This window comes from Tetranychus urticae, chromosome 3 (assembly GCF_039701765.1).
Source record: "Tetranychus urticae isolate SD_2017Ah chromosome 3, NJAU_TeUrti_SD_1.0, whole genome shotgun sequence".
Taxonomy (NCBI): domain Eukaryota; kingdom Metazoa; phylum Arthropoda; class Arachnida; order Trombidiformes; family Tetranychidae; genus Tetranychus; species Tetranychus urticae.
In genome coordinates, this window is record NC_142960.1 from 3,453,993 (window position 1) to 3,587,342 (window position 133,350).

The 133,350-nt window shown below is 32.4% G+C and overlaps 19 protein-coding genes and 5 long non-coding RNA genes across 34 annotated transcripts; 9 read left to right on the plus strand and 15 right to left on the minus strand.

The window, feature by feature from the left end:
* Positions 1-6,013: 6,013 nt before the first annotated feature.
* Positions 6,014-10,678, minus strand: LOC149093185 (uncharacterized). Its single transcript, XR_016199735.1, has 2 exons — positions 9,928-10,678; positions 6,014-9,271 (listed from the first exon to the last, which is right to left on the minus strand). It is a non-coding gene; the product is annotated as an uncharacterized LOC149093185 (long non-coding RNA).
* A 231-nt stretch (positions 10,679-10,909) lies between these two features.
* On the minus strand, positions 10,910-12,372 carry LOC149093186 (uncharacterized). Its single transcript, XR_016199734.1, has 2 exons — positions 12,331-12,372; positions 10,910-12,236 (listed from the first exon to the last, which is right to left on the minus strand). It is a non-coding gene; the product is annotated as an uncharacterized LOC149093186 (long non-coding RNA).
* A 568-nt stretch (positions 12,373-12,940) lies between these two features.
* On the plus strand, positions 12,941-16,256 carry LOC107370953 (uncharacterized). Its single transcript, XR_001570721.3, has 3 exons — positions 12,941-13,178; positions 13,264-13,380; positions 13,484-16,256. It is a non-coding gene; the product is annotated as an uncharacterized LOC107370953 (long non-coding RNA).
* Positions 15,574-20,594, minus strand: LOC107371666 (uncharacterized). Of its 3 annotated transcripts, none has more exons than XR_003083850.2 (4): positions 20,321-20,594; positions 18,881-20,192; positions 18,444-18,797; positions 15,574-18,338 (listed from the first exon to the last, which is right to left on the minus strand). It is a non-coding gene; the product is annotated as an uncharacterized LOC107371666 (long non-coding RNA). The 3 variants fall into 3 exon arrangements; XR_016199733.1 differs by having other exon boundaries at positions 18,870-20,192; XR_001570850.3 differs by having other exon boundaries at positions 20,102-20,192; positions 20,321-20,593.
* A 3,626-nt stretch (positions 20,595-24,220) lies between these two features.
* On the plus strand, positions 24,221-29,155 carry LOC107371060 (uncharacterized). The gene is made up of 4 exons (XM_089269002.1): positions 24,221-26,393; positions 26,464-28,443; positions 28,513-28,607; positions 28,722-29,155. The coding sequence occupies exons 2-4, from the start codon at positions 28,426-28,428 to the stop codon at positions 28,924-28,926; spliced, it is 318 nt and encodes a 105-aa protein (XP_089125128.1). The 5' UTR covers positions 24,221-26,393; positions 26,464-28,425; the 3' UTR covers positions 28,927-29,155.
* Positions 29,055-31,683, minus strand: ArgRS-m (arginyl-tRNA synthetase, mitochondrial). The gene is made up of 8 exons (XM_015939008.3): positions 31,275-31,683; positions 31,009-31,207; positions 30,320-30,917; positions 30,122-30,256; positions 29,934-30,061; positions 29,671-29,851; positions 29,358-29,534; positions 29,055-29,253 (listed from the first exon to the last, which is right to left on the minus strand). The coding sequence occupies exons 1-8, from the start codon at positions 31,440-31,442 to the stop codon at positions 29,103-29,105; spliced, it is 1,737 nt and encodes a 578-aa protein (XP_015794494.2). The 5' UTR covers positions 31,443-31,683; the 3' UTR covers positions 29,055-29,102.
* Positions 31,684-36,523: 4,840 nt separating this feature from the next.
* Positions 36,524-39,687, plus strand: LOC107371053 (glycogen synthase kinase 3 beta homolog shaggy). 2 transcript variants are annotated; one of them, XM_015939009.3, is made up of 7 exons: positions 36,524-36,770; positions 37,106-37,389; positions 37,573-37,814; positions 37,878-37,984; positions 38,050-38,243; positions 38,319-38,508; positions 39,029-39,687. In XM_015939009.3, exons 1-7 carry the CDS (start codon positions 36,761-36,763, stop codon positions 39,256-39,258), a joined length of 1,257 nt encoding a protein of 418 aa, XP_015794495.1. In that variant the 5' UTR covers positions 36,524-36,760; the 3' UTR covers positions 39,259-39,687. The 2 variants fall into 2 exon arrangements, with proteins under 2 accessions (XP_015794495.1, XP_015794496.1); XM_015939010.3 differs by having other exon boundaries at positions 37,106-37,383.
* LOC149093187 (splicing factor U2AF 50 kDa subunit-like) lies at positions 39,028-44,267 on the minus strand. Of its 3 annotated transcripts, XM_089269001.1 has the most exons (6): positions 44,126-44,267; positions 43,632-44,036; positions 42,995-43,551; positions 42,011-42,932; positions 41,403-41,934; positions 39,028-41,327 (listed from the first exon to the last, which is right to left on the minus strand). In XM_089269001.1, the coding sequence occupies exons 2-3, from the start codon at positions 43,908-43,910 to the stop codon at positions 43,540-43,542; spliced, it is 291 nt and encodes a 96-aa protein (XP_089125127.1). In that variant the 5' UTR covers positions 43,911-44,036; positions 44,126-44,267; the 3' UTR covers positions 39,028-41,327; positions 41,403-41,934; positions 42,011-42,932; positions 42,995-43,539. The 3 variants fall into 3 exon arrangements, with proteins under 3 accessions (XP_089125127.1, XP_089125126.1, XP_089125125.1); XM_089269000.1 differs by lacking the exons at positions 43,632-44,036; positions 44,126-44,267 and having other exon boundaries at positions 42,011-42,780; positions 42,857-42,932; positions 42,995-43,544; XM_089268999.1 differs by lacking the exons at positions 43,632-44,036; positions 44,126-44,267 and having other exon boundaries at positions 42,995-43,544.
* Positions 44,268-45,062: 795 nt separating this feature from the next.
* On the plus strand, positions 45,063-48,987 carry LOC107371051 (ATP-binding cassette sub-family G member 1-like). Its single transcript, XM_015939007.3, has 2 exons — positions 45,063-47,155; positions 48,004-48,987. The coding sequence occupies exons 1-2, from the start codon at positions 45,063-45,065 to the stop codon at positions 48,341-48,343; spliced, it is 2,433 nt and encodes an 810-aa protein (XP_015794493.1). The 3' UTR covers positions 48,344-48,987.
* Positions 48,988-49,602: 615 nt separating this feature from the next.
* LOC112539957 (uncharacterized) lies at positions 49,603-50,208 on the minus strand. Its single transcript, XR_003083985.2, has 2 exons — positions 50,018-50,208; positions 49,603-49,882 (listed from the first exon to the last, which is right to left on the minus strand). It is a non-coding gene; the product is annotated as an uncharacterized LOC112539957 (long non-coding RNA).
* A 48-nt stretch (positions 50,209-50,256) lies between these two features.
* LOC107371057 (serine/threonine-protein phosphatase PGAM5, mitochondrial) lies at positions 50,257-51,922 on the plus strand. Its single transcript, XM_015939013.3, has 2 exons — positions 50,257-50,495; positions 50,602-51,922. The coding sequence occupies exon 2, from the start codon at positions 50,704-50,706 to the stop codon at positions 51,586-51,588; it is 885 nt and encodes a 294-aa protein (XP_015794499.1). The 5' UTR covers positions 50,257-50,495; positions 50,602-50,703; the 3' UTR covers positions 51,589-51,922.
* A 249-nt stretch (positions 51,923-52,171) lies between these two features.
* On the minus strand, positions 52,172-53,922 carry LOC107371058 (uncharacterized). 3 transcript variants are annotated; one of them, XR_016199732.1, is made up of 4 exons: positions 53,660-53,922; positions 53,277-53,529; positions 52,836-53,225; positions 52,172-52,597 (listed from the first exon to the last, which is right to left on the minus strand). XR_016199732.1 is itself a non-coding variant. In XM_015939016.3 (4 exons), the coding sequence occupies exons 1-4, from the start codon at positions 53,802-53,804 to the stop codon at positions 52,420-52,422; spliced, it is 648 nt and encodes a 215-aa protein (XP_015794502.1). In that variant the 5' UTR covers positions 53,805-53,922; the 3' UTR covers positions 52,172-52,419. The 3 variants fall into 3 exon arrangements, 2 of the variants coding, with proteins under 2 accessions (XP_015794502.1, XP_015794500.1); XM_015939016.3 differs by having other exon boundaries at positions 53,148-53,219; XM_015939014.3 differs by having other exon boundaries at positions 53,148-53,225.
* Positions 53,923-54,257: 335 nt separating this feature from the next.
* Positions 54,258-55,644, minus strand: LOC107371056 (neuroguidin). Its single transcript, XM_015939012.3, has 3 exons — positions 55,539-55,644; positions 55,074-55,461; positions 54,258-54,981 (listed from the first exon to the last, which is right to left on the minus strand). The coding sequence occupies exons 1-3, from the start codon at positions 55,551-55,553 to the stop codon at positions 54,428-54,430; spliced, it is 957 nt and encodes a 318-aa protein (XP_015794498.1). The 5' UTR covers positions 55,554-55,644; the 3' UTR covers positions 54,258-54,427.
* Positions 55,645-55,887: 243 nt separating this feature from the next.
* On the minus strand, positions 55,888-61,709 carry LOC107371050 (rap guanine nucleotide exchange factor 6). Its single transcript, XM_015939006.3, has 4 exons — positions 61,288-61,709; positions 60,103-60,886; positions 59,126-59,718; positions 55,888-58,670 (listed from the first exon to the last, which is right to left on the minus strand). Exons 1-4 carry the CDS (start codon positions 61,546-61,548, stop codon positions 56,727-56,729), a joined length of 3,582 nt encoding a protein of 1,193 aa, XP_015794492.1. The 5' UTR covers positions 61,549-61,709; the 3' UTR covers positions 55,888-56,726.
* Positions 61,710-61,813: 104 nt separating this feature from the next.
* Positions 61,814-64,848, plus strand: U2af50 (U2 small nuclear riboprotein auxiliary factor 50). Its single transcript, XM_015939011.3, has 6 exons — positions 61,814-61,993; positions 62,226-62,580; positions 62,646-62,871; positions 62,937-63,052; positions 63,356-63,697; positions 63,782-64,848. The coding sequence occupies exons 1-6, from the start codon at positions 61,956-61,958 to the stop codon at positions 63,914-63,916; spliced, it is 1,212 nt and encodes a 403-aa protein (XP_015794497.1). The 5' UTR covers positions 61,814-61,955; the 3' UTR covers positions 63,917-64,848.
* Positions 64,849-67,660: 2,812 nt separating this feature from the next.
* LOC107371792 (UDP-galactose transporter) lies at positions 67,661-69,518 on the minus strand. Its single transcript, XM_015939957.3, has 3 exons — positions 69,033-69,518; positions 68,806-68,957; positions 67,661-68,490 (listed from the first exon to the last, which is right to left on the minus strand). Exons 1-3 carry the CDS (start codon positions 69,235-69,237, stop codon positions 67,897-67,899), a joined length of 951 nt encoding a protein of 316 aa, XP_015795443.1. The 5' UTR covers positions 69,238-69,518; the 3' UTR covers positions 67,661-67,896.
* Positions 69,519-69,601: 83 nt separating this feature from the next.
* Fnta (farnesyl transferase alpha) lies at positions 69,602-71,773 on the minus strand. The gene is made up of 2 exons (XM_015939971.3): positions 70,970-71,773; positions 69,602-70,761 (listed from the first exon to the last, which is right to left on the minus strand). The coding sequence occupies exons 1-2, from the start codon at positions 71,581-71,583 to the stop codon at positions 70,299-70,301; spliced, it is 1,077 nt and encodes a 358-aa protein (XP_015795457.1). The 5' UTR covers positions 71,584-71,773; the 3' UTR covers positions 69,602-70,298.
* Positions 71,774-72,286: 513 nt separating this feature from the next.
* tko (30S ribosomal protein S12 technical knockout) lies at positions 72,287-73,235 on the minus strand. The gene is made up of 2 exons (XM_015939578.3): positions 73,110-73,235; positions 72,287-73,046 (listed from the first exon to the last, which is right to left on the minus strand). Exon 2 carries the CDS (start codon positions 73,021-73,023, stop codon positions 72,478-72,480), a length of 546 nt encoding a protein of 181 aa, XP_015795064.2. The 5' UTR covers positions 73,024-73,046; positions 73,110-73,235; the 3' UTR covers positions 72,287-72,477.
* A 91-nt stretch (positions 73,236-73,326) lies between these two features.
* Spt6 (transcription elongation factor Spt6) lies at positions 73,327-78,959 on the plus strand. Its single transcript, XM_015939577.3, has 6 exons — positions 73,327-73,515; positions 73,624-75,596; positions 75,670-75,813; positions 75,888-78,104; positions 78,206-78,412; positions 78,495-78,959. Exons 1-6 carry the CDS (start codon positions 73,389-73,391, stop codon positions 78,777-78,779), a joined length of 4,953 nt encoding a protein of 1,650 aa, XP_015795063.1. The 5' UTR covers positions 73,327-73,388; the 3' UTR covers positions 78,780-78,959.
* A 971-nt stretch (positions 78,960-79,930) lies between these two features.
* On the plus strand, positions 79,931-86,547 carry LOC107371502 (uncharacterized). The gene is made up of 3 exons (XM_015939604.3): positions 79,931-80,739; positions 81,147-84,902; positions 84,989-86,547. Exons 1-3 carry the CDS (start codon positions 80,076-80,078, stop codon positions 85,408-85,410), a joined length of 4,842 nt encoding a protein of 1,613 aa, XP_015795090.2. The 5' UTR covers positions 79,931-80,075; the 3' UTR covers positions 85,411-86,547.
* Positions 86,548-86,627: 80 nt separating this feature from the next.
* On the minus strand, positions 86,628-88,033 carry LOC107371503 (uncharacterized). The gene is made up of 3 exons (XM_015939605.3): positions 87,578-88,033; positions 87,160-87,497; positions 86,628-87,080 (listed from the first exon to the last, which is right to left on the minus strand). Exons 1-3 carry the CDS (start codon positions 87,636-87,638, stop codon positions 86,844-86,846), a joined length of 636 nt encoding a protein of 211 aa, XP_015795091.1. The 5' UTR covers positions 87,639-88,033; the 3' UTR covers positions 86,628-86,843.
* Positions 88,034-88,340: 307 nt separating this feature from the next.
* Positions 88,341-92,099, minus strand: LOC107371781 (motile sperm domain-containing protein 2). 3 transcript variants are annotated; one of them, XM_015939945.3, is made up of 2 exons: positions 91,732-92,099; positions 88,341-89,996 (listed from the first exon to the last, which is right to left on the minus strand). In XM_015939945.3, exon 2 carries the CDS (start codon positions 89,746-89,748, stop codon positions 88,741-88,743), a length of 1,008 nt encoding a protein of 335 aa, XP_015795431.1. In that variant the 5' UTR covers positions 89,749-89,996; positions 91,732-92,099; the 3' UTR covers positions 88,341-88,740. The 3 variants fall into 3 exon arrangements, with proteins under 3 accessions (XP_015795431.1, XP_089125542.1, XP_089125543.1); XM_089269416.1 differs by lacking the exon at positions 91,732-92,099 and adding an exon at positions 90,144-90,403; XM_089269417.1 differs by lacking the exon at positions 91,732-92,099 and adding an exon at positions 90,131-90,315.
* A 1,366-nt stretch (positions 92,100-93,465) lies between these two features.
* LOC107371775 (lipase member J) lies at positions 93,466-98,558 on the plus strand. Its single transcript, XM_015939937.3, has 5 exons — positions 93,466-94,126; positions 94,298-94,484; positions 94,546-94,825; positions 94,888-95,008; positions 98,014-98,558. The coding sequence occupies exons 1-5, from the start codon at positions 93,568-93,570 to the stop codon at positions 98,142-98,144; spliced, it is 1,278 nt and encodes a 425-aa protein (XP_015795423.2). The 5' UTR covers positions 93,466-93,567; the 3' UTR covers positions 98,145-98,558.
* Positions 97,508-101,023, minus strand: LOC107371773 (polypeptide N-acetylgalactosaminyltransferase 13-like). 2 transcript variants are annotated; one of them, XM_015939936.3, is made up of 5 exons: positions 100,330-101,023; positions 100,093-100,259; positions 99,650-100,034; positions 99,404-99,521; positions 97,508-99,330 (listed from the first exon to the last, which is right to left on the minus strand). In XM_015939936.3, the coding sequence occupies exons 1-5, from the start codon at positions 100,569-100,571 to the stop codon at positions 98,605-98,607; spliced, it is 1,638 nt and encodes a 545-aa protein (XP_015795422.2). In that variant the 5' UTR covers positions 100,572-101,023; the 3' UTR covers positions 97,508-98,604. The 2 variants fall into 2 exon arrangements, with proteins under 2 accessions (XP_015795422.2, XP_025018626.2); XM_025162858.2 differs by having other exon boundaries at positions 98,462-99,330; positions 99,404-99,524; positions 100,330-100,699.
* Between the last annotated feature and the right edge of the window lie 32,327 nt (positions 101,024-133,350).

Genomic DNA, 133,350 nt, shown 5'->3' on the forward strand with positions numbered 1-133,350 from the left:
AAACTGAATATTCCGGTCAACCATCGTTTTGAAGCACTACTGACTTGGATTGACATCTTGTGCTTTAAGAGATCCTTTGTAACTTTAAAATTGGTTATGAACTGAATATATCACAGTATCAATATATATAAGCAATGAAAAGTGAAGACAACTTTTCACGAATCACTTAAATAACAAATGAATACTTTTTACACATACATAATATGTTCTGCAACATGTTGCAATTCTAAGTGAAGTTATCACGGTAATGATTAAATCATTGTGTGACTTATCGAGATTTCTGAATATAATATGCATTCTGAGTGGATTAAAATATAAATGAGAAATATTTGGGACTTTAGTACGTCAAGGAGCCTCAATGAACATTTGGACCTTGGACATTTCTGTCATGATTGTATTAAACATGCCTAATGACAGTAGCCATAAATGCAATCAAGAGTAATTGAATAATAACAATAATTCACAATTTTTTCATGAAATGAAAACTTTCAAAACGATTAAAAGTTAACGAAATCTTCATTTAAAGTCTTATAAAAGTCGTATACTGTAAAAAAGTTTACTGTCACATTGTTACATGCTAATGGATCAAAGAATGGCTATGGAATTGTGTTTAATTGATCCAAATTGCAGTTTCAACTATTATTTAATGCATCTAAAATGTAAAATGAATCTGCAGAAGTGACAAAGACTCAAGCAGTTTTGTTTCGTGCAGACAAGTTGCTAAGATAATTCCTTGCTTAGTCCGTGGTTTTAAACGCGATAAATGCAATGACCAAAATTGACACTTCTGATTTAACAAATTCATCTAAAATCATTCACTGAAGTATTCAGATTTTGTGTATCGAGTAGAGTTGTTGCGATGTTGTCCGTCAATCATAATTAAACTAATGTTTGCAAATAAATTTCAACAAAAGGTAAAGAGTGGTAATCTAAGAGCTACAAACATTCATAAACAGATTTCATGGTTATAACCAGAATCGATACCAATCTATAATATTATTAATTTGAGTTGAGCAAAATTCATTCTCGCTTGTATAAACAATGGATTTACTGATCGTTCAAACCTAGATGTGTTTGCATTAGATAATATTTAGTATATTGTTAATTTAATTGCCTCTCAATTAAAGTTTGAACTCTATTGCTATAATGGATATTAAACCGTGTAAAAAAGCGTCCATTTGTTATTCTGCTTTTCAATTGATTGCTTCAAGTGTTTTCTGTTTTCAAATTTCAATGTTAGTTTATTTGTTAGTTTCTCAACATCAAGTTAAATCTTTAAACTCGCCATGAAAGGTGCAGAAAATAATATGTGCTACCAAGGTAAGAGTTCTGCGAAATCGTGGTTGACAATAATATTCAGTGTTCTCATTGCATTGGATATCATCAGATTGATAGGAGTAGTAGCAGTCGCATCAAATACAAAGGGAATCAGTCTCACTGTTCTCACCCTTGTCATCGATGGAATCATGTTAGCAGCTATCGTAAAAAAGTGGAGAGCTGTTTTCAACATTGGTCGAATTGTTCTCATAATTGGAATCGTGCTCGGTTTTAATTGCAATTGTGACTGGAGGCATTGCGATCGCTACTATCGATGATCTGACAGAATCTCAAAAAAACTTATTGATTATGAATGAAGTTATCTTCAGCTTTGCGTTACCCTGCAATATATTTTTAGTGGTGCTTCTTGGAAGATATACAGCTGAATTGGCGAGTGCTTCATATGCCTAGGCTTTGATTTAAAGCATTTCATAATGGAACCTTTCTCATTTAACAATAAATGTTATAATTCAATTATTTACGCTTCAGTTTAAGTCACTAAAAGTCGACTTGATAGCAAGTACTGTCAAATTTCTAATAATTGTACCTCTAAAATTGCAACTGAATCATGGAAAAATATTCAGTTTTTTAACCAAATAAACTTTGAATTGACTCTAATTATGTTAGATATTCGGTATTTGTTATCATGTATTATACTAGCTATGCATTAGCATGCATTCAGAAAACAAATATTGAATTGAAAAGATGAACGCGCATCAAATTCGATCTGTGAATATGAAGCGCATAGTTTGTTAACTTTAATGTACCTTTTTGATTGATTGATACAATTCTTGATGCAGAATAAACCAGTAAACATCAGAAAAATAATTTAATTGATAACTTTTTCAATCGTTTACAACCATAAGTATTAAATTAAACAATAGATTTACATGTAATTTGCATGTGTAAATGTTTAGGCATAGGAAACATTCTGCAATTCAGTAGTATATCGTCCAATAAGCCTGGCTTGATTAGCATAACAGAGTATACTAAAACACAGGAAGACCTCAGAAGCAATCAATGAGTTTCTCTTTAACTTGCCAATTTCATCACGGACAATCTCAACGATTACAATCACTACTACTATTACACCGATCACGACTAGAACCATGTAGACAAATCAAGCAATTCTAAGAACAACTATCCACTGTTTGAGGATTGCCGCTAACATGATTCCATCGAGGACAAGGCTGATAACAGCAAAAATTATTTCTGTTTCGTCGGTTGAAACACTTCCTGTGATCAATCTCATGACATCCAATGCAGTCAGAATGTAGAAAATCCTTGTTAGCCACACTTTTGAAGGATAGCTTATTTCGTCTGAAATGCTATTCTCTTCACCTTTCATGTTTGGTTTGAAGCTTTAGGTACAATATCAAGCAATAAATGAGGTTAACTGTGGTAAAGTTAGAGATGACTTTTTAAGGAATCACTTGAAAAGTAGAATAATAAATGAATGTTTTTTATGCAAGCGTCAATATTTTGCTAATCTTACTGAATTTATCCTTCGAAATTCGTTGATAAGTCTATTGTTTTGCTGGAAGAGGGTACGCATGGAAGAGATTAATGTTACTTAAATGAAATTGAATTTAACTGGATTGATATCTCATGTGAAAACCTTCACATGAGTGCAAAATGCTAGCACCAGTTCTAATCTTGAATTGTCAAATCACGATTGCATCAGTCAGTTTATCATCTTTTGTAAAATTCATCATCAAAATTCAAATGTTATTATCGATTGCAATAATTGATTCAAACTGTTCCTAGACTCACTGTTAGTTTTTCACTCAGTCAACACTCACAAGGGATCGGCATGAACTGGTAATCGAGTTTTTGGATGAAATATATATTTTCTATTAGTACATTAGAGGTACTCAAAAAGTGAAAAATATTAGGTGCCCGTTTTTTGGCGTTCAGAAAATATAGGCCGACAAAAGTCAAAAATTTACCACAAGTTTTCTCGGTTTGAAATGACCGCGGTTGAACGGAAAGTGACCGGACCTTGACAACGGTCACCAAGTGACCTTTTACCTTTGACCATCTCATCATTTTTTAGGTTGTTACTTATTCAGCAACTTTTGTCTTGGTTATTATTAACTTGATTTGATATATTCAGTTTATGCCAAATTGCCTTTTTGTGAAACCATCAAACTTATAATCATATACTTAAGTTTTTGAAAACTTTTTCCAGCTTATTTGTCTAATCAATTGTGCCATTTGGACTTGAAAAACTTTGCCACACCTTCTTTTCACGCAGCTACTAGAAGAACCAGCAAAATGGTAAGTTCAAAATACTTTATAAAACCATTTACGTGATTGGTATTATCGCCTGAAATATTCCGAAAATCACTAACAAATATTTCTTATCTCTTTGAAGCCACGATTATCCGAAGCATCTGTAATAAATCGCCTCTACTCTTTGTCTCGTGGAGAACAAGGCGCTGGAAACATTACCCCTTTAGAAGATTTACTTGCCAAAAGATTGAGACAAATAATTTTGAATATCCAGGCAGACAGTAATTATGAATTTGACGAAGAAGAAGATCTTTATTTGATTGATACAATTGCTGAAGATCAGGCTGATGTTACTTTCGAACCACTCTCTGCGCCAGCGAATGATGTTTTCACATATGATTACTGTTGTAAAGTTTTACGATGGAAAGATGATAATCCAAATTCTTCATTTGATAGACTCAAACACCATTTCCGACGAGTTAAATCCGCCAGTTATATTAAACGCTTTCGTGACTATGTTGAAGCCCAAGGGACAATTCGAGAAAAAATGCAGTTGATTGCTAATCACGTATATGATAGATTTAATAGAGCTCGAACTGATTTATTGACGATACGCGATGCTGATATAAAACGCTGGGCACTCGAAAAAGCTGTTGAAATTCAACATACAGGATTTAGAGCTTCAGATAGATGGGTTCAAGATTTAAAAAGTAAAAATCGCATTGGTTCGAGAAAAATTACGAAATTCACAACAATTGCTTCTCATGTTAGTGAAGAATCGATCCAAAATGCAGCGTCAGCCAAGATCGTTGAGGTAATGGACTTTGCCAGAAAGTACGATATAGCAGAAAATGCTATTTTTAATACCGATGAATCTGGAATAAGATATGAAGAACACAGAGCTAGGACTCTTTCTTACATTGGAGAAAGGAATACAGCTGCCCTTGTTGCTAGTGTGAATGCTACTACTCATTCATACACTATAATGCCAATTCTATCAATGAGTGGGAAAATGCATACAAAAGCACTCATCTGCTTAAGAGAACCGACTGGAGCGTTTGGGCCTAATGTTAGAGTACCAGAAACACCAAATTTGTTGGTGCGATGCTCTAAATCTGGAAAACTGGACAAAAGCCTTGTTAAGACTTTTATGAACGAAGTTTATGGACCTATGGCCCCTGATAAATCAATCTTGTTGCTTGATTCATGGTCTGGTCATAAAGATGAATCGAATTTAGAGGTAGAAGGTAAACGAATAAAAATATTCTACATACCTGAAGGTGCTACGAGTATGATGCAGCCATTGGATGTTTATGCATTTCGTCAATGGAAAGACTTTATAAAAAGAATACAATCAAGAATTATACTTGATAGACTTCCCATAATTCTTCATCATCGAGATACAATTGTGACAATGAATTCGCTAATTCTGAACCAGTTAACTTCCCCATTATTCATACCAATGTTCAGATTTGCATGGTCAAATAGCGGTTTCAATATTGATACAACGAGGTTTGAAGGTTTGAAAGAGATTTGTTTTGAACCTGAACACATAATATGCCAGACCAGTGGTTGTAACATTACATCTTTCATGCAATGTTCCTGGCCAAGTTGCCGTAAAACACTTTGCCTTCATTGTTTCTTTGAAAATAAGCATTTTCATAATGAGTGACATAGCAAATCCGTATGACTTCAAACGTCGCTAACTTCCGTTAAACAAAAAACGGGCACCTAATATTTTTCACTTTTTTTGTACCCCTAATGCACTATTAAAAAATATATATTTCATTCAAAAACTCGATTACCAGTTCATGCCGATCCCTTGTCAGTCAAAACCTTTTAAAATGGAATGCAAAACAAACTGAACCATTATTTTCATGCTAAAGCTACAAACTTTCGGTGCAACTTACGATGGGTCAACGATATTTTCCATTTACTCTAACATGTACATCTGCAAGTTCAATTAACATGATATGATTCGATCAGTATCCAACTCATCAAGTTTTTAAAATTATCTACTAACTAAATACCTAACTATATGTATAAAGTTTTCTTATTTTTCGATTAAAATTTCCATTAAATTATCTACTGGTAAATTAACCAGGAAAGCACTTAAATAAGCAATACCGAAATAAATTTTGAAATGGATGACCAAATTATGTCTGTAAACTGTTTCAATATTTTCATTGACCGTCAACATATAGACGGAATGTAAACAGAAAGCAAACTTTATACTCAATCGTCCATTCATTTCAAACCATTATTAAAGTTAGTCATCGGTTAATCGTTACATCATTTGGTAAATGATCCTTGAGAACGCAAGTGTTGATATCACAACCCAAGATCGCTGATACAAAAATCTCTAAAATAAATCTCATTATGTATCTGGTAAAGATAATGGAACAATAGAATGTAACTTCTAAAGTTGGTAATTAGAACCAGAAACCTGTACGTATATTCTTAGAGGTTTTTCAGAAAGATTTTATTCATTTCATTTTTGTTACAAAACAAGTTAAATTACATGCGATTCGAAATGTTACGGTATTGTTATGCTATTGAACAGTAGATGTTTACATGAATAAAGTTTTATGATTAAATAAATGCTAGCAATTGAAGGTTATGCAGAATAGGCACTCTTCAATTCGTCATTATATTTTCCAATAAGGATGGTTAGAAATGAATAGCAGATTATCGTAACACTTAGGGTAGCTTCATACGCAATCACGGTGTTCCTTTCTGACTTCTCAATATCATGGCTAGTAATAAGAGTAACGATTCCAGCCGCAAATGCCATTAAACCGAATAAAATTTCAAGTATAATAATGATTCGACCAATGTTAACAACACCTCTCCACTGTTTTATGATCGCTATCAACATGACTAGATCGACAACAAGGCTGATAACAGTAGTTACAATTCCTGATCCACTGTATAAACCAATTTGTATGATCAATCTGCTGATATCCAGAGCAACAAGGAAACTGAATATTCCGGTCAACCACCGTTTTGCATTACTACTGACTTGGATTGACATCTTGTAGTTTAAAAAGATCCTTTGTAACTTTAAAATTGGTTATGAACTGAATATATCACAGGTTAATAAGCAATGAAAATTGGAGACAAATTTTCGAGAATCACTTGACAAGAATGAATGTTTTTTATACAAGCATAATATGTTCTGCAACATGTTGCAAATCCAAGTAAATTTATCACGGTAATGATTAACCAGTGTTTAACTTATCGAGATTTCTGAGAATAATATTTATTCTGAGTAGATTACAATATGTACTGAAACTGTTAATTGAAATTGCACTTTTATTCCTTAACTCAATATCTTTCATGATAGAATATTAAAAGGAAATTCAACATTATTCGTTAGAAACAACAAAGGTGACTCATGCGAAGTCAATTATGTTGTTACTCTAATGTATCCGACGAGTAAAAAGTGTCAGAAAATAAAGTTTTCAGTAATTCCTTTCAAATTAAAATTACAATTGTTGATAAATATTGCCCTTTCTGCTCAGTCAAAACACCTTTGGTATTGAAACTTGCAAATGATGGATATGATTTATGTCTTAAAACAAATCAAATCACAGGAAAGAGTTATGTTTAACTTGGACAAATGATTTGATGGTCAATTTAGAGTTGGACTCATGTTGCTTGTCCCAATTCAATGAGAAGAAAACAAAGTTATTTCTCGTTTTTAAGTCCAATCAACATACCAGCTTTCTTCGATTAAAATTTCCAAAAAAATGGAATCATTTTCTGATAAATGAGCCAGAAAAAAATGTAATTAGATATGCATGAAATCATAAACATTTCATCAAAAATCTTCCATTCTTTAGTTGCAATCACAATAGTTTACCGGGAATAGTTCAGAATTACTAATCATTATGAATTTCAAAACATTATTCAAATCAAGAAAACTAATATCGTTACATAAATTTTGCTATCACAACTCAATATCGCTAATCTAAGAATCCCTAAAATACTGGTGATGACAATTGAACAATGTAATGTAACTTATAAACTTTGTTGATTGAAACCTGAAACCCATTTTTTGTTTTTATGAGCTTCAAACGAATATTCTTAAAAGTTTTTAAAAAATATAACAGTTTTATTCATTTCATTTTTTAACAAATAAGTTAAACTTGAGATTCAATATGTAGTGGAATTGATTATTACATGATTACGTGAATAAAGTTTTATGATGAAATAAATGCGATGAATTGAAACTTAGGCAGAAGATGCATTCTTCAATTCGTCATTATATTTTCCAATAAGCATGGATAGAATTATATCGCAGAGTATATCAATACTTTGGATTGTCTGGAGCACAATCGCGGTGTTTCTATCTGATTTATTATCGAATTCGTAAGTAGTAATTGTAACAGTTGCAATCACAAATACAATTAAACCGAATACGATTTCAATTATAAGAACAATTCGAGCAATGCTCACAATGCCTCTCCACTGTCTAATGATGGCCATTAACATGACTAAATCGACAACAAGGCTGATGCAAGTAGGAACAACTTCTAGTCCACTGTTCAAAATCATTTGTCCGCTCAATTCGATGATATTAAGAACAACAAGAAAACTAAATATTCCGGTTAACCACCATTTTGAAGTACTACTGACTTGGATTGGCATCTTACTCTGGCGAAATCCTTTATAGCCTTAAAATTGAAGTTAAACTGAAAATCACAGGTTGATCAGCAATAAAATTGAAAATAACCTTTTCACTTTAGAAGCAAAATAACAAATGAATGCTTTTTATACATAAATAATATGTGCTTCAACATATTTTCAATCATGATTAAACAAGTGTTTGACTCATCGAGATTAGTGATTTCCGTGTTAATTAATCTCAGTAAATTACGATATATACTGAAACTCATGATTAAAATTGCTCATGTTGGTTGTCTATTGACTCGATTGATTGAGAAGAAGATGGAATTATTCCTTGTTTCAAGTCAAATTAACATATAATATTATGAATATTATTATATTATAACTGAACCACCAATCGCGCAAACAAACAACGAAGCATTAAGAATCTTATTACGTCTTAAATTGCTATTCTTTCGCGATAATTTAGAGCAATTAAAAGATATTAAATCATTCAAAACATTTTGTTTTATTCAGCTATGTTTTAAAAAATGGCTATGTGGAAAAGCTGATAACATAATCATGAACTCAAGCTCAGCATCTAAGATAGCAGCTTATTATGTAGCAGATTTTAAATTAGCAGGTAAGTAGGAAGTAGAGGATAATTCTCTAAGATATCTGGACAAAAGATAGGATAAAATATTATTACAGACAAATGCTACAATTGCGACAATCAGAAATATTATGCCTGAATTGAAATCTACAAAAACAACAAAGATTCCAAGCATAACACCGATTATACAAACCCAAAACGTATAAAATAGCATATTAAGACTTTTTTGAATAAAATCACTCCAGTGTCTGATGATGGCCATCAACATGGTTCCACTGATAGCAAGGCTGAATGCGGTTAATCCTATTTCTACATTATTTGAATGGACTACCGCTCTTTGAATAATGAAACTCGTAGTCAACAGTAAAATTCCACAAAAAATTCCACACAAGACTGTTTTTACGGTGACGGTGATATCCAACATAGGTTTAAACATCATAGTTACTTTAAGATTTCTTGAAAATTATTGTTTGAAGCGTTCACTGTTGTCATTCACTGAAAGGTAAATAATAAACTGAATGTTTATAATCAATATTTTTCTGGTGCACAGAATTCAAGTTATTGTGTGGTTAGTGACATATTAATTCATTGTGTTCAATGAAACAAGAAGCTGAAAAAGCGAATAGCAACAGACAAAGTCGATGAAAAGATGAACCAGGTGCTGAGTGAACTCATGCTCATGAAATGCATTCATTTTGATTAATAGTTCATTTTGTAAATTACGATTCAACATTGAGTTGCCTCAAAAAGATTTAGTGTGAAAGTTATCTGTGAGATGGGCATTTCTTGTCTTTATTTTGTGTTCAGTGCATCAAATTTTGGATATCTTTGTTATCCGATTAAGATACAAAAGCCCAATACTTGCAAAATTAATTCGCAAAAATTGAATCATTCAGCCAACACTGAGTTCATGACAGACAGATCTTCTATTGATAAACCGTATAAAACAAGATAATCTCTCTTTTCATTGTATACAAGTGCATTTCCAAATTAATCATTCACACATTTACCTGTACCTTAATGTTGCTAGGTGTTTTATATTAATAACTCAACTTCACCTGTTACATCTGACTGTCAAATAATTGTTTAGAATACAAAATATCATAACTTAATAGTCAATTAATTAGCTAACATTATACTTATGAGCTCACCCAAAATCGAGAACGTTCTGAATTGAGTCATCAGCAGTGATCGCAAGGGCTCCAAGCACAACTAGCATATTGAAGGCAGTGTAAATCCTACTAACGAATCTAGCAACTCTAAGAAAAAATTAGCTACCGTTTAATAATGGTCATTAATATGAAAGTAGTTCAGTAGATTCCAGTATTGCAGTGCGAACCATTTTCCAAACTACTGGAAGAAACTATGATGAATCTGATGGCATAAAATGTCCACGGTAAATGCAGGAATCCAACTATTATCGATTTTGTAGAACTAGCACTTTGAGCTGGCATCCTGGTCTCTACCTGAAATGAATATTTTTCAAACTTGAATCTCGACTTCAAAACATCACGGTGAAGTCGAAAAAAACTTTTCGTGGAAGTAATCAAAAGTAAAACAACGAATTGTGTTTCATCTTCATTGAAATATTTCTTACTTCAGTACTGATTAACAGTAAATTGCTAAAGTCGGCTCTAGATGTAATCTTAAAACTTGTAGTGAAAGCAAGTTGAGCAGTCTTGTATCAGATTACTAACCTACAAACTTCACCCCATTATTCAAGATATTAATAATTCAAGCTAATATCGTTTAGTCCTTATCATAGCCTGATCTTACTCGACTAATTCTAATCAACATTTCACACTTCAATAACGTTCAACCAACAAGGTTTCAAACTAATCGAAGACCTTGGATTTCATCTATTAATAACGGAAAAACAATGAATTGAAATTACTAGGAAAATAATCTAATCGAATGTTGGGTTTGATGAGAAACCGAAAGATTATTGATAACTACTTAATAACACTGAAAATCAATTCCTAGTTATTTTGTTTATCTATTTCCCTCCTTTTCTGCACCCAAACTCATAATGTTTATATTGAAACCTGAAAACCATTTTTTACTTTCATTTCTGCTATAAATCATTAATTGCTTCACACAATATACTTTCAAGGTAAATAAACAATTAAACAATTGAATGGTTAAAAATCATTTAATTACTATTTAATAAAATTTAGTAACACTTTGAGCTTATTCGCTGTCAAAGTTTATTAAAATAAATCTTGTAATAAATTAAACTTTTACAAATATTCTTATGATTAATGGTGAGTTTGGATGGAAGAATGAATTTTGTCGATTAAAATGCATTTGCAGCGGCAATGAGTGAGGTTTGCAATTCATCGTTATACCTTCTAATAAGTAAGGCCACAAGCGAATAGGCAAGTATTTCAAGTGCGAGAATAATCTCGAGAGCAATAAAGGATCTTTTTTCAGTCGTTTTATGATTCTTGCCAGCGGAAACAATCGCAACGATTCCCATCACTAGCACGATTAAAGCAAAAACAATCAAAGCAATGATGATCATTCGACCAACTTTAAGGATTCCTCTCCACTCTTTGATGACGGCCATTAAGAAGAGTCCATCAATGGAAAGGACAATCAATGTTGCTACAATTTCTGAACCGCTGCCAGCCACCATTGATGTGATCAATCTTGTGGCATCACATATGATGAGGAAGCCGAAAATTATAACCAAAAGTAACTTTAAAGAGCTGTTGCTTTGCATTATGATTACTCTATTCACAGTCACAGTTACTTGAAATACTAAATACCAAATGAATCCTGTTTAATCAAACAAACTTCAATGTTTCTACTAATCTGATAGAAGTTATCATTCAGTGTTCAATCCAATCCATTGTTCAAATGAAACATGATGGATACAAATGCTAACAAGTTGAAACAAAATATAATTCTAGGAAAACAATCAAATCGATTCTTTGATCTGATTGAAATCTTTAGATGAAAGGTTGTTCAGCTGGTGTTAATTGGAGTTGATATGTTCAATGAGATTAAATCGATTCCCAATAATTCATTTAAAATTACATTATGGATTGTAATTGTTGATTAAAATTTTCCTTTTTCTAGTTTTAAGTGCTTTAGACCAGAAAAATACCATCGCACTCAAATGGCGATTCAATAATCAAATCACTCAGAGACATAGAATCTTTTGATATCATAATGAGTGTTAAAACTTCTGTTTTCTGTTGGATTAAAATCGTAATGCAGATATTTGGACAATTAACTGACATCTTAAAGGTAGTCAGTTCATCCGAGAGTTTAAATCAGTCGATAGCAAAAAGCTATTTTCAGTTATTCGAGTTCACCTTTGATTGATATCAAATCGGGACAGTCTGTGACTGGAAGACGGAGAACCAGGAATTGGGTCAAAAATTTCGTATAATGAGTCTTTTAATTATCATGAAAAAACCATCAAAGAATTGTTAAAAAAGCCTAAAAGAGTCTAACAGAGCAACAAAAACGCATTTTAAAACTTTACTGTTAGTTAATTTACAATAAAAGTAAATTAGTTTGATAATATAATTTGATTTATTTACCAGTAAACAAGTAAACAAGTAAACATGAGGATAAAATTTGTGGTCATCGGTTGGGTCAACAAGGTAATACAAGATTTTCAATGGGAACCAAGAGGGCAACTTGTGCATTACATTTGCAATGAAAATGAACAGCAACAGGCAGGGAAGGTTAACTTTGATCACATTTGACCCGAGATGAAAGACCCAACAAGGTTGCTGGATCAAGAGTAACTTTGGTTAAACAGGTTAAACAAGTTGCCTCTTATCATCATCATCATCATCATCGTCTTTTTCATTACAGAGAAGTCTTTTTTTATTGGAAAGATGAGGTTACCAACATTGAGCTTCTTCTCGCCTTAAGACATTTTGGCCTTCTTTTTGTGTCACAGTAGCTAAGATAATAATGTTGATGATGATGAAGGAGTCAATTATTATTATATGATAAAAAAGAGGCAACTTTTAAATATAAAGGTTAAAAGGAAGATAATAATGATAGAGAAATAAATTCCAATGATTTTTTCTTTTTTCTCAAAACACGATTTATTCATTCAATCTTCCCGCCATCATCAATTTCAATTAACATGTGACCACTGCAAGGCTATGACTTTCACTTTTGCCTTATTTTTTCTGCTCTTGCTTTAATATTTTTATATAACCCTAAAGATTTTTTTATTTTTAAATCATTAATAATGATATTATTATAATTGTTGTACTTTTTTTACATGAATGTTATTACTATCATCGTCTTGTTTAATTCATGGCAATGTTAATGGATTCAGATAATCGTCTGACTGTTTCATCAATAAAAATGCTGCCGATAATTGGTTTTCCCTTTCACTTGAGACGCAATAAAATGGCAAAAACCACATGTAAGTCTTTATTATTTGGCTTTTTTTGTTATATTTCTCCTTGTAACGTTTGCCATCTTCATTTTTGCTCATCCCTTATCTTTAGTGTTTGGTTTGGATATAAATGTTACATAATATTTCATCTTGGAAAACATGTTAAACCATAACTCAGAATCTTGATGATGATCATCTCTGAGTAAACAAACTTCATCAGCTTCTCACAGTGAGTAAAATCTTCATCAACTTTTATCTTCTGTCATCTTGATTTAACCAAATAAAATGTTGAGTTTAACATTCATTTCTAATCACTTTTCTCTCTCTTTCAGGCTAGTAAAATAATGATGATGCAGGGGATGATCCAGCGATGAAGTTGGAGATGGAGATGGAGATGAGGGCAAAGAAGCAAAATCAATTAACAAGATATAATCAAGTGAATCCTCCTTCTTTTAAATATATTTTTCATCTCAAGGAAACCTCCCTTTACTTCATTGCCATGCCGTTGTGTTTTGTTTTTTCATGTTCACTGGATCTTTGAAAGGTTATTAAAAGAAATATATCATTTCTTTTTTTCTTGAAAAAACTTAATCACAATCAAGTGAACAACTTTTCTTTTCTTTCATCCAAGAACCAATTTATTAAGCAAAAGTGGTAAATGATGGCAATGAAAGCAACATCTTTGTTAACTTTTACCTTTTTATTTTTTTAATTGTTTCTAGATGAAAGCTCGATAAGTTGCTATCATAATCATCTTCATGACAATCAACGATTGTAAATGATTTCTGTAGTCATGTAATACATTCCTCACTTGTTGATTGCAATGTCAATGCGTTTGTATTTTTGTTTATTCTTGTTGTTATTAATTGAATTGAGGGACCAAAAAACCATTAACATAATTTGAAAACAAAAAAATGATTGCTAATGTACATGGATTCAGAAATTACTTGCAATGTAGCAATAAGAAAAGAAATGTAATGTTAATATTAATGAGGTTTATTGTTTAGACAATAATTTTGTCTTTTCATTTTCATCCACTTATTCAGACTCTCCAGAATTTCAAGCAACATTTCAATTTTCACAACTCCGAATCAAAACAAATTAACCGTTCATTTTCTTCCTCGATATTTCTATCGTAGCCTTATTCAGTCAATTGAAACTTCATGCAAAGTATAGACAACCGTTCAAAAATCTACTTGGTCTTGTTAGACTACTTTAAAAATCATATTTAGAATGCAATCAAAATAATTATATTTGCAATTAACGTCTGAATTAAAAACAAACTTCTAGTAGCCAAATACAAGTTGCCATCTTATATTCAATATTTTTAACGATGGTTCAATCTGAATCAGTTTTTTTTCAATTTGACCAAAATCCAAGGATTTTTTTGGTTTTTTCATTAAGACATAGTTTTTTCAATTTGAATTTGTTTGTTTCCAATGGGAATTTACTGAATGTACACTCGCACATTTCAAATTATTTTGGTATTGAAAGGTTTTCCCGTTTTCCCATTAAAATTGTGACAAAACAAATTGATTTAACACTGTCTTTTTTGGTTTTTTTGTTGACGCAACTTTTGTTCCAATTTTCATTCTGGTTCTTTTAAACAATATATAGCAAATCTTCATGGCTCATCATTTGAGTGTAATATTTTTAGAGAAACAAAACCAGCAAAGAACACAATGTTTCAGAGACGACGATAATCAGTTTAACCATCGACTATTAGTACCTTTATTTTCCTGGTTAAACATCAACACTTGAATGGATACTTGAAATGGGCGTTAAGAGTTGAGCTTATTTACTCTTTGGTTGAGATATTAAATGATGTGAAGGAATATATAATTAATGAAATAATATTTGAAAGAACATTTAAATTCAATGGAATCAAACACAAGGATAACTTCACAAAACCTTCCAGTCATAAAGCTGTGAAGACGTAGTACGAAAGTGACAAATAAGACGCCATTTGTCACACTTTTACAAACAATGCTCATTAATGCCAGCAAATGGCATCGAAATGAAAGACGCGAGGAGCCTCGTTGGCACACAATGCATCATAAATACCGTTTTCTCATCATTTGAATGAAACCATTTGGTTTTAACGTTCAAATATTTATTTAACCAATTCATTGAAAAAATTGACAAAAATATAATAGTTTTCATAGCTATGCAAACTGTAGCCTCTAGAGTTCATGATTACAGCTAACAGTCTCACAACTATAAGGACAATTATGGGTGCTTTACTAGGTATCCAGTGAAACAAAAACACAATCCTCGCACTAAAACCCAATTGACCCAATGACCAATTGAGAATATAAAAGTTGAAAAGGTTAACGGTAATTGATAACGGTTTCCTCGTAGAGAATGGCAATCTTCAAAAAATTAATTTCATAAACTTTGAAGTTATTTCAAGAAACAAACATTTTCAAAAATCAAAAACTAATGTTGATGAGATTTATTTTCATGTTAAAAATTTCGTGTGTTCATGTACATAACATTTTGATTTATCTTGCCATGAAAGCTGCCAAGTGCGTTGAAAATTGATGTGTGAAGTAAGAGGCTGTATAGTTTTGAGGTGAATATATTGATAGCAATACGATACTTGTGGTTCAATGGTCAATGTCCTTCTAGTTGGCGTATATACTTTCCAAGAAGGAAGGCATAAATTGAGTTGAGAAGGGAACTCATGATGAGAGTTACCAGGTTGACGATCAACCATTTTCTGTCGGAATCATAGTCTTTGTAGTCCTTTTTAAGAGCAACTAATGCGATGATTGAAAGCACAATCACAATGAATTTCAAAACAATAATAATGATGGTGATGATTCGACAAAATTTCAGGAAAACTCTCCATTGTTTAATGATTGCCAACAACATAATTCCATCAAATATCAAGCTACCAATACCGGTACTGATTTGGGTACCACCACCACCGAAACTGCCACCAAGTAGTTGAATGATATCGAGCACAACTGCGACACCAAAAATACATATAAAAAATGACTTTGTTTTACTGTGAACTTCGAACGCCATGATGGTTAATAAATGTTGATTAGTGTAATAAAGAACTTAATGAAACTGTTTGATGCACACAAAATGGGTAAATGAATGAAACTAAAGTGATTCAAATGAACATTGAATCAATCTCGACGGTAATCAGAGGGAGTTTATCTGAGAGATCTTCCAAGGTGATGAAAGTAAGTCACAAGTAACAATGAAAAAAAAGAGTTTGATAACAACATTTTGATGGCTTTCATTGTTGGTTAGTTAATTTCTTCCTGCAAAAACACTTCAAGTGATTTGATATTCTTTAGTTATTACTAATAGTCTTAGGTGTATCAATTAATCTTGAATTCTTGGAAATCAACTTTGCTTGCTTTCTATTTTCTGGTTTCAGTTTGCAATGTAATCCAACTGTTGGTCTTAACTGATTAAAGTGTTGATTTACTGTAATATTATGAGACTTTACTGTTAATCAAAGAGCAAAGTCTGATGCTAATAATATTAAAGAAGACTATTGATCGCGATTATTGATTGGTTTTTTTATCCATCCACTTATAATTGTGTCAGCCATAAATTATGATTCATAATTCCTGAGTAAAACTTGAATAATTTTTTATAACATTTTCAGGAATAGATGATAAATGGCGAGAATTAAAGATGAAAATCCTTTTGATCGGTTGAAGTTTCAACAAACAGCTTGGATAGATTGGATAGATAATGAAGAGGGAAACTCACATTTATATTTTCCCCAGAATTAAAAAAATTAACCTCGTTAAACAATTGAATAACCAACGGATAAATAGACAGCTGTTTAAATATAAGGAAATATGTTTCAATATATCAACCAGAAGTGTAAATAAAGCAATTTTAATACTTTGGAGATTCCAATAGAAATTCAATCAAAATCTATTTCTTGATATCGATTCAAACTGAGCCAGCTAGCGAGTCTAATGTGTGTAAATATAAGTACCAGATAGAGTCTCTATCTGAATGGTGACAGAACTGTTCGCTTTCATCTTCACAAATCTCACCGATAACAGGACTAACAATGATATTGACGAGTTCAATTTAATTTCCAACTTGACATAATATCCTTTGGTTTGTTGGTTTAGTTGTTTAACATTTCATTTTAATTAAATTTTCATTCGTATCCCATGTTAGGATTGATTAAAGCTCTCGATGACCACTAATCTCTGATTCATTTCTTTTAGTTGATTATAATCAATTAGACATTAACTAAAACATGGAACAGGTTCGTTAATTGAAGTGTCATAGTTAATGGATGAAACCAGAAACATCATTCACTTTATTTTAGATTGCTAATAATCAGATTGGAATAAGATTTCAAGTCAATCCCTTTTTTTACCGAGAACCTGAAATGAGTCCAATCAACCCCGAAATTGGTTTATATTTAGATGAATATTTAGTTTCACTGAGGAATATTGTTAATCTTATCTCTAATTACAATTAATGGTTCAAAATATTGAGCATTAACTTGTATCATAATATTGAGTTGAATAACAAAATGTTTTAACAGACACTTGTTTGTTTGGTTTCACTGCTCATAACTGTTAGTCGATTCAGTTATTATAGCTAATCATTATTATTTCAATCACAATTTGCCAACAGAATTGAATAGATAATAAAATTAGCAATTATAATAGAAACATTGTCATTATGCGAATGATGCCCTTAAAGATTGTTAACTTGACCAATGGGTGTTAATATTCAATCACCTCAAGAGTCAACGATAACATTATAAGAAATGAAAGGAAGAAAAAGAAGAGCAAAAAGATGAAATGCTCTTCATCCTCTTAGCATCAATAAAGATGATGAAATGAAAAGGCTCTTTGACTTTCCAATCATGACTTTAAATTGCCTTGAGATAGATAAACAATTAGATGCAAATTAACTTGAATAAAAGCCACTAATTTAAAAATAAAACATCTTGTTGTTCCTTGTTGTTGTTAATTAAATCCATCTTTTTCAATCCTTAAGGCCTTCTTTTAGCGTCAATCAGCATCTTTATCCAATGCTGAGTTGTGAATAAATTGTAGCAAGTTAAAAGTGATTATTAACGTTATCATAACCATTACCATTAACCGTAATTATTATCACTTTATGATCATTGTAAACTAATGACAGTCAACAGTTACGAGTCAATCCAGCCGAGGCTTTCCCAATCTGCGAGAAACAAAGAGGTTGTTGTTATTAGTTGACAAATTAGTGAAAGTCAAATAAATTTGGCTCATAGTTGTGAACTTAATGTCAACAAAAATCGTAGCTTACCTTTTAGTGTATTGTTGTGTGGCGAATCATTTACATTTTGGTTTTTCAAGTCTATGAGTGATGACAGAAAAAAATCGAAGATCGGTCTTTTAAAACTTTAGGGTCGATCTACCGTGCTTCTGATCTAAATGAGCTTCTTCTTTAACGATTGAAGTATTTGAGAAAAGCTGATTGCTTGTCCGGCCTGACTAAACCTAAATAAGTCACAAATCGACTGAAATTTTGCTCTTCACTCGTTTAAGCCAACAGTTGCGTAGCGATTTAAATATTGAAAGATTGATCTTGTGGTCGATTCGGGGGTCGAAATGGAAAATGGTCGTTATTGCCATCTCAAGTCTCCATTTGCAATGAAATCTAAGATAATGAGAAGCAATCATTAATAATTTTGAGGATTTAAAAGCGGTTTACAGTAAAATTTAATTTTACATTTTACATACAGTCAGCGCCCTCTATTAGAAAACATTGACACTTTTGCAAATGAAAGTTAATCTGTTTTGCTGGTTCATTAGTTAATTAGTAATTTAATTGATGTTAATCAATTATCATTGAAATGTTAGACTTAAGATTTGGCTCATTAAATTTAAATATTCATTTAGTTAGCTCAAGTCTTTAAGATGAGTTTGATTTGCAAGCAATTAGAGTGAAAAAAGATGATTGTGATTAAATTGAACATTGACTTTCTCTTGATCATCTTTGGATTTGTTGTATTGATGTTGATATTGTTTTATGATTAAACTTAATGCTGTTCAACCAGTTTAGGTTGAATTATTGTTTTTAGGCAAACGTTCATTGAAATCAACTAATTGGACCTTAAGATTATGATCCGTTCTTCCTGATTTAATCTACTCTTTTTTTTGTTAAACGCAAGCTATTTAATCAGCTGATTAATGATCTTTAAAGGCTGTCTAATAGTGTAACTTTGTTCAAAGTAATCAATGTATATGTTAACGTATTAATTCCTCTGGAAAGGTTGAAATGATTTGAAGAGCAGATAATAATAGTGAATAGTTTGTGTGTTGTTTGATGTGTCGATGATGTTGATGATGATTGAAATGTGTAGTTGTCGTAAAATGGATGATGGATGATCATCAATAGATTATCAATGAAGCTAGAAGGAGACTAATTGATGCTTAAAAATCGGATTAAGAAACTGATTCAATCTCATTATCAAGGGAAAAGGAAGATGGATCTGACAAAATGGCTAAATCGAGACCATTAATTGTAAGGGAGATGATGATTGGAAAGAAAGGAAAGAGGCAATCATCATGATGTTCATTCTGAGTGAGGCTGAAATTTGAAGGACCCAAGAGTAACAAGATTTTTCACCATTTCAGCTTGATTACATGTCCAGGAAAGTGAAAAATTTAAATTTACAATTTTGTCAACATCTTGTATTGTGTGCTGAGAAAGGTTACTAAGCTGACTAATCCTGCCTGGATTGGCTCATAATATCTCCAGATGTAGACAAGTAAATATAATTTTTCAGAACAAGACACTTGAAAAATTCAATTTGTGGCTCTTTCCATGCTTCATTCAGTATTATATCGTCATCATCATCATCATACACATCAGATGACACCTTCAAACTCAGCGGGAAACGATGAAAAATTGAAAAAGATTTAACAAAATTAATCTGCTAAATTGAAATCTCAATGCACATTTGCTTCATTTGGCCTGCCATTTGCTCCTTCTTGTCCTTCCAGTCCGGGTAATCTTGCTCTGTTCACAATAAATTGATTTAAATCCTCACTGCAAAAAAAAGGAACAGAAGATAATACAATTTAATTTAGTCTGGTCAATATCATTTCACTTTAAAACATTTAATAAAGCGCTATTAATTAGATTAAATAGCGATTGTATCATATTAAACTTTTCACCTTTTTTTGTATCGATTATCCATCATGCAATACACTTGACGAGGAGCACATTTTGTTTTAATCCTTTTTCCCCTCAAAAGCTTTCGATTCAATTGGAATGGTTGTTGTACACATTTTATAAATCCTGATTAACGAGATATAAAAACAAAATTAACAGTTGTAATGATCCTTATTAATATATTAATAAAGAAAATGTTTCCATTTTATGATTCAAATGTTTTCAAAATACACTTGTTACTTTATATCTGTTGGATCAGATATTAAGCTGGTATCAATCTGATCAAGATTTGGATTTGGATTTGTTTTCATTTTTTTATTGTTTTACTCTTTTCACAATTTTTACTGCTTCAATTAATCAATCTATTTTTAATGAGTTATAATTGAAATAGTACAGTGGATTATATGTTTAATGTTTACAGTATACTAAATTACATTATTGAACTGTCAAAAATTTTGTCCCATAAAATTATCATTGCTTTTCTGGAAATTATCCAAAATTGGATCTCTTGGTTATTTGATTTTTATGAGCTGATTGACCCGATGTAACGAGCAGATGTCAGGATGGTACATTTAATGGCTATGGCTTGTTTCAAAGGTGGTGTTACAATGGACATGGATACAAGTGAATAAAAAAGCCTGAATTCAACAGTTAGCAATACTTGAAGGAATGGCCTGGAATCTATTTTGCAGCTGTTTGCCTGTTGAAGTATTTTATGGTAATTTATTTCTCAGATTTATCTGTATTTCGATGACCACAACTAATCTCGAAAATTTGCCTTAAAATCCTTTTCGTTCGGCCGCGCTTTTTACACAAAATTTGATGTTTTGACCTTTGTTGTATGGATTGCACAGTTATCGTTATTAATGATTTTTTATTAGAAATTTAAATGTAGATTGACTATATTGTGACAATCAATGGAAAGAATTTGTGATTTGATTTTAATTTAAAGCAGTCACTAACTGGTTAGTTAATTGGTGTGACCTTTGTTTCACATTTCATCAAAGAGGGCGTTTAACTGTTTGAAAAAGTCATGCCAATCAAAATTTACAATCAATATTGAAATGAATTTTTCAGAAACCAATCTGAGTGAGTCGAATATTGATCAATCGCGAGTTAACACCTCAAAATAATGATGATCATGATTTTCACTCATGAAAAGCTAACAATCAGAATAAACGCCAACCTAATCCAATCACGTTTGTCTATGTAGATTTAAAATTGTATATCATTTTTAATCAACAGCTACATTTTGTATTGGAACGAAATTTTCAGAATTCATTTGCTGATTAATCACGAGTAAATGTTAGGGTTTAGGTTTCGTGACAGAACCACAGACGATAAACTTATCCACTTGTGTACCGAGATCGAGGGATGAAGAGTCAAGGCTTAAAGCTTTGACTTAATTGATTTAGCGTACACTTAACTAACAATACAAATTAAAAATTTACACTTCAAATTCAAGTTAAAATAGAGAGAGAGAAAGAGAGCTCTTTAAGCAGCTTGTAAGTCAAAATAAAATTTATTAAATCAAATTAGAAATTATAAAAGAGTTGAGAGGTTTCTTCATAGTTTTCAAACAAAACAAGGAAAAGGAAATGGTGAATAGGATTCCATTGTAAGAAGGTATAACTGTGTTGGGCAAAGGAATGTATACCTTATAATTGTGATTGACTAACTATGTGACTGTAAGTAAGTAGTGAGTAGTTGTGATTAGATAGTGGTAGTAGTAGATTTAAGTTATTCATCTATATTTGAGTAATATTTGTGTTATATAATGGATCAACTGATCAATAAAACCAGAAATTTTTTCAGATTAGATAAGAATTGAGTAGATTGCTTCGATAAAAACTTGATCATGGTCTAAACTCCATTGTTATACATGGTTATTACATTCAGTATATAAATCATTCATTTGTCATTCTGCTTCTCAAGTGATTCCTCAAGAAGTTATTTTCAATTTTTATTGCTAATTTATCTGTTAGTAACTCAACATCAAGCTGAATCTACAAACTAACCATGAAAAGTACAGAGATTGATTGGACAGACAACGGTTGTGGTACTCTAAAATCGTGGTTGAAAGGAAGTTTCACTTTCCTCGTTGGATTGAATATCATCGCATTGAGCGGAGCGCTGGTTTTAGTCAATGGACAAGCAATTGGTGTTACTCTAATCAGCCTTGTCTTTGATGGACTCATGTTAGCAGCCGTCATTAAACAGTGGAAAGTTATCCTCAACATTGGTACAATCGTTTTTTTTCTTGGATTAGTGTCAACTTTAATGGGAATTGTGTTGGACACCAAAAGATTTCTTGATACCATGGATGCTACAGAAGAACAAAAAAGCTTATACACTGTGCACATATTTATCTTATCTACTGCGTTATTCTGCAATGGATTTTTGTTTGTGCTTCTTGGAAGATATTCAGTTGGATTGGCCAGAACTTCAAAGGCCAAAAGCTTTAGTTCATAATATTTTAAAATGTAAGCTCTATCCATGTAAACAGTGGATCATCTCATGTAATTTTATTGTTTTGTTGTAAACATCTAACCGTTTATGAATAGAATTATTTTTCTGACAATAGTTTAATTTTCTTTTAATCAAAGATTTAAAATTAGTAAATCTAATTAAATTTTTTCTACATTCACTGATTGAGTGTCAATATGTGCTCATGATTTCAATCTTTCAATTGTTTTGTGTCTTCTTAACGCTTTAGGTTAAGCTGTTCATTAGCGGGAGTAAGAATAAAAATGGACTTCAGGCTTTAATCACCAAGTTTACAAGCTAAATTCAACCAGAGGCTGCAGCGATTATGAATTTCTTTCCATTGAGTTTGATGAAATCAATTCAAATTTGAAGACTCAAATTCTCAATGAGAAAACCTAGATGTTTAAATGTAGATTGGGTATATTGTGACAATCAATGAAAGAATTTGTTATTTCATTTTAGCAGTCACTAGTTAATTGGTGTTACCTTTGTTTCACATTTCATCAAAGTTTAACTGTTTGAATAAGTCATGCCAATCAAAATTTACAATCAATATTGAAATGAATTTCTCAGAAACCAATCTGAGTGAGTCGAATATTGATCAATCGCGAGTTAACACCTCAAAATCATGATGATTTGATGATCATGATTTTCACTCATGAAAAGCTTACAATCAGAATAAACGCCAATCTAATCCAATCACGTTTATTGTCTATGTAGGTTTAACATTGTAGATCATTTTTAATCAACAGCTAAATTTCATATTGGAACGAAAGGGAAAGGAAGTCAAAATAAATTAAGCAAATCAAATTATAAATTATAAAGGGTGCTACACTTAACAGCCTGCAAATTTTGAAGATAAGAATAAAATTGAGGTTACCTTTATCATAAAATTTGTTGATGTTGATGAAGATGAACACAGATAATGAAGCGCCAGAGACAGGAAACCAAAACCAATTGGTCATTGGTCATCAATATCAACAAATTTTATGATAAAGATTAGCTCAATTTTATTCTTATCTTCAAAATTTGCACTCTGTCAAGTGTATCACCCTTTAACAGAGTTGAGAGGTTTCTTCATAGGTTAGGATTCTTATTGTAATAAGGTTCAACTGTGTTGGGCAAAGGAATGTATACCTTGTGATTGACCAACTATGTGACTGTAAGTAAGTAGTGAATAGTGGTGATTAGATAGTGGTAGTAGTAGATTTAAGTTATTCATTTATATTTGAGTAATATTTGTGTTATGTAATGGTTCAACTGATCAATAAAACCGGAAAATTATTCAGATTAGATAAGAATTGAGTAGATTGCTTGGATAAAAACTTGATCATGGTCTAAACTCCATTGTTATACATGGTTATTACATTCAGTATATAAATCATTCATTTGTCTTTCTGCTTCTCAAGTGATTCCGCAAGAAGTTATTTTCAATTTCTATTGCAAATTTTATCTGTTAGTTACTCAACATCAAACTGAATCTACAAACTAACCATGAAAAGTACAGAGATTGATTGGACAGACAACGGTTGTGGTACTCTAAAATCGTGGTTGAAAGGATGCTTCACTTTCCTCGTTGGATTGAATATCATCGCATTGAGCGCAGCAATGGTTTTAGTCAATGGACGAGCAATTGGTGTTACTCTAATCAGCCTTGTCTTTGATGGACTCATGTTAGCAGCCGTCATCAAACAGTGGAGAGTTATCCTCAACATTGGTACAATCGTTTTTTTCCTTGGACTAATGTTTTCTGCAATGGGAATTGTGTTGGGCTCCTTACGATTTCTCGATATCAAGGGTGTTGCTACAGAAGAACAAAAAAACGTATTCATTGGACCCGTAATTATCTTATTTACTGCGTTATTCTCCAATGGATTTTTGTTCGTGCTTCTTGTAAGATATTCAGTTGGATTGGCCAGAACTTCAAAGGCCAAAAGCTTTAATTCAAAACCTATCAAAGTGTAAGCTCTATCCATGTAAACAGTGGATCATCTCATGTAATTTTATTGTTTTGTTGTAAACATCTAACCGTTTATGAATAGAATTATTTTTCTGACAATAGTTTAATTTTCTTTTAATCAAAGATTTAAAATTAGTGAATCTAATCAATTTTTTCTACATTCACTGATTGAGTTTCAATATGTGCTCATGATTTCAATCTTTCAATTGTTTTGTATCTTCTTAACGCTTTAGGTTAAGCTGTTCATTAGCGGGAGAAAAAAATGTTCAAAAATACCAGAAATTGAGACCAGAAATACTTCTGAACTCTTATTATTAATAACATTGCAGATATGAAAGGATCGAAAAATTTGTTGACTCTGTTTCGGGGATACTAGTGTAAGCTCAAAGATCGTTTAAGGGTTAATTATCTTAACTATCGAGATTCAATGGTTGGTGATTAAACCTTTTAGTTGCTTTTAATCAAGCTATAAAAATGCCGTATTGGAATCAAAAGCTTGGTGGAAAGAGTGATTATCCTTTGGCTATGTGACTGTTGGAATGATTTGTAGCCGATCTGTGGTTTTCAAGACTTATAATCTGGCTAATGTTTTAATTGTTATCAACAGTGATCAGTAGATTACCTTTTTGTACCTCAATTTGTCTTCTTTCCTGTTTTTCCTTCTTCTCTTTTTTTTGGGGTGAAAAAGTGTGATTTTAAGTGCTTTAAAATCATTGAATAATCATGATTATCAGATGGATTCCAGATGACGGTGAGATGATGTTGATGGTGATGAAGAGAAACCATTTGATTAAAAAGACTTGGTGCCAAAGTGAATGTATCTGACTTTTTTCACCTTCAATATTATGGAAATTATCAACAACTTTTATCCTGTTCATTGAATCAAAGATTGATTTCATTTAAAGTGAAGCTAAAAGCAGATGGATTGTCGATTACTCTATTTCAATACAAGAAAAGGTCACTGTTGAAGCAGGCAAATGTGAAGGAACATGTTTGATAATAAAAAAAAGTCTCACCCAAAACCGGATCAAAAATAAACTCCGTGATCAGATACTTAGGCTCATCTTGACCAATAATCATCATCAATTTAATTTAGAGTCCAGTTTATTCTGTGATTTTAAAATTCTTTGTATCATCCAAAGCCATTTTTTATTTCAAACTTGGCTGCTTCTACCATTACTTTTAAACTCACTTTGGTCTTTAATTGCCTTTTTAACTCTAAGGCTTATTTTTATTTCATCTCATCTCTTTGGTGGTTATCAGTTGATACCAGATTCTGTTTAATAAACTGTGGTTAAATCATTCTGGTCACAGTTAAGGGTCTTTATCTACTATGAATCAAAATCAACTTTACCGGTCTATTAGTATGCAGCAGTTTATACTTTGATCATTTGCGGTTAACTTTGCTTTTTGTTGTTCCCATCCATTCACATCTTTCCGCAATTGTTGGAACTTCAATTTTAATTTATCATTCCCATTGGTATCATGGAAAGGTGTAATCAATTAATAATAGGAGGATCAAGAGTATTACAATTGTTACAATGTTAACTTGGAAATTGATTAAAGCCAATATTACCATCACCCATGAATTTGAACTCTGCAATGCATCACCTTAAATTTAATACTAGGTATTAACCATGATTTCATTGCTTTTTAATTTCGATAGACTTACTAATTACAATTTCTGTTTCTTTTCAGATCGGTAATATTAATCGGAATTTAGGACCACCAAACGTCTCGGCACAACGAGGAAGCTGAAGCAACAGCATATATTGATAATTAATGGGTTAATTCAGATACATTTTGGCAATTATCATTGATAAATTTGAAATTGAAACGAAAATCTTTTCTTTTTTCTTGCATTTCATTCAACATTCAGCTTGTTATCATGATTTGATTAAATTTCTATCCCAAGCTTGTGTTTAATTTCTAATTAACAGGCTAGGGTTAATTGAATCATGATGAAATAGATGCTAATTCAATTAGCTGATGAGGTTTAATTAAACTACTACTGTATTGGCAGTAGTAGTTGCAGTAAATGGTTGATTGATGTTGACTGATTATTGAAAGATGTAAACAAGATGAAGATGAATACAAACCCAATGACGGGCCAAGATCAAGTTTTTTGTTTTTCCTTTTGGTTTCAAGCAATCAATTGATCATAAGGATAACCAGAAAGCAACCAGATACAAGAAGTTAATCATCTCATGAGGCAAAGGAGTTGGTTTACTGGATGGGACAAGATGGTGAAGCTAATTTATTGATTCAATTGTTTCAATCAGCAACAGACTTGTATTTTACTAGACTTTTAATCTCAATTGGCAATAAGATGGTGACAATCCAGGAATAACATAATTTCCAGATGATCTTCATTTTCATCTTCCATTCTTCTTCTTATAAGTGGATAAATTATGTCACCTTAAGGGTTCCTCCTTATTCTTGACCACCTTTGTGATTATTTAGCCTCAAGTTATTTGTTGAATGATTCTGGTTAATTCAAATGACATGAAAAATAATCAACTGGGTTAACCTTGCCTTTTCTGCATCTCTTCCAACTTATTATATTTCCACTCATTTGATTAACTTAATCAAATCAACCGGCAATCCCTTAATTATCAAGATAAATATTACAGCCTAACCAGATTCGCTTCAATTTATTTTTACACCAAAATTTAAATGTTTCATTTCATCTTATTTACTCTCTTATAATATAATCACATTAAACATTGGACAAACCATAATTGTTATTCAATAATATTTAAGGTTACGGTCAAATTGAAATGAATTTTTTCAATATTCATTTAACTTGAGATGATCAATTTACCTTTCAATTTTCATAATTCAAAATTAAGTTGAAGATAATTTAACCAATTTGATCTCTTCATCTTGTTAACAGTTTGGTTTGAACAGTCTCAATTGACATCATATTCATCATCTTTTTAATTATAAACATTCAATGATTGAATTAGCCATGTTGATGGATAGATGTAAATCTAAACACCATGGAATTGAATATTGTCGAATTATTAAACTTATCTGATGCCATCTTTTGACAGTCAATAAATTAGCTTCAATTTATTTTCGGGTTATCCAAATTTATTAGCCTTCAGTTCATCTCTTTGATCCGATTAAATACCAGTTATGCTTTTAATAATCACTTGTTTACAGTTGGCTATGATATTTTAAACAATTAGTCAGCTATTCATCAAAATTCATCTAAATTAGATCAATTCGATCAGAATCAACAATGGATAAATGATTGATCTTATCTGTTTAACTTGCAAGCAAATGCTTCCTTTGATTTATTGCATTAAATGTATTTTTCTAATAATTTTTTCATTTGTAAATCATATTGAAATTACTTTTGATCTTTTTAAAACAACCAAATCTCTGTAATTGAATTAAATTAATTTAAGAACTCAATTATTCTTTAATAAATGGTGTCTTTTGAAATTTGAAAATGGAGCGCAACTTTAAGCCAGCCCTCAAAGCATGGTTTTCAGGGAAAATGTTTCTCTGGTAGGTTTTATTTAAATGTTTGTTTTGAAGTAACAATTGTTTCTCGTTCAAATTGGTTTGAATAAATAAATCATATTTTATTTCCTCAGCTTGCAGTATTGCTATTTTTTCTGATAAAACACAGCATTTTCGGATCCAAACATGGTTAAATTGAAAGTTGTAAGTAGATATCAAGTCTTTGTTTTGATTTGAGTTTATTGAATTATTCGTTTCTCTAATGTAATTTAGCTAAGAAATGAGGAAGAAGGCCATTGTGTGACTCTTGAAATGTTGGATGAGGATCACACTTTAGGAAACTCTCTACGTTACATCATCATGAAAAAGTAAGTTGAAAATTCACACTCTTTAAATAACATCTGTAGCTGTCATTTATGAAAATATTGGTGATACAAAATACTAATTTGTTTGCTTTTTGTTGACTTATTATATTTCTTTAGCCAATGTGTTAAATTTTGTGGATACTCAATTCCTCATCCAACAGAGCGGCGAGTAATCATGCAAATACAAACATATCCAAGCAAGGGGGTAACAGGATTACAAGTCTTCGAGCAAGGGCTTCAAGATCTGCTCTCTATTTGCCAAGTGGTCAAACATAAGTTTAGTAGCGCACTGAGTGAACATTCTGCTGAACTTGAGTCTTGATGTTCCGATCTTCGGTGAAAACTCGAGAAATTGAAATGGTCATTATTTTGGTCTTTCAATGGTCTTTTGAACCATGAGGTTACATTCAACTTGTTATATCGTTTATAAATTGAGATTTTGACTCGTCATTCGGTGTGTCTCTCGGAATTGATCCAGGATTCATCGACAAATTTTATTTAAATTTGATCTAAAGCTTCTAAACCAATTAAATTAAGACCTTTTTGCAATACTTTTCTGCTACAATGATAAATAAGTAATCGTGTTTGAGCAATATCCTTTGGTTCTCCTTTCACTTTGGCCACTGGGATACATCCATTACTAAATGTACTGCAATATTTCAGGATAACAAAATTAGTATGGTTTTTAGTATATTTTGGCTATAATTTGTATTTAAATTAAATCAAGAGAAGTCATTCTGTGCCGAATCTTACCTGAGCCAAATTAAATATCGAACTAGGATACTTGGATCTCGTTTTTTAGACGTTTCTTCAAGAACATCATCGAATCTAGAAAGATGGATCAAAAGTTTATCCCAGAAGCTTCCTTCGATGGCTTCATAATTAATGTCAACGTTTAAATCCAAGTCGACATTCGAAAATCGCTCAATACTAAAAAAGTTAAAATACAATTAGAATATTTCTCAAACACTGTTACATTCACGATATTTTGTTAGCAAATTATATTAAATTTTGCAATTCTGAATAAAATTCCCATTAGTCAAACTATTTCTAAGTTCAAACTTACCTACGAATCCGTGCATGTACATATTGTAGACTGATTCCGGATTGTCCGCGTAAATTCAAAGCTTTAGACCAATCAAATCTGTAATCACTACTTTTGGGAGTTCTCAAATCATGGACGTAAACAGCAGTTAAACCGAGAACTGAAGCCAATCGGTCAATATCTGTATGGTCACTTTTCGTTGCTAATATAAAAACAATGATAAATAAGTAAAATTTTAGTTATCAGGTGATAAATAAAAATGTATTTCTAGAAGTGTGGATTACTTTTAGAAGCAAATGTCGATTCTAGGCACTTTTGTTTAGCTTCATTGATAATATCCTCTAAAAATATGATATCGCCTTTCCTCGTGCTCATTCCGATAATCCGACCAAAACTGACCAGGATAAGATTGCTAGTAATAGAATAATAAATTAGTCTTGATTCAATCAAAGTGTTTTCAGCTTTCAATTACCTTGCCCATTTGTGACCCATCTTTAGAAGAATTTGTCTCAGATGATTAAAGTGATCGGATTGTTCTTTACCGACAACATAGTACATTTCATCGAAATTGTACTTTTCTTTTCGATCAATGGCAGCAGCAATATCTCTATAAGATTAATGACTATTGTGAATAGATTTGAATAAATAGTTGAAATATAACCTATTTTACCTGGTTAAATACAAAGTACTTCCGTCATTTTTTATCAATGGAACTGAAAAATTGTCATCTTTGCTATTTGGTTTTTCCAGCAATATTATCTTTGCTCCGTTCGGGCAAGTTTCAATCAGTTTGAGATCTTCTAATTGATTTACACATTGATGAGCTAATTTGTTGTACATTGATTCGAAATGAAAATCGTCAAAAACAATTCCTAGTTGGCGATATATTTTGTCATATTCTTTCATGGAATATTGTTTGAATAAATTCCATTTCTTTATCTCTTTATCATCTAAATCTTTTTCCATAGATTTAAACTTGAGCTTAGCTTCTTGTCTAAAGCTGTCATCACTTTCGTCAAGACGATTGGCTTGAACGTAGACATCAAATAGGTGCTTAATTGGACTTTTCTTAAGCTCTTCTTCACTTCCGAAACAATCAAAACCATGCGAGAGCAAGCCGAATTGCGTTCCCCAATCTCCAAGATAATTCAATTTGATAACATCGTTTCCAAGATATTTCTTTAAATTGGCTAAGACGTTTCCGATTATAGTTGATCTAAGATGGCCACAATGAAATGGTTTGGCGATGTTCGGCGAGCTGAATTCAACTGAAAACCAAAACGAAAATAATTGAAATTAGAAGTGACCGGAAAGGGTGAATGCTGATAAAAAGGGTAAATTAAATAACGTTCAACACACCAATTTGTTTGATGGGCTTAGGTGAGTTCAGTCTACATTTTTCAGGAAAGCTGTCCAAATCACCGCGCAGCTTATCAATTGTATCGTCAATAAAAGCTCTACGGTTTATACACAGTTGAATAACAGGTCCTGCTGGTGTGTCCTCGACACTTGTTTGCTCAACAAATGGTGCCACTTGAGGTAATCGAAAAACAATCTTCTGTAATGGAATGAAAGGATGAAAATTAGATCAATGACTGTAACAACAAAAACAAAACTAAACAAACCTGAACTTCATCAGAATTTAATCGATCATTAACACTTGACTGTAAAATTGGTCGAGTCAACAGTTCACCATCAAGCGAATGTAATGTATTAAACTTAAATCGAAGAGAGTGGTTCGAATGAAACCATTCAGAGAGGTACTGTTTAATCGGCAAAACTCGACTAGTCATGAGAAGCAAAGGTAACAATAACAGAAAATTTAATTTCACAAGATTAAGGGAAAAAGGCACAATAAATACAAATTGTCATCAATAACAAGTTTAATATAAATAATAATTAGTTCATTAATTACTGATAAAGAGTGGACGATATGAATTCCTTAAGTAACAATCAATTATTTTGATTAAGATAGAAAAATGAATTTGGGAAAAAGCATTTCTTCAAATGTAAACAGCAAACCGCCAGAGTCACAGCTGATCTAAAAGTCACTTTAATCTCACAATGTAAGCTAATCATGTAAAACCTACAAAATTTCAATTAAATCGTGGGAATTTAGCAATTCAGTATTAGATTAATCAAATATTAATTGTATTTTGAAAAGTGAAATCAATCCTGAATTCCTGAATCGAGTTGAGTGATTGAAATGAGATATTAATTGCGTGTCCAGTTCAATTTTTTTTCTTGATACTCGTTCTCCCGGTGTATTGATTCAATTTGAACGACTTTCTATTTTATGCGCAATAAGTTTTAATCCATCTTTTAATTACAATTGATTGAATCTAATGTACCTAAAGAATCAGAGAAATTAGTGATTTAATTTCTGGGTCAGGTAAACGCTTTGGGTAAGTTTGTTTTTTACACTCTATCATGATTGACTTTTCATTTGAAACCAATTAATTGCAATCGAAAATAAATTTGATTAATTTCTTTATTTATTTCACTATAATCATTAGTTTTATATCATTTTCCTTTTTGATTACTCTAGTCTCTACAATTTGCAATACTCTAATTATTTGTCCTTTTCACATTAAACTCTAATAATGTTTATAGAGATCAAGAAAGTTTACATATTAATTTCTCATCATGTATTGGTTTCAAAGTAAAGTAATTAATGACAATTTTATTAATAATTTTCTTTTCTTTTGTACAGCTTTCGATGATTTACAGAAAAGCAATTAGCCCGTATTACAATTATATTATCCAAGTTTAGGAAGCTCAGTGATCTTCTGAAAAGTGGTAACACCGAGGTAAGTAAGAGTCATGAAGATGACCATAGAAACAATGGAAGTGAATACTATCAATATCTTTTCATTTTTCCGTATAGAAGCTCGCTTTCGTTTCCTATGCCACATATCGGTGTCCCAGAGACGAGGTAATGCTGAATAATATGTAAGGTGTTTGTCCATCGATCCATTAAATATAAAATTACCATTTTCTCTTGTACTTCTGTATCGATTCAACCCAGTCTTGGAGCAAGATGGACAATAGAGAGTAAATAAATTATCACCAGCCGATGTGGATAAATGGTTCATGGATCTCTGTAATGGTTCAATATAACATTTTCCCGAACAACCAGGGCATCGCGTAACCTTTTTAATATATTTTAAAGGATATTTTGGTTTACCCAGTTTATCATTGAGGTGCTTAACTCCTTTATCCAATGATTTACCCTTGGATTGTGGTTTTGGCAGAGGTATGAAAACCTTGGGTCCCAACCTTTCGTTATGATGGTGGTGATGGTGATTTGCATTGTTTGGTCCATTATAAAAACGATTAGGACTGTACCTTGGCGGATCTTCAACTGAATTGATGGGTCCTATGTGATCACATTTCATTAAACTGTGTCCGTGTTGGTTATTAGATGCGTTTGTATGATAAACGTGATCATTCTGATTTCGATTAGATGTCATTGGAGACTTAACAGATATCCCATTTGGTACCATGTAAACATCACTTGAAATGGGTTCAGAGTCTGAAGCACCAAGAAAAACACCACAAGAGGTACACTGAGATTCCCTTTGATCACACATTAATTGGTCACTTGTTAACGGTTTGTTCCTGATTGGACGGGCTCCTGTCATTGGGTCAACAGCACCGGTCGATGAAATACTTGAATAACAAGAAACGTCACTTTCACCTTTAATCAAATTTCCATTAGCTACTGTTGGAGATGTTGTTGATGTTATTTGTGGAGCATAGTTTCTATTGATTATCGAAGTTGATTTGGTTGTTTCTGGTGTTGATCCATTTAATTTAGTTGGCTCATATGAAGACGATATGGCTGAAGTTTTAGTTGGATGTGAAAGGAAAGACGATAAAATTGGAGTTTGATGAAGATGATGGTTATGATTATGGCTTTGATTATGATGTTGATAAGAAGACGATATCTTTCCATTTGGTGAACCAGAATTGTTGAGCGTTAAAAAGGTGTGATCTGATTTACGGTCAACGGGTTTTCTAATAACGAAAGTGGCATTATTATCATAAATATCAACATCTCTAACCTCCTCACGACCCGGTCCCGAATCTCGTCTCTCGTAATTGGTACTCGAAGAAGCTTCCATGGCTTTACCATGTGCCCTTATCTCGGACATGAGACGCTTAACTAAATCCTCTGAAGTTTCGGTAGCCATGAAGGTGTCTGTAAATCAGTCAGTTGGCACAAAATTAACTTAATAACAAACAAGGCAAACTGATAGCGAGACCAATAGAACCAAGAAGGAACAAAATGAAAGCTGAAAAATGATCACTCAAGGAGGAGTTTGTTTGATGACCACGATGCAGTTATTCACAGTTTGTTGTTCATCGAGTGGTTATTTTCGGACTAAAGTTGTGCCACTGAAGGAATGGAAGAAGCAACAAGATGATAATGATGATGATGGTAATCGTGTTGATTAAAATTTCAGATAAGATGAGAAAATGGAAAAAAGTTTTTACTCTGCTTTCCCTTTATAAAGCTTATGTTAAATTAAGTTTATTTTGAGTAACTGTGGTTAAGATTTTAATTGCAATTCAATAGAGGTTGAATGTTAAAAAACAAGTCGTCTTTGACTTTTACGTTTACCAAAAAAAGTTACGTTCACTGGTTCAATTGTAACAATTGCGAGTGAATGGCACTTGAAACAATCAGGGTAAGAGTTTCATACAATAATTGGATAAAAGATTAACTCTCCAGATCACACAGAATGAAGTGTTAGGAATGAAGAAGAAGAATGAAGATGAGATGGTGATGAAGGAAGACGAAATAGATGATGAATGAAAATGTATAAAAATCGATGGGAAAATTGATAGCAAACTGTGAAGATGTGAATTTAAAATGAGCTTTTGTATTGAAATTGTAAATGAGTTGAAAAAATGTTGACCATCACTTTAATACAAGATTATTGTTATTATAATTGTTTGAAGTTAAGTGTGACTTTTGTTGGTCTTGTTTAAAGATGGTTATTGTGATTGATTTAACTGAGAAACAGGAACAGTAAAGTACAGCAATTAGCTTGAAATTTGCAACCAACTTTGACAACAATTAACACAATTTTTTGGTTGACAATAAAGATGAATATTTGAAGGAAATTTGTCAATTTTTATTGGGAATGAAATGAACAACAAATGGTAATACTTGAATGATAAACAAATGTTACTCTGAGTGAAACAACATTTTAGATATTAATGTCCAGTCGAGGAAAAATTAAAGGTTGTACATTTATCGAGTGAAAATGCAACCTGGACAGGTTTTGTTTTATTTAATTATAATATCACCAATTCAAACAAATGTGAAGGAGGTTCTAATGGGAAGTACAAATATGATTAGAATCGAGTTTGTCTTTTAAAGGTTGATTGTTGGTGGAAATGATCATTTCAGGTGATAATGTAACATGATTGAATGGCTTGGTCAACTATGATGGTGATGATGATATTTTAATGGCGACCATTTTACTTTTACTTGTTTGTATACTTAATTTGCCTCTTTTTTAATGCTCATATTGATACTTGATCAACAACTTTAAATTGGTCACTTTTATATGCATTTAAATGTCCTCCTAAACGGACAAACTGTTAACCGTCCAATCTGTAGGGAAAAGTAAAATTAAAAATTAACCAGAAAACTGGTTTGGCCAGATTTAATCATGCCTTTCATTATTTATTAATGTGACTTGGATCCAAGTTGGTTAGTGAGATGAGTTTCAATTATACATATATTTTTTTTTGAATAAACAATTTTTACATCTCGGTTTTTTTTATTATCAACTCAGTTTGATATTATTTTTATAATGTTTAGATTAAGTTTTTATATTTTGATTATTGGGAAGCTTCAGTGAGAGAGAAAGTTATCGTTTATCTGTAGCTCGTTTCTGGATTAACGTTTTGTTTTAAAGGCAAGGATCAGTTGAAATGTATTAATAATTGGTGCAATACCATTTTTATATTTTTATCATGAAACGGAACTTTATCAGCATTATCAGGATGAGAAAATGTAAATTGATGAGCAACTTTATTCTCGCAAAAATATATTTTTATTTTTGGGCAATTCTCTTTATAGAGGTTGGTTGTAGTTTATGATTCTTTATACGGATGTGACAACTTTCTCCATTCCTGGCTTGGTAAGATTGTTTCATCAAGTTGCTGATAAATAATAATTTGTCCGGAAATTGTCTTTAAATTAACCTGCTGATTATTTTCCCTTTTTCTCCGCTATCTTGTTCTTTCTCTTTCTCTTTTTCAATTCAATTGGAACACTGTAAGTATAGTTTCACGATAATTTTCCAGATTAACTGTATCACCGACAACAGGCTTCATTATACAATTTACAGACTTTTGTGGTTCATGTTGGATTGTTAATTCAAAAGAAGAACTATATTCCAAAGAGATCTCCATTTCACATTTCTCTTGTATCTTTTTAGTCTGTGATTGGTGTAGATTAAGAATTGTTGAGATGTTCCTTTATTTGGTTATGGTCCGATCGGTCAAAGCAGCTTTTAACTTTAAATTAGTTTATTTGTTGATATCACATTTTGACTAGCATGTATGACTGCTGATGTATGTTATCTACGCAGTTGGGGGTATATTTAAATGTTGATTTTCACATTTGACTTTATTTATTCCCAATATTGATTTAATCCAATTAAACGAATAAAAATTGAAAATTAAAAAATCATCCAAGGAAATGGTAAAAAATTTCACTTGTCGTTTTAAGTTAGCAATTTGCAATTTATGCAAAAGTGTCGACCTCTGTTAACTCTATTGGATATATTGTCATAGAGTAACCATTTTTAACCATTCACGGATGCTCTACCCGATTCTTCAATAACCGACTTGCGCTTGCAGACAGAGTATCAAATTGTCTCAACAGCTTTTCATCAAATTTAATTTATTTGGAGTTAGAGTATTGGATAAAATTGATTAATGTGGTGATTTCTTGAATTATGTTATTACCTGTGCATCTTGTGAAGATTAATTTTAACCAAATACCTAGTTGAAACCTGATTTCTGAGTCTTAAGAGTCAATCAGCCATCAAACCATCAGCGAGCAGCCAGGCTCAGCCTCACCAAAATGGCGGATGGTTAGTCCTTTTTGCTAAATTAGTTTTGTTAATTTGTACTTATTAAGATGTTCACAGATTTCCTCTGAACCATCTTAATTTAAAATAATCGCTTAATTCATTCACTAATCAATCTTTTTTCTTTGCGACCTATTCTACCTCTACTTGGCCTCTCTCCCCCTTTCTGCTCGTCTTTTCTTCCTTTTTCTTTCTATTTGTCTTTCTTGCTCTCTATCTCTTCCTTTGCTCTCTATATATATACATATATATCTCTCTCTCTTTCTTCTCCTTCTTCTCCTTCTTTCTCTCTCTTCCCATTTTCTCTCTTTTTCCTCTTTTCTCTATGAATTTTCCAGGTAAAGCAAATGAGAAAGATGTTAATACTGTTCTCGCAACTCCAGGCCAAGGACCTGAGCGACCTGTATCTATTACATATACAAATTCAAAGATAATTGGCAATGGCTCGTTTGGTGTTGTGTATTCGGCAAAACTCGCCGATACTGGCGAAATGATAGCCATAAAAAAAGTGTTACAAGACAAGAGGTTCAAAAATAGAGAGCTTCAAATTATGCGTAGACTGGACCATTGTAATATCGTGAAATTAAAATACTTCTTTTATACATCTGGGGACAAGGTAAAGGTATACTAGTATTAGTTCCTTTTTAGTTTTTAATACGCTATTTTATTTTGATTTGAATCATTATATTGTTCCTAAAATGCATTTAACCAAGTGTTTTTGGAAAAATTGACCATAATGATTTCCTGCATTGCTTACTTATTTTAATTCCTTATTTTTACTATTCCACTCTCTTGACACTTTTAGAAAGACGAAATTTATTTAAATTTGGTTTTAGAATACATCCCTGAAACGGTTTATCGAGTTGCAAGGCATCACAGTAAACAGAAGGTCCATATAGACATGTCACTCATTAAGCTGTACATGTATCAACTATTCAGAAGTTTAGCATACATCCATTCTTTAGGAATTTGTCATCGCGATATTAAACCACAAAACCTGCTTTTACATCCAGAGACTGGTGTATTGAAGCTATGTGATTTTGGAAGGTAAGAAAATCTTTAACCTAGCTTTGCACATTTTCTTAATCTATAATCTCTACATTTTTCTAGTGCAAAACATCTTGTCGTTGGTGAACCAAATGTTTCCTACATTTGTTCTCGCTATTATCGAGCTCCGGAGCTGATATTCGGTGCTACAGATTACACAACTATGATAGGTAAGTACTTGAGTATTCTGTTTTGACCTTTCAAATTTTAATTGCGTTTTTTTCATTTTGTTAAGACGTTTGGTCTGCTGGCTGTGTATTAGCTGAATTGCTCCTTGGGCAGCCTATTTTTCCAGGCGACTCTGGTGTTGACCAGCTTGTTGAGATAATCAAAGTCCTTGGCACTCCGACGAAAGAGCAGATAAAGGAGATGAATCGCAATTATACAGAATTCAGATTTCCTCAGATTAAAGCTCATCCTTGGCAAAAGGTAGATTTTCTATTTAATCTATTTCTACTCTAAAATTTGCCCCTTACTGATCGTTTATTTCGTTTCGTTTTTTAGGTTTTCAGAGTTCGAACACCACCCGATGCAATCGATCTAGTTTCCAAATTACTAGAGTATACACCTTCGCAACGGATAACGCCTTTACAAGCTTGTGCTCATCACTTTTTTGATGAAATACGAGATCCTAATTTCAGACACTACCCTAAATCTGGTGACTTACCCCCGCTTTTCAATTTTACTGAACATGGTATGAAACTTTAGTTATAAATTGAATTGTTACATCCTGACCTGTCTTTCTATATTACCTTGTTGCCTGTGCTTTTTTTCATGTTGATTAATTTCTATATTTATAAATTAGACTTTTAGTTTACCTTTCTTAGTATAAATTGATTTAATATGGCACTTCTCATCGATATCATTATTTGTAAATTTTCATTCTTATTTCCTTTACCCTCTCATTCAGTGATGTATTTATTAGAGAATGAATGAATTATTATTTATCATTAATTATTAGAGACTCTTTTCATAATTGGATTTGCTAAGCCTTTGCTTTCATTCAAGTTTTTTTACTTTTCGCTTTTTTCTTTCCACCATCTTTTCCTTTCTCTCCTTATACTTATCTTCCAATTCGCGTTTTTTAAATTCTCTCTTTTCCTTCTTTCTCCGATTTGTTTTCCCTTTTCTTTGTTTTCTTACTTGTCCTTAAAATTTTCTATGTATACAAATTGGCAAGTAAAAAATTAGATTAATACCTTACTTTATTTCAGAATTGAAAATTCAGCCTTCGCTGAATTCAAAACTCATACCTCCCCATGTACGAGGGACTGGTGGTCTACCAGTGTCAACTTCTGGTTCAACCATGTCGACATCCTCAAGCAATGCGGAAATCACATCAAACGACTCAAGTAGTGTATCCACAGTTATGACTAACATACCCACCAGTACAAGCTCTCAAGAACTAAATCCCAGTGGTGATGCTTCCTCAAAATCATCATAATTATCATAAAACCACTATCACTATCACTATCACCACCAGTTTTCATCATCTTTCTCATCAATTTCATCATCAATCATCATTCGTCATCACCATTGTTACCATCAGCAACAAATATATACAAGGAATCAAGATATAAATTCCCACATTGGTAATAACGCTTTGGGTGCCAACGAGTAATTAAAATAATGATCCGAAATTTGATAAAATGCCTTTGCACGCATTTTAATCTCCTTTTTTCTCTCTGCCCTTTTTTTCTTCCTATTTCTCTTTCTGTCTCTTTTTTTCGCCTTCCCTTTCTCTCTTTCTCTCCTCTGTTGCGTTACACTAAATTTACAAAAACAATGAAAAAAAATCTAACGGCTTGACGAAGATATAATTATAATAACTTAATTAAAGAGCAAGGAACAGCCGATTCTGTAGATAATTATACATACACTTATATATATATTATACTTATGACACTCACTCACCTTATGCATGAAATTGCATATTATAACTTTGAAAATACATGTTGAATCGGAAAACCCCAAACGAATCTTGATTGATTAATATTAATCTCTGCAAATGTCGTTACAATTGTTCTTGGGCTGCTTTTAATAGGGTAACCGTAATTATTGATGAGATTTTCATCGGTTGCTGATGATTAGTTTACTGTCCATTAATTGATTATACTCTAGTCTAGTCCCTTGAACATTGTACTCATCGCTTACCCTTCATTAACATCATCATCATCACCATAATAATTTCTCATCATCTTTCTTCATCCCGATCATCATCAACATCAAAAAGTGGAGATTTTAACTGAAATTGTGAATTTAGGTAAAACTTGAAGTCATACGCAAGAATCAGATTAACATTGGTAAACAAAAAATTATGTTAATCACTCTTTTTTTGTCTAATTATTTATAAAGTCATGCAAAATGTCATCAAATTGACTAATTGGAAAGGACTTTACAGTAATTTGAAAGCTTTAAACATACACGAGAAAACAACAAATATTGATTAATGAGACCAGCTTGTGAATGAAACTGCCAACAATCAAGATGTCATGTTTAATTATGAATACAAAAAGTCACCTTTTTACCGTTTATCCTTTATTTTGGATGATTTCCTTTAACAATTTACCGAAATCAACAATTCTGATGACAATAATAGAAGAAAAAATCAAATACCAAAAGTCGAGTTTGTTGAGACTGATGATTTGTTTAAATCATTTGTTTTCCTTCATATGAGTTGAACGTCCATTTTGTGTCCACAAATCTGCAGGTTGATCACTTTAATATTATTACTATTATGATTATTATTATTACTATTATTATTATCTTTATTATTGTTATAATTACTGTTATTAATAACACACAATTTGATGGATTCATTGGGATTGTTTCGATGAAAAACAAAAGGCCATGATTTTGAGCTGATAAACCCATCCTTATATCAATCCCATTCACTCAACATAATCTATCTTAATAAAGATAGTAACGATCACCAACTCAATCGCAAACTAAACCTTAATTTATTTACAATTGATTTAATTATTATCAATATAAAGTAAATTGTAAGACTGTAATTGGACTCTTTGTTTACTAAATAGAAGAATCATTCGGTTAAACTGTAAAACGCTAATTTCTAATTTAAATACAACAGTTTTGTGACAAAAACATTCAATTCACTTGATTTTTTAATCGGAAAATTCAACTTTTTTGACAATTTTTTTCTATTTTCATAGTTTAGTTTATCCAATGAACAATAAGACATTGACCAAACATGATCCAATTGACTCATAATTGGACATTCAAAGAATTTTTTATGAATAAAAGGTTTACATTGATCAACTTCCAGCAATGTCGAGTAGTCAAGTCTTGAGAAATATTTAGCTTATAAATTATGATACAGACGTACAATTTGCTTCCAAATTAGCTTGCATTGATTATAATTAAAATAGGCTGCAATAGATGAATCAACCCAATCCAGTGGCTCCAGCTAAATGGCTACCAATGTGATGTTTGATGGCTTGATGTTTGAAAAGTAATGGGTCATGAATCACAGGTTGATAACTCTTGAAGATTCTGGAATGATTGAAGGAAACGGTTACAATCTGGAAAATTTAAGATGATTAATTTGGTAAATTTAAAGAGACTTACGGTATTGGCAATGGTAAAGGCAATGGTAAGGGAAGAATCAGTTTCTTATTCTTGGCTGCAAGGAAAAGCACTAAACCAATTTTTTTGGCAAATTCAACTTTTCGTCGATGGTGAAGTCCATGGAAATGGCCATTGCTGTAACCTAGATTACTTATTAACAGCATCACTGTTAACATAAATATAGATCCATGGTTAATGTTCAATTGAAGCTTCATGGTTGTATTTGATACTAAACTTGACAAAATTTATTAACTGTTTAAATTTGGAGATTTGTTGTAAATAATTGTATGAAAATTGTGGATAAATGTTGGAGTTAATCACTGATTAAAAAATACCATTTTACCGTTTACTTTAAATGTATTCACTTTTATTTGTATCATAGGTGATGATTTGTTTTAAACAGTTGAGACGTTAAAGAATCAAACTGGTAGTGAAAGTTTCCTTTTTAAATGGAGATATCAAGCTAACTCTGTTGTCTCGCCCATCTTGACCACCCATTTCTGGTTGACTTGAAGTCAATCTTTTAATTAACCTAAAAATAATCATCATTTCAGTTGGAATACAATAAAAGTTGAAATCTAATTGTAACTTAATATTCTGATACTGACCTGATACATTCAATCTTTACCACAAGTAGTCAAATGGCAAGTGTGGCCAACTGTATTGTCCAAGGAAGTAGGCCGAAGTGAAATTGCGACAATAAGCTAATTTTTCATTTTTTTCAATATTAATTAAGCTTATTGTTAATTGCAATTGCAAGTTAGAGATGAAGCATTCAAAAATAACGCTTATTGGTGCCCATAAAAAGAATGCTTTTTTGCTTCCTTTTTAACAATTTACATTTCAAGTAAATGAGTTTGCTTCATTATATTTGGGATAAATATTTTGAAATCTGAAAATTTGATCTACTTGACTGACCAAAAGTATTAATAGATGAAGTCCATTGTTGCAGTAAAATGTAACGTTTTCAAGCTTATTGTTTTGACTTTTACTTTAATCATTTATCGCATTTCAAAACTAATTGGACACTTTTCAGGCTATTTTGTAACTCTCATCTAATGTCAACACATTATTGGATTTAAATTGAGTTGGTCAACAGTGATCAGTTGCTGTCAAAAGTTAATTGTAATATTTCATGTTGACCAAAGACTCTTTCCGTCTTTCTGTAGGTCCACTGATTTGGTCGGTTTACCATGTTACTAAAGGATTCCAGGAAAAGAGCAGTTTGTTTCCAGTCGATCGTCTCAATTGAAATCAGATAGACGTGGTTAAAGCAGCAATTTTACAGGATTTTAATAGGATTCAATTGGTTAAAAAGCAACCTTCAGAGTTGTAGCCTTTTAGGTTCATCTTGGATTAATTATCTTAGCCATGAAAGCTAAATTTAATAATAATTATGATTTAATAGTTGAAATTTTCAGTTAGGCTGAAATTAGATGCAATATTGTGCCTACCAAATGATAATTTTGACTTAAACTGCCTTTCCAATTAAATTATGCATCATCATCATCTTTCAATTGCAAGTTTTATCTGAAATGAAAAGATTGAAGGATTAATAGATGTCTAATTACTATTAATAAATTATTACTTACCGATTTACGAATCAACTTAAATATAGTTACATGAAGGCCTTGTTTTAAGATTTTAATTACGAATTGAATAAAAGACAGAAAGAAGGTAAAATTCATAAATCTTGTTCTCCCTAGCAACTCAACGGGATTCATTCATAGTAATGCAATTGGTAGATGAAACACTCATAGGAGCCTAAGACTTGTTCACCAGTGATTAACATCATCTATTCTTGGTGCTGCAAAACCAACTTCAAATTTCGAAATCAAACACTAATATGATTCTTTGGCAAGATATAGTTTCTGCTTGGATCTTTAAGTGGAGCATTCTTGGTGAATAAGCAAAAGATGGTAAAAAATGTGCTAAATCAAGATAGTTTTGTGGTTTCGATGAAATTTTGTGTACATTTTTGATGATTCAATGGAGCGTGTTTTTTTTGATTGGTTTATCTTCTGGTCAAAAGTTATTTTAATTTCATCCGATGGTATGGCACATACGTTAAGGAGATGTGACCACTACTCTGTCCGAAAATTTGCGTCCAGTCAAAACTTGTAGTGCTCTTTGACATTCAGGTATCGTACTAAATTCGACAAACGAAAGAAAAAAATTTTTTAACATTTTTACACATTATTCATTTAGAAGATGAAAAATTTTACTTACTTTACCAACACCTGGTATTTCGACACCTGGAATGGGTCTTGGTATTTCGATAGACCTAACAACACCATATTTGGAACATTCTTCTTCGATATCTTTAAGAATATCATCATATTCTTCATCATCAGATAATTCTTGAGCAGTAACCATATTCATCAAACAAAGAACTTCAGTGGGTTGACCAAGACCAGTGGAAACCACTTGAAGACCTGGAACTTGAATTTGAACTGGAGCTGCCAATGCTGCGCCGGGTTGGGCCAATGGTCCACTTACAGTCCACATTCTCAAAGTTATGAGATGAAATACTCGGACTTCGCCCTCGAGTTTAGGTTAAGTTTGGGTTTACTTGAAAATTGTATCATTACTGGGATGCAAGTCACTTATAGCAAAATCGATGTGATAAATCAGCTAAAATCAACAAGACAAATATTTAAGGTCATTATGGTTGGGATATCGATATATCGAGATTTAAATGATATTTTATTAATCAAACTTACATATTATAATACAGCTAAGAATCAGGTTACTTTAATTAATCCGAAAAGGCTTAACGATTCATGGTAAATTCAAGTCCGATAAAGTAGATGATAATTGATGCGTTTAATTAAAGTCAAAAATCATCCCATCTGGATTGTTCTCAGCAAAGCTTGCTATTAATAGGTTTCATCGCTTTAATCAATAATCCGAATAATTAACGTCTTTGAGTTTATTTTGAATCTATCCTCAATGATGATTGATTAGTCAGTTGTTGGCTTACCATTACAGTTATGGGAAATTTTGGGTAAAAAACAATTAGTTTCAACATCTCCAGACCAATAAATTTTAAAGATTGTCTTGAGAAAGGGTTAAATGTAATTCTGAATCGGTTGATTTTCAATGTTGCTCTTGAACTTTAAAAAGAAAAGACTTTCGTTTCGATTGGAAACGAAAGAAAAAGCATTGAGCTAATACATGATGTACATGCATGATGGGAAAACATTGATGAGAAGATTTAAGTTGATCATTATTAATCAATCATTTCAATGGTAGCTTTGAACGTCTTTGGTTTAAATCGTGATTCTTTGAATGTTGTCTTAAAAAGAGAATCAAAAATACAAGTTGATCGAAACTCGGAATAAGCCATGGAATATGTATTAATAAAAAGGTAAACAAGAATGAATGCGATTCTTGATTTCCCTTCTTTTTCATCAATTTAATGACTATTTTTTGTCTTCTTTTGAACTTGATCATGACAAATGAAAACTTAGTTGAACCAAATAAAATAAAATTTGAGTTGATCAACAAAAGAAAGTACGTTGAGTAAGGAAGAAAAATAATTTAGGGAATCGATTTTTGAATAAAAGAAACTTTTCCTAAACAACTTTAAAAATTACCTTCTGATTATTTTTTAGGTGGAAATGAAACAGTGACACTGATCAGTACATTTGAACAATTATGACAAGTATTGTTTCTGAATCAGTCGACAATACGTTGACCAAAATTGAAACTCTGGACGCAAAGGAAGAAATTGATTCATCTGGTGAGGGAGACATTGAATCTGATATTAACTGTGAAGTGAACGAAGAGAAAAAAGACGAAATTGGTCAAGTTGAAAGGAATAATATTATTAATGAGCGTGAAAATAATAAGATGACCTCACCAAGAATATTTGACGCTTTGAAGGTGACAACGGGCAAGGGTTTGACTGATGGTTCAATTAATGGACCAGCCAATGATACCAGTGATCATCAACAAAAAAATCATTCAAGAATTATTGAAGTTCCGATGGAAGAAACGAAGAGCTTTACAATCTCTTGGAACCAATTGACTTATCGTGTAAAAATGTCCACTTTTGAAAAGGTAATCAACAAAGTACGTGGGATTAAGTATACTACAGATTCACGGACCATCTTACGATCAGTACAGGGATCATTTTCTAGTGGCATGTTGACTGCTCTTATGGGTCCAAGTGGTGCTGGTAAATCTACTTTACTTGAGTGCATCGCTGGAATGAGGATAAAGGGTTTAGAGGGTAAAATAAGGTGTGTTGGTCGTGACAAAATATCCATTGCGTTCATTCCGCAACATGATCATCTGTATGGCTTGTTAACTGTCCGGGAAGCTTTGATTTATGCTTCAGAGCTTCAACATTCACGTACCATAAATGGCGTTAAAACAAACTTGAACAAAACTGATCACATGAATATTGTTGAATCAATACTTCGCCAGCTTAACCTAGATACTTGTGCCGACACGAAAATCGATCGAATCAGTGGAGGCCAATTGAAGCGAGTGTCCATTGCTCAGGAATTGGTTTCTCATCCGGATATATTGATCATGGATGAGCCAACATCTGGCTTGGATTCATCAACGTGTTATCAATTAATGGAAATGTTGTCCAATTTAACCTCATCATCACCCATTGCCATTGTTATGACCATTCATCAGCCCTCGGCAAAGGTGTTCAACATGTTCCACAAGGTTTACATGTTATCCCGGATTGGTAAATTTATTTACGAGGGTTCACCTGATGGTGTTGTTGCAGCACTGAGTCAGCACAACATTAACTGTTCACAATTTTATAATCCAGCTGATTTGCTTGTTGAAGTAGCATCAGGTGATTATGGATCTGAGGTTATACACTCAATGGCAGCCAATGTGGACAATAATCAAAACGATTCAAATTTTGGTCCAACCTGGTTAGCTCGTTCACTACCATTAATCAATTCACAAGGCGGAGATGTGACCAAATCATCACCAATTGAAGAACCAGAAGATTTCACATCACTAAATGCATGTCGTGTTCGTCCAGTTGCTCCATTTACTCAACACTTTTTAATCCTTTTATCAAGACAATTCTTGGTAATGGTTCGTGATCCCTTATTAGGTGTATTACGTTTCGTGTTTGCTTTTAACATAGCAATAACACTTGGAACACTTTACAGAGGTATCGGCGTTTACGATGGCTGTACACCAGATATAAGGGATAAGGCTGACTTGGATCACATAGATGAAGCTAAAGACGCCATAGAGGAGCAAATAAGATCAACTCAGGATAACATTGGATCATTGTACTTCTTATTACTTTACTCTTGTCTTGCTAATCTAATGCCAATGGCTGTTGCTATTCCAATGGAGATTAAAATATTTGCTAAAGAAAGGTACAACGGCTGGTACAAGACAAGCTCATATTACATGGCTAAGGGATTAGCCGAAGTACCATTCATCATGGGAACCAACTTGGTTGTTGTGACGCTACAATTCTTTTTCACTAATCAGCCCTGGCCCAGGTATTTCGATACTCTTCTAGTCTATTTCCTTGTCTCTATAGTCGCACAAACTCATGGGATTATGTGTGGTGCTTTCCTCATGAATAATATTGTCGCCTCGGTGTTTACAGCTCCAAATACTACAGTTCCACTGATACTTTTCTCTGGTTTCTTTATTCGTCAAAAGGCAATGCCAATTATTTTCCGTTATGCTTCTTATTGTTCATATTTACGATTTGGTTTTGAAGGATTTATAACTGCGCTATTTGGTTTTAACAGGTAAATAATTATTTATTGATATATTGTTCAAATCTAATAAAAATCCTGTTGATATAACTTCATTAGGTGCTTGAGCTTGCAAATTTTTATTTACTATTTAAGTATTTTAAACAATTTTCCCCTTTTTTGATTATAACCAAATTGGCCCTCATCTGAGTTCTAGCACAGGTAGTAAAATCGATTTCTGTTATGATTTAAAATGTAATTTACCAGATTATTCGTCTACCTTTGAAAACTGAAATTGCTGTGCTGAATGCAAATTAGTCATTTCATAATTTTCTGTACCTGTCTTAGTTACTTATATTTTTGACATTAATTTATTATTCAACTGTTATAAGAGCTATGGCAATTAAATTCACGGTCAATGCTAGTTATATGATTTAAAATCTGCATGATAGTCAATAGTTAATCATTCTTCCGTGATAAATATAAAATGAACAGAGAAAATGAAACTTCTAACCATTAAACAATATTTTATGCCATAAAGCTAGTATGTCTGTAGTTGGTTACGAGACTCAAGAATAAGGTCAATCATAATTATTAACCTAATTGTAACTGTCTTGAAAATATAAAATTATTTAATTATCAATTTTAATTTGCCCGAATAGTACTAATGGCCATATTATTTTCATTGCTATTATTGCATTAATTGTAATGAGAAAATAGAATCTATTATTTCCATTGAAATTAAATGTGACAGCCCTTGAAACAGCAATGAAACATTATTATCTATTGTTATGATTCTCATCATGATTAGTGCAATTAATCAATAAGATTAGCTTGGAATCATCTTTCAATAATAATGTCAGTTTATCCACAATTGCCTTTTTCCTGTTTCTTGTCTATAGATGTGACCCGAAGCTAACTCGAGCAATGGTCAATGCCCGTAATCAGTTGGGATTTTTCTTGAATACAATGTTCAGGATGGCTCGATTTGCGCTTGCTGAAAGTAATGATGAACCAGAAGATTTAAGACTAAAAAATCAAACCAGTGACTTGACTCGTAATATCTTACATGGTATTGGTGGACGTTGGTTCAATGAGGAGAATCAATCAGGAGCAATGGCCTATTATGATTTAGATGATTCCCATTTTTCTAGATCCATTTATGCACTCATAATAACTCTTGTTATTGGACGTGTTCTTACTTATTACATTCTCAAGTGGAGAGGCAATCTGCAAAAATAATGACCAAAATAACTAGTTGTTCTAGATGTTGACCATTCCTCACGAATAGATTTATCACTAATTTGTTAGTCGCTCATAACTTAATATATTGGCGTGTAAAAAGCTTGGATACTCCGATCTGGACTAAAAGTTCTTGATTTAATATATATTACTGTGATTCGCTCAGATCAAGTATTATCAGAAAAAATATTGGAAAATTGATTTTGAAAGTCAAATTTTAATTTACAAGATTATCTCGATAATAATAATCAATCGAGAAGGAAGGATTGCTTGAAAGCTTGTTGCTAATTATATACTTGATGCATATTGATTGTGTATTGATTCCTACTAAGGCATAAAATTGAAGCAAGAATTTAATTGACTGAGCAAATCACTATTATAGAAGCTATTTATTTAACCTATTTTCCGATAATTTTAGGATTAACTAATTATTGCAAAATTTACTCCCAATTTGTAAGTTATATCACGGAATTATGTTTATTTGATAACCTAAATAGTTTCTCAATTTGCTTGGAATCGATTATTTACTAAACAATTTAGATTTATGCATAAATTTTCATAGATCATATATGATGTGATTGCTCATTAAATTGGTTTAATTTCCTTCATCAATAAAAACAAATATTAATGTTTTTGAGTATGCATCTAATTGTTGATTTACATGTAAAAATTGCAAATGCATTGACTTTTGTCGTTGTTATTGTTTAATTGCTGAACTAGGCCAAGTGAAGTATTATTACACAAACGTGGATAAAGAGATAACTTTTAAGGATTATTTTAATTGGCTAACTTGATAATTTGTGAGAGCATGCAACGGCTAGAAAACAACAAATAATGACCCAAAGCTAGGAACTGATAACGAACAAATCTTTATCGGAGAAATCGATCTTGACGGAGATCGACTAACAGGCTGTGCTTTTACGATATAATTCGATAAAGATACAGCAAATCCAAAAAGATAGACTAGATTCAAGATCCAAAGTTCAGCATGAAATTTTAAAGTAACAATTGAAATATTGAGATAAAAATTTGGAGCATAAGAGGGAGTTGAGGACTTGACTGTGTTGGATTTAGATATTGTCATTACTCTTATAGAGTTTCAAAAGTTAGATAGTTAAATAAAAAAGTTATTAAATTAATCCGATGAGTTGAACTTTTCTTTTGGTTTACAAGTTAGATAAAATTATTTCAAAATTATTTTGCTTCATAGCTGTTTCTGAATTATTACACTTCAAGTTTATCCATATTCAATTTTTGGCTTGAATTCAAATATTATTTCTTTATTCAGAAAATGAAGTTTACTTCAGGAAAGTCAGTTGATCATTTCTTCACATGATGTAAAATAACAAGTGTAAATCTTTCAGACAGATTCGCCTATCGATGAAGGATTTCCAATCTCAGAGTGTCCAATCATTGAAGTGATGAGTTATATTTCAATCTTTTTCTTGTGTTCACTCATTGTTTTAAGATCAAAAAGGAAATTAATTCATTTGGTGAAATTGTTAGATTAGTTTCAAAGAACAATTACAGAGTATTTAACTGTTGCAAAAATCACAAATAAAAGAAAAATTAGCAGACTTAACTCAATCAAAAAATTAAAACAGAAATCACAACATTGAAAGGTGGTGCCATATAGTGGCGGCACAGGTAATTGATGAAGCATACTTTACTTACTTTGATCGCTTAACGACAGTTAGTTAACCTCATTATTAACTTCTTTAATTTCTCTGAATTATCGGCACTGAAAGTAAGGTTGATAGCTATTGTATTCTTGGAAGAAATTAAAAATAAAATCAATGAACTGATAATGTGTTTTAAAAAGCTATGATTATCAATTTATTTTGATCAATGACATCAATTGGAAAGAAAATCGTAAAATTTTTATTGCATTAAGCATCTTTTTATTACGAAATGGTCCCTGTTTTTCTTGTAAACCACTAAAATTTCATCGAAATGTTTCCCTTATTAATTAACATGTTTGCGGTGAATTAATTACCTCAGTAATAATTTATTTGATTTAAAGGTGACTGTAGTTGAGAATCGGATCCCTAAATCTTCCGTATTTTTTAATTTAATCTTAAATCTGCTGGGTTAAATTTGGAGTATAAAGTGTTGCCATGTGACCATCAAAATACCCTTGAAATTCAACAAGGTACTAGCAATTGTGTTGATTAACCTTGTTAATTATTTCTTTTAAATTTGCTCTCTTTTATTGTACCAAAATCTTACTCAAGACTTCATTCGTCTATATAACCCAGAATAGTTAAAAGTGCTAGCTGTTTGGGACAACCATTACAACCATTCCGGTGAACCTCAAGCTCTCTACCATTTCCATTTCTTTTGTTTATTAATAATCTAAAATGAGCTCTCTGTTAAAAGGATCCCGTAAGTTACTTCTCGGGATCGGATTAGCGGGTGCTGGAGCCGCTGTGTGGGCTATTATGGGTGGAGATGAGGATAAAGCATTCATCAAAGCATCAGCATTCTATGATCATTATATAAATAATCCAAGATATTTTTACGAGCCTCCAGTCTCACATAAATGGGACTTCAATTGGGATCGTAGGCAATCTGATACATTAATGAAGACATTGGAAGGTAAATTTCGTGCAGATGGTGATAAAAATGCTTCTAAAGAAAAATTACAGAAAGCCAAAGTCATAGCAAGTCGACATTTATTATTCATACGTCATGGTCAATATGCTCTCAACGGTAAAACAGATGAAGAAAGAACCTTAACAGATCTTGGCCGTCAACAGGCTTATTTTGCTGCTCAACGATTGAAGGAACTTAATCTTCCCTATTCTCAAATTGTTCAGTCAACAATGACCCGAGCCAAACAAACAGCTCAGATAATCAGTAAAGAATTGCCCGATATTCCTGTTTCTAGTAGTGACTTGCTTCGCGAAGGTTTACCTATCGTCCCGGAGCCTTCAAGTTACAAAGAAGTAGATAATCTTAGAGCTTTCACTGATGGTCCAAGGATAGAGGCTGCCTTCCGAAGATATTTCTATCGTGCAAAGCCTGATCAAAAAGAGGACAGTTACGAAATTTTCGTCTGTCATGCAAATGTCATTCGTTATTTTGTGTGCAGAGCATTACAATTACCTCCAGAGGCATGGTTACGGTTTTCTCTTCACAATTGTAGTATGACATGGATTGCCATTCGTCCAAGCGGTCGAGTATCTGTTTATACTGTTGGTGATTGCGGTTTTATTCCTTCAGGAAAGCTTACCACAAATTAGTTGCACCAGTTGCGATTAGAGCTATAAGAAATTTCTAATAAACCTTATAAATACCAGCAAAAGTCATATTCAATAATCTAATGATGATGATATAACACATGAAAATACCTATCTTTTGTACTATAGATTCTGTTGCTTCTCTTCATATAAATTCACACTCATTCGCATATTTTCTTCTTTCATCTTCATCATCTTTTTGATTTTCTTTTCTCTTATGTATACTACTGAATCCATGTTTTATTTGAAATGAGTCATTCTTAGATTTAAGAGAATCTTCAAATCAAGATGTGCTGAATTGAATAATTAAATTTTGCCCCTTGATCCACTCATTAAATTTTGTATTTATCCTTATTTTTTAAGTTGATCAAATGAATCGGTTGAAAGTAAACACCAGAGAGAAATAATTGTTCTTATAAATTTAGTATTTAAGAGTCTTTCTTTGGTCACATCGTACTCTTTCGATAGCGATACAAATACAATAATCGCAATACATATTCGACACTAATCAATTTTCCTTCGATAAAGATTTTGCTGATCAAAGTCAAGGTTAGTAATACTTATAGCATTTATGTCAGCATGATAGTCGAGTGTTTATCATGTTTATTCGTGATCAATTTAAAATGAACAGAAAAGTGAGACTTTACCTATGGAAGGAAAAAATGAAAAAAGGTTAATCGTAATTATAAGCATAATTGTGATTAAATGTGATTTGAGTAGAAAAAAAAATTTCTACTAAATTCAATCAAGGATTCACAGGTTGATTGAAGTTGAGAAGAAAGAGAAAGTAGCACAATGGGAAGATTGACGCGAAATGTTGACATTTGATTAGAATCATATTCGTGATCTCGGAGACCGGGGAGACCTTGGCGATCTTGGTGATTGTGGAGATCGATTGGAGCGCGGTGATCGGTAGACAGGAGATGGTGATCCAGGAGGTGGAGATCGTCGTCGTTCTCTCGAAATTGATCGAACATGTCTTGCTGTTCCTTTACGTCTAACTGCTGGTGATCTGATGATGGCAGAAAAAAAGAGTAGAAGGAATAACAAATTATGTAGCTGTTCACTTAGGCATTGAGGTGGTGGATGAGATAGATGAATAGATGAATATATGGACAGATGAACAGATGATCAGAGATAAAGGTATAAAGATGATAGATGATAGATGCTAGTTGATTATCGTTGAGGGTAAGCAGTTGAAACAGGAAAGGGGTGAAAGAAGCGGCCTTTTTCGCCCTTTGATTCCATACTTATCATCAATTAGAGGGATGCTGATGTGAATTGGTGAAGCTGATATAAAGTTGAGCTAACGATGAATCTCAATAAAATTGGATGAGGAAATAATGTTTGAGTTGACTAGAAGTCAGTTGATGATCGTTGAGAGTGCGGTTGAAAAACTAATATTTCTTTTCTTGAATAACAATTCTTTACTTTTGAAAATAGTCATTAAAAGATGATGTTGAAGCGATGAGAAGCAAAAAGGCTGGTGATGAAATTTGAAGATTGTAGATTGAAGACTGAGGATGCTGATGATAGAAGCTAAGAACTGACAAAGAACAAACCTTGATCGAGATCGGGAAAATGATCTTGATGGGGATCGACTAACAGACCGTGGTTTACGATATGGTTCTTCTCTGCGTCTGAAAAAGAGATAAAATTAGATGTCTTGTTCAATTTAATAAAATTTTTACCTTTTAGGTTCAGCTCCATGATCACGTCGTTCTCTTATTTCTCTACCATCTCTAGCGTCATGGCCGTCTCTTTCAAATGGAATGCCTCTACCTCCACCGCCACCACGACGGCGGGCACCAGGCGGACCTCCACGTCTGGACTTGCCATGTGACATTTCTACTCTAACCCTTGAGGGACCGATTCTAGTTCCATCCAGTCCACGACAAGCATCTTCAGCATCTCTACTATCCTCAAATTCAACAAAAGCAAATCCTAATCAAGCCAATAAATCAAAAAATAGATTAGCACGAGTTGATAGGAAACAACGTAGTAAATTAAAAAAATAATGTGTTATATTTGACTAATTAGATTGTATGGATAAAAAAGGTGAAAACAATCTTACCGGGAGGGTTTCTTGCTACCCAAACATTTTTCAAAGGCCCATACCAAGCAAATGCATTTTCCACTTCAGCTCTAGAAGTATTTTCACTCAAATTACCAATATACACTTTACACGCCAGATTCCAATCTTTGTGACTTTTAGCCATATTAACCTTCTTACAATTATAAATACACTGTAAACAAAAATGATTTAAAAGTGAATCTAAATTGCTGCGAAAATATAAAAAAAAATCACAAAAAAAGATCCAGAAAGTCTTCTTTCCTAAATTTTTGCTTATGGCATGATGAAAGCGCCATCTTATCGGACAAAAGAACTAAATAGGGACTATTTTATCATTGAAGTAAGAAAATTCATTGAAAAACCAAGTCTTTCTTTTTAACTAATTTATTAGTCAGGAGATGGCAGTAGCAGCTTCTTTGACCAAGTTAGGTCTTTGGCGGCGCCTTATAAGCTGCTTGAGACCGAAAAAAAACTTACGTCTTTGAAAAAAGTAACTTTGTTAAACCTAAAAAAGCAGATGTTATCTTTGGTTTTACTGCTCAGGTCAGATTGGTCTGATCTCTGACTGAGAGATTGATTAAAATAATGGACACAGAGGTTAGATGACAGTTTAAAGATCATTGAAAGAGTAATTTCAATTTACAAATCTTTATTGCATTTTTTCGTGATTTATTTGCAAAAAAGTATAGCAAAATACTTGTAAATATTTACAAATAGTGTTTTGGTTTGTAAATAAACTTTAATCGAGAGTCGAGATAATGATTAAAATCATTTTCGGAATTTTCTTTTACCTCTTTTCTTTTTGATTGATTTGTTTTTTGGCTTGCTTTTAGATTTAGTTTTCTGATTCAGATTAACTCCGCTAGTTCCTGCTGTTAAGAAAGAAGTATCACCAAATTGAGTAATCTCATCACCAAGGTTTTTACCGGATGTCAGAGGTTGTTTCAATTTAGCCTTCTCTTTTTTACTCATTGTGATACGAATAAAGTTGTCTTCTTCATATTCTTTGATTTCATTCAATTTCTTTTCCATCTTCCTCTTCCTGATGGAGCCAGTTGATATTTCTTCTGGACCTTCATCATATTCTCGTCGTAAGTCTTGAATAATGTTACTTGACAGAGCTCTTTTCTTTGCTTTTTCAATAGCTTTTTGTTTGCTTATTTCAGCAGACTCATCATCGTCATACATCATGGCAGCAACTTTAGGAGGTATATAAACGTTCGATTTTCCGGTTTTCTTTTTAGTTCCTATCGATTTTGACAATTTATTTTGTTCATCATTACTTTCATAGTCTTCTTCTTCATCTTCATCTTCGTCAAAATCTGAAAAACAATAATGGAACGGTGAGAACAAAAATCTAAATATAACCTGCAATATAATGTAATTTGAAGTTCAACTGTGTCCAAAAACTTACCTAATAAATTGTGTGGTGCAGGCTTGAATGCGAGTGGGTTGTTTTGTTTATCGGTTACATTTTTACCAAGAGATAAAATCTTCTCAATTTGGTAACTCATCTTTTTATAGATTTTCTGACTTTTTTCAATGTAAACTCTAAGATCAACTAACCTATCTACAACAGGATTCCCTTCCAGTTGCAACCCAGAGGATTTGATTTGAAATAATCTAGTTAAGTTAGTCAAGTAAGCAGCCATCAGCTGATTACGAGCATTCAAAAAATTATTCCCATGTTTCATATCCAGATCACCATTTTCAATTCTAGCTGTTATAGTTTCAACGAATTTACGAGCTACAGCTGTATTGTCAGCTATTTCCTTAAAATATTCAGCACAAAGGTTGATTTCCTAAATTATTGAAAAAGAAAAATTGGTAAGATTAAATATGCTTTAAAGAAAGTGGATATAAATGACGAAAAACTTACCTCTTGTGACGCCATGGCCACTTTTAACAATTAATAACAATTACAGAAAAAAAGACAGGTCACAATAGTCACAACAAATATGTTCAACTAGACTTAAAAGTTTTCAGAAAAAACCATGTGATGAGCGTTTCTAATGGAGATGCTTGTAGGAAATTCATGCAGCAAAATAAACCCGGAAAACTAGTAAACAACATATGGCGCTCAATTTAATATGAAGACCAGAGTGATAATTTTATTTGAAATAATATTCGTTAAGTTATCGGCAATTTATCATCGTATATTTTAATATAACAATTGATAAAGTGTAAAAAGCGAAAATTACAAAATACAGTATTTTATATTTGCATGCTAATTGCCTAAATAACACTTTAATTTGGGTTTCAGGATTCTGTTTAGGTACAAAAAGCATAATATAAGACTCATTAAATGAGATTAACTGTACAGCACCGTAAGTCTACAATAAGTAGAAAAATGATTAAGAAAAGGATCAAGGTAGGTAATAAAAGTGATGGAAGAGGTTGAAAACAAAGTATTAACTTTTTACATAAGGTTTTCTTTTGGATTTCCATTGAAGCCATTCTCCATGGCTATTAAGATATTTATACACATATAAAAAAGGGTTTTAAGAGAGACAATATTAAAAAAGGATCGCATCTGATTTTTTAGAACCAGTCGACTCTCTATCGATCGGTCAATCGTTGTAAATGTAAAAGTATAAAATCTCCTTAAGAGTATATTTAAGCGATGAAAAAAGATATGATGATTGAAGTTCAGGTGCAATGATTGACGAGAAAAAAACATAAATTATAGCGATGTGTATCGTAAGGATGATTAGTGTATACATAAATAAATGAAAAGGCTGGATCTCTAATTTAAAAAATGAAAATTAATCTTTTGGTTCAGAGTCGCGTGAACATCTCCTTTTCATGATACTTTGTTCAGCCCAATCTCTTCATAAGTTATAAATCCATAGACTCTGTTAATTTAATTTGTTCCTTAGTCGTTTTGATTTTCTCATAGTTAAAAGTTGCATTATTTTGCAGTTCTCTTTACATTAAACTGTCAATCTCTCAATTGTTTCATAAGTAAATACTTATAATAGATAAATTTTAAACTATGTATAATATTTATATAAAATAGCTATTGGTATAAATCCTTTTTTCTTTGTTGATAGTGAATTTTCTTCCATCACACGGCAGAGACTTTGTCATCTTGCTGAAGACTATTCTTAATCATTGGCACCTTTTTCAGGTTGTTGGTCACTGGTATATTATTGGTCTGCGGGGGTGTTGGATGGACAACTTGGCGTGTAACAGTGTTACAAGCTAAATTTGCTAATTTTTGTTTCCTTAAAAGAGCTTCATCATAATCAGGAGGCCTTGGTCGATACGTTGTATGACTGGCTAGATTATTTAATTGTTGAGTGTATGTGAATGGAGTTGAATGAGAATAAGAATGAGAATGAGTTAAGTGAGACTGCTGAGATGATAAGGTAGTTGAAGTTTGTTGCTGCTGCTGTGGTTGTTGTGATGTCTGTTTTACACGCTGCTGTAAGGATAAAGCATTAGCTGCTTGTTGAAGTTGATTAATTCTTCTTAAACTAGTGACTGATGATGATTCCACCGGTAATGGTACTGTTGATTTTGTTGGTGAGATGGCTCGAGGCATTGATGAGTTTATCATAAAACTATTTGATGACCCTTCACTAACAGATCTTGTATGTGATTGAGTAGATGAGTTATTAAGAGCTAGTATTTGAGGGAAATGGCTTCTTTGGTCTCTTGAAATTTGATTATGATGGGCAAGAATATGATTTTTGGTATGATTGCTTCGTCCATATTCCATCTCACTGAGACTTAAAAGTTTTCGAAGCTGTTGAGGTGATTCAGCACCAAATTTAAGTCGACCAGAGGATGAACCTGAAGAGGCTGATGAGAGAGTAGGTGAAGGATGGGGCTGCTTTGGTGATGGATTGATATTAAGAGAACCTCGAGAAGAGCTACAGTTATTGGTAGAACCTTGTAAAGATCCACTTTGACCTCCTTCTAATTCTATTGATTTAGCTAATAAGGCATCCTCATCATAGTTGATGTTAGCGAAACTTTGTGTCAAATAATGTTTAACTTTTTTCCTCATCAAAGATTCTTCAAACATACGTTTGATGGAAGTTGCCGATAAAGGCGCTGCTATTGGAGGTGGGGGCGGTAATGGAACTCTCATTATTTCATTGTTGGTACTGTAATCATTGGCATAAGCGCTTGTCACACTGAAACCATGGCTGTTGAGTAGATTAGCGTATGATGAACCGACGGAGTATTGTGAGGAAGACATGTTCATAATGTTGCGAATTTCTTTGGAAATCATTCTGAGTTTTTCAAAATTAACCAACTCTTGTTCATCAAATGTTGGATGAGCTAGATGGATGAAAGTCAGATCTTTCTTTACAATTGGAAAGAATGGGATGATAGGTGGATCACAACAATTAATTTCTCTTCTATAGTTCAACATATTACGTGATGGATCCATGAGTGACTGAAGATTTTTCAAAAGCTTATTGTACTTAGTGGGAAGTTTATCCCAAGTTGTCTTTAGGCGTTGAACAGATCCATGGCCAAGGCCAGAAAGAAGAGCAAATAGAGAATTATAATTATGAAGATGACGACAGATATTGGCAACCTTAATAAAATACTTGATTAATCTGATTCTCTTGACAACACTGGTTTCATTGAGAATTTCGTTGATTACCCAAAACATTTCCTTGTTACTGAGGGATTCAAATTCATTCAGTTCTTTTTTACATTTCTCGTCGATTGAGTCAATGTTACACCTCATCTCGAATACATCGTAAATGAACGATTGAGGTTCAATACAACGAAAAATATTGAAGTCATGGAGCGTTAGTTCGATGGCAATTACAGTTGAGTTAAGTGATAAAAGATTTATGGGCATTGGACATTCTTTCAGAATTTCTTGAGCTAATTCATCGTTGGACGAGTTATTAGATGAAGATGATCCAGTGGACAATAATGGATTACTGTTTTCTTTGAGGTAGTATCGAGATAATAAAGAAGCTTTTTCAGATAAATTGTTCATTTGATCAGGCAAACGTCGTTGTTTGATAGTGTTATTGGCCTATAGAAATATTGAAGGAATAGAAATTGTAATTAAATTCATTGAAAATGACGTGATGATATTGGGTGGAAAACAGGATAATTAAAAAATAAAATCGGAGGAGGTGTATGTTAGATAATGAGCTTCTCTAATAGCTATTTTATCAATGATATAATGAAAACAAAACAAATCCTGCATAATCAACAAAAAACAATGACTGATATTAAATAGACAGCAAAAACATTGTAAAATCAGAATAGGTAAATCAGAATTATGAGAGAGAAGTAGCTAAATAATTTTAGAGATTTATCACAAAGCATGAATCAAAATCCTGATCGACCTACATGTATAAATTCATAACGATTCTAAAGTTTACAGTGATTAATCTAGGTTCAGCCTGCCATAAATTAAACTTTTAGACAAGTGATGGTTGATGATGCATTGTTTCTACAAAGAGAAATTGATATTCTTTTTACCTCAGGGACAACGGATACTTCATAAAGGGCGTAGTTTAATGACGATTTAGCAAGACCAGATTCTCCTGATGACTGTTTATTACCAACTGATGTTTGAGTACATAGGCCAAACTCTCTGCAACTGACCATTACGACTTCTCGTGCAGTAGTTTCTTCGTGAATTAAAAGATACCTAGAATCACCATTAGCTGCATTGAAAATTCTTATCACGAGTTGAGGGTCAGGGGCTGGATCCGGATTCGGAGGATCCATAAGGGCTGATGTGAAAATAGAGTGAAGATCTGGATTTGAAAGGGAACGATGGACAGTGTTTTTTGGTAAATGATCACGATTAGGTCTAGCACAGTCCACTTCACATTGGTTCAAAACATCCGTTTCAAAATCTGAATAAAAATTAGGTAAATGTCTTGAAATAAAATTGGCGAACTTTGGGATAGCTTTTTTAATTTTTGTTCCGCTGCTATTATTAGTTATTCCTGTTTGACATTTGTTCTTCTTTTGGAATGTAGTTTTACCATTGGGTGAGGTATTTATGGAGGTTTGTAAATTCGGAAGAAGTGCTGACGAAATTGAATATTTTTTGCCCTTAGAATCTGATAAAAACGAAAAAACGAGGAAAGAGTAAGAATTAGTGAATCAAAATGCGAATTGAAATGGAAATGACAGTTTGAGAATAAAGGATTAAAATGATGAGGATGCAAGTGAGAGCAAGAAAAAATAAAGATGGTGATTTTTTTATAGAGGGGAATGAATGAGTAAGCAAGTAGAGAAAGAAGAGGGAAATAATAATTTGAGCACATAAAAGAGAGAGAAGAAGAAAGAGCGATAGTAAAAGTAAGATAGGCGGAAGGGTAAGTTACCTAAGAATTGAAAAGGATGGAATGAAAGAGAAAAGAGTTTGAAGATGAGATAAGGATGAAAAACAAGTTTGAAAAAAGAGAATAATATTTATATATTCAGGTTAGATAATTAAATACCTTCAGGCAAACTGCTCATCTCTCGGAACATGAACGGATTATATTTAACAGTGAGTTGCAAATGTGTAGTTGATCGTAGAACTTCTAGCGCTTTAAATTGTGATATTATGGTAAAATTAATGCCATTTACTTCTAGAATCTGATCACCGCGCCTTAAACCAAGAGTTTCAGCTTTAGATCCAGAGTCAACTTTTGATACAAAAATACCATAGCCTCTTTCATATCCTCCTGCAATTGAAAAATTTAGCACCTCATCATCCCTATTGGACCGGGTTAAAGTGATGTTGCGTTGCTTTGCTTTTGTTGAAATAGTCATATGTAAAAGGCTCAACTGTGTTGATAAACTGCTAATAGAAGATAGTTTAGTCTCAAAAATCTCCAAAAACTTTTGTCCATGTGATATATTGGGTTGTGATGCGGGTGACGATGTATTAGTAGCTGTAGTTGATGAAGATGTGTTTGTTGTAGTAGTAGTTGTTGTTGTTGAATTTAAAATAGAGCTTTCACTTGATACAAGCTCAAAGTCAAGGTAATAGTTACTAATCCATGTTTGTACGATTTGAATAACCTTGCTTCTAAGGCTAGGATCGTCAAACCATGAGAGCAAGGTTGAACAAATCTGATTCATACCATTAACTAAATGAATATCAGCTTTACCCGGAGGCTTGTCATTTGGGTCGATTGAAGGCATAAAGACGCGATAGGTTAATAAAAAATCATCAATATAATATGGATCATATGTATCTGACTCCAATAGACCAAGAAGAAGCCTTTCAGGTGTACCCTGTCATAAAAGAAAAGATAAATTGAAGCATAAATTAATATTAAATTATTTAAATGCAATTTGATGAATTGCTTTTGCCAATAAATATTAATTGAAAATGATTTTTAATCAGATAATTAATGGCCCAACATAGTTGGTCTTCACAGGCATCCAAAATGGACACCTCTATGAGCGCAAGGATAACTATATCATCATAAGTCAAAATCATTTCCTTTAGGGTAAATATTTAAAGTATATGACATAAGTCCAGGTCAAGCGGATGGGAGATTAATGGGTAAAATTGAGGACTGGAAAGAGGAAAGAGAAAGAGGGAGAGATAGAAAGAAAGAGGCAGGTAAAGAGATTGTGAAAAAAGTAAGAGAAAGAAAGACTAAGGAGAGGTAAAAAGAATCTTAACTTACCCTGACTATAATATGGGCTTTTCTTTGGCCATCAATTGTCCTAAATTCTGTTATAAGGACAACTCGACCATCCTGAGATTCGTGTTTACAATATTCTGTTTGAGGCTCATCTAAAACCGATGGCCAAACATCATCACTTAATTCATCTTCATCATCATCAACCATGGACTCAATAAGTCCATTCAAGTCCAACACATAAAATTCACCTTCATAGCTGGTCATTTCACTTGATTTAAAAGATTGATTAGATGATTGAATCATGTATGCTTTTATCAAAATGAGTAATTTATAATTTTTAAATGCCTAAAATAATTGATTATTCATTAGGCTTCACAATATGAAACGAAAATGAAAAATAAAACTAATGATTACATCCTAACAATAATCAAAAATCAACTTTTCCCAGTTCAACAAAAGACTGCAAATGTTTACATCAAGCATAGTGGAGTTTTTAATGAGAGTACGCTCCCTTTGCTTCGGTCCCTTGAAAGGGGAAAAAATCTCCAATTTCCGTGCAGGTCTTCGCTAGTCAGTTAATGGAGTAGCATTGGATTTAATTGTGAACAACATTAAACACTTTACCTGTTAAATTTACCATTTTCTTGTGAAGTATCGACTCTTCTTTACTTGTTTACCTGTGGTAGTGTTAAACCAATCTTAAATTAAAAATGGCTAGACATTCATCTGCTGATAAACGTAAAGCGAGGTAAGTTGTAGTTTTTTTTCAAATGAACAATGTGAAAATTTATGTCTCATCCTATGGGTTACCATTTTACATGGCTAACGATTAATTAGTTTCATTTTTTGAACTTATTTTCTCACAAAATTGGTAGTTTGTCGATGCTCTACCAATTTGATTACATCTTGTTTTCATTTCTGTGTATCAATTTTTATATCGCTCTGTTTTAAACATGTTCTCTTTTTCTTTATCTTTTTAGATCGCCGGACAAACCCAAGGAGAAAAGACGAAAGAAGCCTTCCAAGTATTGGGATATTCCACCTCCAGGATTTGAACATATCTCACCGTATCAATATAAAGCAATGCAAGCTGCTGGACAAATACCGGCAACTTTATTCGCTACTCCAGGGACTGTACCTGTGCCAATTGTCGGATCTACTCTGACGCGCCAGGCTCGACGGCTTTATGTCGGTAACATACCATTTGGATGTTCAGAAGAAGAGATGATGGAATTTTTTAATTCACAAATGCATGCTTGTGGGTTCGCTCAAGCTCCCGGTAATCCTGTTCTTGCGTCTCAGATCAATTTAGATAAAAATTTCGCCTTCCTCGAAGTAAGTTTAAATTTTATCAAATGTAGATTTTACATTTAATATTTTTTTCTTTTTTCAAATTCTAGTTTCGGTCAATTGACGAAACTACATCAGCTATGGCTTTCGATGGTATTGCTTTCAAAGGCCAATCTTTAAAAATACGACGTCCTCATGATTATCAGCCAATGCCAGGCATGTCAGAGATTCCTCAGATCACAGTTCCAGGAGTTATATCTACAGTGGTTGCAGATTCTCCTCATAAAATCTTTATCGGAGGTTTGCCTAACTATCTTAATGAAGACCAAGTCAAAGGTTTGCTTTTCAATTCATACAAGAAATTCCAATTTTCTCTAATCATTTCAATTTTTTCCATTTAGAGCTACTGATGAGCTTCGGACAGTTAAGAGCTTTCAATCTTGTAAAAGACTCTGCCACAGGATTATCAAAGGGTTATGCATTTTGTGAATATGCGGATGTCAATATCACCGATCAGGTATAAATATAAGAAAAAAATATAAATTTTTCACACAGAGAGACCGGATAAAATTTATCAAAGCAGCCATTGGACGATGTCAAAAGATGTTTTTTTTGTTTAGCACTTATTTACCAAACAAATTGATCATTCATTGGTTTTTGGTTGGGATGGTTTATACTTGAAGAAGCTATAGTTATGAAATGTCAGCATAATCAAGATATAACCATTGACACTAGTAATAGTTAGAAAAATTGTGTCTAATGGCTCTCTCTGTTTCATTACAGCTTTCTTTGACAGCTCTTGGTTCTATATCTATTTCAGGCAATCGCTGGTCTCAATGGAATGCAGCTGGGGGATAAAAAACTGATTGTTCAAAGAGCAAGTGTAGGTGCTAAAAGTGGACCATTGGCCCAACCCGGCGCAGCATTGGCAGCTCCAGTTCAAATTCAAGTTCCAGGTCTTCAAGTGGTTTCCACTGGTCTTGGTCAACCCACTGAAGTTCTTTGTTTGATGAATATGGTTACTGCTCAAGAATTATCTGATGATGAAGAATATGATGATATTCTTAAAGATATCGAAGAAGAATGTTCCAAATATGGTGTTGTTAGGTCTATCGAAATACCAAGACCCATTCCAGGTGTCGAAATACCAGGTGTTGGTAAAGTAAGTAAAATTTTTCGTCTTCTAACGCTATCGTTAAATGAATAATGTTTAAAAATGTTAACAATTTTTTCTTTGCTTTTCTAGGTGTTTGTCGAATTTAGTACGATACCTGAATGTCAAAGAGCACAACAAGCTTTAACTGGACGCAAATTTTCGGACAGAGTAGTGGTCACATCATTTTTAGATCCAGATAAATATCATAGACGACAATTTCAATGATTTTCAATTTAATTTACTAAACTTTGATCTCTTCACATTTTTCATGACATCCTCTTTCTATTCAGTCTCACACCTCGTTTCATCTTCAGCTCAAATAATTTTGTTTTATATTCTTTCACAAAATTACTTCATCAGTTCGAGGATTTGATTCCAGCACGAATTGATTGCCCTAAAATGGCAATGAATAAATTAACTCGATCACCAAAAAAACCTAACAAGAGCAAAATTGAGTTAAGCATGCATCTTAATAGAGATCGTACTTTCCCTTAGCGTATGTGCCATACCATCGGATGAAATTAAAATAACTTTTGACCAGAAGATAAACCAATGAAAAAAACACGTTCCATTGAATCATCACAAATGTACACAAAATTTCATCGAAACTTCAAAATTATCTTAATTTAACACATTTTTTACCATCTTTTGCTTATTCACCAGGAATCCTCCACTTAAAGATCCAAGCAGAAACTTGCCAAAGAATCATATTAGTGTTTGATTTTGAGAATTGAATTTTATTTTGCAGCACAAAGAATAGATGATGTTAATCACTGGTGAACAAGTTTAAGGCTCCTATGAGTGTTTCATCTACCAATTGAATTACTATGGAATGAATCCCGTTGAGTTGCTAGGGAATACAAGATTTATTAATTTCAACTTCTTTCTGTTCTCTATTCAATTTGTAATTAAAATCTTAAAACAAGGCCTTCATGTAACTATAGTTAGTATCGAGTTTGTAATTAATGGACTTGTTACTTACAGAATTTCCAGTCAGGAAGAAACACGATTCAATTACATTATTTTAACACTTTTTTAAATTATTCGAGAATCTGATGTTGCTTTACTTCCAAATTAATGGAACTCTTTTCACTTCCACTGTAACAGAGTTCAAATAAATTAAAAACAACAAACAGCAAGTTACTTATAATATAAAATGCATTTTATTCAATCAATCGGAATGAAATATAGTGACTTTCGTCGATCTTTTCTTTACTCATACAATCAGGCACAACTAACATGCATGTCTACATAAGGTGGCAACTGTTCTTGCAATCTTTTTGAGCAACAATCATTCAGATTGTAATTCGACCGAATTAGATGTATAATATCTCTTGACTGAAAAATGAATCTTCCGAAATTCAAAAAAATATTTTTTAAATTTACTAGAAAGTCCGACAGAATCATAACTAAAATAGATCTAGAACGTGAAAACTTCATGTTGAAATATTATTCATTGGCTGTATAAACAAAAATAAAGAGAAATTATTATATTTTCAAGCAAATAAATATTGTCTTAAATCTATTCAATTCTTAAGCAAATATTATGAAAATCCGCCTTTTTTATTCTGAACTGATATCCTTCCTAAGTGAAGGGCGAATTAAAGAAGCTAAAAACCAGTAAGATTAATAATTAAACCGATCAAAGTTTTTTCTCGCAATTGTAGAAAAGAAAACACAATGCGTTGATAAGAAAAAGACACAATTAACACAATTATCTTATTTATGAAACAAATTGACACAAATGGGCATAAACGGGTAAAAATTAATTTCTGGCAAATTAAGACTCTGTTGGTTTGAAGGGAGATAAAAACTGAGTCACACTATTAAATAGTTCATCCGATGGACAGTTTTCGAGCAAATCTAAATCAAAGTTGAACATCGATCGCCTTTCGTTCAGCTATGGAAGCTTATCTTTACATAAAAACTCATTTATAGGAAATGTCCGGGTCTGGAACACTATCTTGCCAGATCTGGGACATTCGTCCGGGTCTGGGACAAATAAAGGTAATTAAAGGAATAAAAGTAAATAAAACGATTTTTAATGAAAAAATAAGCTTTTTTAAATGTAGCCATAAAAAGTCCGCATCTGGACCGAGTCGGTTTTTCTGGGACAGTACGCTTCTAAGCCAATGATACCGTCATACGGTATCGATTTTCCAATACTATCATACAGTGTGGCTATCTTAATACCATCATTCGGTGTACCCAACTAACCTAACTCTAGCACAAAGTTGTCCACTCTGGCACAGCTAACCTTAAAAAGCTGTCCGTTCTAGGACAACTCCATTACTTAATGTACATCACCAAATTTTTTTATCAATTTTTCCCTATTCTAAAACAACTTGTCCGTTCTGGACCAAATTTTTCACTCAACTTTTTCTGCTGGGAAATTTTTAAATCGCAAAAATGGACTCAGTTTTCATGTCCCTAAAAACTAACAGAGTATAAATCGAAAGAAATTAATTTTTACCCATTTTTGCCCATTTGTGTCAATTTTTGTTAATTTGTCCATAAATGTGATAATTGTGTTAATTGTGTCTTTTTAAAGGAAAGGAATAAAGTAAATCTGACTTTATTACATTACATATGTATTATAACATCAAACAAGTGAAGGTTATTATAAATAAGATGATAACCCGCCATAGACACCCACAGCTTTATTTCAGTCACAACAAAAGAATTTCAGTTTCATGTTACTGGTAAACGTCTTATCGCAACTTGCAAGAAGTCTAACTAAATGGTAATGCACCAGCTTTAACCAGAAAGTAAGAGACAGGTTTTTCCTTTGAGTCTAACAAGTATTGTAAGACACCTTAACCATTGAAACCTCCCTAACCACTTTGCTAACCAGTGCTAACTAGTCGTTGCTACTGGTTACTTTTCACCTATAACCAGTTGTAACAACTAGTTAGCCTTGGTTAGGAGTCAGGTACTCACTCTGTCAATGGTATAAAAGGAGCTTCAGAGAAAGCTAATGTTCATTCCCAGTTTAGTTTTTGGACTCTCAACATCAATAAAATATTTTGTAATTTTGTTAACCTGTGAACCTATTTCTGTGAACTTGACATAATAATAGATATTTTCAACAACTTGATATTTTGTGCAACAACTTGACAGTTTAAAAATGGCCAGTCTTGATATTTCATCGCTTTTCTTCACCAGAGATTTATTGAATATATGCTACGAGCAATTGGATATTGATCATAATGCTAGAAAGAAAATCATTAAATTCGCCGATCCCCTTGATTATGCCTACCAATCTCCAAACCAAATAACTACAATCAAAACGGAGGATGATAGCTTCGATCAATGCGTACTTACCTACAAATCTGCCCAAAACTACTATCAAAGTGAAAAAGTCAGGATATTGAGCGGACCCGAAGCGGCCGAAAAGGTTAGACTCTCTGACGAACCTTTTCTGGATGGTTTTGTGCCAATAGAGGAATACAATATGAAAAGAGACAAATGGCGGGCATACAAATATGATGTTGCCTTTAAGTGCAATTGGCTGAAATTCACGCAAAACAAAGAACTTGCTCGTGCATTACTAGATACTGGTAGAAGCCGCATAGTTTCAAGAAGAAGAGCTGAATGGTCACGTACCAACTCAAAGTTCCTGATGATTATCCGAGAAGATCTACGACGACGAGGTGTCGATTGATGGCGGAGTCAATGGCTTTACTCTATTATTTATACTCATTCCTCTGCACTTATTTAAATTTTTCACTCTAATTAGATAATTAATTTTTGACTTAAAAATTTTGATCAAGCTAGTTAAAACTAGTATACTATTTATATGAATCTCCAATTAATGTATAACTAATAATTTTCCATCAAAACTTGAATCTAAAAAGATAATAAAGGAAATTTGAAAATTCAATTAGCAACGTAATAACTTATTAACGCTTTAATGTTTATACAAACATTCAATAATCAGTCATTTAATCAAACAACGAAAGCATCAACTCTTAAATAATTTGTAACTTTAATGTGTGTAATTCAATCTCCTTATTGAAAACTACAGCTTCAAGACAGATCAAGTAGTTTTGAGCTTAGCTGCATTTCAATCTGATCACTTTTTGTTTTCTTGCCGGTTGATTTGTTAGTTTATCTTTATATACATCTATACAAAAATAAATAAATTGACGTATTAACAAAGTTGATTTAAAAGTTGAAACCTAGAATTGAAAGCAAAAAAGTTGCTAATAGCCATAAAGGATTACAGCAATGAGTACCATTGGAGCTCCAATTATAAAGTATGGCTGTGGCGAAAAATCGTCCATAATGTAGAATGAAATTATGGTGGAAATAACAATTGAAATGGAAGTAGCGAATCCTTTAAGAATATTATCTGCATATTTCATGACGAAAGCGACAATAAAGCCTCCAAATGCATGAATTAGGATTACAGTCCACGTAAGAGGAGTATAACCAAAGAAGAAACCAGACTTGAAAATTTTTGAGTGGTCTTGAGCGAAAGCGTTGATCAATGCAAGGATTGAACTCATGAAAGATAACTGAAAGTTTCGAATCCATAAACTTTGATCTCCTTTTTTCAATATTTTTTCGAAATAAACACCAGTAAAACCGCTTAGAAAACATGATATAAGAACGCAAAGAAGTCCAATCAAATCATTTTGTTGCTCGGTTTTGGTACTTGACGAATCAGGTAACTGAATGGCTATAACACCGGCCATAAGCATGACAAGAGATAGCCATTGAATAGATGAAAGACGTTTGTGGAGCATAAGGACCGAAAAAATAGCGGTGACCAAAATTTTCAATTGATAAGTTACCTAAAGTGGAAAAAAACTAAAATTAGAATTGAATGTTTCAAAAAAGGAATGCTTCTTTCATAGAATTTGCTACTTCAAAGATAAATAGTTGATGCTCATTTGTTGAGCCATGAAATTCGAGGTTTGATTTATTCATGATTCATGAAGACAGAAATCCTATCAGAAATTAGTTTGGATAACAATAAACGAATCTTTCAATTATCTAAAGCATCTGTAATCCAATAAGATTATAGTGAATGATTGATGACTATTGAAAAGATTATTCTAAGCAAAACAATAGCTAATTATTAGGCATGCAGTTGTGAGATCACAAACCTGATATGTCACAGAATCTAGGTGAGAAAGTGCCACGAACAGTAAATTGTTTTGCACAGTGTAAGATAAAGCAGGTACTGCGGATTTTAGCGATTCTTGGTGATTTAATATGATCTCCTTGTGCAGAAGTTGCAGACATGACATGAGGCTTCCTACAGTAAAAACCAAAATATTATAAATGTTATTAATTACAAGAATAATATCAAATTAGGATAAGCATTACTTACCAGTTTGAAATAAAAGCACACATAGACTAGTCAAAACTTTGATAATTTCAGAAGATACAACTGTGGTTGATACAAGGTAATTTTCAGATGATTTCACTGATGTTCGATGCCTTGAGTACCTTAGTAAAAGGACACATCCTGTGGTTTGGAAAACAAGGATCAACAGTAGTCCAAACTTTAATCTTTTATTGCTTTTTACAGACATTTAGAAATAGTTCTGTATTCCGAAAACTTTTAGCTATGTGTGATAAATATAGATACCAGATTAATTGTTGTATAAAACTAATGGAATAAAAAACATTGTTATTAAAGATGCCTTGGTTACTGGTGCCGGTTACAGGTGTACTTGGTAAAGGGGGAAGGAAAGTATTCTGCAGTTGATTGCTAGTTCACTAATTAAACAAAATTATCGAGGATTGATCAATAGAAAAAGTAAAATAAAATCACAATATCAATGTTTTCAAATGTTTCAGAGGAGAAAATCAGAAAAACATATGATCTTCTGTGATTGGGGAAAATGTGGATCCTCTGTGTGTTAAATAAATGCTCCTCCTTGTGTAACATCAGTGTTACCTTTTTCAAATTTTTTTATTCAATTTTTTATTAAATCTTTAAATTTAAAGCAAGGCCTACATCAGAGGAAATTTTGTTTAAATTTTGTGATAATTACAATTTGTTTCGAGTAAACAGATTATTTCCTCACAAAAAGCATTTAAATAAGGCCGCATATTTATTTTAATGCTGATTGACAACCAAATGATATCAATCGATATTTGAAATGTATGTTTTGCAATCATTTTGAATATTCACTAGTAATCGATGTCTCCAGGTAAATTTTTCAAGAATATAAAAAGAAAGATATTTACATGAAAAATGTTAAATCATTGCAAGAAAAAGAACAATTCAGCAAAAGCGCAAAAGCATCAAAATTCTTGGAATCTGACAGCAATAACTCGTAACTATAATGTAAATCTTGAGGAAATTACAATTACACGATTGTAAATGATGTAGTTTTGCTAGAACTTGCATTTTACCATCTATGGCACAAAAATTCCAATTAACTCTCTCACTCAAGTAATATGCGATAATCTAATCCAATTTCGTCGTCTTAGGTTAAGGACAATGTTAAACATGTTCAATATAAGCATTGAAAAACATGAAGACAATCAAAACTTGTAATCGATTGAAATTCTGATTTGCTGATTAAAAATAGTAGATATCACAAAGAAAAGAATGAGGTGAAAAAAGGCAAAGATTAATCTATCATTAATCTTTTTTCGTTCCATATTTCTCAGAAATAGTCCTTCCAATAAACAACCAGTATTGAGATCTGATAACATCCATTTCGGTAGATAATTTTTCTACTAACTCCAGAATCTTTTGAACAACCATCTGATCTTTCATGTCTTGATCTCTCAATAACTCTTCCATGGCGTCGATTCGAAAAGAAAAACAATGTACACTTGTGACATTTTCAAACACTTTAGTTTTCTCGGGAAATTTGTTCAAACCTACACCAGCTAAAACGCCTCTTAAATAGTTCCATGGACTTTCATTTTCTGGGACTTTCAAAATATTTTCAATCGCAAAGGCAACTTCATTTTCGATGATTTCATTATTTTGCAACTGCTTTGTACGTTTTAGCACAAAATATCGATGATTCCACGCGGAATTGTTTCGTAAATCTTCTTTTATTAGTTCCTCGGTGTATTCCAGTTCACCATCCCACCTGAAAAATATAGAATCAAAAATTAGAATTAAAATTGATTCAACAAGTTAATAATAACTATGTTAATACAACGAATTATTACAACGTTTTATTATAGGGTGTATTATGAAAGGTCTATTATCAGACACATTTTTCTTAGATTGATTGAGGATATTGAATTGCCCATTGCTACAGCTTAAAATAAATTGAATGTAGAAATAAACTTTACCATTGGAAATGTGAAATTACCCATTGACGATATTGCCAAGCATGATAGTTCTTGCCATCTTGCTTAAAGAGTCTATCTGTGAAGTCTTTTTCTGTCTGCGGATCAGCTAATAGCTCAATAATCCATCTTCGATGCTGCCAAACTTGATAATTTTTAGAATGGTCAACAATTATGTCATTTAGGTAATTTAATTCCTCGACTAAATTTTTACCCAAAGCTAATAAACATTTTCTGCGGAATACCCAAACAGTTGAATTAGCAGGATTCCAAGAGATACAGTCTTCAGTTAATTTTAGGGCTCTTTCAGATAGTTCATTTTTCTTGAATATTGCCCTAAAATATTCATGAGCTTCCCGGAATTTGATTGTATATGGTATACCAAGTACTTTGGCTTCGTATGGGTCAGGTATTACCGGTGAAATGTCCTTCCATTCAGGATTGATGGTATAATTTTGAACGAAGAATCCTTCCTCTTCATATTCAGATGGTGAACTGCTATTACTACCATCAGCACCAACATTATCATCACTGTTACTTTCAGTGCTATCACTTTTTTCACTGCTCAGATCGTTGTGAGGACTATCAGGTTTATTGCTATTATCTGAAGACTCCATTAATTGTTTATGTTGTTGATACTTGGCTTCGAAACTAAAATTGGAACCCACTCATTTGACCAAGAAACAAGTAATATAAAATGCAAATCACAGTACGAAAAATAACAAAGAAAATTTAAACGAGATCATAATAAAGCAAATTTAAGGACAAATAGACGCACAAATTAAAAAAATATAACTAAACTTGATATTGTTTTATTTTTCAAGACAGATTTTTGTTTGCTTGTATCTTAATGCGCGCTTCATTCTTTTTTAATGGAGCCTTATTTGAATGTTAAAAGTACGCTTTTACAAGCCATTTATAAAAACAAGACTCTAACATTGTAAATGAGATTCTAATTATTAATTACCATTTATAAATGTCTAAATTCATCGAAATTGATTACGAGCAATGTCAATTTTAAAAATTCTTGAAACATAGAAAACCTTCATCATGAAGTAACTTTTTTGACATAAGTTTGCAAAACCAGATTGACTTTCTATTTACAGTAATTAATCCATAAACCATTCAATTAAACTTTATTTGATCTGCATAGCTCAATATCATTTTGCTTATTTTCCATAGACTAATGAGTCCAGCAAATCTCAATTACACTATGCAATATGCATGAAACATGAGTAATAGATCCATTCATCAGCATATTTTGTCGTTTAAAAGTCTTCCCATCAAAAAGATATTGAATTAGACATTAAATTAAATTGCTTCTTGATACAATAAATATTTAATTTTATAAAAACTCTATTTTGAATTTCTAATAAAGTAACATAAATGTGAATGATTAAACTTAAATTGTCATGAAAGAATTTTCATCCAATTTTTTCACAACTCACTTTATTAAACTGCAAAATTATGTTTTGCACTAATTCACATATGATAACATTAATTTAACAGAATTAACCGGGTCTCTGAGACTGTCTGACTAATGGAGCACAATCATACACTCCTCGAATTACTTTAATCTTTAAACCAGGAACATCTTGAGTACGTCCATACCTAACTAGAACGACACTATGTTCTTGCAAATTGTGACCAACTCCGGGGACATATGCAATTACTTCTCTTCCGGTGGATAACTTGACCAGAACACATTTACGATTGGCAGAATTTGGCTTCTTAGGTTTTTTTATCAAAGTTTTGATAACAATTCCTCGTAATTGCGGATTCGATAACAAAGGGTGATTTCTTCTCCTAGGTTTGATCGGACCTTGATCGTGCCATTTCTGCAACTTGAACATAAAGTATTTCTTTTCTTCCCATCTTTCCCAAAGTTTACCATATTTAACACGACATTCCTCTCTGGTTATTGGTCTAATGGAAGTTTGACCAATCAAAGAAGTTAGTGATAATGACGGAGAAGAGCTAGATTGAGTTAGAACAGGGTTGATAATGCGATTAAGCCCATTTCTCAGTGTGGGTAACAACTTCGTTATAAGAGACATGCTAAATCTCAAAAATCCAAATGCTATAGAAAAGAAAGATTTTTTAGAAAAATGATACAGAGTAGAGTTTGAAAACAATAACTTACCTTTAAACCTTCACCAGGATTTGATTGTAATTTAATTAAATTTAAAAATAAGCACTAAATCATGAGCAATATAAAAGATTTTAGTTATTGTTTTGAAATTGAAATGTTACAAAATTAAATCAAACAAATGTTAAACATAAACATTAACTGATAGATGGAGTTACTTTTTATATCGGCATGGATGCGCCATCTTGTGAAAAGCTGTCAGTAAAGTGATTTTGTTTTTATTTGTTATTATTCAATTTTGGAGACTCTTTAGTTTGTTAAATCAGTTTAATTATGAGTTCATTTCTTGAAAACGAAGCTGAAGAGTCAGATAATGATTATGATTCGGATGAAGTTGCACGACATCCTCGTAAAAAGCGTGCCAAGCCAACCCAAGATTCCGAAGAGGAAGAGGAAGAAGGTAATGCGCTTGTTTATTTAATTTGGATTTTATTAGATCTTATTTAATAGATTTGTGTGTTAATCTATATCTTTTAAATCAAAATTTATGTACAATCGTAATTTCTAGATGACGAGGAAGCCCTTAGAAATGAAATGAAAGACTTGATCAATGACGAAGAAGAAGAAGAAGAGGGTGAATCAGATGATGACGACGATGAGGAAGGGGGCAAAAAAAGAAGCAGAGATGAAGAAGAATCGGAGGAAGATCTCGATGATGATGATTTGGATCTGCTTGAGGAAAATTTGGGTGTAAAATTATCACGAAAGAAGAAATTCAAACGTGTTCGTCGTCTGATTGATGAAGAATCTGATGATGAAGGTGAAAAGGATGAAAGAGAAGCCATCGCTAATGAGCTATTTGATGACGAAGACGGTGAACAAAGGCCTAAGAATGATCGCCGACGCCGAGGTGATGAAGAAGAAGATGATCGTTACAGGGCTTTATCTGGCTCGGAAGAATCCGATGATGAAGGTAATTTCATTGTCGATGACAATGATGAACCAATCTCGCGACCAAGAAAAAAGAAAGGTTACCGATACAATGATGAAGCCATGCAGCAAGCTCAAGATGTTTTTGGAGTTGAATTTGATTTCGATGATTTCCAAAATTATGGTGTTGAAGACGAGTACGAAGACGAACAAGATGACGAATATGAAGAAGAAGAGGAAGACGACGGAGAAGGAGGAGCTCGAATCAGAAAGAAAAGTAAAGCAAAGAAAAAATCCTCGCGTAAATCAATTTTTGAAGTCTACGAGCCAGCTGAGCTTGAAAAAAGTTTCCTTCAGGAGCAGGATAAAAAAATTACCACAGCTGATTTACCTGAAAGATTCCAACTACGAAGTACCCCTGTTACTCCAGCTGATGATGGAGAAATAGATGAAGAAGCTGACTGGATCTATTCAAATGCGTTCTCACAGCCTACAATTACTATACAAATTCAAGATGCAGCTCAGCAAGCTGGTCGATCGCTAGAAAGAGGACCACTTGCAGGTAAAAAGCCTCCAACAGCTGTACCAAAGATTAGAGAAACTCTCAAATTCATCAGAAATCAAAGCCGTGAGGTTCCATTCATCCAATTTTATAGAAAAGAATATGTTCGACCAGAATTAGAGATTGATGATCTATGGACAATTTATAAATGGGATGAAAAGTGGTGTCAACTTTTACAGCGAAAAGCTAATATGAAAAAATTAGTACTGGATATGCAAAGGTATCAAGGAGATTTAATTATCGCTGATCCTGATGCTCCTTTACCAGAAGGTGCTAGAATTATTGGTGACGCTGACATTGAACGTATTGATAGAGTGAATAGCTTCGACGAGCTCAGGGACTGTTGGGTCCAATTTCAACTTTACTATGGATCTCTGTTTCCAGCTATGAAACAAGCTAAAGCTGAAGCAGAAAGAAAAAGGCGACTTGAATCTAGACTTGAAGGCGGTGAAGAGGGTGATCAAGTGCATGAAGAAGAAGATGTAATTAAAGATAAGATGTCATCTCTCAAGTTGATTCAAAGAAAAGACTTTTACACTGTTTGTCAAGAAGCAGGAATTTTAGGACTGGCCACAAGGTTTGGTTTAACTCCAGAACAGTTTGGTGAAAATCTTCGTGATGCTTATCAAAAATATGAAGTTGAGCAGATACCTATAGAACCTGAAGAGTTTGCAAATGATTATATCTGTACAAGATTTCCTGATGTGGAAGCAGTTCTTAAAGCAGCTAAATACATGGTAGCTCGACAGTTAGCTTCTGATCCTATTGTTCGTAAAGTTACTCGTCAAGTTTTCTTTGAAAGAGCGGTTATTCATGTCAAACCTACCAAGAAGGGAATGAAAGAAATTGATGAGAGCCATCCCTGTTTTACCTACAAATATTTACGTAATAAGCCTGTTTCTGAATTTTCCAACGAACAATTTTTGCATCTGGTAATCGCTAAACAAGAGGGCAATGTAACTGTAAAAATAACTATGGATAAAGCAAATGTTAAAGGAAAAGACCCAAATCCAACTTATTTCGATGAGATTAAAGCTCTTTATCAACGGGTATGTTTTATCGATTTGACACTCATATCTTTTTCTCTGAAATCGTCGTAATCTTTTATTTTGTTTATTTTAGGACGAATTCAGCAGCAATGTACAAAAATGGAACAAACTTAGACTCGAAGCACTTGAAACTGCACTAGATAAATTTCTCTACCCGTCGTTTGAAGTCGAGCTTATCGCTAAGCTAACCAAAGAATCTCAAGAGGGAGTTATAAAGGTATAAATTAATACTTTAGATTTTGAAGTCTTCTATGTACTAATTTTATGTGCTTCAATCTTTTAATTTTTCAGAGAGCTTCTAAAAAGCTTTATGATTGGCTAAAAATTGGACCTTATGTCCCAAATCCAGAAGTAACTGAAGATGAAGATTTTGACATTCGTGAAGGTTTACGAGTTCTCGGATTTGCCTATGCTCCTCAAGATGAAAGTCCTAGTTTTGCTGTTCTAGTGGATGGTGATGGAGAAGTAGTCGAACATCTTAGGCTTCCTAATTTCATGTTGAGAAGAACAGTGTATGCAACCGAAAAAGAAAAAGACCTTCGAGAAAAAGATAAAGAAAGGTTGAAAAATTTTATTCTCGACAAAAAACCGCATGTTATTTGTGTTGGTTCAAAAGATTTGACAGCCAGATATCTTATTGATGAAATAATGACAATGGCTCAAGAATTACACGACGAAGAAAATATTCCGGTTATTCCTGTAACCCTGCTCGATGATGAGCTTTCAACTGTATATATGAACTCTAAACGTGCCATGGCTGAATTTCACGATTTTCCACCAGTCCTTCGTCAAGCTGTTTCCCTAGCCAGAAGACTCCAGGATCCACTTATTGAATTCTCACAACTCTGTACTGCTGATGAAGAAATTCTTTGTATGAAGTATCATTCACTTCAAGACCATGTTCCTAAAGATGAATTACTTTCAAGTTTACAGCAAGAATTCATTTACAGAGTGAATGAAGTTGGAGTTGATATCAACCGAATTCTAGTTCATAATTATACATCTCAATTACTACAATTTGTTTGTGGGCTCGGTCCGAGAAAAGCAGCCGCTTTAGTAAGGAACTTGAAAAAATCACCAACTCCACTTTTAGAAACAAGAACTCAATTAATGGTGAATTGTGGGATCGGTGAAGTTGTTTTCCAAAACTGCGCTGGATTTATTAAGCTTGATACCGCTCAACTCAGTGATACTGGAACTGAAACATACATTGAAGTTTTGGATAGCACAAGGATTCATCCAGAAGCTTACGATCTGGCTAGAAAGATGGCTATTGATGCTTTAGAATACGATGAAACCAATGAACTTCCATCTGCTGGTGCTTTAGAAGAAATTATGGAAAATCCAGAAAACCTGAAAGATCTTGACTTAGATGCATTCGCTGAGCAATTAGCAAAGGAAGGATGTGGTAACAAAAAAATTACATTGTACGATATTAGAGAGGAATTGAATCATCCATACAAAGATTTAAGACAAACTTATAAGTTAACCGCTGAAGATTCATTCCATCTTTTAACCAAAGAGTCTCCTGAAACTTTTTATGTTGGTAAGCTAATTATTGGAACAGTTATCAATGTATATCGTCGTAAGCCTTTACAAGGTTCAACTGATGAAAACAATCCAGTTCGTAACGATGAAACTGGTCTCTGGATGTGTCCAGTTTGTAAAAAGAATGATTTTGATGAATTGAATGAAGTATGGAATCATTATGATGCTGAACTTTGTCCGGGTCAAGCAATGGGAGTGAGAGTAAGATTAGATAATGGTTTAGTTGGCCTGGTGCCGATTGAAAAAATTAGTGACCATGAAGTAATCAACCCAGATGAGCGTGTTAAACCGGGAATGACGGTTCATGCTCGAATAACCAAAGTTGTCGCTGATAAGTACTTCCTTGAGATGACTTGCCGGACATCAGATCTTAATGATAGGTCTTATCATTGGCGTCCTCCCAAAGACTTTTATTATGATTTTGATGCTGAAGATGAAGATTTCAAAGAAGAGGAAGATAAAAAGAAGAAAAAGGCTGGAAAGCAGAATATTTATAAGCGAATCATTGTTCATCCCTCTTTCCATAACATCGATTTCAAACAGAGTGAACAAATGTTAGAATCAATGCATCAAGGAGAAGCAATATTCAGACCTAGTTCTAAAGGCCCAGATCACTTGACACTTACTTGGAAAGTTGCTGATGGTATCTATCAACATATAGCAATTTTAGAAAAAAACAAGGACAATGCTTTTAGTCTTGGTCATCAATTAATTATCGATGGTGAAATTTATGAAGATCTTGATGAAATTATGGCCAGGTATATTACACCAATGGCTAGTTTCGCTAGAGAAATAACATCATTCCGACATTTTAAAGGAAGTGTAATGGGAAATAAAAGGGAGGCGGAAAAAATCCTCCTCGAAGAAAAGAAAAAAAGAAACACCATCGTTTATATAATTTCTGCCAGTAAAGATTTTCCCGGAAAGTTTCTTCTTTCTTATCCAAACAAAGAAGGAAAGGTAAGCTGATATAATCAATTTATTCGTCCACTTGTTATTTATGAAAAATTATGAATTTTAAATAATTAAAATCACCATTCATCAATTAATTAATTTTTCAGGTAATTCACGAGTGGCTCTCGATTAAACCCATAGGGTTTAAGTATAGAGAGGAATATTTTAGACGATTAAAAGATGTGATTAAAAGGTTTCAAGAAAATTGGTTTACTGGTAAATCTCTGGCAACTCCTCTTTTAAGTGCTCCATCTCAAATGTCACATCAACAATTAACATCACCTGCCCCAGGATTAAGATTCCCAACACCACAGGTAATTATTGTCACATTTAATCTTCAATTAGTTTTTATTTATAAATTATTCAACTTGATTTTAAATCTAAATTATTCATTAGGGTACTCCGGTGATGGCTTCACCTTTCCATGTACCTTCAAGTGCTGCGGCAGCTGCAGCTGCTTGGAATAGAGCATCAACAAGTATGCCACCTCCTCGACGAACTCCAACTCAGCAACGAACACCCAGTTCAATGCCTCCACCGCCTGATCCTTGGGTTAAACTTGTTCAACCCGGTACTCCATCACATGCTACTCCTGGAGCTTCGTCCCAAATGTCGATCAGTCCATCATATTCACCTGCAAATAAAGGTGATGCTACACCACTTTTGGATGAATGGGCTTGAATAATTAGATGAATATGATTTTGTCTAAATTTAATCATTGCCTTTCTCCTTGATATTGACATAATAATTTAAATTCAAAATTTACGATCATTCAAAATATTTCAAATCTAATTATAACTTCATCGCCTCAATCATTGAATCATCCCAAAAATACCATAAATAAAATATTATTTCACGGCAGGATGTTAGTTTATTTCTCCGATCTTCCTTGATCTCGATCTCGAATTTGAGAATCGTCGCTTTTAATTAAAATAAGCTAAATATTTACAGTTTACACAGTTTGGCTTTAAGTTTAGTCTAGTTGTTAAATCATGATTGCAAAATATACTTTTAATATAATTGTTATCAAGTTAACACTAATGACTTTGATACATGCAAGAGTTAATTAGCATATAACGTTATTTAACAAATTAAAAAATTTTAATAAGGTTAGAAAGTATCAGAGAGTAAATGTTGATTAGTTTAAAACCATTTCAATTCTATTGTAATATTAAAACCAGCTTTACAATAAAATTGTAAATTTGTTGTCAGCTAATACCATTAAAATATTGAAAACTTCATCTAAAGCTGAAGCATGGGTTTATCCGAATGTTAATTGTGCAAATATTTGAAGAATAAGATCTCAAATCAGATGATTACTGATAAATATTACGATAATGGAAGTAAAAATGATAATTTCACAAAAAAAAGAATTGAATAAAAGTCAAACAACAAAGGCAATTCCACATGCTTGATGATCATATGTTCAAAAATTGCTGCTTTATTTATTAGAATGTCATTAATTACTTGTTTGATCTTGAACATACAATTGAAAAAGATATTCAAATAATAATCATGATGATATTAAGGCAAGAATATGAATAATTTACACTAAATTAGATCAAAAATCAAAAAGATGAGAACTTACAAACAATGAAATGTCAAATCAAAACAAATATCAAATTATAAAGGAGATAAATGATTGTGTCATCTGAAGCTGGTGAATCTAAATGATAATTGAACATTTGGCCTAATTTTTGATTGATTAAATATCTTAGATTTTATTAGACGTTTTCAAGTGACCTGCGGTCAAATGGCGCCCAATTATAGCGCGGGTTATATCTTTGGTTGCTATCTACATTATTGTGTTGTGCATGCAATTATTACACGGTCCCCTGTTATTATTTGAAACACTGTCTTTTCTTTCGATTAATTGCATGTTTATCATCATGGTTAAGGTTTTTAATTAAATTAAAGTGATTTATTTAGATAATTGTGATAAAAAAAAATTCTTCACTTTCCTGGTTTTCCGGAGTGATGAACAATAACACTGGTTTATCCTCATCATCAACGTCCGGTTCAGGTTCTTTGATCTCTACTCTTGTCACCTCTATCAACCAAATACCAATTGAAATACTGTCTGACAAGAGCCTGTTTGACAGTATAATTGGTGATAATGATTTGTGGTCCATGGTTGGTGACTCTAAGAAATGTGAGATTCTTGATAAATGTTTACCCAATTCTTTCGATGCTCAAGAGAAAGAGGATACCATTAGGTTATTGTTCAATGGTCAGTTGAAACGGTTTGATGACAATCCATTAGATTATATCTATTTTCAACTTAAACTTCAACGTACCTCTCCTGATCTCTTGCGAACTTATGATGAAGTCAATAGACTTAAAAGGCGAGCTTATTTAATCCAGGAACAAAAATACCAATGTAAATTGCTTACAGAAATTTTAACCAAACGTCGGATACTCTTCGAAGCAGCCGCCAATTCATCACCCTATGGAATAAGTCCTGTCACATATCAGAAAGTCAAAAGTAAATTAATTCCCAAAAATGGCAACCTCAGTCTTCGTAAGAGGAGAAAATTACTCCTCAGAGCTCGCAAAGTCAAGGAAAGATATAAAATGGAAATTAAAAGATTATTCCCAGAAGATCTTGTTACTTCTGACGACGATAGTGATCTGGAACTAGGTATGAAATTGACCATCTTCAGAATCCAGCTAGAAAGAGAATCTCTAATACAAATGAATTTGTTAAATTTATCGCCTAAATTTATGCATATTGCTCAGATTGTTATCATAAAACAGATATTTTCATCCAGGCCCGTAGAATTTCCATAAGTTCTTTGTTTCAGGCAGTTCTTTGTTGATATTTATTTACTGTATCTAGTATGCCATTAATGTAGTGAAAGACTTAAAAAACGCTAAATTTCTAGCAGTTCAAAATTATGGTAGATGTTTTCAGTTTAAAAAAATTATGATCATTGCTTCATTATATCTTGTAAAGGTCTTTTTGTAGCTTGATTCCTTCATGAAGCTGGTTATTTTCTTGCAAACTCTTTAAAATTTATTATAATTTTCTATTTCTAACTTTTTCAGATGTCAAGCCTTTGCGTACAAAAGCTCTTCATGATGACTCAATTAATAAGACTGGTCCTCTTAAAGCGTATTGTGATATTACCTCTTCTCGCGATGAATATCTCAGCACGATGAAAAATTTCAGGAGAAAAAGAAAAGCACTGCAAAATAATGAGAGTGATGATCCCGTTATGGATTTCAGCAATATTACGTTAAGTGATATAATTTCCCGAGTTGCAAATGACTCAGGAGATGATATTTGTGAGAAAGGCTTGATCGCCGGTGATTTAAAATCAACTTCTCCTTTCACTCCAAAGAGTCCTAAATTACTTTGCAATTCAACGTCATCGCTACCATTAAATACAACATCAACTTCGGCAACAACTTTAACATCAATCAATCGTAAAAAATCTAAACCATCCTCATCTGCAACATCTTCGTTATCATTGTCATCTCCATCAATTGTCACACCTTCTACAGTATCCACTTCTTTGTCATCTTCCGTTCCAGTAAATAGGATAGTTTCTTTATTACCTAACTTATCTTCGGCGCCTCTGCTTTCCCGTCAATTGTCACTCCAAATGTCAACTTCATGTCAAACAGGCCTAGGCTCGTCTCAATCCCTTTTAAGCAACTTCGAGAGTCTTTCACCACCAAAGAAGAGCCAAAGCACAACCATTCTAAACGTCAATTCCATTAAAAGAGAGCCATTGGATATTTTTGACTTCGATAATGATTCACCACCACATTCATTTCCTTTACCACCGCTTTCACTTTCTTCTTCAACAACTTCTAATCCAATTCCTGCGACATCTTTCTCATCTCTCATATCGCAGCCTCATTCGCCACACATCAGTACTTCTCTTCCAAATGTAGCATCAATAGTTTCTAATAGCATTAACGATACACCGATCAATACCAACACGATTTTAGCGACAACAATAGCATCAGCAGTAACAGCAATTGCAACTACTTTAGCAACAGTAACTTCTACTACTACACCTTTATTAATACCAGCAACAGCACAAGCAGTGACAACAGCAACGACTATACCCGCAACAATGGCAACCTATGTGCAACAGCAGCATCCACATCAGTCAAAATCACAATTAACTCCAATAGCTGACCAAACTATCTTATCAACTTCTAAGTCTACAGGTGAAGCCCTCCCAGCATCATTTTTCTCTCTTATTCGAGATATATTTTATATAAGTGCTTCAAATGATCGAAAATTGACTTTGCACAAATTAGAAGAATTAGTCAAAGAAAAATTACGTCTTTTGGATTCGAAAGTCAGTTGGAGCTATGAAATGGTTCAATCTGCCATGAATTATTTGAGTGAAGTTTTTCCTCCTCCTGATATGATTCCGTTAGTCGACTATAAAGAGAAAAATCAGTTATGGCAATGGATAGGTGTTAATAGAGATTCAGATGATATTTTGATTCCATTGTGTAATGATTGGTTGGAAGAAAAGGACAAGAAGAAAACGACCAGTTTAATGGATCCTTCTCAGCCTGTTCCACCAGCTATTTGTCCGACTAATTGGACTGTGAGACCTTCTACTGAAGAAGAAAAGAAAATTTATCGTGATCAAGAAGATTTGAGGTACAAGAAACCTCACAAAGCTTTTACATTCACAATACATGGGTATAACAGTGTTGTTGGACCAGTCAAAGGATGTGGAATCGGAAGTGCATCACCTCACGCTGCTAGTCCCAATAAAGCACGTGAACATTCACTTTTAGTGAAGGATAGACCACCTTTTGTAACACTTCTTAGTCTAGTAAGAGATGCTGCGGCTCGCCTTCCAAATGGTGAGGGAACTCGAGCTGATATCTGTGAGTTGCTCAAAGATTCTCAATATTTATTGCCAACTGTTTCCGACCAACAAGTCAATGCTATTGTCAGTGGAGCTTTAGATAGGTTGCACTATGAAAAAGATCCTTGCGTTAAATATGATGTAAATCGTAAAGTATGGATATATCTTCATCGCAACAGAACTGAGACGGAATTTGAAACGCTTCATGGAATCCAAGTCCAGGCTGCAAAAGCCAAGAGAAGCTTTACTAAAAGTCAAAGAAAAATTTGTTCCTCGTCTATAACTCAAACTCCTTCCATTTCAACTACCATTGGAAATTTTTCTCGTATAAATGTCACAAATTTCTCTGGTAAACAGCCCAGTGCCAAAGTAAACAAATCCGCCCTCGGTTCATTAACCAAAACTGGTGAATCTCAATCTAATACAAACACGTCTACTGTTTTGACCTCCTCGTCAATTCAACCAACTCAACAACAAAAACCTCCACTGACTTCATCAGTGTCACTAGCAGTACCTACACCCGTATCTACATCTGTATCAATACCAACAACAGTATCAACAACAATGTCTACATCAGTACCTGCATCAATGTCAACATCAATACCTGCATCGATACCAACATCAACAACAACGTCAACATTTTCATTAGTATCATCTAGCAATCAACAACCAATCTCATTCCTTTCTAGGAGCACTCCACTCAAAGCTTCATCCCTACCTTCACCTAGTTCAACCAACTTTAATTCAATTATTCCAAATTTATCTTTAACTACATCGTCTGGCATTACACTTAATTCAAATCCTATTTCTACTCTTACTACTTCTACTTCCTCATCCAATACCCCAACTACCACTACTTTACCAAATATAAATTTAAGCTCGTCAAGTTTGCAACGTCTTTCAGTCGGCACGTCCACCTTGAAGAAAAAAGCACAAAGGTTAAAACCTGTTAAAAAAGAACCTGAGCAAGTTGAGCCAACTTCGGTTTCATCTAATATAACTGCTAAACCAATTAGTTATTCTAGTGGAACAATGACCATTGCTCCGATGCCAGCATCAAGTCAACCTCTGCGGGGATTTGAAAAGATCATTCCAAGTCATACGGCTCTTGCATCACCCAGTCAAGATACATTTACATCATTAATTTCAAGTGAGTCAGGATCTCAAGTTAAACAAATAAGACCTGCTAAATCTGTCAACTCAACAATGAAAGTTACTTCAATAATTTCCTCTTCTGTGGCGAATACTGCTAAAAATATTGATAATGTTCAACACTTCCTTAGTCTAACAACTAAAACAACTTCAAGCCTTCCTAGTAATATAACAATTACTTCGTCTGCAACAAAACCCATTGCACCTAAACTAGGATCAAGTCAATCAGATACTCAGCAAATTATTTTCCCTTCAACTCCTGGTCAAACAATTTTTGGTAAATCGATCTTGAATCCATTTGAGCCTAAACAACCTGTTACACAAACCATACAATCCTCAAGCCAACAACAAGCAGCTTCAGGAGGGCAACATCAAATTTTGAAACCAATCCTTCCCGCTCCTATTCAGTCACAATTTCAACAGCAGCATCAGTCAGATAAACAACCAGTTACTAAACTCACTACAACCAAACATCATCAAATACAAACTCAGTCTTTAGCACAACAAATTATCACCTTACAGCCTGCTTCAATCGCGGCAACAACTCAGTCACAACAAATCACCATTTCGAAGCCGTTGCAAGCTCAACAAACAGCTAAACCACAACAAATTCAGATTCATAACCAAAACATCAGTTTGGCATCCGCTGATGGTAAACAAGTAAATAAAACTAATCCAACTCAAATAACTTTGCCTAAGCAGATTCAAATTCAAGGTGGCTCATCAACTAATTTATCAACTCCTACCCAAATTAGTATACCTACTAGTATGCTATTTGGTGCAAGACCAGGTTCTGTTGTACTAGGTAAGTCTCCTGTTGAATTGATTTATATTCATAATTTTCCTTATTAGATGATAAAACTAACTTTATTTTAACTATTATTTATTTAGCAACTCCTGGCGGTAAATCATATATGATGGCAACAAGTGGCGGTTCAATTGTTTTACATCCACAAGTCAGTGGTGCAAATACTATGCAAACGACGACCAATGTCTCTGGTTCTACTACTGGTGTAACCAATGCATCAACAACTTCCCTGGCCGTGCGAACTTTGCAAGGTATCAGAGTTATTCCTGTAACAACTGGAATTCCTGTTCAAAGAGCTACTGGTTCCTCTTCCTTATTGGGACCAAATAATTCATCTCAAACTCCCGGTGTTGTGCCACCTCACCACGTTGTTGCTCGCATCATTACAACCAATCAATCTCCTCATGGATCTGCGACACAAGCGCAAATTGTAATACCTTCAACTTCAACCATTCAACCAATTTTATTAGCCTCTCCTCAGCAGTTACCTAACCCTAGTGAATGAGTTTAATAATTTAAAAGTGGTGTTATTGTTTATTTTTTCACTTCTTGTCGCCATTCATTACTTTTTTATCATTCTTTTTACTGTTGATTATAAGAGGTGTAAAAAGTTCAATCGTTATTGACTATGAGCTTATGATAGGATATAATTTATTAGTGTTATCAAATTTTCTTTCTACTGAATATTCTCTCATTATGAATGAAAGAAGTGGAACAAAATTACTGTTAACCATGAAACAGTTTAATTGTGTTGAGCTGAAAATATCGCAATCACCTTGATGAAGGTATTCACATAATTTGACCAACATTATCAAAAGTTTGTCAAAAAGCATTTTATCAATTTTTAAATTGAGCATATCTCGAGATTGATGTTAGGTATCATCGTACTTGATAACTGGAAAGGCAGAAAAAAAATAAAAACACGAGAGACGCAAACCACTGAATAAACTTCTGGAATTGGAAGGAAAATACTCTTTGAATTAAGAAGATACCAAAGCACTCAAATCAGCTTCAATTTGGCTGAACCAATTTTTGCTGTTCATACTTTTTATCATGTTTTTGAATCACTGTGATTCGATTGGATTTAAACGCCGATCATTTATATAATTGATCATCATTCTTCATATTGTTCGCCCTTTGATTTAACAAATGGTGTTAATCAGCATTACATCGAGAATTATTTTTAATTCTATCATCCTTCAGATTCACAACTCATTTTCAACAAGCATTTTTAATTAATGTGCAAAATCGACTGCGTCGACGATTTAAATGATGGTGATAATACTGATATGATAACTAAAATCGCTGTCATCACTTACAATTATCAAATCCTGTTACATTCGGATATTTTTCTTCATATTTCCCTAAAAACTTGTCCATAATTTCCTCCTTTCTTCTGGAAACTTCAACTTTCTAAAGTCTCCTTTTTCTTTGTAATCATTTTATTCTTGATTGAATGTTTTTCACAAGAAACAAACAAACAAATGTAACACTCACAATCAGCAGTGTTGTGTTTAACCAAAACTTAATTACTTTTGTTGTAAATAGTATTTATATAGAGCACACTGTCAATACCTGTAAATACATTTACTCTACCAAAATGATGTAAACGTAAAAAAGTAAACAAACAAAAAAAAAGAAATAACTAAACCCGATTCAATTTAAACCAATTGGCGAATGCATAAGAATCATTAACAACTTAGAGATGAAAAGAAACGCAAATCCGTAAAACAATCTTGTTTATTTTACCTTCACAAAAATGTTTTCAATTTTCATATTTTTCTTGATTCGTTTATCAAAAAGCAATGTTTCAATAATACAACAATCAATGATAAAACCAAAGCACTTTCTTTATTCTCACAATGGATGCTTGAAAAATGTTGATCAATTCACTTTAATGTGTGTCAATCTGGTTAACCTTAATAATCTTGATAGTTATTAAATTTCAAGTTTATTGTAGAAGAGAAAATCAGTAACTTTTGGAGAAACTTCCATTGTAATTGCCAGGCCAGCGTCACGAGCAATAAAAGTTCGTGTAACCAAAGCGACTTGATATCGATGGTCAAAAGCATCAGACATGCGATCTTTACTTCCATTGACTTCAACCGAAAACTTGGTATTAGTTATTTTAGTTATGTACATACCGAGCATCACTGGTTTCTTTGATTCATCAGACTAAACAGTTATTGGAATTGGATAATACAAAATTAAATTAATCTGATCAGTCATAAAAAGTCAACAATCAAAATCTTACCTGTTCAATATCAATATCAATATACATTCGCTGTGGCGGTGTTTTTGCTATTCCCCAGCTTTCATCATCACCGTAAACCCAGTCATAATTAAAGGTTACATTTTCAACGACAAGTTTCAATTGAATGGCTCCTATTGATTCATTGTGACAAATTAACAGGACAGGTTCTTGCGATAATTTGACCGATTCCATGCCGTGAATAAAGCCTCGTTTTAAATACACATCACCAAGAAGTCTTCTCGGCAAACGAACTGGTTTGGTATCATCGAAACCCATTTTACCGACCATTTGTTTGGCCCAATCAGTTTGATCTTTTCCATTTATACATTTACCTAAAACTGGGTTGTTAACATTAGTTAGTCTCTGGTTGGACTTGCAATTGAACACAGGCACAAATAATTCTGTAATTAAAACTTACCTATTGTGGCTGATATGATGATTGTTGTCAATACAACTGCTGATATGATGATATATTTCATATTGGTTATAAAGATGATTATGTTAGAAAGAATACAAGTTTTTCAATTAATTAAGATTTAACAGGCAATCGGTTGAATATAAAGAAAGATGAACATTTGATCAAGTTTGGTTATTTTGTTGGACAATTGATTTACTCTGGTTATCTTTTTGATTTGATCACAAAACAAACTTATCATCACTCTTTGTTCGTCTTCATCAACTCTTTTTTATCTTCCTGACGACCCAATTGAATTTTAATCAACCGTCTTGACTGATCTGTCTTTATACAAAATTGATTTACTCAATGAATGTACACAAAAGTCAACCATAAAATATGAGATTATCAATGAAGAAGATGATGTTGATGATTTACTGGTCAACTTGGTAAATAATTTTCCATTTGACTCTGATGATAAGGAAATCATAGATCATCAACTTGCAAGAACAAAGCGGAAAGTTAATTGTAACGTGTTTCTGTCAATTCATTGGAAACCTATTTAGCTTCCGCTCAATCATTTATTAATTTTAATTCCTTCCTATTGTCATCTTCCTCTAATCATGGCTTGTTACATGATTCATCAGAAACTGACCGGGTCTATTTGGATCACCAATTCTTAACATCATTTGAAGTTGTGCTTCACTTCAAAATACATAGACATACAAAGTTTAATAATTTACCTTGTTTTGATGCTCTTAAGGTTTTCAAGAAATATAAGTCAATATTTAGATTCTGAAATTGTTACAGTTTATTGTTTTGTCATAAAGATAATCAAAATACAATTTGTCTAAGCAAAGCTCCGTTCAATTGAAAGTTAAAAAACAATGTTATATTCAATGGTTGTCAAAATAGATGTCCAAGTATCATATTAACGGTCAAGTGTTTTCTTAGACAATATAAAATTGATGAACCGATTTAGGGTTTGTCTTTGAATAATGATATTAAAAACAATCATTGAAAATACCAAGTATAATGGTATAAGTAACGATTAAGATAGTATAAAAATATCTATGCAAATGCAATTGTCCAGTTATAATGTTGATAGCATAAAAATATGTAATAGAAATAATAATAGTCAATAATGGATAAGCTTGAAAATATAACTGCAGATTATTGCCTTTTGGTTAAGATGTAACCAAAATTTCCCCGGTACTTGGATTGCTGATTGCTTGGTTTGTTTTTGGAACGATTTCTTTTAAACTGTCTTCGCCATTCTTGACGATTTGAATTTCTTCATCTCCATCTTTGATTGTTTTCAATACCTGTTTATCTTTACAGTCGTAGAAATCTTGCAATGCTGAAGCATAAGAAGTTTTAACAAGATTTGTTGATCCTTTTGGTAAAACGCCTCGTTCTTCCAGTTCAGCAGTTGATGGTGATATGAATACTTCTTCAGGCCATAACATTGCTTTTTTACCTCCCATGTAATCAGGAACATTGTCCAATCCGAGGAAGTCGTCGATGTTGTTCGGATTCAGAAAATGAAATTTATTCTGATATTGAGGGGGAAACCATGATTTAACCAACTTGAGGATAGCCATAAGAAGCCAGGGAATCTCGTAAACTGCTAGATATTGTAGAGAGCCTGGGTAGTAATTGAGAATAGCTTTAACGGCAAAAAAGTCCAATTCAATTTCCACATGAGAAATAGATCCTCTTCTGGCATCAACAACCAAACCAATACCATGCCCGTTGCGAGCTGCTTGACGTTCAGCTCGTTCAATCATAAACACAATGTACCGTTTAATCATTGGCATCCAGCCAGAAAGAGCTCGATGTCTTTCAATTCGTAAATATAACGTTGTAATGTTGTTTTTATCCTTATAAAACTCATGTAATTCGCCAACTTGAAAAATTTCCTTCGGAAAATCATCACGAGTCATTGTGTTCACACCAAAAGATTTACGCCAGCGAAGACAATCGGATAACATTTTAATGGCATCTTTAACTTTGCCATATCTTTCATCGAGAAATCTCTTAACATAGGCATCATCACGGATTCGCTTCAAGTCACATTCATCAAATGCATCCGGATCAGTTGAAGATTCCTCCATAATACGATTCCTGATTGTTTCAATTGCTTCCTTTTCCTCGCTCGTTATCTCCATTGCTACCTGTGTTGAGCTGGTCATGTTCTGTGATAAAAAAACACAACAACAAATAAACAGTTATAACAGGCAACACTAAACAGTATACAGAGATTAGGTGTATCACAGAGGGTTTATAGTAAGTCACTAATTAGATGTGGTTTCAATGGAGGTTGACTTGGAAGTGATGTTCGTTTAAAAAAACAACCGCTGCAGAAATAAAAATTTAATGCTAATGCTCAAAGTTTCCAATGCAAGTTAATGTGATGATGTTTTTAAGTGTAAACTGGTTCCTAGAATAAGGGAAGGGGAAAAGAAGAAAGTAAAATAGAAAGGGAAATTATAAATTAAATGATAGTTAACAAATTAAATTAACAATTAACTAGGCAGACAAGATACAGAAACAGCAAAAATGTAATGTAAAAACCATAGGAAGTTACATGTGTTGGTATGACTGATTAGTTCACTCCTTTGTCTCTGGTAAAAATCGTCTGATCATCAGCTAAAACAACCAAGTAAAACAAATTGAAACAGTAAACAGCAAGAAATTATAATTTTTTGTTATAACAACAACACCAATGAATAGTCCATTAATGGTCAACTGTTAATTATAAACTAACTAGAAATTGCCTTAAATAGCTTTATTTTTATATCTATTTCCTCTAGCAGCTAAACACTCACTTACAGCAATGGCTGGGGTTGGAACATGTAAAGTTTAAATCTTGGGCTTTGGTTACGATTATAATCACTAGTTTGTCCATCTTAATTGTCATTCATCAACCGGAATCAAAATGTCAACCATTCAGGATTGATCATATTAAAATAAAACGTTGATCGATCAAGATTTTAATGCTCAAAGTAAGTGAAAAAAAATGTAAATAAATGATTGAAATTGTTCATTTTTAAATATCAAGGCCAATCAAATGAACATTAGCTTGTTTACATCTTGAAAATTGATCAGATTTGCAAATATAGAGGTTGGGAAACACTGAGTTGATTTAATTTCATGGTCAATCAAATGGTTGGCCAAAGTAATTACTCAATTCTGGAGGCAAGTAAAGTGAAACTTTCCATTAATATCTAACCTGATCCGGTTCAGATGAACAATTTAACCAAAAAAACTGCAACTTTAACCCAAAGTTTGAAGACCTTTGAAAATTGTGACCTTGCCATGAATTGAAACAGTTGATTCCAACAATATTACATTCAATTGAATCAATTGAGATTTAAATTTATCAAATGTCATCATCAATAACAATTCAACTTTAACTTTGCTCGGAAAGGTTATCAAATATGATCTAATTTAGTTGCATAAATGTTTAAAATGATCATTATTCATGATCATTTGATTAACGTAAGATGTTATTAAAAATCAGTGATAATTATTTTGTTCATAGTAAATTGTTCAAGGCTTTTAACTCTTCTTAATTGTGAAACTATTCAATGAATGCGAGATTTGATTTGATTTATTCAAAAACAAACAATTTTCCTTGAAAATTTTAGTTCCAGGCTAATGGTTAATCAATTGACTCTTACATCGATTAACAATGGTTAATCAATGTGAAAGTTGACAATTGACTCTGGAAACATATTCGTCTTTAACCATTCAAAGATGAACCTGCGATAGTCTTGCATTAATAAGCTAAATTGTTCAGGTATCTTGCCGTTAATTATTAAAACCGGTTTTTGTGAAATGATTAGTTTCACAATATTTCATTTGTAAACATTGGAAAATGTAAACAAACCAAGAATTTGGGTAAAAATTGATTGAATCTGTAAATAGTCTAACCTGGTTCATTGATTGGCCTTGATTAACATGAAGACAAATTTTCAACTCAATCAACTATCAATTGACGTACATTTAGTAATTTTGAAATCATCGAAAGCTCAAACCAAATGTTTATATCAGATTTCCTGAAGCTATTACAAAAAATCTGTTGAACATGCAATCAACTGATTCCTTTACTAAAACTGTGAATTATCTGGTTTAAAGGTTTAGCTAACCAAATTGAAGTAAAGCATACTTACTTTGGGTAAAAGTAACCAGATCGATGGATTATTGGTTAAACCGGTAAAATGGGTAACTGTGTGATTGATGTTAACATGAATCAGGATCAGGTGATTGAAGTAGAAATGTACATTTCTAATGAAAAGTGATTCATTATTGATTCAATTTTCAAATCATTTACAATTTGTTGATTGTTTTTATATTGACACAGCTAAACTGGGTTACACTGTAAGTTGAAATGACCAACAAAAGGTTTTCAAGCAACATTAATGATAATTTAAGGGTTTCTCATCATTTCTTTCTCGTCCCATCCATTTCAATGTTAGTCTTGAACCTTACTTTTGTTTTTTCATGGACATTCATAATAGCATGTAATATCAGGAAGGAGAACCAGAATTGACTCAGAATCATTTCCATCCATTTATTCAACCCAAAGTATAATTTAATTTTGATCCACCTAGACTTAAAAAATCGATCGCCAAATACATTAATAGACTTGGATTGAAGCGCAGACTCTACAATTATTGTATTGTCAAGGCTTAACTGATCATTATATGACCAATTAAAGATGATATGGTTAACAGTGTAATTTGATTGTCTAAATTTAATTCTGGTTAAATCCTAAATCTATTAAAATAATAGGTTTGGGTTTCCTTATTGTTCACCCATCGTTCATCCTTCATCTTCAACCTTAACTTAAATCTTTTTTTGGCTCATGTTTTAAATAGCTAATTACTGATCAAATGATCTAGTTGTAATCATAATCAAGTTAATAAATTAGTTAACCATAAAACTATCACTGATGAATTGATTTTTAATTCACCATCATTTGAAACTGTTTTGTTTCACTTTTCTGGTATCTTTGTGTCTTGACATTTCTTGAAAACCTTCAGCTGCTAATTTCAATAGCTACAGGAATTCCCTTGATCATTTTGACATCTTACAGTAGCTATTGCTTATTAACTATTCACTAATTGTCTTGGTTAATGAATACTTTCTATAATTGTTTGGATCAATGTGAAAAATAATTGTTTAAACAATTAATGGTGAAACCTTTTCCCTTTCTGTTGGCTGAAAAGGCCACATCAAGTTTACATCAACATTAAACTTTAAGGCCAGTTTCAAGGTAAATTGTTGACTCTTATTTATTATTTACAATTATATAAACTTTGGATCAAAATTTCAAAGGTTAAGAAACTTTACCAAAATATTGAACTTGTTTTAATGTAAAAGTAAACAGTAAATTGTTGTTAATAAAAAATAGCTTTTCAGAGTTACCTATCATTTGACCAACTGGCCATCAAAACATTATTTCAATCATTATTTTCTAGACTAATCCTGGTCTCATCAAAAAATTGGTTTAGCCAGCAACCGACTAGGTAATATGTCCATCAGCTAATGCTGTTAATTTGCAAATTGTATCCAAACTATTCAGTTAAAATGAGATTTAGGAATCTCTTTTGAACCTTTGCCGTACAAAACTAACAGCCCTTCAAGTGATTTCCCGGTGATACAATGAACAAATCATGTTGAACTAATTATGCTGCTGGTGACAATCCAAATTGTCAGTGTATTTATGTATTTTGTTTGCTTGAAATATTATTGATTCAATTGAAAAATCTGTATCTGTTGAACACTCTTAATAGATCTGTTTTGTTTACTTAGCACAAGAATCACCTCATTGATATCAAAAATGGATAACCGTTGAGATCTTAATGATGAAAGATAAATAAGTAAAATGATTTACAATTGTATTGGTAAATGATCTTGAGTGTAAAAACCTTTCAACATTTACTTGAATATTTTCTCAGTTCCCATTGCTATTAAGTCTTGAATCATTAAAACCAGAAAATTCAATGGACCTTAGATTGTGTTTATTTTGTCTGTTTTGCATTTTATTGTTTCATATTTCAACTTGTTCCGATGATCCAGATTTGAATCGATCCGCTGTTGAACTAATTGAATCTAGAGGTTTTATCGCTCAAGTTCATACAGTAACCACCGAAGACAATTACCAGTTAACAGTACACCGAATAGTAAATCCTTTATGTTCAAAGGGAGAACCAGTTCTATTGCAGCATGGTTTACTTTCATCATCAGTCGATTTTTTGATAAACTCACCTGGAGGTTGCCTAAAAGATTTCACTGACTACAATAATCATCATTTCAATCCATATAAGTATCGATCATTTGTACGTCAACAATTCAACACATCAGTTGGAAACAATTTAGGTTTTGTTTTATCCTCACTTTGCTATGATGTTTGGCTGTCCAATTCAAGAGGAAATGTCTATTCAATGAATCATTTACATTTATCGTCCAATGATGAAAATTTCTGGAAATTTTCATTCGATGAAATGTCTAAATATGATTTACCTGCTTTTATCAATTACATGTTGAAGACAACCGGTTACAGTAAGTTAGCTAATTAAAGTCTATTACAGAGGAAAATATAAGTTTCAATGAAAGCGAAAACATCTTCAGGATTTATCTGTCATATGATAAGACTTCAGATTTCAGTTGTTTTGAACTACAAATCACCAGATCTTATTGCTCAACAATAATCTATTTTCGTATTCATTCCAGAGAAATTGAGTTACATTGGATTCTCTCAAGGAACCACCCAAATGTTTGGTCTTTTATCAACCAATACCTCATATTCATCGATAATTAAACCATTCATTGCTCTTGCTCCGGTTACTACAATTTCTTACACCAAATCAGCCTTGGTTCGAGTTGCATCTGATACGCCGATGTTGAAAGACTATTTGAGGTTAGCTTTTGAAATTGAAATCACCTTTTCAACTCTTCTAATCATCTTTTTACTTTTAAAGATCTAAAGGTGGTCCTTTTGTTATTTCCGATTCTACATTTCAATTCATAGCAAGAACTTTCTGTCACTCTAAGATTGACTTGGTTTGTCTCAATATTATCTTTTTAATTACCGGCTACGATGTTCGAGAAATGAATCAAACTAGATTGCAGGTTTACTTTAAACACACACCGGCAGGAACATCTAATTGGGCCATTGCTCATTACCTACAAATGGTTAAGTCAGGAAGATTTTGTAAAATGGATTTCGGCAAAGAGGGTAATTTAGCTCGATATGGTCAGGTTGGTTTTTCAATCGTCAATTGTGAAACTCGAAAATTTTAATCGACCTTTTCTCAATCTAGACATTTCCACCAGATTATCCTATTGACATGATAGACTCTCAGGATATCGCATTATTTTATGGACTTGGAGATTGGCTGGCCGATCGGAAAGATGTTGAATTACTGAAAAGTAGACTCAAAGGTAATACTTCGTTAATTATTATTATTAACCACATAGGTCTTCGGTATCTTCCATGTTATTCCATGTTAATTGCCTATTCTTTATTCAGCGGTTTTTAACCAAAATCTAGAAATTATTCCGTACAGTCAAAATAGAAACGGCTGATTATCTAATGTGTACTGATTGTTGCATTAATAGTTACAAGCTGAGACACGATCATGACTGATCGTAAATTTCTTTTAACCACCTATGCTAACCGTCTTTTCACGGTATTGTCCACCACCCAAATCCACCAAATTTTTGACCACTTTTCGGGATATGATGGTAATTAATAGTGGATGTGCTAGATGGTTTAAAAGTGGTCAACATGATTAATTAAAAAAAATAAAAATAAAATAATTTTCTAAGAATCTGAGTTCTGAGTGGTAGAGAATCTTATAAAAATTTGTTTGCAAATGTGGCGGAAAAAAGTGGTGGAGAAAGCCACTCTAAAGTGATAGACAATTTTGTTGAGAAAAGTTTTTTTAAAAAGTGATTTTGTTGATTTGGTAATTGTGTTGGATTGAGTGGTGGACAATATGGTGAACAATACGGTGAAAAACCGGTAAAATAACTGGTGAAAAAAGCCGGTCACCTCTTTACTCTTTACTCAAATGACAAAGTTTTACATAAAATCCTGGTCCAACAATCAACCATCAACCTGAATAACAAAAAAGTTTTTCCCCCTTTCTCAATGTTATTGGATACGGATTCTACATTTTTTCCCCCATTCTCTATTTTCATGAATTTCTCAGAGGTCATGAGATTCTGAGGTTAGGTTTTCTATTTTTCGTCGTTGTAGTTGAATCAGGGCTTTCAGACTGTGTAATTTTTTTTCTTGGAACCCGCTCCGTTTAGCCACAATCTTGACGCAAAAATTTGATACTTTGACTTTATATATTGTATAGATGTATAGATTGGTTAATAGTGTATCAATCTTAATATTGTCAGTAAGAGGTGCGTTGGTTACTCACTATTTGGTTTGTACCGTCGCTCAAGCTCGCAGTCATTTCTTCCAGTTAGAGGGTAAACGATTACTTTTTGGTTACGTATTTTTACCGCCTAATTCAAAAATAAAAATTTAGGTTTTCATCTTATTAGTGCCATCTGTTGGTCTTAGTGAATTATTTACTGAATAACTTTAAGTACATTTAATGCAAAACTTGAATACAATTTGATGATAAAAGTGTCCTTTTTAGCTGCTAATACGTACTTTTACAGAAGGGTCAAAGGGTTTCCTACCGAATTTACCAGGTTACAAATAATATATGAAACGCTTTCAAAATGAAATGACATGTCAGATTGCGATTTTTATAAAGTCTAATTCAGTCTTTTGTCTTTCCTTTGGTACAATCGTAGTTTTGGGACATACAGATAGCGCACACATCACACAAAAAGCCGATGAAAAAAGTTTTTGAGTTCAACATATCGCGTCTATGGAAGGATTGAAAATTTCGATTTCTCAATGTAAATTTTCTCATAGGATTATAATTTTTTATTGACTTTTTAAAAAACGATCTGCGCGCTAGCCTGGTAGTTTCGATAGGAAACCCTGTAACTTTTGTAAAAGTGCGTCTCTTAATGAAAATTAAGTTGAAATCTGGTTTTTTTTTTGTTATAAGCTTTTATTTCAGCTATTAAACCGACACCAGCTAACTTACTTATTTAGAAATTTTTTTTTACTTTCCTGTCTTTCTTTTTGAATTTCCCTCTTAATGATACCGTAGCGTAAATGGTTACTTTGTAGCCAGTAAAAGTAACCGGTTATAGTAACCATCAGTTACTTTTCTTTAGAGCTGAGACGGTTACTCTATTCATCATTAGATGGCGCTAAGCTGCTTCAGTATTACTGAATTAGACACCGAAGCCAGTCAGTCATTCACCAATCGACTGACTAAGGGTTACAACGACTGATAGTCGACTTGAGTCGACTTAGTCGACTCACAACTTCATCGACTCAAGTCGACTAAAGTCGACTCGAGCAATAGGCAACTGAACTACAAAACTGATACATGCTGAATTTATATTGAGTCAAAGTTGAAAACTATCTGAAATAAACGTTTTTTTTCAAAAAATGTTTACAAAAACAAACTTTTCGTCGACTCAGTCGACTTAGTCGATAGCTCAAACGACTGGCGCTCAGTCGGCTTTCAATCAACTGACTGACTGACTCAATCGACTGACTTCGGTGTCTATACTGAATAAGTGAACACTCCATTCATAATCTGCTTCATTCTAAGCACTAATCATCTCAGCTCTACTTTTCTTCTTCCCCTGAACAATTAAAAAATTATATACTTATTTGAAAAGTGCATTAAAGGACTAAGGAAAAGAACTTTGACCTTAGAGTTAAGAGTTGGGATTTTGTGGGTTTGTAGGGTTTGAAATTGAATCCATTAGTAATATTAAAATATTTCTCGAATCGACAATTAAATGAATTAGTTCAGATTTTCCTTGGTAATCAGTCATATAATGTTATAATTAAATAGCAATAAAATATAACTTAATGATTAGTTGAATCGAAATATATTGGAGTCGCTTTAAAATCTAAGTTTATCAAGGAATATTCAGGGATTTCTTACCCAAAATACTCAGCAACTAATCAACAGAGTCAAGAACAAGCTCAAAACTCTGAATATTATGAATCCATGACTCATCTATAATCCAAAGTAAACGAAACAAATGACAAAGGATTATTTCAAACCAGGATAAGCTTCTGACCTTAAGGTAGCTCAAGAAGTTAAAATAAAATTAATTGATCAAAAAACAATCAGGTTATAACCCAAAGAACTTTTGGTGACAATTTTTAACCACGTGTTGGAGTAAAAGTTTGATGAATTTATCGTAGAAGAATTTTAATTATTTTTTCCCATTTAATCATTGCTTTCAATGTTTTATTTCCTGAATTACCTTACCAATTATTGATCGAAAAATGCTTTCACTTTCACCAACAAATTCTTATGCTTTCTTTCAAAAACACTGAGCAGTACCACTTAAGGACGATTATGCTATTCCTGTCGATAATTGGAATCACATTGACTTTATTTACGCCAAAGACTTGGGAAAATATGTAAACACTCGCATCGTTAATATACTCAATGAGTACTGGCTGCGATAATTTCCCTATTGGAAAAGTTTTGAATTACTTATTAGCTCCATTTTCATCTGCTTTCAATTGATTTGTATTAATCTATTGATTTAAAGTCTACTATAAACCACCGTCTTGAAGCTTCATGTGATTAATGGGACGATTAGCGGCTCCAATTAAAAGTAACCTTTCCTCATGGCCAGTGGCAAGGTTATCAAATTGAACTGAAAATTCGGTCCAGAAGATTTTATGCTAAAAACTTGAAGATATGAGGTTGATCTCATTTCAACTCAATTCCAGTAGCTTTTGGTTTTCTTCAATGACTCACGATGGCTTCCATCATGCTCATCATATCATTAAAGTTAGAAATTTAGATTAATTTTTTACATTGTAATACTCTGAATCACATAGTATCCATTGGAATAAATTATAATTTCAGCTAAATAATTGCAATTCTCTTCATTCGGATAATTTGGTTGAATCTTGTTCCTCAACCAAGTCTATTTCCTTCATCCCAATCAAAGTTATCCCTGATGAAAAATTTTTGCTCCAGCAATGAATGATTGCATTGAATTAAAATTGGTCCATCATTGTTAGCTGGCAAATGTGCACAAAGATTGGTTGATTTGTGGCGTAATTGGCTTTTCTTGGCAGAATAAATCCAAATTTGAGATTGCGAGTAATCACATGCAGTCAATGTCAATTTTTCCATTTCTTTTGATCCAGTTAAACACCAATTGTCACATCTTATGGTTCCATTACCAGTGTAAATAAATATTTGCAAATAATATGAAGAATCTGGTCTGTGGTTAAGTCGACAGGGCTTAAGCGTAACACTTTTGTCTGAATTGATTTTTGTTCTAAGGTCAAAGCACAGCATTGAAGGTGTATGTTCAATTTGACCAATTGATTGATAATAAAGTGGGAAACCAGTTTCAGGATAAACATTAGTTAGATACCAAGTGAAATTTTTACAATTCAGCGCCTGTTGATGAGATCGTCTCCAAACTGTATTACCACGGTCAATACTGGCCGTTTTAGGAAAGGCGAGATAGTAAAACATTTTATATCTTCTTAACCAGGTTTCCACGATTCGACCAGCATTGAATAGGAATATCGATTCTTTTTTGGCCGGAAAATGATAAGGTAAATCACGATGGATGTGACCAACTCGAGAGCAAGGCACTATTTCTATGTTTCCACCACAGCACCAAACCTTAGATAAATTAGAGAGTTGAAAAATAATTAATATCTGAGAAAATTAAAAGAAAAAATGAAAAAATATTTACCCACAGACTTAAATCGATTGATTCATACGATAGATAAGACATATCAGGATCATGTCCACCAAGTTTAAAGAAAAATTGACGATGAATCGCAAATATACCTCCGTAAGTTGTTGGTGATCTACTGATGAAAATTAAAAGCTAATAATTAGCGGTTCTTCTAAGCAGCAATTTTCATTGAAAATGCTTTAAATATAGTGATACCGATATGATCGAGATTAACACTTGTTATTAATAGTTTCAACTGACTTTATAGGGATCGTTGGATCATCTTTTCTCCTTTTTTGCTCTCTCAAAGGTAAAGGTTGCATAAAATGAGTCAATTTCCATGTGAATCCACTCATGAAATTGTCCGGAACTGGATTATAACTGAAATCAAATGGACTGATCAGATCAACAATAGGTGACACCACACGATTAGTATCTTCTGCCAATCTGGAAACAAGAGGTTCCAACCATCCAATGTTGACTTCAACATGAGAATCAAGAAAAATTAAGATATTGCCAGTTGCAATTGAGGCCCCATAATTTCTGCCCTTGATTAAACCAATTCGAGATGTAAAACGCGTTAATTTTATCCTAGGATCGTTAATTGTCTCACTAAGATAGCTTTTGAGGTTATATTTGATGGAATCTAAAACGAAATAAACAAAGGTTGATTACTCATTTTTCGAGGTAAAGATTATACTTACTTGATGTACTGAAATCATCAATCAGTAAAATTTCCTTCAAGAGATACTTAGGTGATCTATCGATGAGACTTTTTATTGTTCTCAACAGAACTGACCAAGGTTCATTATGAAACACGATTATTATGCTCACTGAAGGCAGATTTGGCGGATACTCTCTTCCCTGACATCTGTTATTGAAAAAATAAAATAAATCAAGTTTTAGAGACAAATAATCAAATTTTAAAGATTAATAAATACTTAGGATTTCGGTGATCGGCAATAAATCGGTCAAACGGCAAGGAATCTGATAGATACAAATTTAGCTTGTACTTCAAGAATAAAGATTGAACATGAACGTTTGACTTTATTGGGTTCAAAGGTGGTAAATTGTCACGAGTCTTGGTGAACACATTTAATTTGTATTGAGTGTAACACAAACCGGTAATTACCAACAGAGCTGTAAAAAATTTGTAACACAGTCTTAAAGAAGCACTAACCATGATCGTAAACTAACATTAAACCATACATCCAATGGCTTTTAAACTGAACAATTAAACTTTACAATCCAAACAATGAAAAATGTATTTACATAATCTTGCCAATGCATCAGCTGATCCATCTATCGGCCTTTACCTTTTACTCTAGTTTCCTTCATATTGTTTACTTTGTGATCCCAAGAGATAAAACAATGTCCCAAACAATAAATATTATTTTTGTGATTAAAAATTAATCTTGAGCTGAAAACAAACTAATTGTTTTATTGCTCTTTAACCATTGCTTTGATGGTCAAAGGATTAGTGTGGTGAACGGACACTACACCGAATCATTAAGACCACCATAAGAAAAAAAAGGTTGCTCCAGGAACATGAAGAAAAGGGTAAACCACAAATAATTTTTATTGTACATCTCTTGGGATCACCAGGTAAACAATATGAAGAGAGAGAGGAAAAGAAGAGTAAAAGGTAAATGGAAATACCGATTGCACTTTAATTAAAGCGCTTTTAAAGGTTTCAAAACACACATTCTTAGCTAATTGATACCTGCGTGTCTAATTATTTTTCATTATCTACAAGCAACAAACATTAATCGTCATGTCGGGTGCTTGTTGAACAAGTCAACATTATCTTGCATACATAATGTGTTATACAATTGTTATCAGGTTGGTTTCCATGTTTTTCTCAGGTGTAAAATGAGGGTTCCTATGAACACAAATTAGCGGTTGATTGAGATGTTGATTGGTTTATTGAGTTTTGTTGAAATAATAATTTGAAAGAAGGGAAAGATTAATGGTGAAAGATGGGGTTCAATTGAGTGATTTCCAGTGAATCGGTCAATTGATATTGATATAAAAGCAGAGATTCAATCAACAAGTTTCACCATTTGAAGGGCACTTCGGGTCAGCCACTTACCTTTCCCCTTCCTCCTCCTCCTCTTCCTCCTCCCCACCGTTTCTCACTTCATCTTCATTCTCATCTTTTTTTCTTCTTCTTCAACCATTAATACCATTTTTCAGTAGCAATCTACGAACCATGAATTAACCTGAGAAAAACATTTTGAGAATGAAAAAGAATAATAAAGAGAAGAAGAAGAAGAGGAAAAAAAGTAAACGTCTTTAAGTGAAGAGAGAAGCTGTCTTCAAGATGAAAGACAAGTAGACAAAGTAAAGGAGCAGAAGATGATGATGATGAGTAAAGACGAGGGTGGGTTGATTTTGATTGGCAATTAGTAGAACATTAAAGAAAAGCAAAAGAAGAAAAGATGATGATGAGAGTAAACTGGTTGATCCAAGGCTCATTCCGAATTGGATATTGCTTACAAAAGCAAAGGTAAAGTGTTGAAAGATTCAAGTTTCCCTGTAACTTACAGAATGACCTTAAATTGTTTCCTAAATCGATGTTAAAGGAAAAGCCTTTTTTTCAGGATAAAAATGAAGACAGTTGCGATTCTTTGGAAAACCTTCCAAGCAAAACGATTACCTTTTTTTGTTCATTCTGTATCTACCAAAAAAGCCATCGGTAGAAATGAGTCTTTCAAAGGTTTCTCTTAATCTTCTTTTTATCTTCCCTTTTCATCATTTTAGCCTTCTTTCTTTGTTGCGCTGAAAAGATGATGATAAATGCTTCAAGAGTTGTTGACTGTTTGATTTTTGGTCAGTTACATTGGTCAGTTACGATCATTATCAAAATCACTTCAACAATTTTGAAGCAACACTTGAAATGGTGAAAAAAAAAACAATTGCAATTTTTGTGTTCAATCTAACAACTCGATCTTACTCTTGATTGACGATAATCTCGCTTAATGGCATTTACCTATTTTCTTGTCATCATCCAACCTTTTTCCACCTTGTTTTTCATCTAATTATTTTTCTTTCGCCACTCAATACCTTTTCAATGTTACCTTTTACCGGAAACAAAAACATTCCCTTTCATCTCGTTATCCTTTGTTAATTTCATCTCACGGATTAGAGTTCAATTTATCACCTTTCAAGGTGTTGATAATAATAACACTATTATTCGCTCTTTTCCTTTCATCTTCCGTTCCTTTTCACATTTACTCAGCGAAATCAATTCGCCTATCACTTCATTAAAATTACACTTTGCAATGTCGAACCGATTCTATTTCAATCTTCAAATCTTTAATCAAATGAACCAAATGAGACAATTTAATTAAAAGCATTTCCATCACAAAGAAATTGAATAATGATAATTTAATTGATCCTTTGATTCTTTTCCTTCCAATGAATATCATATTTGAAAAGATAATTCAAGAGTAATTTTGTTTGATTAATTTCAATCGTAATTTGATAAACATTGAAAAATATTTTAATGACTTTTCACTGATCACGCCAATGTTTTTTTACCTGAAAAGGCAAGTTTGTTTTTGGTCAAGTCCAAGTCAACTATTGTTAGCTAATTGTGCCGAAAATAGATGAGGGAAAAAAAGTGTCATTTTAAGTGAAAAAGAATTGAAATTTTGCACGGAAAATATTCATCAACATCAATTAGTTCAATTTTTAGGTTCGACTTGTTTTGCCATTGAAATGTTATCGTAAATTAGGTTCACTGTAATTTTGGAAACAAGTTTTTTTGCTACCAAATGTTGGCAAACAATTGGTAAATGATATCGATTGTGATAATTATTTTGGCTGTTGAATTATCAAGAAAATCGGAAACTTTGAAATTGGTTCCATTATTAATGAGCAAATAATGTTATTCTTGATCATCTTTTTCTCTTCTCTTCTGAATTATCAAGACTCAACTGACAGAATAGTTAGAGAAGGAGAAAAAAACTGTTATTGTTGTTATTATCATGTTACAATGATAATGTCTGTTTGTGTCACTTAAATTGTTTCTTTTGTTGAGTTGAATGATGAACAAGAAGCAAGAGGAACGATGAATTAGATGGACGAAGAGAACGAATGAAAACAATGGAGAAAAGATGAGCATCAATTGTTTCCGGAATGAAGAAGAAGGTCAGAATGACCATCAAATTAGAGTCCACTTAGTCTGTTATCATTGGATCAATGGAAGAGTAAAAATGAGGCAAAAATAGAAGGTGGACAGAATCAGAAAAGAGGAAGAAGAAGAAGATGAAGAAGATGAAAAGGAAAAGGAAAAGAGAATCAAATTATAATATTTACAAATAAATGTTCTGTCATTTGATAAAAGCTTATCATTGGAAACATTATCATTATTGGCCTAGACGAACAATGCTGTTGACAATAGCGATGAAAGCCATTATTGTCATTAGAATTGCTATTATGATTACAATTACTGTTAACCATTCCCTGTGTGAGTTTGTTATCGAAGCGCCAAATCATTTTAAGCAAAGGAAAAGGAGAACAAGAAAAAGAAACAAAACTCGAACACTAATCGCTTCAACGATTTTGTTATTAAATTTGATTTGGTTCGAAGCTTTAAATGGACCATTTTTGGAGAGGCCTTTTCTCGCAGAGCAGTTACTTGTTGGAGAGAGAGAGAGAGGCTCAAAATTTGATAAAAAGCCATTGATTGTGATAATAGTAACAGTTATAATCGAAAGAGAAGAAGAAGAAGAAAAAAAAGAAGATAAAACTCAACACCTTTTCTGTTAAATGACATAAAAGGTCCATGGTTAGTTGCTCTTTCAACGCTTTTCCCTCTGAATTATCATTCGGATAAATCTTGTTCTTCTTCTCTTGTCCAATATTATTGTTGCATGACAATCAATTTGTACTGCATTATGCGAATGGAAAGACAGGCAACACACACAAATCGATGGAAAGTGAACTCTCCATTTGAAGATCACTTTATTGTACTTTATTGTTGCTTTCATTGTACGTGTTGATATTTATATTAAAATCATCTTCTCCTCTTCAAAAGGTTGACTTAAAACGCGTGCCAAAAGTGATGAATGTTTTGACCGAAAAATGAAGTCTTACTCTTCCACTTGACCTCAAAGCCGTGTTTATGGGCTCGCTTCAAAGGAACATCATTTAACATTTCCTCTTCTTTTAATTATACGATTAACCAAGGCTCATGTAATGCCTTTTCAGCTAATCTATTATGTAAATTGAGTGGCTAAGAGCTCTTAAAAAGCATCGCTAAACAGCGTAACAATCATTAAATGTAACTCCAATCGGTTTCATCTTTAGACTTGAAGATAACTTTCAACTTTCATTGTAACTATCAATTATTGCAAATGATTTTCATGCTTTTTTCATACTTTTTGGCCTTTTTGCTGAATAGGAAGACGACGGACTTTCAATGTCAAGGTTAGAGAAACAAAAACTGTCGATTCAGAGTATTACATGAAACATGGAGAGGCATCAAGGCTCATTATTTCAATTATTAAATTTCTGTTCAGATTGTTAAAAGTCTAATTTCCTTTACAATTCTCATGAGAATTGATGAAAATCTGAGAATCTGAATGTTGAAGAAAAAATATTGAAACTTGAATATAAAAAAAGCAAATGAATTCAGAAGCTTCTTTTCACCCAAAGTACAATGAGAGAGAAAAAAAATGTTCAATGAAAAGGTCAACAAAATTGAGTCAATTTCAAAGTAATTGAGTTTATTTTAATTTTCTCAACATTTTTTTTCCTTCCATTTTCCTTTACCGAAAAAAAAGTAATTTATATTTGGAAAAAAAGATTGTTTTTTGTTGATATTTTGCATCATCTTTTTACTTTCATGTTTCAAGTTGAATCTGAACAGAAGAAAAAATGAATCTCCAAAGATGGTCACTTTTCATGGTCTGATAGGTAAACTTGAATTTTTGGTCCTTCATCATTTCCATTGTCATTATCATTTACTCTGACTTCATTTTCCTCATCACTTGACCAGAATGTTTATCATGAGAAGAAAAGGCATTTTGAATCTTTTCACACTTTGCGGTCATTTAATTTTACCTGATAAATGCATCATGGGAAGGAAATTGATATTTCATGTTGATTAAACTCGATCAAGTGGAACATCAGATAAGAAGAAAAAAAGTTCCAAAATCTATTATTTTGTTTGAACAAAAAAAACACATAAAACACACTTCTTGATAACTTGATTTAATCTTTTCTCATCAAAATATTTTTTTCTCACTTGCAATTGACGATGCAAAGCATGAAGGACTCATTGATACCGATGAACCAGTGATTAAAGGATTCAGAATGGTCAGACATTTGAAGAAGTGACAAAAATTGTGAGAAAATTGTAATCGTTAAGATTACACTTTTAATGGATAATAATATCGACTGTTGATTTACAGCAACAATAATGTTGTGGCTGGATTTTGATGATCAATTTAAAGGTTTGTGAGTTTGTTATATGTTTAAGTAGCTAGAAAAAAAAACGTTGCTCTAACTTCAATTTAAGGTCAGTGTTGCGATTAACACAGACAACTCACCCACTTCTATGTGTGGTTCTCGTGTGAAAGTTTAGACTTACAACGATCGCAACTGTTTTTGCGTAGTTTGTTGCTGCTGTGTTTAAAGTCAATCAGTAAAAATTAAGAAGGTAAAGTTAAGAATAAAAAAAAAGGTAAATGATAAAAGCTTCACACAAAACAACAAACTAACTGAACAACCATAAATATTCACACGATTTATGCTTAAAGCGATTGGAATTAACCTTAAAAGCCCATTTACCGGGCATAAATGACACCATCAACGCGTTTACCTTAAACCAACAATCACTATCATTAAGCATTATCATCAGTTTCAAGTTTAATTTAACCTTTTTGGAAGTTTTTATTCCCATAAAACACAATAAGAAATGAGTTTCTTCCTTTGCCTATTTGAGTTACAATTTTTTGCATTCATTTTTCATTCATTTTTTTTTTCATTCATTTCGAGCAATCAAATTGTTTCTTTGCAAAGCATCTCAAGTGATGATAGGCAAACAATTAGATTAAGTAATTAACTTGATTCTGTTTACAATTGTTATTATTTTGGACAAAAGTGAATCCAGTTTTGAAAGGTTGTACACATTAATGCATTAATCATGCAACTTGTTTCCTTTTCAAAAGACAACCTTTTTTCAGTTCATCTTGGCTTTTCTTGTTCGCATTCATTACTTATTATGAATCAATTGAGCCTACAATCAAATTCTTGAGTTTCTCTTCTTCTTCTCTCTCTTTACTCTTCAATGAGAAGAGCAATTTATTATCATCATCTTTTCAATTCCCATTCACTTCTTTTCATCGGGATAACATGAAAATGTTCATCAATCGTTTAATTTTCATTTTAAAAGCGTAAACTTTTAGTTGAACAAGAAACAACTTTTTGATTTCAATCAATTGCACGGCTCATTGCATTTCAATTCCTATTCAATATATAAAAACTGCTCTTGTTGATGATGGTGATGATTTCATTGAATTGCACCAAAAGTTTGCTCCTCGAACTTCACTAAATAACAATTTGAAGAGAAGAAGATAAAGAAGAAGAGAGAAAAACTTTTATCATCTCAACTCAACGAGTCTATCAATCAATTTGGGTGTCTACCATTCTTAATGGTCATGTTAAGTACGAAGCGACCAACAAGAGAAAACTATTCTTAACGTTGATTAAATTATAGTATATTTCAGGTTAATCTTCATCTTTTAATCAATCAATGAACCATTTGCCAATCAATTACAATGTTTATAGTAACCAGTCTAATAATAATTGCTATTAGAAACTTTTCCCTTTTTCAGGTAAAAAAACGTTCAGTTGAAAGAGTTAATCGGTTTGAAATGAAAAACCATTAACTAATTGTTATTGAATAATTAAGTAATATTGACATTCAACTAAAATTAGATTGTGATGATTAGACAAGATATAATGATCTGAAAAGTCATTATCGTTAAAGAGTTGACAAGAGTCAAAATGTTGGGAATGTCAAACGAAATGAGGAAAGGAAAAAAAAATGATGCGGAAAATTGGGTTTACTTGGCAATCCGAATGATTGAGATTTACCTGAAGTCTCGACCAGATGAAAGGTAAAAAAAGACAAAAGACTAAAGTTGGTGTTTTTATTTGTGTCTCATTGTGTGTTTGCTGGTTTGTTAAAAATGTTCAATTAAGAGTCTTTTATCCAAATTAAAGAAGCAATGAAACTGCTTAAAAAGATCAACATCATTTTACCTGCAATTATCTTATTCGAGGTTCTGCTTTTTCGCCATGATTACCTGTTTTCTTTTCAATTCCTTGTGACCTTAACAACTTCCTTTTCTAACCTTTTTCTTCTTCTTTTTCAACACAAAAAAAAGGTTTTCTATTGAATCCACCCTCAAGATGTTTTGGGACAAGAAACAAATGAAAGGATGAATAATCACACAAATGATGTTCATGATCGAAATGGAACAATTTACATCAATTGATCATCTTTTGCGTTTTAACGTTTCTTTTGTTTTCTCTTCAGGTAAACATTAAGAAAAACAAATTTGATTGTTACCAGAAAAAGGTAAACCTTGAAACTTTGTACTGTCAACATTTTTAGCAAATAACAATCAATGGCTCAATGGTTGATCAAACACGCACAAATGATGAACAATTATTAATACCTTGAGTTAATTATGATTGATAAAGCCTTTCAATAATATTCATGAAAAGATGTTTACCAAAATAAGAAGAAAGTTATCACTTAAAGGGAACAAAATTTGACAATTTTCAAGTAATTGGTCTTTAATCTAGTCACCTGTGTTGGGTGTTACAGTCCAAGTCTTTTAAATTGTTATTAATTGCTCATGAATGTACCACAATCTGACAACTAAAAAGAGGAATCAAAAACTAGTTTAGTCGCTTTTTTTAACCCGAAAAGCCTTTTGTTTCCTCCCGATGACAAAGAAAAGCATTACAATTGTAAACCCACCTAAATCATTATTACAATCATTATCATGATGATCGTTCAGCAATCAAACCAACAATCAACTAACCAACTCCACCCATCATAATGAGCAGGGCGAAGAACAGAAGTTGGACAAAAAAAATGTAATTTTAAGGCGAAAACAGAAGCAATTGGTTCAACAAAAATGTCCACCTAAAGTCACAGTCGATCAATGGTCAACTATTGGCTAAGTTGAACTCAGTGTCAAGGTCATGTGTTGGTGGCGTTGTTCATTTAAAGAAAAGAAGCAAAATTTTGTTTCCACTTTGGACTTTCGTTTGAACCGTAACGTTATTGTGTTTTCATATTAATTTGACAATGTCGTTCTTCCTCCTTTTGCTTTCATCCTTTTATCAAATATGTATTCACAGGCAGAGAAGGCATTATTTAACGATAATAAAGTACCACTAATGACCTGCGATTTTTAATGATTGGCCAGTCAAGCATTAAAATGCTACAAATCAAAAAGGATGCTCAACTATTTAAGTCGCTATTTGCGTGTCTCTTGGCTTCTTCTTCTTCTTCTTCTTCTTCTCCTCTCTTTACCTCATCCTCATCTTGTCTACCTTGTTAGAGTTGCAATATTGTCTTTACCTTTTTGCCCTGAAAATCAGTCAACCCAAAGATTGACAATCATCATCATGATAATCACCAACAATTAGAATCATGCAATTGTTTTCACACAAAATATGTGTTACTTGTGAATAACATGACCATAGACCAAATAGACGAGTAGCAAACAATGCAAACCTTTTCACCATCAATCTAATCATTAACAAAGAGCCTAATTATCACTCATTACAATCCTAATTGTTTCTACAATTAATCATTTTCTATTGCATTTAAACGTGATTTAACATTTTCAAGGTTAATCATCAATCAGTATGCAATTTACATTTCAAGGCTAATCAATCAATGCAATTTGTTTTTAATCAGACTTCAATCCAAGTCGCACAACAAACTAACACTTTGATTGTTGCTTTAATCGTCTTTTACCTGAAACTAGATCAGAATCACTCTTTTTGTCCAGAAAAAAAAGAGTCAAGTAAATGTTGACTTTAATGATCAACCAAATAACTTTAATGATCATGTTGAAGATGAAATAAAGTGAAAATGTTTGCAACTTAAATGGTAAAAAAAAGAGAAAGAAAAGGTTCTAATTTTGGTGGCGAATCTCTTTTTTTTCAGTGAAAAGACGTTTGCAGGTTAAATGCGGTGAGCTTGAAAACACCTAATTAATGTCAATATAATTTGTATTTTGTCAGTTAACTGAGAAGCAAATTATAATGTAAGACCAATTGTAAAGGAATCCAGATAATCAGATAAAATTGTTATCTTTTCAAACTGTATTTTCTGTTGGCCAGAAACAAGGCTGAAAAAGGGCAACACGGAAGACTGGAAAAAGAGAGTAAACTTGGAGACGAAGAGGATAAAAGCATCTTTCATTTGTACGCCTTGAATCAAGATGAAGAAAAGGATGAATGGTTAACTGAATTACCCTTAAGGCCTTTTCCATCCTAATATTTGCTTCTTGATTTGGTTACAAGTTTACAGGTAACAAAATGTTGAGTGTTAATATCTTCTTGTAGACAATCGTATTTAAAGATATCTTTCAATGTTTTCCCATTTCTTGATTCAATCCAATTTCTCGGAATAATTGAAAAACAAATTGACGGTTATCAAAAATGATGATCATTTTTCAATTCAATTTTGAGATTCTATCTTCAGTTAATCATTATTATTAGTGCAATTGAAACGGATTAGTTGGCTGATCGTGTAACACTGGCAAAACAGTTAATTATAAGGTGAATCAGGTAAGGAAACATTAGTTGAGATTCGCGTGTCTCAATTACTTCAGGTTACTGATTAGTTTGATGTTACCTAACAGCTCATCATTACCACCAAATCATGGTAAAGGATCATTTCCAACTCTTTACTAAATCTTGTTGATTCTTCCAATCAAAGTCAAGAGTAAACAAGATCAAGATCAACTGTAATTAACAAGCAACATCTTAACAGGTAAACAGCGGCAGTTGTTCATTGCAACTGGACCGTACACTGAATCTCTTTGTTTAATGACTTTGATTGACGTTCCAATTTGTGTAACCATTGAAAATCATGTTTCCATGTTTCTGCATTTGTAAACTCATTTCGATAATTTCATTTTCTTGAATTAGAAAAAGACAAAAAAAAGTTTCTATTCAATCTTTTTTTGTTGCATCTTTTTTGTTCATTTTATCAACTGATTAATTAACAGCTCATCATTAATGAAACGTATCAATTAACCAATTTGATAGATTGTAATAAATGATTGAAATTGTCACTTTTAGACGATTCTTTTTATCCTTCGTCTTCCATGCAAAGAATATTTATCGACAATGAATTTCTGTAGATTAGCAATTGATTGATGGCTACTTGAAGATGCCCATTCAACTACAGCAACAAACCTCTAAAGGTTGTGTTAATGACCATTGAAACGCCCATTCAATTCAGTTTGGGCTTTACCTTGAAGGAGGAGTTAAAACTTGAAATGCTCATTTGTAATTCATATTTAAATGTGTTTACTTTGTTGTGTTGCTATTTTCATTCATCTCTCATGGTAACCTGATTGGCTATCGATTCACAAACCTTCAATCAATGACAATAATTAGCTGATTGTGAGTTTAATTTCCCGATCCATTTAATCATTTAAAGGCACAGTTTGAATACAAAATGAATGTGAATCAGGCAAAACTTGTTGTAACAATTGATATAAAAGGTAATCTTGAAAAGTGAATAACTTGAATCAAGTTTATGTTCAACTGTTAATCCGATTTTAGGACCACTCGAAAGGTGTTTCATTGCTTTTTGTTTTCATCATTTAACTTTTCTTGAGAGTCCAGATTAAGACTCTTTGTTGATGGATAAATGGATTAGTCTTTTGTCAAGAGTTGAATGAAAAAGTATCTAATCTGATTCGTCTTGTGATGCTCATTGAATGGCGCATTGACTGTGAAAAGTCAAGAATCATTTACATTACAAAACGTTGAGTTTGATTTGAGCAAACAATAAAAAAGGTAAACCTTGAAACTGTGATTCTTTTCGCTCGAAAAGTTTAATGATTTTTTGCTCTTCCGAAGAAGAAGAAGAAGAAGAGAAAAAAAGATTTCGATTTAATGGGATAAAAGGTTAATTAAAAGGCTTCTTGATTTGGTTAAAGGCAATTGTTTGTTTGCAAACAAATTAAATGATTAATTGAGTTTAATGAGATAGTTTTCATTTCCAATCTGTGATCAACTGGATACAATAAGTGCAGGTTTCTCTCATGGGATTAAAGGTATCGTGAGAAGGTAACCATTGATTTGAAGGAAGAAAAGGTAAAAATTAACTCTCAGCATGAGTAGGATTTAATTGTTGAAGGGAAAGACGGGAAATGAAGTGAGAAAAGGACTGGAAAGTTGAACATCGTTCAACGTAAAACCATATGTAGTTTTGGGCTATTAACTGAAGCAAGGTAAGGAGAGAGAGGAATACAAGAGATTGAACAAAAAATAGACTCTTTTTGCTTTTTATGTGTCACATGGGAATGATACCTGATGCAAAGGGAGGATCAACTCATTCATAAAGTTATACTTCAAGTGGGCTTGTGTCTTTACCTTACCAGACCGGAAACCACAATAACATTTGCTGGTTAACATTTGGGCGGCAGAATTCAAATCAACATCTAATTATCCCTTTAATTATCTGTTAAGGTGGTAATTGTGATACTTTATAAAGGTAACAATGTAAAGTGATTAATTAACCAGAGAAAGTAAAGAGAAAACAATTTTCATTTTTGGTTAATCAAAATGTTCAACACTCTATTAATGAGAAATGAAGATAATTGACTTTCAATGTAGAATGGAAGGTCGCTTTAAATCAAAATTTTATCACAAGATAAGTCCAAGTTTGTTTCTTGTCACAATTGACTTTACAGGAGTTCAAGCAAATTTGACTTTCGAGTCAAGAGTCGGGACTTTGTGCGTTTGTAAAAGCATCAAAACTAAGTTCCATGAAATCAAGAAATTTTTATCTCAATTTTTATCGTTAGTTTTAGATAAAATCGAGTTAAAATTGAAAATTCGAACGCTTTTTGTACAGTTGTCCGATTTTTTCATCAAACTCATTTTCTGATACGACTTTCAATGAGCAATCAGAATTCGCTCTTATTTCGAGAAAAATTGTTTCTGTACAAGAAGTTACTTCGCTTTTAATGAAGGATCAACTGGCACTCATTTTTACCGTTAAAAGTTTAAGATGACTGTTTTTCAATCAAACCGCAGTAGAGATTGAATCTGAAAATACTTGAGCGAAAACTGATTCCTAAAACGAGAAAATTGATTGAAACTGTGTCTATACAAAAGTCCGTTTACAATAAATTGATCGATAAATAGATTTCGATAAATGTTTCGCGTTACCATCTGCGTTTAAATGCGATCAATATCAATGTCAATTGAACTAATAAACGGATTGACTGTGAGGGGTTTTCATTTCGCAAGTTGTATCAATTCGGAATAATGAGTTTCTTTTCGGGATAACAATATAATGGATTGTTATATAATTAAGTAGATAATAGCAGTTAACCATTGTAATTTTTTCTTGTAATAAAAGACAATTATTTTCAATTATTTTTGCAAATTAAAAGGCATTTCCCTTCATCAATGAGATAATCAAGATAATTACTTTTTATTGTATTAAGTTGCAATTTTTTGCACAATAACACACACAACTTGACACAAGCAAAGGCAACCTTTGGTTGTTTGGCCTTTTCCTCAGGCGAACCAATTGTTAGACAGGAAAAAGGCTCGTAAACAATGGAAGCGAAAAGGAAACTCGGAAAGTTGATCAAGATGAAGAGCAACAACATTGCGGTTAATAATTTGGAAACAATTAAAGCCAATTTAAGGTAGATAATGTTCATTGGTCCATGGGTTGAGTTAATGCTGTTTTCACTTGTAACACTTGATAATACAATAAACAGTGAAACACGCACATAACATGTACTCCTGCTTTTATATGCATAAACAAGTGAAGATGATGTGCACAGGTAATGAGAATAATAAAGGTGAATAAAGTGTGTTATTGTTGTCAGTTAACTGAACTACGTTTAGGAAAGTGTCACTGACAATTGAATGCATCACATTTGCTTTACCAGTTTCAACTTTCAATCAGCAATCAAATTCAAGGTTAAATCTTTACTCAACAAGGTTTACCAATTTAACTAACTAGAGGTCTTCAACTCACATTTAAAAGACTGAAATTGTTAATGGAAAGAACCATTGAGAAAATATAGTAATAAAATCTGATACACCTGAAAAAAATGCGAATGAAGTTTGAACTTTGAAAGCGATTTAATCATGAACCTTTGCTCAGAGAAAGTTTTTTAATCACACAAATGGTTCAAGTTCTTATGACCCTTATGTCATCAGATTTCCACTCTTAACTTGAAAGTAAGAGTTTTTGCACTTATTAATCATCCAGCAATAAACCATAACGTCATCAAACTTAAAAATAATTTGTTTCCCTCCACAATGCTTTTGAATACGGATTGTTTTTTCCACCTCTCTGAACATGATTTTCTCAGGAATCTGAGTTCCTAGAAAGCTCAACCTATTTTTTGTCGCTGCCGTCTATTTGTTTCATTAAAAAGTTTCTCTGAAGGACAATATAATTGACTTTGGTTCAAAGTTGAAAATTTAGTCTCTTTTTGTGCAGTTGAGGATTTTTTCAACTCTTTACTCGAAAGACAGTTTTACATATACTCCTAATCCAACAATAAACGATCAACCTGAATAACCAAAAGGTTTTCTCAATACAATTCAACAAATTATGGATTCTGCATTTTCCCTCCATTCTGTTTAAACGTGGAAAGGTTGTGTAAAAATTTACAATCCTTTCAGTTTAGTCACAATTTTCACAAAAAAATGAAACTTTTTGACTTCATATATCATGTGTATAAATTATCTCATAATTTACATCATCAATTACGTTAATCTTGAATTTAATGAAAATATTCATTTTTCATCATTTCAATTCTCATTCATTATTCTCACCTAATTATCTCGTAATCAGAAGAGTGAACTGGACACACGCTAACGTCCTAGTAATATTGAAAAGTGGGAAAACATTTTGTCCTTTTGCGTTTAATTATTTTACCTTAATCATTATTCATTAATCATTTCTTAACCTTGACTTTGATTCAGGGGGAAAATTTTGTTAATGAGGTTGATTATGAGCTATTAAAACGCTCGTTATCTTTCAATGTAATCAACATCGAACTTATTGTAACTAAATCAACTATTTAATGGTAAGTTAAGAATTGAAAAGGAAAACGAAGCAAAATCTGTGATTGTGATTACCTGTTATTAACTGCCTTAAAGGTAAATTATTATAATAATAAATGTTGATAAGTTTCCATATTAGCCATTAACTAATTAGAAGAAGAAGAAGAAGAATTGAAATTGAAATTACAATCAATTAACATCATTCTCTGTCAATAGTAATATATAATTGACGTGACCAGGTAACAATGAATGAAAGAGAAGAAAATGAAAGAAAATTTTGTTTCAATTAAGATTTAGAGAGAAAAAAGAGAAAAGAATAAAAGGTTAAAGAATTTCTTTCATCTAACAATTGATCGTGTCTAATTTACCTGTGGTTAGTCGAGTTCACAGTTGTGTGAAAATGCAAAGGATTGAAGTTGAAGGATCGACAAAAATTACTATTGAAGCTAGAGATGATTAGATGATGAGCCGAAAAAAATCGTTGGCTTTGATTACATTCGTACCTTGATATTTACCGAGCGACATAATGGATTTTCTTCGATCTTTTGTTTTCTTCTAAGGTGATATCGAGATTGAAATTGCCCCTCAAAACAGTCAAAACAAGTAAAACCAAATTCGAATGGTCAATCAAGAAAACGATTTACTTCGACTTGGATTTGAATTTACGTTTTGACTTTGCAAGTAAAGTCGGTTTCATTTTCTTGATCTCGAGAAATCGAGAAAACGACCAAAGAATATTTGGTTATTTTGAATTTTGTTATTGCGTTTTGGTTGCTTTAGGACCACCCGAGATTTGGACTGGAAAGTTAGGAGTTCATTGAATATTATCAAATTGAATGGTAACCAAGGAAGAAAAATTGTCTTTTGTTGTTACAGAGGCAAAAAGCCAAAGCTTTGCCAATGTTAATTTGGTTTCTTTTATCGCTCAGATTAACTCGAACAAAGCGAATCATTTTTTTTCCTTTCAATCAATTGCACCTTTACCTTTTTACCTTTTACCTTAAACCACTTGAAACTAAAAAGTCGCTTTGTTGCTCTTTTTTACCCTCCAAGTTGTTATGAGCAATGAATTGGGAGAAGAGAGGAAAATGGAAGGCAAACAAACAGATTAACACACAATCAACTATTTGACTTTACAATAACAATTCAATGGCTTTTAAATCAGGTGTTCATCATAATCTAATTGAATTAGTTTTGTTCACTCAAGTACTTGCCTTTTGTAAAGCCAGGTAAATGTCAGTTGAGAATAATATAAACAGTGTAAATAATATCATGAACTTTTGGGTGAACAAGAAGAAAGAATTAGGTTTGATGCTATCAAATCTGACGAACCAACGCAACCTAAAACAGTATCCTAAATTTTATTTTCCCAATTGGATTAGAACATTTAATCTTTTTTTTCACGCTTATTGAACGTGACATGGAAATGTAGCCACTAAGACATTGGAACATGAAAAAAAAGTTCGGATCCGTTCTGTAAATAGTTTAATCCTCGGAGTAGACTCATTTGGCTAATGGAGTAAACAATTCAAATCTTCAGCTTAAGATGCTAATCCAGTTTTTTATTTTTTCAAAACAACTTTCTCATAATTGAGCAAAAATGTTTACCGAGAATCTGAGAATTGTATGATTAAGTGATTCTGCGTGCTTTTATCAATCCAGCTCAAGCCTCGAGACTCGAACAATGAGAAATTTCGATTTTATCTGTTTCGACTTTGGCCAAACTGCTTTACCTGAAAAGAGCTTATTAATAAATGTTTGGTTATTTCGAGCCTGATTCAGTTTTAAAGTTCGTAATCTTAAAAAGTCCTATTTGCTTTAAAAATTTAAAAATTCCTTGTTTTTCAGTAGACAATTATCCAAGCTAAATGGTAATAAACTCCATTAGGATTATCCTTTTGTCTAATCGTCACTCCTTTGTAAGTGCTTCAGAGGATAAAAAACGACTGGACTTTATAGTGCTACATCTGAATGGTCAAGAGTCGAGGAGCATGAAAAAGATACCAGTTAATGTCCTTTGAAATAAAAGGTTCGGTTAGCATAATCCTCTTTCATTGAATTAAATTTACTTCATTTTACGGAAGTTGTTTTTTCGTGACATTTACGCCTTTCAGTTCAACTTGCAAGTTCTCAGCCATTTTAACTTGGCTATTTAGACCGATTACCTGAACATCTTAACCAAAACTTCACCATAATGGCCATTTTCCCCTTTTCCTCCTTTTTTCCTCATTTTTTATTCTCTCCAGTCTTCTCGACTTATCGTTTCTTGTACAGTTCATAATGCACTTTTTTTATTGCTGTGCAAATAAATCTTAAAAGCTTATGAGCTAGTCGATAGTCGTAGACAGACAGTTGCTCGAAATGGTTCATCATAAGCCGATTCATAAGTCACTGACTATTCGATTTTTTTTATTCTTTTCCCTCGTTCTTTCATTTGAATAAGCGTGCCAAATCATGGATTCACTATGAATATTATTATGTTGAATGGAGGGAAACAGAGGATAAAAGTTGCTATTATATTCATTCCCTGAGAAGCGTTGTTAATGGACTTTTTTCATTGATCAGTTTAACCATTGAAATACATTTACCAATCAACATTTGTTATTGTTAAGGCAACACTGGAAACACTCTTGTAGTTATCAAAATTATTGTCACTATTATGAGCTGATGATGATGTTTCCCTTTGTGTTCAACTAATCAATTTTACATGGTTAATCAACTATTCTATTGTGGCAAGATAATTTGTAAATTATACATTGTCACTTTAACATTTATTTGCATTGAAAAGGTACAAAAACAAACTCATGTTCATTCTCATAATAAATTTATTCAGTAGCAATTAATGAATCAACTTAATCAATAAATTGGAAAATGCTTTTCTCTTTCGATAATTTTTGTCCATTTTATTTTAGCTGGATTCATTGAACAGAAGAGCCAATGGAAAAAAGCTGAACTTAACCAGATAAACAGATTATATGCTCAGAAGATCAAGTTTGTTTCAAGCCAAACCATTTACCAATTAAAGTCTACTCAGCACCCAAGGTGAAAAAAAGTCAACTGACGGATTAGGATTAGTATTATTCGACACAGCTGGGTCTAATCATGCATGAAAACTGACCAAGTTATCACATGGACAATAGAGATTTTCAAAGTTCTCCTCGTTTAGATTCATTTTGATGGTTAGAAGCGAATAGTTTTCAATGTTTATTCTGAGTTGAACAAAAGGATAAAGTTGAAAATTCAAATGATCCTGAAAAGTTGTTAAACCAAGTAACATGTCAGTTAAATGACCATAATCAAATGTTTCATTGGGAGTTGGTAAATGGCCTATTATTATGTCCATTATCTGTTTACTGTGACATGTTATATTGTTATTATGATGAGGTTCAATGAAAGAAAATGACAACATTTTGATAACAAAGAGCATAAAAGGAGAAAAAATTACGACTCAGTGGACCATGGAAAGGGAATATACAGAGGAATATGTGTTGGTCGACAGATAATGTAGACAGGAAATGGAAACGGAACTGTTCGTTCAACTATTAATATCATGAAAAATATTAGCCAACAGAGAGAAAAGCAATTTTTCCCTTTTCTTTACCCTTTCCTTCTTCTTTTTTTTACATTATTGGACAATCAAATACGTCAAAAGCCAAAGCCAATGTGAGCAAAGTGATTAACTTTATTGACCAAACGAGACTCACTTTACCACCCACTTTAACCCACCGTGTTTGCATTACATTTCAATGTTACTTTGCCTTTTCCAAGTTAGTTCATTGAATTATCCAAGATGATACAAGAAGAAATTCATTCATCCATAAATCACTTTACACTGTTTTTACATCAAAATCATGATGAAGAGAAGAAGAAGAGAAGAAAAAAGTTTCCTCCAGAAAATAAGTGAACCCAACCCACCCCAAGATTCACCCCCGAGTTAAGTATGTTACTAAGTGTGTGTATAATGTTCATGAAAAGGAATCAACCATTGATTAATTATATCTTTTATTGAGCCTAAATGGAGTTGAGATAAAAACCAAAAACTTGATTTTATCCACAAAAGCAAAGCTCAAAGGATATCTCATTGTGACCTATAAGAGTATAGTCTTAACCACAAATGTACTTTTTTTCATGTGGCATGCTCAGAGTTTTGGTTAAATACGAAAAAAAAGGTTACAGAATGTGTAACCTCCTTCAGAACCCATTTCTGCCATTGTCTCAATGCTACTGAATCATCATGTTGAACCTTCTCCTCCCACTTTTTGTACTTATTCACCGTTCAACCATTCGATTAACTTGCCATTTCTATCATTAATAAATCATTTCATTTCTTTTTGTCTCATCTTCTTCTGAGTTCCATTAATTGATAATTTTGGCAATCAATCAGATTGATTTCCTTGTTTCCCTGATGCACAATCAATGTTTAGTTTTTAAATGAATCAGGAATTCGTTTAACCATTTTCCATGCAAAAGAAAAAGAAGAAGAAAAAAAATCAACTTCTCTTCATGATATTTGCGCCTTTTGGTTACATTAACTTGCAATTATATTTTACTTCTTAAATGAAACAAATTGATTGAAATAAATTGACTCAATAATTAAATTATAATTAATTGAACAAATGATGATCATTAAGGAGAATCAAGTTCTGCCCAAAAGTAACACCTTAACAAAGGTAAAGTTAATTTATCATCAAATTTGCTAATCATTTTTATCTCTACATTTCAATCCATTTCTCACCCTTAATCAACCATATTTTATCCTCTCTACAGGTACAAAAATGCTGGTAATCGTTAAACCAAGAGAAACGTAAAAAAAAGACATTCTTTAACCAAAAGTTGGATTGAGTGTTCAACCATAATACATCACTAGAACCATCATCATCATCTTACCTTAAGACAAAACCATTCATCAAGATTACACTTACCTTTAAATGAAACGTCTTAATTAGAACAGAGAAGTTGACCTCCGCCAATGGCCATAAGAAGTAATTTAATTTATTGTAAATTAACATGTTAACTTGATTCACTGGATCACACCTCATAAAGGGAAACATCATTTAAACTAGATTCTGGTTAAAGCTCATAAAGTGCAGTAAAAAGATTCATCAACATTAATTTACAAACCATTTACAAATGAATCATAATTGCAAGTTTATTTCACTCAAAAGGCAATAACCAGGTAAACAAATTGCTACATTTACCCAAAGTGTTTACCAATCGAGAAATGATTGTTAACCTTTTCAGGTTTTTGTTGTTGTTACTTGCAATGTTTATCAACATGTTTACCCGAAACTTAACTCAACTCACCTTTATCATGCATTTGACAGGTTAAAGTTAACTTTCAACTTGACATGCAATCATTGATCATTAAGCAAAATATATCAATTTACATTTTGATAAAAAGAAGAAAAATATCTTCTAATTACAATATCAAAGGCAATTACAATAATGCAATTGAGGCTAGTTCCGTATTGATAACAATGATAATGGAATGATGATGAAAAGGAAAATGATGAGGATGATGGAGATGATGATAATTATGACAATAATAACGTCAACAGAACCATCAAAAGGTAAAGAAGAGAAGATTTAATGAAATGTTTTTTTTCTTCCTTTTCTCAGACAATCATCATGAAAGAAAAGCTTTAATGTCTTCAATTTGGTCAACACATGTTTTTACATGATTTACAGAAATGCAAAATTAAAAGATTGACCAATTGTTATCAATAGCGTGATGCATTATTGTGTCTACACTTTCCCATAGTTTCAACTGTTTCATGATGATCAAGACTCCTGAAAATACCTTTTCTTAATGCAGGTTAACAACTATGAGAATCGAGATGATTGTCACAATTATATCGCCAAATTACCTTGTAGAGGCAAAGTAAATACAATTTGGTGAAATTTAATTTTCAATATTAACATTGAAATTGACAATATATTGTTGTTGAATGGATACAATTTTGTAGCTCGGAATAGCAGTTAATTGGCTTCAATTGTCAACAGTAATTTGATTATGTGAACCCAAAAACAGATCCTTTTAATATTATCACAACATTTTGAGGGAAAATGCATTTCAAATTCAATTAGCTGTTAATCACAATGTTTCAATTGATTGTCTTTTATTACCAAAAATTGGCCTCAATTTCCATTACAATGGTTAGTACATTAAATTGTTGTTAATGGCCTTAAATGGGATTAAATACAGATTTTCAATTTACTTTGCATTTCTCTTTCTAATTTGTCTCTTTCTTCATGTAAATTGTCTTCAATTTTGTGAATACATTTCATTCAATAATTGATTCAATTGTCTCGCTGTATCTTCACTCGTTTAATCGTTAACTTAATAGTTGACTGGTTTGTTTTTGCCAACTTTCCCTTAATAACAAACCAAACTTGTCATCAAACCTTCAAACCAATTTGTTGTTGCCAACCTTGAACTTGCCTTTGATTATCTTGCCAATCAACAGCATGAACTCGCGCGCTCAGAGTCTTCGAGTTTTTTAATGAAAAAAGGTAAAAAACAAAAGATTGAGGAGAGATTTTTTAAGGAAATGCAAAAAAAACAATTTGCTTTTGCTTTGAGAAGCAAAAGATTTCAAAAGATGATTTAAACTAAATTAGACCATCGATTGTCAATATCGAAAGAAATTAGATTTTGCATTTAAATTTTTTGTATTCTTTGTATCAGGTTGGTCCGAATAATCGATGAGTGAGTGAAAGTGACTTGTGATCTAACCTGTGGCAAGTGAGGTTCCCTTTCCGTTCACCGCGCTAATCCATTAAGCTAGCAAAACTTTATAAGGTTTTACAATAAGGTTCGGCATAAAAAAAGATTTTAGCTTTTCTTTTATTCCAGTCAATGTTAACGAGCAGAGTTGTATTTTTTTGACTAATTAATCCCAAAATATAAAGGTCCAAGTATTCAATTTTGGTTGAGGTTAGAGGTTTGGTTGGACAAAAGTTAATCACTTCAAAATAGCTTAGGCTACCTTTAAGACTTTTCATGAGGTACTTGAAATAAGAAGAAACATGTTTTTTCATCTGGATTTTAATGCTCTTAATGAATTTTGGCGACAAATCCACCCACATAAGCTTTAGCTGTTAAAAGACTCTTGCAAGTTTCAATTTGTCTGACTCAGGAGCTGCATGGCATCGGGCTGTATTGCAAGTTCAGAAAGTTTTTGCAGAGTTTTTGCTGAATAAAGCGAAGATGAGAATTCCAAAAAGTCGTATCGCTGAATAAATTTCGAATCAAAGTACGAAAAATAATTTATTCCCACAGGTTAAAAGGCGCGAGTTCTTATTTTTAAACTTCTACAAGAGGCAATAAACTAAATCTTCGAAATTTCAATTCTGTCTTACAAGGAAATTACGATTTTTCCAGAGTAGAGAAACAAAAATGCTAATGGGACTGTTTATCATATTTTAGCGTTTTCAAGATAGATAGTGAATTTCATTGGATAGTGATAAAAGAGATTCCAACAGAAAAGTTGAAACAATTGAACGACTTTGAAACACTTTTATTGATGATGATGGATTTGAAGAGAGTTTTTGATAGCTAAATATTATCGTTTAAAGGCTTCCGTGTTGCATTCATTTTCTGTATTTATCAAAGCAAACAGAAAGCGCAATGATATTCCTTCATGAAAAAGTTAAACATGAAAATGTTATCAATATGAAGATCGTGATTAACAGATAACAAGTTTTGATTGAGAAAAGTTGAAAGGTTAAGTTGAGAAATTAAAAAATGATAAAAAAAGGATATTGTTGTCTAACAATGATATTCAATTGATGTTTCCATTGAAATGGATTAACTTTTCTCACTCTTGTTCCTAATCAATTCAATTGAACATTTTCTAACCCAATTTCCATGGCAAGTGATTCCATTTTGATCAATTACTGTTGATTAATGGTGATATTTTTAACATGATTGATCTAATTCATATTCAATTAATTGAGAAAAGAAGAAGAAGAAGAAGAAAAAAATGATTCAATCCTTTTCTTTGCCATCAATTTGTTATCTAGTCAAATCAATTGTCAAACAAGTTACATTTAAAGTTGCAATTACAATCATGATCATCATGAAGATCATTGGAACAATTATAGGGAACATTTGAGACAAATTTGATCGATTGAAGAGAAGAGGAAAAAAAACACTTTTCTCTGTATTTTTATTCAAAAGCAAAAAAAATGTTGATCCTCTTCTTGATATTTCCTCCAATTGAATCCCATTTTACATCCATCAATGAGTTTCACTTCTTTTATACATAATATCAAATGATGATAATATTTATGTTTCCAGAATAATGTTGAATATTTTCTTCTTGTTCCATGCTTTTCTTTCCCCAGTTATTTGAATAATTCTGTCAACTGTTTTCATTCTGTTTCACTCATTCATATAACATGTAATATGTGAAGAGAGAGAGATTCAACTTTACAATTCACTTAAAGTCACTTGACTTTTCATCACAATCACCATATAAACACTGCTATACAACTAATAATGTATTTATTATATTATGCCAAAAACATCATCATTATCATCTTGAGCATTCTTTCCTTTTCTTCCCAAAGTCACTTTATCATGAAATGATAACCTAAACTGATTCTTCTTTAATTTACTTTTTTGCTCTTCTTCTTCTTCTCTTCTCGGCCAAATCGATCATCTATTTATGATCATATTTTGCCTCATCTTTACATCCAATCATATCCTGATTCTTCCGCTTCCAATGCGATTTCACTTTAAAATACTTTTCCTTTTTTGATAACATTTTCAAGGAAATCAAAGTTGCCTTTTGACATCTTTTTATTTCACTTGTTCAGTTTAATCATAACACATGATTGGTCTTTTAAAAATCTACTCACAGAGAACAAGAATAAATTGCTTTATCATAATCTGGTGAAAAATGTTTTTCAGTTCAACAGTATATCAACTTGAATTGAATTTGATGGAGAGAAGAAGAAGAAGAAGAAGAAAAAAGAAGAGAAATTGTGGTTTTTTTCAGGGAAAAGTTTAAGTTGATTCTGTGAAGATGATAAATGAGTTGTGAACACTTTAATAATTGATTATTTTTCATTCTTGAGCCTTTCAATGAATAAAAATGTTTCTTAATCTTTTCTTTTCAAGAGTCAAGAGAAGCCTCCAATTGTGCCACTTTTTAAATTATTAATTACATGTTTTAACAACAAATGTTTTATTCAAGTGTCAGATAAATCATTCTCAGATTATTGCCTGATAATTGACTTGAAACACTCCTATAGGAAGGTTAGTCAAATGGAGTTGCACGTGTTGAGGCAACGCGCCATTTACTTGTGTTTATCAAGTACACTTTCAATCAGACTAATTTGTTCCATTGTAATGTCTATTCATCAACATGGAATCAAGTAGCAAGATGAGTCGAGCCATTGTTGACCTTTGCTTTGGTCAATATCAACATGCGTTCCATTAGCACAATAAATGGTTCCTTTTGTGGATATCCTATGGAAAGCGTTATAGAGCATCACAAAGCATCTTATCAATCATGAAATATCCAATAAATCACGATTTCATATCAATATTTTATTCCAATTGGAAACTATTAATTTCGCATAAAAAAAGTTATTGTTGCTTGAAATATCAACTTTACTGTAACTTAAATTTACCTTCAACTATTTAATCATTCACGCCAACCTATTCATGTTTTATGATAAACTTGTTTGCATTTGAGAGTGAATAGACATGATAAAAAATGTAAATTGAAATGAAGATGATAAGATACCTAAAATGAAATAAGAAAGCCCATTAAAGCAATGGAAAGTCGAGACAAAATTTTGTGATGAAATTAAAAAAAGTGTTGAGACTGGATTACATATTGGTTTAAATCAGTTAAACTAGAAATGGACGATTTCCGATCACAGAGGTGATCTTTTCGATCGATCTTTAAAGCCATATTTATCAATACCAATCTTTATTTGCACCATTTCTTACACAAAAAAACACTTCAAAAGACAAGCTCGATCTCTTAAAAATGGATTTCGATAAAATTTTACTTTCCGATTATCGCTGTTTTCGATCGATCAATCATACCAGAGCATCTTAAGTTAAACCACAACATCTCCAAGTCTCCCCAAGTAGACTCACTTTATAAACTCTTTGGACACTAGAGCAAACAATTGAAAAATTTTAGGCTAAGCTACTAATCCAAGAATAGTTTTCAAAATTTTAACTAAGGATTGACCGGGGACTTTTACAAAAATTTAATATTGAATATTAATAATATTAACAAGTAAAGACCATTACTCATCCTTTTAGCGTTAAAAAATCAGAAAAATCAATCAGGATCATTCATCTTTTTTAAATCAAAATGGAAGTATTAAAATCGCAATAGAAAGGTCTTTTTACTTGTTGTTCCTGATTCTCAATGCTAAATTTTGTAAAAGTCCCCGTTCAATCCTTAGTTAAAATCTTAAAAAACTATTCTTTGGGTTAGTAGCTTAAGTTAAAGTTTTACAACTGTTTACTTTAGTGTTCAAATGAGCACAAACCGAGATATAAATTCGGTTTGGACTCATACCTTATATCTAACACCATGTCGATCCAGTGGCTTAACTGTTAGCCTCCAAATTTGTCGCAGTTGATCACATTAAAGATGACGTTATCATCGCTATTTTGGCTTGCTTTCTACTCAACCATATCACAACTTAGCCACTTACTTGTTAGTTACTTAGTACTTAGTTAAATACCTAATTTGAGGATTAACCTTTGCTTCTGAATTTAGTATACGCTTTTCGCTATGAGATGGACTGAAGATGCTTCGTTAGATCTTTTTTCATATCATTGGCTTCCTAGCATTGAGACAAAAATATGAACTCATGTTTGAATTGGTTAAAACTTAACACATATCATTGATATTGGTTATATTATGATTAGTTAACGGTTGTGCCTCAAATGATTCTTTGATTAAATTATGTTAATTAAAGTGAAATTAGGAAAGGAAACAATTGATACTGAATAATAGGTTGACCCTTGAAGGAAGCGGAAAACTCTTGTCTCATAATTGTTCATCTAATTTCTGAGTCAATGGGATTGACGTTAATCCGTCAATGATAATCTGTCATTCAATGATTATGTACAGATAAATTATCAACTTTTCCTTTTCTTATTCTTTTTGCCATTGATGACTTTTTGATTGATGAGAGGAATGGCGACTCATGAAAGGGAACCATTGGTCATTCACTTGTCAACAAGTAGATACAGACTAATAATAATTGAATCCCATTTTCATTGTTTATTTATTGTCCTCATCAATTGCTTCCTATCAAATACAATAATTGAGAATTGAATGCTTTTTTCTCATTGACCAAGCAAAAGGATTTACTCATTTCCTTTTCCATCCTTAACTGTTCATGATGACCAGAAAATGTTTCAAGAAAAAGTCCACTCTGAATGACGATATTGACCATTATTAACATAACCATTGACAGAAGAAGAGGGAATAAAAAGATTGCAAACAAAAGTGGGTGAAGTAACCGGAAAAATATCTTGTTTTTATTCTCATTTTTCCTCTTCTCTTTCAATGAATTTATTCACATGATTTACTCCAACCATATTAACATGGAAGAAGAAGAAGAAGAAAAATGTTGAACCATTCACATTGACCATCAACATTGGTTCCAATCAATTTGGTTATCAAAAATGTCTCAACAATTAGAGTTTAAAAATGTGACAGAAAAAAATAGTTTCTCTGTAAAAATCGATATTCAGTGATTTACAGATTAGGTGGAGCTTCACCCTTCTCATGATCAGAATTGGAATGGGCGGAGGAAAAGGAGGAAACTATGAAAATGAAAATTCAATGATTGTTTGATTGAAGAAGAAGAAGAAGAAGAAAACAAATTTCATTTTAAACTAAATTGATTGAAAGTTATCAAAATGATTGCATATTACATTTCCATCTTTTCTTGTAATTGAACCAATTGAATAATATGAAGAAAAAGAATCAAAAATCTGATGATAACAGGCAATAAGATGATTGACCGAAAATGTATTGGATAATGATGATGATAATGATAATAATGATGAGTAATAATGATAGTTGAACAAGTAAAGAAGGCAAAATGAAACTTGAATTGGCAATTAATTTTCAGTTTATTTCTCTCCATTTAATCAATAAAGGCTATATAAACTATCTGATTCTGTCCTGATTTCACCATCTTTTTTTTTCTCTCTTCTCTGAATGTTCATTGGAAAAACAATCTTCATCTATAGAGAGAAGAGTAACAATAGAAGAAGAAGAAGAAGAGCCAAAAATTTGATAATAATCGGGTTTCATGTTGCTAGTTGTTCATGATTGATGGTTAAGAGTATAGTTTAATCAGACTGATGACCATCATTATCAACATCATTGATTTACATGCAAAGTATAATGGTGTTTATCAATTGAATGTAATGCATCAGATAAATAGCATGATTACACTGATTATAGTTGATGCTTTAATTGCGTCAACATTTTTCATGTCAACATTGTCTCTCATCGCGAAAATGATTTGTCAATTGTCGTTGAAGGAAAAAAAGTATTCAAATGGATCAACATCAATCAAAGCAAATTAAGGTAAGAAAAAAAGATGTCACTTTTGCTGTTATTCAATGACTCGAGGCGTGTCCAGAGGAATATCAATTGAATCAACTTTAATTACGACGGAAGTAATCAATCGTTTTAATCGTTCAAATTGGTCAACTCTTTTCACGAGGTTAATCAAAATGTTGATTCACTTGAAGGGTAAACCTAATCATTGATTAAAATTGAATAGAAAATTAAAGTTTCTCTTGATATTCATTTACAAATTGAAACTAAAATTAAACCTTTTGTTGAACCTTTTCCACTATTGATCGTTGATGATTAAAAATGATAAATTAACTTCACTTGGGAAATTAGTAAATTGACATTAACAAGTAAAAGTATCATTAGTCTAATAGCAAAAAGAGTGAAAAGTTTTTCTTCTTCTTCTGATAAATAATTAGAGTTTCAACTGCAGCTCATGTAATCATGAATTTACTTTTGTCATTCGTTATTCCAATGAAACTCTTTTTTCTTGTTCGATTCCATGTTTTGGTTTATCAAATTGCAGTGAAACGTTAAGCATAATGTGATTTGGAAAAGGTCAGTAAAAATTGGATAAATCTCATGTTGCAAGTTTACAAGTAAATGGCTTTCCATTGGCTATGAATTACTCATGGGAAAATCAGATGAAAGCAAAACAAATGCATTTTGAATGAATTAAATTGCAATTTATTTGCAAATAAATTGCAATCAAAAAAAACTGGAAGCAATGTTGACCAAAAGAGACTTTGAAGGAAACATTGAAATGGACATGAAAACTGGCAACTTTAATTCAGTTTGGTCATTACCATTTACCTGTTCCATTTCCAGCGACGATAACTTATAATTTTACCTTTTTTTTCTTGCAAATTACAGTGTCACAATGGTCATCATCTAAGTGAAGCAACTAAATGTTTTCCCAGCTTCAGCAAAACCGTCTTTGTACTCTTGCCTCTAAACCGACTTGTTGCCTCTCACCTTTCATGTGCACTTTAATTTACCAATAACATCGCAACATTTCCTTGCAAGGAATCATTATTTGTTTCTCATTGAAAAATCTCAACATTATCATTAGATTTAAGGTTCAATTGTTTGACAGGGAAAAGAAAAGAGAGAAACCTTTATCGTCAATAATCAGCTCAATTAGGAATTAATTGAAATCAATGATTCCATTTGCGGTCATTTGATACTTTCTCAGGATAACCTTCATCCGTTTAACCTGTCAACCTTTACTTTTGATAACAACTTCTTCGGTCATCCGAGGACAATGCAAGATCACTTGAAGAGGAAAGGAATGGTGAAAGAAAAGGTAAAAACAAAACTTAATGGTAATGATGAGATTATTTAGTAAAAAAGAAGAACAAAAAGCCATTTTTTCTTCCCTTTTCTGGCCTTTACTCTTGCAGGCTAAAACGGGTCAATTTGCGTGAATAGATGAAAAAATGTTGAAATGAAAGGTAAAAAAAAGGAGGAAAAGAAATGTTGAGCCAAGTTTAGTCAAGTTTAAAATTGCTGTTCAAGTGTTTACTTGCAAGTTACTCTTGTTGACAAAAAAACATTGTTATCAGTTTATTTTCACAGTCAAATAGTTGGTAACATCTTCAAAGCTTGTTGTCAGGTTTACTTGACCAATGGTCAAAGTGTCACCTTTACTTGTTACAACTTCCCTTCCCATGTTGGTATAAAGATATAATGATGTTTATCAAACTGTTTAAATTCATCTCATTATTGACTCAAATATAATATAATATCATTGACTTGTGAATATGATAACGACAATGTTTTCTCTCGGAATGTTTGGCTTTCTTCATTTTTTGTGTGTTCATTTCTTGGTCAATCATTAGTGAAATGGGCAACAGTTTGTCAAGCTTAATGGTCCTTGTTTACACTTGTTGACAGTCTTATATCATCCTCATTACCAATTGTTGAAGTTACCAAAACAAAATTGAAACATTTTCCTGTCAAAACTGTCAATTCTTGAAATGCTTCAATTATATCATTCTAATGATATTCATGATTCTCATGATCAACTTGATTACATTGTCCAATAAACGCTTATAATACCTTTACCTTCTCTAATTTCCACCTTAATTGTTACATCAATCGACCCTTAATTGACTGAAATTAAGGCGAATGTTTCAAGAAACGCAATTAATGGCGAATTATTTTTTCTTTTCATTTTATATACACTTTTCATTATTCGCCTTTTCCCATTTCAAGTTAAACGAGCCTTGAATTTAATTAGTTTTTTATATATCGTCAGATTACTTTGGTAATGAAGCTAATTTAACTTCCTAATTGTCTCATCATTATGTTTAAAGTTGCTGTCAGTGCGAACAGAAGAAGACACCAAATGATGAGAGAAACTCAATTTAGTATTATATGTTTATCAGAACTTTTTTTTGCTTCTTTTCTCTTTTCTCTTCTCTTTATGAGATGAAAATGACCAAATAGTGGCCATTCACCAATCATGATGAAAATTAAATTAACAATTGAAAGTTTCACAGAGAGTGGAATAATCACTGGAATGAATCTCTATTTAAGACAAATTAACTTGAAACCTGATTGCTCTTGATTGTTGCTATTTAATGCACCTCAATTAGATTTAACATTGAACAGCAAACGAATTGCCTTTCCAAGCAAATTGCCTCAAACATCTTCAACAATCATCTTCTTCTCATCATTCAATTGGCCAGGTAACGTTTTACCTTCAAAATGGCCATTTAAATGAATATCTAAAACTTTGTTTTTCCTTTTCTAACCTGCAACAAAAAAAAAACGAAAACGAATTTCAATTATTTACAAATTAACTTATAATTAATTATCATTTAATTTGTGCACAACAAAAATGACAGTTATGAGGTCAATTAATTTACAATCAATTATCATCGCCTTTGTAATTAAAGCTAATTTGAAAGTAAAATGAGAAAAATTAAAATAATGAATGACAATTGATTCACAAAGTAAATCGTAAAGGAAATGTTCAACTTTGTATTCAAATGAAACTTTGGCTAAAGGTTGACCAATTGCAAGAAGCTGACAGTTTAGTCAATACTTAGAAAATTGTTTTTCCCCGATTCAACCCAAACCTGGAAAAGAGTCTAAAGTGACCGTTTCAATCGAAAAATGCGATTTTCTTTGATGTTCGATTGTTTCAAATTGGAAATTGCAATAAACTCGTTTATCGAGCTTCAACACTTGAGACGTTTCTTTGTAACTTTATATGGACATTGAGGTAAAATTGGCCTTTGGTCTGTCAACTGATGCCTTTAACTCCATTTGGAGTTTAATAAAGATAACAAATATAATGAATAGTTTGGTGAAATGAGAGTTTATGAAGACCAAATTAAGGTTAAAATTGGTAAATTCAGTACCGGAAATTGTTGCAATATTAGAGGCAAAGAAGAAAAGGTAAAAGGTAAAATTGTTAAAGGTAAACCCATTACCAGCAATTATATTGACACGCCATTGATTCCTTGATTGACTTTACACTCTGACCTTAGCCTTTGGTCAACTGGCAACGAGAAGCGAGAAGAAGAGAGCAAAAAGTAAAAAGAAAAGTTTGGTCAAAGTTTGGCAACCACAAAATTATGTTTATTGTGCTGATTGAAAGGTACCAATTAAGGTGTGAAATGTATATTACCATGTATACATTTATTACTATTACACATTGGGCTTTATATTACTTTTTATTTTCTGGTTTAACAACTTAACCTCGGAATGCAAAATAGTAACAAATAACAGAAGGCTTGCAAAAAAGATATCCAAAGTTGCCATGTTATTCACTTTTCTGGTTATCTTTTTTTTCTTCCTCTCTTCTTCTTCATTCCTTAATAGAGTTACCTGCGGTTGATGGACTCGATAAAAAGGTTCAACATTAGTTACTAGATTAGACCATCAATTTGCTTTTGACTGTTTTTTTCCATGTTGATCAATTGCCGATCATTTGGGTTACTCTGTAATTGAAGGCATTTGCTGTTGACCAAAATTGAAAGACTTAAAGTAAAGAAAACCTTTGACCTTTTAACAATAGCCTTTAACCACACTTTTGGGTTCAATATTTTTCATCAATAAATGGTTTTGTTTCAAAAATTTAGACAAAAAAAGAGTTTTGCAAAAATTCATTTTGCAGAAGCTGAAACTTGCAAACAATTTATCCTTATAATTAAGGTAACAATTGATTAGGAAACGTTATTGATTATAATTGAAATGGGTTCAACTGGAAACCCTAAGTCAACTTATTGCTGATCAACCAAGCCCGCAACTTTAATTCCCTTTCATTGTTAACCAAAAAAAGACGAAAACAAAGCAAACCTTAAATTAGTTAATCAAATAATGTTTACCTTTAATTACGCTCTTTACAAAAGAGTCTATTTAATGCAATTAAAGGTAAATCACATCAAGGTATCAATTAGTTGATTAGCATTGGATGAACACAAAAGGATGGCTAAGAAATGGGTAAAAATTGAAATGAAACTATAATTATTGTTAGGCAAAAACTGGATTCGGTTGCAATTTAAATGGTTAATGACCAAGTAAAGTTAAACAAGAAACATTTGAAAAAACAAAATGATCTGAACCGTGTTTTTTGTCTCATTGTCAAATGCCTTTTTGTTTTATATTTACTTTTAAATTTACTTTCAGTTCCAGGCTACAAAACACACGATTGATAGACTTAAGAACGCAACAGCAAAAATCATTTTTTGACTTTTTTGTTTGTTACTTGTTGACTGAGCCCACCTTGAACCAAAATTTTTTCCGGTTCAATATGAATTCGTCTTCTCATCAACTTTGCTGCTAACTGAATAGTCAACTTAGTCAATAATCAATAAGAGTGATAACCTTTAACCTGCCTTTTCAAGGTTAGTCCTTTTTTTGTACTCTTCTCGTCAAATGATCTACATTTGATGTTGGCTTTCATCAGTTTTTTGCTGCCATTTTTTTGAAGGAAATGAATTATGGTGAGTTGCAGGACCACACATTGAGACTGTATTGACACTGAGCAAGATAAATCAACAAAATATATCAACACTTAAACTCTTGACATCGACTGCACACTTGTTGATACACAATGATCTTTACCTTTTCTTGTATTAGCCACTTGACTTGTAATAGACACACGCAAAGCCTTTCACTCAACACACTTTGCCAGCTTTTAATATCTCTTCAGTTCAATATTGATCTTGAAATGTAATTTATGGCAAAACTTTGGACTATTCCTGGAGAATGGAAATTTTTTTGAATATTCTGAATGGAAACTGTAATCGATAGTTTGTTTTGGTAAAATATGAATCGAAATTGTTTCTACTAAATATTTGTTCAAATTCAATCTTTACTGTTGTTGCTTGATTTCAATGCAGTTGCCATTATGAGAAACATTTTCCTCAATTTTGCATTTCGATTCATTTTCAATGAAAGTCAATTGGGAAAAAATTGTTCATCGAAATGCATTTATATTCAAATTGATCATTTTGTTTGCATGCAATTACGAGCACTTGAGAATCGAAAATACAAAATGTTCTTGCTTATTCATTGCTCACTGTTATTCATGTAAATTTTGTCTTTCGTTAAATATCATGAAATTGTAGATTAAATCGCATTTACTTGTGCAAAAGGCATTTTCTGTTCACTTTAAGTTATGTCGATGAAAATGCATCATTTAAGCGTAACTTTTTATCCTAATTTCAAAGTTAAATCATTTCAGATGAGGCACAATACGTTAACATTATTATTCTTACAAAGAAGTCGAAATTTCGATTTTACCGGCCTTTTATTGTAGAGAAGGAAAAATAATGAGATTCATTTTTCGCTAGTTTATCGTATTTAAGTGTTTTGAGTAAGCAAATACATCGCTTTTGCGGCAGTCAATGGAACTGCTTCATGAACAGAAGGAAGGCGAAAAGAAAAGTTGTCCAAAGAAACTGTTCTCTTCTCATCGATTGATGTTATTAAACATTGATTTTGTTTGATTGGAATGACTTGATGATAGCGTGATTCAGGTAAATGATAATTTCTCAGTGCATTGTGAGAGCGATGCCTTAATTGAAATATTGACAGTTAATT

Bases quoted from the DNA above. Each gene is read 5' to 3' on its own strand.
- LOC107371060 (XM_089269002.1), top strand. The intron at 28,608-28,721 runs GTAAGTTGAAAA...ATATTTCTTTAG, and splicing joins CGTTACATCATCATGAAAAA to CCAATGTGTTAAATTTTGTG.
- ArgRS-m (XM_015939008.3), bottom strand. From the start codon at position 31,442: ATGACTAGTCGAGTTTTGCCGATTAAACAGTACCTCTCTGAATGGTTT. The intron at 29,852-29,933 runs GTAATCCACACT...TTTTTATATTAG, and splicing joins ATCGACATTTGCTTCTAAAA to CAACGAAAAGTGACCATACA. The intron at 29,254-29,357 runs GTAAGATTCGGC...GAAATATTGCAG, and splicing joins CGATATTTAATTTGGCTCAG to TACATTTAGTAATGGATGTA.
- LOC107371053 (XM_015939009.3), top strand. The intron at 37,390-37,572 runs GTATACTAGTAT...TGACACTTTTAG, and splicing joins CATCTGGGGACAAGGTAAAG to AAAGACGAAATTTATTTAAA. The intron at 37,815-37,877 runs GTAAGAAAATCT...ACATTTTTCTAG, and splicing joins AAGCTATGTGATTTTGGAAG to TGCAAAACATCTTGTCGTTG.
- LOC149093187 (XM_089269000.1), bottom strand. From the start codon at position 41,617: ATGAAGCTTCAATTGAACATTAACCATGGATCTATATTTATGTTAACA. The intron at 41,328-41,402 runs GTAAGTCTCTTT...CAATCATTCCAG, and splicing joins CCTTTACCATTGCCAATACC to AATCTTCAAGAGTTATCAAC.
- LOC107371051 (XM_015939007.3), top strand. From the start codon at position 45,063: ATGACAAGTATTGTTTCTGAATCAGTCGACAATACGTTGACCAAAATT. The intron at 47,156-48,003 runs GTAAATAATTAT...TCTTGTCTATAG, and splicing joins GCGCTATTTGGTTTTAACAG to ATGTGACCCGAAGCTAACTC.
- LOC107371057 (XM_015939013.3), top strand. From the start codon at position 50,704: ATGAGCTCTCTGTTAAAAGGATCCCGTAAGTTACTTCTCGGGATCGGA.
- LOC107371058 (XM_015939014.3), bottom strand. From the start codon at position 53,804: ATGGCTAAAAGTCACAAAGATTGGAATCTGGCGTGTAAAGTGTATATT. The intron at 53,530-53,659 runs GTAAGATTGTTT...TGGCTTGATTAG, and splicing joins GGTAGCAAGAAACCCTCCCG to GATTTGCTTTTGTTGAATTT. The intron at 53,226-53,276 runs GTAAAAATTTTA...TCTCTTTTTCAG, and splicing joins CATGGAGCTGAACCTAAAAG to ACGCAGAGAAGAACCATATC.
- LOC107371056 (XM_015939012.3), bottom strand. The intron at 54,982-55,073 runs GTAAGTTTTTGG...ATTGTTTTTCAG, and splicing joins TGCACCACACAATTTATTAG to ATTTTGACGAAGATGAAGAT.
- LOC107371050 (XM_015939006.3), bottom strand. From the start codon at position 61,548: ATGATTCAATCATCTAATCAATCTTTTAAATCAAGTGAAATGACCAGC. The intron at 60,887-61,287 runs GTAAGTTAAGAT...CTTTTATGACAG, and splicing joins AAGCCCATATTATAGTCAGG to GGTACACCTGAAAGGCTTCT. The intron at 58,671-59,125 runs GTAAAAAGAATA...ATATTTCTATAG, and splicing joins AAGTATCCGTTGTCCCTGAG to GCCAATAACACTATCAAACA.
- U2af50 (XM_015939011.3), top strand. From the start codon at position 61,956: ATGGCTAGACATTCATCTGCTGATAAACGTAAAGCGAG. The intron at 61,994-62,225 runs GTAAGTTGTAGT...TTATCTTTTTAG, and splicing joins GCTGATAAACGTAAAGCGAG to ATCGCCGGACAAACCCAAGG. The intron at 62,872-62,936 runs GTTTGCTTTTCA...TTTTCCATTTAG, and splicing joins TAATGAAGACCAAGTCAAAG to AGCTACTGATGAGCTTCGGA.
- LOC107371792 (XM_015939957.3), bottom strand. From the start codon at position 69,237: ATGTCTGTAAAAAGCAATAAAAGATTAAAGTTTGGACTACTGTTGATC. The intron at 68,958-69,032 runs GTAAGTAATGCT...TTTTTACTGTAG, and splicing joins TGTGCTTTTATTTCAAACTG to GAAGCCTCATGTCATGTCTG. The intron at 68,491-68,805 runs GTTTGTGATCTC...TTTCCACTTTAG, and splicing joins TAGATTCTGTGACATATCAG to GTAACTTATCAATTGAAAAT.
- Fnta (XM_015939971.3), bottom strand. From the start codon at position 71,583: ATGGAGTCTTCAGATAATAGCAATAAACCTGATAGTCCTCACAACGAT. The intron at 70,762-70,969 runs GTAAAGTTTATT...TATATTTTTCAG, and splicing joins GTAATTTCACATTTCCAATG to GTGGGATGGTGAACTGGAAT.
- tko (XM_015939578.3), bottom strand. From the start codon at position 73,023: ATGTCTCTTATAACGAAGTTGTTACCCACACTGAGAAATGGGCTTAAT.
- Spt6 (XM_015939577.3), top strand. From the start codon at position 73,389: ATGAGTTCATTTCTTGAAAACGAAGCTGAAGAGTCAGATAATGATTAT. The intron at 73,516-73,623 runs GTAATGCGCTTG...CGTAATTTCTAG, and splicing joins CGAAGAGGAAGAGGAAGAAG to ATGACGAGGAAGCCCTTAGA. The intron at 78,413-78,494 runs GTAATTATTGTC...ATTATTCATTAG, and splicing joins TAAGATTCCCAACACCACAG to GGTACTCCGGTGATGGCTTC.
- LOC107371502 (XM_015939604.3), top strand. From the start codon at position 80,076: ATGAACAATAACACTGGTTTATCCTCATCATCAACGTCCGGTTCAGGT. The intron at 80,740-81,146 runs GTATGAAATTGA...TAACTTTTTCAG, and splicing joins CGATAGTGATCTGGAACTAG to ATGTCAAGCCTTTGCGTACA. The intron at 84,903-84,988 runs GTAAGTCTCCTG...TTATTTATTTAG, and splicing joins ACCAGGTTCTGTTGTACTAG to CAACTCCTGGCGGTAAATCA.
- LOC107371503 (XM_015939605.3), bottom strand. From the start codon at position 87,638: ATGAAATATATCATCATATCAGCAGTTGTATTGACAACAATCATCATA. The intron at 87,498-87,577 runs GTAAGTTTTAAT...TTAACAACCCAG, and splicing joins CATCATATCAGCCACAATAG to TTTTAGGTAAATGTATAAAT. The intron at 87,081-87,159 runs GTAAGATTTTGA...ATAACTGTTTAG, and splicing joins TTGATATTGATATTGAACAG to TCTGATGAATCAAAGAAACC.
- LOC107371781 (XM_015939945.3), bottom strand. From the start codon at position 89,748: ATGACCAGCTCAACACAGGTAGCAATGGAGATAACGAGCGAGGAAAAG.
- LOC107371775 (XM_015939937.3), top strand. From the start codon at position 93,568: ATGGACCTTAGATTGTGTTTATTTTGTCTGTTTTGCATTTTATTGTTT. The intron at 94,127-94,297 runs GTAAGTTAGCTA...TATTCATTCCAG, and splicing joins GTTGAAGACAACCGGTTACA to AGAAATTGAGTTACATTGGA. The intron at 94,485-94,545 runs GTTAGCTTTTGA...TTACTTTTAAAG, and splicing joins ATGTTGAAAGACTATTTGAG to ATCTAAAGGTGGTCCTTTTG.
- LOC107371773 (XM_025162858.2), bottom strand. From the start codon at position 100,571: ATGGTTAGTGCTTCTTTAAGACTGTGTTACAAATTTTTTACAGCTCTG. The intron at 100,260-100,329 runs GTATTTATTAAT...TTTCAATAACAG, and splicing joins GCCGATCACCGAAATCCTAA to ATGTCAGGGAAGAGAGTATC. The intron at 99,525-99,649 runs GTCAGTTGAAAC...AATTTTCATCAG, and splicing joins GATCCAACGATCCCTATAAA to TAGATCACCAACAACTTACG.